The 131039-nt window shown below is 52.0% G+C and overlaps 7 protein-coding genes and 1 long non-coding RNA gene across 13 annotated transcripts in view; 4 read left to right on the top strand and 4 right to left on the bottom strand.

Moving 5' to 3' along the window:
* Window positions 1-9460: 9460 nt before the first annotated feature.
* RASSF5 (Ras association domain family member 5) lies at window positions 9461-25897 on the top strand. Of its 3 annotated transcripts, XR_007709129.1 has the most exons (6): window positions 9482-9914; window positions 19232-19342; window positions 20766-21063; window positions 21446-21561; window positions 22266-23035; window positions 24150-25456. XR_007709129.1 is itself a non-coding variant. In XM_035561627.2 (5 exons), exons 1-5 carry the CDS (start codon window positions 9795-9797, stop codon window positions 22416-22418), a joined length of 798 nt encoding a protein of 265 aa, XP_035417520.1. In that variant the 5' UTR covers window positions 9461-9794; the 3' UTR covers window positions 22419-25897. The 3 variants fall into 3 exon arrangements, 2 of the variants coding, with proteins under 2 accessions (XP_035417520.1, XP_035417521.1); XM_035561627.2 differs by having other exon boundaries at window positions 9461-9914; window positions 22266-25897; XM_035561628.2 differs by lacking the exon at window positions 19232-19342 and having other exon boundaries at window positions 9497-9914; window positions 22266-25456.
* Window positions 25898-26027: 130 nt separating this feature from the next.
* EIF2D (eukaryotic translation initiation factor 2D) lies at window positions 26028-38253 on the bottom strand. 3 transcript variants are annotated; one of them, XM_035561623.2, is made up of 15 exons: window positions 37794-38253; window positions 36846-37036; window positions 36062-36145; window positions 33832-33922; window positions 33048-33155; window positions 32115-32404; window positions 31785-31902; window positions 31320-31365; window positions 30494-30597; window positions 28827-28985; window positions 28071-28160; window positions 27871-27966; window positions 26686-26806; window positions 26366-26540; window positions 26028-26266 (listed from the first exon to the last, which is right to left on the bottom strand). In XM_035561623.2, exons 1-15 carry the CDS (start codon window positions 37847-37849, stop codon window positions 26196-26198), a joined length of 1800 nt encoding a protein of 599 aa, XP_035417516.1. In that variant the 5' UTR covers window positions 37850-38253; the 3' UTR covers window positions 26028-26195. The 3 variants fall into 3 exon arrangements, with proteins under 3 accessions (XP_035417516.1, XP_035417517.1, XP_050571352.1); XM_035561624.2 differs by lacking the exon at window positions 37794-38253 and adding an exon at window positions 37570-37709 and having other exon boundaries at window positions 26117-26266; XM_050715395.1 differs by lacking the exon at window positions 37794-38253 and adding an exon at window positions 35662-35787 and having other exon boundaries at window positions 26117-26266; window positions 36846-36884.
* Window positions 38254-38909: 656 nt separating this feature from the next.
* DYRK3 (dual specificity tyrosine phosphorylation regulated kinase 3) lies at window positions 38910-50536 on the top strand. Of its 2 annotated transcripts, none has more exons than XM_035561621.2 (3): window positions 38910-39024; window positions 39870-39985; window positions 43947-50536. In XM_035561621.2, exons 1-3 carry the CDS (start codon window positions 38985-38987, stop codon window positions 45516-45518), a joined length of 1728 nt encoding a protein of 575 aa, XP_035417514.1. In that variant the 5' UTR covers window positions 38910-38984; the 3' UTR covers window positions 45519-50536. The 2 variants fall into 2 exon arrangements, with proteins under 2 accessions (XP_035417514.1, XP_035417515.1); XM_035561622.2 differs by having other exon boundaries at window positions 38960-39024; window positions 39874-39985; window positions 43947-50530.
* A 9256-nt stretch (window positions 50537-59792) lies between these two features.
* Window positions 59793-61341, bottom strand: LOC118255335 (uncharacterized). The gene is made up of 2 exons (XR_004780932.2): window positions 61022-61341; window positions 59793-60712 (listed from the first exon to the last, which is right to left on the bottom strand). It is a non-coding gene; the product is annotated as an uncharacterized LOC118255335 (long non-coding RNA).
* Window positions 61342-61671: 330 nt separating this feature from the next.
* On the top strand, window positions 61672-88216 carry MAPKAPK2 (MAPK activated protein kinase 2). The gene is given in 11 exon segments (XM_035561388.1): window positions 61672-61716; window positions 61718-61942; window positions 82543-82682; window positions 84407-84471; window positions 84942-85021; window positions 85129-85255; window positions 85636-85711; window positions 85807-85931; window positions 86061-86146; window positions 86253-86333; window positions 86706-88216. Coding segments are annotated over 11 exon segments (1194 nt in total). The 3' UTR covers window positions 86850-88216.
* A 15380-nt stretch (window positions 88217-103596) lies between these two features.
* On the bottom strand, window positions 103597-106661 carry IL10 (interleukin 10). Its single transcript, XM_035561497.1, has 5 exons — window positions 106503-106661; window positions 105071-105133; window positions 104687-104839; window positions 103989-104054; window positions 103597-103689 (listed from the first exon to the last, which is right to left on the bottom strand). Exons 1-5 carry the CDS (start codon window positions 106659-106661, stop codon window positions 103597-103599), a joined length of 534 nt encoding a protein of 177 aa, XP_035417390.1.
* Window positions 106662-121681: 15020 nt separating this feature from the next.
* On the top strand, window positions 121682-123484 carry LOC118255273 (interleukin-20-like). Its single transcript, XM_035561345.1, has 5 exons — window positions 121682-121840; window positions 121949-122014; window positions 122687-122839; window positions 123236-123310; window positions 123407-123484. The coding sequence occupies exons 1-5, from the start codon at window positions 121682-121684 to the stop codon at window positions 123482-123484; spliced, it is 531 nt and encodes a 176-aa protein (XP_035417238.1).
* Window positions 123485-127868: 4384 nt separating this feature from the next.
* PIGR (polymeric immunoglobulin receptor) overlaps window positions 127869-131039 on the bottom strand; it is a 6502-nt gene continuing 3331 nt past the window's right edge. Inside the window, exons 6-11 of the mRNA XM_035561344.1 lie at window positions 130184-130256; window positions 129986-130045; window positions 129329-129447; window positions 129015-129140; window positions 128817-128875; window positions 127869-128000 (exon numbers count right to left, since the gene is read on the bottom strand). Coding sequence (XP_035417237.1) covers window positions 127869-128000; window positions 128817-128875; window positions 129015-129140; window positions 129329-129447; window positions 129986-130045; window positions 130184-130256 — 569 coding nt within the window. The remainder of the gene's footprint in view (window positions 128001-128816; window positions 128876-129014; window positions 129141-129328; window positions 129448-129985; window positions 130046-130183; window positions 130257-131039) is intronic.

The raw sequence follows: 131039 nt of genomic DNA, 5'->3' as shown, positions 1-131039 counted from the left end.
CTGCAGAATCAGGACCCATTTCCTCAAGAAGGCAGCTGGCAAAACGCACAGCATTTCTCTTTCTAGTTAGTAAACTGCAGTTCTGACATTGCAGGTTCTTGAGTAGATGTTTGCTTAAGATAAGGAGTTCTTTGCCAGGTGGGGACACTCTCAAGGAGCACAGCTTTGCTGGCATGGGGCTCTGCACCTGTAGCTCTCCAGGACCCGAGGGTTTTCCATGTTTTCCACGTCCTCCCACGCCCTGTCACGTCTCTGCTCTCACCACTGTAAATAATGATCGCTAACAGCTCACAGAACCACGGCGTGTTGCATTTCTCTGCATTTAGCTGGCCCGGACAGATTCCTGAGGCTGCTCGCCCTCGCAGGTGACTGGGGTGGGTGCTGGCTGGGTGCTGCAGGGTTGGGGGCGGGCACGGGGCGCATCCTGCCCGCACCTCCCGGAGCAGGGCAGTCACTTACGGGGGACACAGAGGTGTGGGCAGGGGCTGAGGCCTGCCCCGGGCCCTGCAGCAGCTGCCCTGGCTCCTGGGGCAGCTCAGGTCTCTGGGGTCATCTTCCTGGCTGCATTCGGTCCAGCCCCGATGCCTTGGGAATTATTTATGGAGAGAAACACCAGGAAAAGCTCCGGCTTTTGTTGTACAGGTTAGTCCAGGGGCTTTTCTCTCCCCCTGTTTTTTCCTGGTCCGGTGGGGTTAGCTGAGCTTGCTGCTCTGGATGTGGGACGAAGGGATGTGTGTAGCCATGGGGAGTCTCTCAAGGGGATGGGACAGCGAGGGGTGAGCAAGAAATTCCCCTGTGTTACCTCCTTGCCTGCTTGGTGGGATGTTTAGGGAAATTTGGGAACTTTCATCTGTGTTACTCCAGGGGTAAAACAGGAAGAATGTGTGGTGCAGGATGCTGGGAAAGCTGCCCTGTTTGTGAGAAGATCTCGGAGCAGAGATGAGGCAGTTATAAATGAGAGGCCGTAAGTGACGGATTTAAAACGTGCTGTTATGGGGTGCCTGTCCCACCCCATCACTCAACACCCAGCGCAGTTATAACCGATGGATGCTGTGAAAGAACAGCGGCATCGATCTAAAACCTGGCTACACATCTGCAGAGTTCAAGTCAAAATTATAAATACAGTTAACCTCGGTGTATTCCTTTAATCTAACACTTCATTAAACATTGGAGGCTTTAGACAACTGCAGGGGAAATGCAGCGAAGGGAAGGGAGGAGATCGGAGCGAGACCTCCTGTGTGCGGCTGGGTCCTGCGCTCCCTCTCGGCTCTAATCTCCTCCCTTGGGTTGTTTTATCTTATCAAGCAAAAAGCCCCAGAAATAGAAAGTTTTCCATGGCTAGCAGGACAAGCCCAGAGATGCACCAGCCCCAAGCTGTGCATTGCCTCTTTGTTAAAAAAAAAATAAATATATATATCCGTCAAGCAGCAGCGGGCTGTAAATGGGCGATGTCGATGTGTTATCTCCACGGGAGGAAGGCCTCTCGTGGAAGCAGGCGCAGCTCGTGCAGTGCCCAGCACCTCTCCTGTGCTGCCCGTGCTGGCCGGGGAGTGCTTGGTCGCCTCTTGCAAGGATGTCGGGAGGGAAAGCGGAGGCAGCCGCTTGCTTTGGGCTTGTAACGAAGCGAATCCGCAAAATTTTCGGCCGTTTTCCCAAGTCGAAGTTGTGGTCGGAGGCGCTGCAGCGGCCGAGGAGGGAGGCCTTGCTGCTGAAAGGTAGGGGACCGTGCGCTGGTGGGTCTGGATGTGTTTGTCTGTAGCTGCTGCATGATGGCTTTCTGCTGCTAATTAGGTGTGATGGGGTTCCTGCAGGGCTGCCCTGAACCTGCCACAAAGGAGCGTGGTGGGAAAGGTGCTGGCCCTGCTCCTGGAGCCCCCAGAGAGGCTTCCCTGGGAAATCTGGCCCAAGAGCATCGTCTGCCTGGCAGCTGGTTTTGTGCTCCAGGCCTTGCAGTGGTGCAGGGGACCCCTGGGCAAGTTACTGTGACCAGAAGGGTCGGGTCTGGACAGGCAAAACCCCACCCTCGGATTCTACCTGCTTTGAAAAATCAAAAACCTGATTTAGACCCAAACCTGCTCAGCCCTTGACTGCTGGGTGCAGGCATGGGGCAGAGGCAGGGCTGGGTGGCTGCAGCGGGGGGTGTCAGGAGGTGCTCAGGACCTCTCCTGCATGTGCTGGGTGGAGGCTGTGGAGGTGCCCTGATCCCATCCTGCCCACCAGGAGGGGACACGCAGCTCTCGTTAGGTCGCAGGGCCACATCCTGCAGCCTCGGCTGAGGTTACCCCGAGTGACGTCGGGTGGCTCCGGGTGAGCACAAAGGCAAACCTTGTGCGTGGCGTGCTCCAAATGTGCGTGCGTGAGCTGCCCGAGGGATTTCAGGGCTGGAGGATGAAGGAAAGAAATCTTCTCAGCACAGGAAGGCTCCAGGTGTGCTGCGGATGGCATTCATCCATCGTGCTGGCCAAGATCTCCCTGCCCACGTTTTTGTGGGTTTGCTGATGTTGGGAGGATTTCTGCTTTTTTTTATTTCCGTGAGTGGCCGGATCCTTAACAAACCAGGAACTGGAGCTTTGAGATAATTCTTGCAATTTCAAGATTGATTTGAACATCACACGGGTTGTTTCGTAGTGTGTCCTCTCTGATCGTGCTGTTTTGCCACCTAGCGCGTGCCGCAGCACGGCTGCTGGAAGTGCAGATTTCAGCCAAAAAACAGTTTAGAAGCATTAGGCTGAAGGATGCCCCGCAGCATCTGGGGCATGTGGGGGGCAGGGGCAGGCAGGGTGCCTGCAGAGCTATATTTAGGACTAAATGAATGGGGCTGTTTTGCACCATCCAGCTTTATCTCCCCTAGAAACTTTATCTGTGGATAAAGGGAAATTCTTTTCAGCCACTAGTTTGTTTTTTGTGTGTGTGTGTTTCTCTTTTTTTTCTATATTGGGATCAGATTTTGGGGTTTTTGTTTGTTTTTTTTTTTTTCCCTTTAAAAAGAAACTGCCTTTCCAAGTGTTGCTTTGTTCGACTGGAATAGAAATTATCTCAAAGCCTAAGTGGAGGCATCCTGCTTCAGTGGCTCCTGGCAAGCCTGTCACGTGGCTGCTTCCTAAAGCTGTGCTGGCTTTCTAAAATTAGTGCTCCCTGCCAGATACAGGGTGATTAGGTCTGCTAATAGGTGCTGGTGACTAAGGAGGTGTCGTGCTGTAATCCTGTAAAGAAATGCCTGCCCGCAATGGGCCCGATCCGGAGGTGTGCTCGGGAGCTGTGATTTCTGTGGTCAATATTACGTATTTCGGACCTTGCCACATGCAGGTGCTGTAGCCTTCCTGCCCCACGGGCTGTGGTCGGGGCAAGCTGTCTAAATCTGAAAATCCTGGATAAAATAGGCAGCAGGGAATGTTTTTTTTTTTTTTTTTTTTTTTTTTTTTTCCTGATCAGGGGTAAGGAGAGCAGCACAGCCCTTGGTGGCCTCATGCAGGGACCCAGAGCCCTGCTCTGCTGGCACCAGGTGCTCAGGTGGGGCTGCACCTGAAGCCCCCCCAGGTTGGCACCTCCAGCAGAGACTTGGTGAATGTCCCCTGGTTCAGTTGCTCAAAAGGTCATGCGTTAAATTACCGTGTAACTGCTCAGCTTATCTCGAATTAAAAAAAAAAAAAAAAAGGCAAGGCTCCCTGCTTTCCCCCAGGCTTACTTGAGATGACTGACTTGGAAGAGGAGAATGACAGACAGCTGGTGCCAGATGAATGAGAAACGATTCCCCTGCCTCCCCTGGAGGCGATACTCTGCCCCCAGGCACCAGCTCTGTTCTTGGGCATTCCCATGTGGGAGCGTTTGTGGGGCTGAGCAGGAATCCCCATTGCTGGAACAAAGGTGGGACATTGCTTTCCTTTCCTGCAAACCTGAGACATTCAAAAGCAATGAGTTGAAAGCCAAAGGGAGGGAAAAATAAGTAGAATACTGGAAAATGTGGGTTTTCCTGCAGAGGGGACTCCTGTTCTGGTGTCAATGTTATTGGTTTTTGGAGGGGCTCAGACATGCACGTGCGAGTCCTTTGCCAGGAGCTTCGAGGCATATCCCCCGCTCCAGGTCTGTTCTGGAAGGTGCGTGGTGATGTGAAATTCACAGCAGTAAAGGAATCTCATGCTTCAAGCTGTGCTGGCTCTTTTGGGAGAGCACCGGGGGCGTCTCCTGTCCCCGCGGGGCCCCAGCAGTGCCCTGCTCCCCACGAGACACAGCTCCTCCTGTCCCCGTGCCGCAGGAGCCCCAGCTTTCCTCCACCCCAGGGCCGCGAGCTGCCCCGAGCCCGTCTTGCTCGAGCGCCAGCCAATTTCCATGGAGATATCAAAGGACCCTACTGGCATTAGTGAAATATCTATAGATTTCCAAGCAACTCAGAGCAGTGCAAAAATAAATAAATAGCAAAAAAACGGCACAGAGCCGCCACGCGGTGCTGCAGAGGCAGCATGAGGGGCGGGGGGAGCCCGGGCTGCTTTGCAACGAGCTGCTGGCTGCCGTGGGGGCTCCGAGGCCTGTGGGGACGCCGTGCTGCTGGGCTCGTGTCGCGCACGTGCTGGGGGCAGCAGGGGCAGGAAGGATCCTGCTCGGCCACGGTGGTGTCGCTGCGTGGGTTTGCTGCACTGCAGCAGCAAGTGCAAGGCGTGCTTTCGGTGCACCCGAGAGCATCCAAAGTCCTGTCTCCTTCTGCTGCGTCAACTCTTTTGCCTTGTTTTGGGGGGATTTTTTATTTTATTTTTCAGGTCAGTGACCGCACTGGAATTTTGGATGGTGTAAAAAGTTGCTTTAATGGCATTCGTAGGGCAGTTAAACATTAAACGGGTTGGAAGGGCTGTTAAAGCAGAAGGAGGCTGGTGGCTGCTCTCAGGGGAGAACGGAGGAGTCTGGCTTTTGGGGGAAAACCCTTGGTGGGGGGGGGGGGGCTAACTGCTTCTGTGTCGGACAGGAGGTGCTGGCCGTGCCCAAGGCAGAGCAAGGTGCATGCCCCAGGAGGTGATCCCAGGGCTCTCCGTGGAATCCCTGCCTGGAGCTGGTTAATGTCCCGCAGCAGGACGGGGCAGCAGCCAAAGCAAACATGTTGTGCCAACGCCTGGCTGCCCCAGGGCAGCCTGCCGGGGGCTTGGAGGTCACGGCCACCACCTGCGTCCTGGTTTTGGGGCACTCTGATGGTAAATCCACGCCTCGGTCACTGCAACCCCCCTTTGAAACGTTCACAGCTGGTGACCTGACATAGTCTGACTTCTGTCTGATACCAGGGTGGTTTGCCCCTTGATGCTGGAGAATTGAGCATCCTTTTCCTCGTGAAAAGGAAATTAAGCATCCTTTCTCTCGTGGCCAAGCTTTGCTGCTGGTGCTGTGATGTTCCTCAGAAGCTCAGCAGGGGAGGGGCATGAGGCCGTGTGGGTCTGGTGGGGCTCGGGCACATCCTGTGTTTGGTATATTGGTGCTCCAGCAGGTGGGGGAAAGGCAGCAGGACACGAGGCGGGAGCATTGCCCGTGCCAGAGCGTCCTAACGCGAGGTTCCCTGGGGAGAGGGCACGGGAGCGGTCTTTACAGATGGGCTTTGCTGCTGCTTGCCCCCGTCTGCAGCTCGGAGACCCTGCCTTAGGGCTCCCTGGCTCCCCCCCAGTGCGGTGCGGGTGCTCACTGTGTTCTCCTCTCTCTGCAGACTGCAGGTACACGTGCCACCCGCAGTGCCGCAGCCTCATCCAGCTGGACTGCCGCCGGCCCGGCCCCGGCCAGTTCTCGCCCGAGAGCACCCTCGTGCCTCCCTGCAGCCAGGTACGCCGGGGTCCCCGTGGTGGTGGTCGCCTCGTGATGCTCAACCCCATCTCTCTAAGACCTGTTTCTTGATCCCGAAGGGTTTGACAGGGGGATGTTTTATCACAGGCAGGTCAAAACCTGCCCGAATTGAGTCTGATCTGCATGGGGAGGGACAGGATCGGACACGGGCAGCGCTCCTCGCTTTCGCTCACGTAATCCATTGCTGCTAAACCGGCAGCACAGCAGCACGCAGCCACTTCAACAGCTGGCTTTATCTGGTGTCAAAAAAAGCTGGAGGAAACACCATTAACAAGGTGGTTTGTTTGTTTTTGGTGCGGGATGCATGTAAATGCTGTGCTGCGCCTGTGCGTGGTGCTGCTGTGAGCTGCTGGGGCTGGAGGGGCTCTCCCTGAGTTATTTGAATAAGGGCGTGAAGCCGTAGCTGTTTGTTTACATCTCCCTCAAATGTCAGCGGGTTTCCCCCAGCGACATAAAAAAAAAAAAAAAAAAGCTTCATTTTTAGAAAAACTAGGAAGAGGTGTTTCTTCTTCAGGGTGATGAGGGCAGCCGGGGTTATTGATGGCTCTGATAATGAACACGGAGCCCACGCTTTGCAGCAGTTTGTCACTGATGTGACCCTGGTGTCATCCCCCCACGTGCCTGGGGAGCAAAAATCCCTCTGATTACAGCTGCAGGCTGTACGTACACCTGCCCTGGGGCCCCAGGTGGGCATTCCCTGTCCCGGGAAAGGCTGCACTGCCGGGGTGCCAGGGGTCTGGTATGAGGGTGAATCACAGCAATAAATCTGTTCTTGTTTGCGCTTTTAAGAAGTGTACTAGGGACCAGCAGTGCCTTACGCCTTTTGGGCTTGGACACCCTGATGGCTGGGATTTGGGAAGAAAGGTCAATACTCAGGTTTGCACGACCTAGGCCCGTAAGGGGGAGTACACAGCCACGTTCCTGTTGTGCTGCTGTTGGCCAAATAGTTCGTGCTGCTTGAAAAAGGAAAGGTGAAGGGGAAGTAGTGTCAGTATTTCAGAAAGAGACTAATAAGGTGCCGTAATACACCAAGGGAAAAAAAGGGGATTGGCTTCTGGAAACACAGGAAACCTCAATTAAGAGGTGGCATAGTTGGAAGTCAGTAAATAGCATTACAAATGTAAGCAAACCAGAAGCATCGGAGAAATAGCTGCTTTAATATCACGCAGTTAAGTACTGCTGCTGTGTAATACCAGGCATTAATAATTCAGGCTTTGATCCAGCAAAGTACTTAAGAGAGCGTTACGTTTGGGTCCCCGATTAGTCTCCCTGGGTGAAATCCAGACTCCTGAAGCTGGCGAAAGCTCTGCTGGGCTCAGCACCAGGACTGTGGCCCTTGGTCTGCTCAGAGTTTTGTACCTGGGCGCTGGTTTGTTCTGCAGGTCGGCTCGAGCGCAGACTGACGCTGGACAAAAGGGTCAAAATCAGATTTTATTTTACTTTTTTTAATTGTGGCGACTTCCCAGGCAGTGAGCTGCAGTGGCAAAGCTGAGGCTGCTCGGGGAAGCTTTGCATGGGGCAGCAGTGCCAGCTGTGACCGCTCCACCTGCACAGCCCCTGCAGCACGGCTGCTGCTGTAGCTCATTCTTCTGTTTTCACCCCAAAATGCCCAGGGCTGAGGTTTCAGTGGGGATCCAACCCCTGCACCCTTCATGGGCCCAGCGCTCACTTTCTGCTCGTGCTGTGCACGCTCGATGTAAGCCTCTTGCTCTGCTAAATATAGCCTGGTGAAGCTGCGGAGCTTGGTGCCACTGCAGAAGGATGCACGTTGCTAAGAGGACAGCTTATTTTTTTTGCGGTGTTACAAGTTGCTTTGTAAATATGCCATTTGGATTCTTGCCTTCTGCTTTGAGATGCAGATGTTGTGTCCTGCTGCACGGCTTGTGCTGACATCCCATTTCGTATTCTTGTTGCTGGCTTGGGGGTGCAGAGCTCTTAAAGCCTCGTAGCAATTCAAGTCCTTCAGCTAAGGGGTACGGATGGAAGGGTGTGAAACACCGTCTGCAGCCTGTCAGGAGGGGAAGAAGTTTCCATGAGTGAATGGATGTGGTTTGTGCAAGGATCTGGGAGCCCTTTCAGAGCAGCTGAAGGGTCCCTGTGAGCTGACGGGGTGAGTGGCAGCCCCTCTGCACAGACATGGTTTGCTGATGGTCCTACTGCAGCTACTCGAGCCGGGAACCTGAGCCAAGGCTCCTGCCTGCCAGCTCCCTGGGCTCGCTGGCGTGGTGTAAAAATAGCTCTTGGTGATGGGAATTGTGCCTTGAAAGGGACGTGAAGGACTCAACAGGAGAGCAGCCCTCTGGGCACAGCAGTGCCTTGCCTGGTGGGCTGCTCCAGGGCCTTCTGCAAGCGTGCGCTGGGGTCTCCTGGGGGCTGCATCCAAACCTCTGGGAGCTTTTCCTGCTGAACCTTTGTACATCCACCTGCCAGAACACCTGGCGATGAGTTCATGGATGGCATGGGAGAGCGCTCTTCCTTCTGGTTTGGAACTTACTATGTTATTAATGTAAACATCTCCCATGATTTTACAGCTCTCCATCATGTCTGTGCTCTCTCCGGTTCCTTCTTTCCTGACCTAGGTTGGCTCCAGGAATGGAAACCTTGTTGTACCTCTGGTCTGTGCTGCCCTTCTCCGCACCTCTTGTCATTTTTTATTCATTGGGGTGGGCTGGCTGGCCAGGTCTTGCATGAAGTATTTGAAGTGTGTGCCTGGGATGGATTTATTCAGTGGCACAGTACCTTCAGGCCTTGTTCCCTTTTCCTTTCTGAAATAACTATGCTGCTGCTTTGGCTGCTGCCGAGCACTGTTCACAGGGTTTCACCTGGGATTAACCTGACTGTGAGGTCTGCAGAGGGAACTGGATGTGTGTGAGCGTGCTGCGAGGGGGGAGCGCGGGGCTGTGCGCTGGGGTCGGCTGCAGCTTCCTTCGCTCCCGTGCTGGATTGGGCCCTGTTGGAAGGGACTCACACAAACCATAGGAACGGGGTTGCGGAGGAGAAGAAAAATGTGTTCCCTGCCTGTGAAGTTCCTAAATATTTATAGCTCAAGAAGAGCCACAAAGCAGGCTGGAGTCCCCTTGCTCCAGGCCAGGGGAGCAGAGTACGGAGGAGGCAGCCCCGAGCAGGGGCCAGGCTGAGTTTCCGACAGGGAGCAGGGATGCTGCTGGTGTTTGGGGAGCTCTTCCCAAGCCCCTCACTGTGTTTTCATCCCTCTGCAGTGAGGGCTTCCTGCAAATGGGGTTGAGGAGCTGGGTTGCATTTTCCTGGCTGGCAACTGGTCCTGCCCCAGCTGGGGGAGGCTCTGCTGGAATCGCTGCTCCCCAGAACCAGCAGGGAGGCACCCGCTGCCTCCTGCACTGCCCGGGGCTCCCGGCACCCCTGGGGAGGGTTTGGGGCTATGTCCTCGCCAGCCCCCCTTCCCCACCACTTTTTGGGGCCGCACAGCTCCTCGAGCATCCTTCGGGCTCGGTCCAGCCCGGGCTCGTTTCCCAGCAGATGCATTGCGGCTCCCGGGGATGCGCTAACAGAAGGAGCAAGAAGCCAGCCTGCAACGGCGATGTGGTTTTGGGCAGCAGCCACGCGGGAGGCTTTGGGGGGGACCTGGGGCCGAGCCCAGCACCTCGTCCCTGCGTGCAGGGTGAGAAATCTCGCAAGAGGAAGCGGCAGGGCCGCGCAGCAGGAAGGGGGAGGCGATGCTGCGGGGGTGCCCCAGAGGCCGGCCCGCGGGCGCTGAGCGAGCTCAGGGGCGAAGAGCGGGAGCGAGCCGGCAGCGCTGCCCTCCATGCTGCGCGGGGAGGCGGGTGGAGGAGGAGGAGAGGGAAGGGTTACCCGGCGCGGCTGCCTGGTAGCGAAATAGCTGCGGCGGCTCCGGAGGATGAGCAGAAGGAGCCGTTGCAGATGAGCGCCGGCGAGCCCAGGATGTGAGCGCGGCTCACTGCGGGGCCGCCGGTGGTCGCTTGGCCTCTCGCCTCTGCTCGCCTTCGATGACCATCGGCGGCAGCATGAGCAGCGGGTACTGCAGCTTGGATGAAGACCTCGAGGATTGCTTTTTCACAGCAAAAACCTCTTTCTTCCGGAGCACGCCGTGCAAGGTCCCTGCCAAGGTAACAGCTTGAAAGCAGCTGCGCGGGGCGGGAGGTGGATGTCGGTGGTCGTGCACGTCGGTCTGCAGGTGCTGCCAGAATTCGCTTGCTGTGGGGTCAGGAGCAGCGTGGTCTGGGGGGGCTCTACTTGCCTCCTGCGGGCTCGCTGCCTCGCTGGGGGGGTTTGCTCTGCTGCAGGATTTCGCAGCCATCTCTTGCATACCAGCTCACCCCCTTCCCAGAGGGTCCACGGAGGAGGAGCCGACACCAAATGGGATTTTAACTTTAGGGGGGCAGGCAGCAGCCCTGCAAGCTGGCAGCTGCTGTCCATGGGTCAGTGTCCTGGACAGAAACCCACGATTTGGCCCCACAAAATACCCGCCGTCTGCGCGTATTGTACCTGTCGGGTGGGCAGTGAGATGGGGAAGTTCCAGGACCAAATCTGTCTGCAAACTTGTTAACACGGGGGTGAATCTGGTCCTTTCCTGGGTGTGCGAGTGCGTGTCCCTGCCTTGGAGATGCAGAGGGTGCTTGGCTGGGCAGCATGTGGCCCCAGGACAAGATTTTTGTAATACCAGTAACGCAGAAAACGCACAAAGCTGCTTCGTGTTTCAGTGTTTGTTTAAAAAGAAACATCCCCGTCGTAAACTTTGCCCTGACCAGAACCGAGCATAAAAGGAGAAGGAGAGAGAAGCCGCTGCGGAAGTGGGGGTTTTGCTCAGGAAAAGCACCCTGAAGGGCTGCGAGATGAGATCTGGTGGGGAGCAGCACCGGGTGGGGGGGTGTCCAGAGGGCTCCGGGAGAGCTCAGGGACACACAGACCCCCCTAAATCATCAGTGCTGAAATGCTCCTGTCTGGGCTCTGCTATATTTGCCTGGCCGAGGCTGCAAAGTTCCAGCCCTCAGCAGGTGCTGTGGGTTTCGCCTTTCTGCGGCGCGGGGCCAGGGCTGCGACCTGGGCCGTTATCCCTGCAGGGCTGTCGGCCTGGGGCTGGGTTTCAATCAACTGGGAATTTTATTTTTCACTTTGAAGAAATCTTCCCTTGGGTTTAACGTGGGATATTCCGTCTCAGCCACCAGCTCCCTCTCGCTATGATTAACCGACACGTACTGCTGGGTTTTAAATGTCATTTGATGATTCATTTGTGTAGGAGATGTAAAAGATTGTGATGTTGTTATGAGATGGGCTGCACCCAGCGCTGGTTAACGCTGCTCTTATCGAGCCTGGGCACTGCAGCTCCTCCAGCACGACCCTGCCTGGGCTCAGGACATCTCCCTCGGAGGGGTGCTGGGGATCTGTGGTGCCTTTTTGCTGAGCCGCTTGGCTGGATGTGGCTGGTGTGGGCCACTGGAGAAGATGGAGCCTGCTGGGGCTTTGGTGTTACGGGGAGGAAATGGTTCCTGTGCATGAAAAACACACACAATTTGCTGCTCAAGCAAATGTTGCGCAATGGGGCTGGGTGAGGAGGAGGGTCCCAAGCATTTCCCCGGCTGGGGGTGGAAAGTGTCCTCGGGTCTTGGTAGAGGAAGGTTTTGGGGGTTTGTGGCTTGCTGGGGGTCGGAGGCGCAGGAGCGGGCTCCGAGAGGTCACGCTGGATGCAGGCCCAAGCACAGGTGGACATCTCCCAGGGGTCTTGTATCACTCTGTCCCCTCATTCTTAATTGGCATCTTGCTTTTCTTGAGCAATTTTACCGAATGTGGACCGTTTCCATGGCCGCAGTCAGTGCAGGAAGAGCAGCATCGCATTTCAGCCACCAGGACGGTACCTGCTTGTGGCCACCTGCAGCAGATGTCCTCTGGACCCAAACTTGATTGCCCTGCTGGGTGCCTTTGGGAATGGCGACGTCCGTCCTTAGATGCCTGGGAGTCGTTCCCAAGCCCAGGATGTGCAGTGTGCCCACAGAGCCCTGCACTGGGCAGGAATTAGCTAAACACGGGTAACTTAGGGGTGCAGGATGGGAAAGACTCAGAAGACTCTGGAGAGGAAATGTTATATGTGGGGCAGGAGGGGGCAGACAGGCCTCCTGCCATTAAACAGGGGAAAAAATGGAATTTGACCACTATGATTAGAGAAATTATTTTCTTGGTTCAAATAACTGGATTAGTCTGCAAAGCCTCTTTCTAGGAATTTTGTAATTCCTTTTAATTTTCAGAACCACCAGTGCAATCACTCTTCATTAGCAAACAACCATTTTGGATCTCCAAGTGTGACTTCATCCCTGGAGATCTATTGCTTGGCATTTTCCTGCCTCCTCGGCTGAGTGGTTTCAGTGGCTGCTGCCTGAAGCACAATTGCTCCACACTCTGCAAAAGCCCTGCTCAGATCCTGCATCAACAGCTTACAGAGGGAAAGGGGCAAGTTTGCCCAAGATGAGAAAACACAAGATGGCAAGGATGCCAAATCACTGCTGCTCTAGGACTACTCAAATTTTGGAGGAAAAAAATATAATCTGCAGTAAAGCCTTCTGAAGAGAGACTGATGCGGGGAGGAGAGGTGAAGCTCATCCACATAATGGAAGCAGCAGCTCTGGCTGCCTGTGCACTGCTGCCAGCAGCCCTCGTGCTGGTGGTGGAGCGGGGCCGTGGGATGAGCAGTGCTTCTTCCCATCCCTGGTGGCTCTGGGCAGCCCACCCCTCTTGTCCCTCCTGTGTGGGATGATTGCACCAGGCGGACATTAGCTGATGGTGGCAGGAGCATCCCGTTTAACTAAAAGTGTTCAGATCTGAGCGTGCTCTGGCTGTGGATTCCCTCCTGTCCGGGGAGGAAGGGCTGGTCTGGCCCCCGCAAGGCTGCGGTCGGTTCCCGGAGGTCTGCTGAGACCCAGCGGGTCCCTTGGATCTGCCCTGATGTGGGCTGGGGTCTCCTCAGGCTGGTCTCTGGGGATGCCAGGGGTGCCCCAGCACCGCTGAGCCAGGTTCCCCATCAGGCGCTCGCTGGCAAGCAGAGAGGTGGCAGAACAGCGGTTTCTTAACGAAATCTCAGTGACAATCAACACACCGAGCCCGTCGCTTGCTTCTAACCTCTGAAACAGAGCAGTGAGCCTTTTCCTCTTCTCTAGAGATGTGCTGCTCCTGCATCTTCTGCCTCTTCCTTTGAACCCCAAACAACGCTGCTGTTTCCTGTGAACTTGGCACAGGCAGTGAAACCTGCGGTCTCTGTCCGCTGCAGGGTGCGGGGGGAGGCACTGGGGGGTTGCAGTGACCAGGGTGTGGAGGGGCAGGAGTATTGCAGCTCCCTGCTGAGAGCTCGGGCTGTGTTTTGGGGAGCACAAATTGTTGCAGCACTGATTTAAATGGGGATGGAGCCGTGCCCGAGCACACAGAGGGAAGACTTGGCCTCTCCTGCCTCTAGTTAGGGTGGATGTTGCCAAGAACGCGGGCCAAATCCATCTCCACACTTCTGCTCTTCAATTCATTAACTGATTAGCTGGTGTGGAGAAATTAATGGGAAGCAAGAGGGCAGGGACAGTGCCCATGAGGCTGCTTTGTGGCAGCGAGGGGTGGCAGCAGGAGTGATGCTTTTCAGCTGGAAGTGGAGCATCTCTCTCCCGGCATCCTTGCATACCAGTAACTCAAGGTCACCAAAGCTTCATAGTCGCCTTTCTTGGCTTAGAATCCCTCTTCTGAGAGCACGTCACCACACTCACAATGGCCCGAGGGTTTTTACCTCCTGGCAGCAGTCTGTCACGAGCTCACAGCTCATTAGACAAGCGCAGGATTGTGGAGGGGAGCCTGGTGTGGCTGACTCGCTCTTCCCAGGGCGCCTGGCCTGGGCAGCCCATCTCCTGCTGGGCGTCAGCCCCAGCTGAGGCTCCAGCCCTGTCTTATATTAGCTATTATTTCTTACAATTGAGGAATAATGCTAGTTATAGAGGGGGAGTGTGTTTGCAGCAGGCTGTGATGGCAGGAGGAGGATGTGGGCTCATCTCTGCGCTGCTGCGGGTGCCCTGGGCTTGGTCCTGTGCATCCCCTGGGTGCCTGCATCTTGGTGCACCACAGCTGGGTGCGAGGCATTTTGTGGCACTTCATCCCCGGGTGGCCAGCGTGGCTCTGTCCTGGACCCTGCAGGCTCAGCAGCACCCACCGGGGTTGTTACGGAGCGGTTGTTTTGTTCTCAGCTTGTTTCATCCTGTCCCGGTACAACAGGAAATGTGGCAACGGTTGATGGTTACTAGCTTCTGTTTTTCTCCCTCCAGCCAGAATTGCATATTCTGCACCAGAAACTGCAAAACCAGAGGTCTGGGTAGATTCATGAACTAGCAGGTCTCAGTGCTCGGTGGAAGGAGCAGCACTCCTTCCAGGCCGTGTCTGTCCCACCGCACGGTCACCGTGTCCCCCAGGGGAGCCCAAGGGGCCCAGGGCAAAGCCTCGCTCCCACCTTGCTGGGCTGGAGCCCAGGCAGCTCACAGCCATGACCGCCCTCCCCGGGGACTGCTGCAGCCTTTGCCTCGGGTGTGCAGGAGCAGGGCGAGCTGGCAGGGCTGTTGTAGGGTCGCTCCTGTGCTGTCAGTGGGGTGAAGCACGAAGACTTCTTTTTTTCCAGCACCGTGCTGTTTTGTTGCAGCGTTCCTCCAGCTGACTTTCATAACGCGCTGCAGCCTTCCTTCTAAAATCACAGCAGTTGCAAAAGAATCGGCCTAGCTGCTTTTCAAGCCCGCTTAAATGCTAATACAGTGGATGTGGTAGCTTCTGGGTTGGTTTCTACAGCTGAGGTGTAAGGGGACGAGGGGCTCAGGAGTCCCGTGCCATTCCTCAGGGACATCTCTGAGCTGTGGCCCAGCAGGGCAGCGCTGCACGGGGCCGGTGGCTCTGCGCAACTGGAGCCGTGCTGCAGTGGGAATGGTTAAACCCCCGGCACTGGGAGCTTACCAAGAGCAAATTTAATTCTGTACCAGCTGTGCGATGACTTAAAACGTGAGTGACCCTAAGAGAATGCAACGTAGCCATTAGAACCTCTTTCTTTTTCAATTACAATTGTGCGTGGAAGGAGAAAGACCACCCCGTGGCACACTAATCCTGTAAAGCCTTGGAGTTGTGACAGCTGAGGACTGGAATCTGCTTTCCTGGAGGTGATCCTCCCTTTGGGGCCAGCCTGTCCAGGGCAGGTCGGGCTGGGCAGGGAGGCTGGGTAGGTCTGGTCTTGGCTGCAGCCCCCAGAGCAGAGGGTGCTGCTCTCAGCGCTCTCGCGTGTGGCTGGCCCCGAGGTCTGGGAACACTTTGACGTACGCCTGCATTGGTCAAAACCCGTAGATGTGGTGTGTGACTTACGGGCAGTGTTACTGTCTGAGTGTGCTTTCTTGGACTCTGGTTTTGTATGGGAGGGAAGCCGGAGGACGTGCTGCAGGTCTGGCTTTGGGGTTGTTGGTGAGACCTGCAGGGTGGATGTGACGTGATGCTCGAACGGAGCCACCATCACCGTGGTCCTGAGCCAGGCTTCCTGCTCCCTGTTCTGCGAGTGATGTGGTTTGTCTCAAACACAAGCAAATAGAAGAGAAATTAACTGGGGCTTGGGTGTTCTCATGCCTCTCTCTGAAGCGCTGCAGGAGGTTGGCTCCTCATCAGCTTCTCGATGGGTGCAGGGCACAAAGATGCCTTTCCCTGGAGCACAAAGCAGTTGGTGCCCACCTTGAGCTTGCTGTGAGCCCAAGGGAGCAGCCGTGGTCCTGGCTGTGCCCTCCATGGAACCGCTGGCATCCACGTGCGCCTTGCTTGAGAGCTCATAATTGCCGGCACGTCTTAATTTCCTCCACTGGAAACATCACGTCAGGGGAGGGACTGGCCCTAATGGAGAGGAGCAGATTGCAGTGACAGAGGCAGACTCCACTGATCCGTTTGCTTTTGCTGTGCATGTCTGGAGGGATGCTGGTCTGCACCGGGTTATGTTCGTGCCATGGGTGAAGTGCAGCACGCACGTGCTCTGCATGCAGCGTGGCCGCAGCTGTGCCGGAGCAGCTTCAAGGCTGCTTGCAGACGGAAGGATCCTGTCCTGGGCTCTCCTGGCACGGGGCTGGCTCGCTGCGTGCTCAGGGCTTCCGAGTGCACATCTCCTGTTAATTGGAAAGGAAGCTTTTTTGTTATTTTATTTTTTTCCATAATGCCACTTCGGATAGTCTCTACCCTTTACTCTTTTTTAATAGACTCCCACGTCAGCAAAACACCTGTGTGCAACTATTTATTTATAGTCAATAGATTACAGTGAAGCCTGAGTCTTTTGATAAATTGGAGAGTTGAAATTGCCTTTATGATGAATGGGTATCGATGTGCGATTCTTAACTACTGCAGCAAAGCTCTGCTTTTGTCTCTTCTAGGCAGTGAACAAGAAGGAGAGCGTACGACAACGTTAGTGTTCTTGCACTGGGTTACTGCCACAGACCTGTGAGATCTGTGTTTTGAGGTTTCTTGTTTGCCAACCTCAAGCAGAAATTGTGAAATCTGCCTTGGAGAATTGCTTGAATGACTTCGGGGCTCTCCAAGTCCCGAGGCTGGAGCCATCTTGCCAGACTGCAACCAGAAATTTCATTTGTCCTGGGCTCAATTCTCCTCCTGAAAGAAATACCACGGCTAGCCCGGGGCGATGCTGGCTTACGTGCAGTGTGCTTGTGTGGCAGGCTGCAGTCCTGTGGTCGCTGCCTCCCTCCGTGTCCGCGTCTGGGAGGAAAAGCCCCAAATCCCGGGAAGTGGGGCTGCCAGGGAGGAACAGGGCTCTGCTCCCAAATTGCTTTTTTCACCCCTCTTTTTTTTCCCCTTGGAGGTTACAGTCCTTGTTTTGAGCCTTTCCAGCCTCGCTAGCACGTCCCTTCACGCTTTCTGCTCTCCGTTAACGTTAACTTCTGAGGAAGCCCACACAAAATATGGGATTGCTGCTCGCGGTTCCAGGCTGCATGGGCTGAGATGTATTCATAGCCTGTCTCTGGGGAAGGCGGTGTTTTATGGAGAGGCAGCAGAGCTTTGCGGTGTGAAATACGGCCCCTGAGTGTGTTCCAGGACACATGCGGGCTTGTTTGCAGCCGGTGCGGACCTGGGATGCTAAGGGCTGTGCTTGCAGGGACCTCGAGCAGTGGGGACACCCAACCTGGTGCGGATCCTGAGGCAGGAGCTCTGTTACCGCTCTGCGGTGGGCTCAGTCCTGCCCTTGCAGCAGGTTATTTCTCCCAGGGAGACCCGCGGGCGCCTCTGGGCTTCCCTGTGCGGCTGGGGAACTCCTGGCTTCGTTTAGCTCCATGAGTTTCATTTTCTCTAATAGATTTTTCTTAGCCCACTTGTGGATCTGAGTTCACTCCAGGGTCACGCGAGTCCTGGCTTCCATCTTTGTGTCGCGGGAGCCCTGAGCTCTGCAGCAGGCTGCTCTGGGTTTATTTTGAAGGTGAACTTTTATCCAAAGGGTCTGCTTTGGGCTTGTAGTCACAGTACCTGGGGGTGTGGGATGCAGGTAGGTGACCGCAGAAACCCCGTGTGCCGGGGATGTTACCGCAGCTCCGTCACTTCAGCCTCGTGCCCTGGGTTTCTGTCCCCTTCTTGCCCCTGGTTTGTGGTGCAGGCACAGCACCAGCAGCTGGATATGGCCCTGGAGCCTCAGAAGACCCCGCAGCTTGGGGTGGGAGCAGGCAAAGGCCCTGCCTGGATGTGCGGCCGCCTCCTTGCCGGCCTCCTGGTGGGATTTCGGGACAGTCATCAGCTCTTGTGCTCCCTCAGCAGAGCCAGGCACACACAGGCACTGTCTCACCCAGCTCCATGTGTGGGATTCTGTCCTGACATTTCATTTTCAGGGGGCTCGTGGGCCTTTACAGCTGGTGCTGCGGTGCTTCGGCATATGGAAGGTGGGAGCAATGCTCGGGCTCTTGCTCGAGGCTGCTACAAACGCTGTCGCTGCGGGAAGCCACCTGCAGCCGTGCTCCCAGCACCTCAGGAGCCTCCCAGCTCTGCGGCAGAGCCTGGGGGGCCCTGGGCACCCACGGGGCTGTCAGAACCAGGCTCTCTCGTGGCAGCTTCTCCAAACCCATCCGCGATCCTTCTGCTTAAATGCTCCAAACGCTGGGCTGCATCTCGGGGACTGAGAGCTGCCTCTCCATGGCAGGGCTGTGTTATTCTGTTACTCTTGGTGACATTTCACGCACAACCTGCAGGCTATCCCCACCAACGCACCAAATCTGTCACTTTGCTTCCTAAAGGAAACTCCCCAAACCCTTGGTGAGCAGCAGCCGTCATCCTGCAGGCGAGCCCACACGCGGGCAGACGCTGAACAGCTTCTGACACGGGCTGGGCTGTGGTGATTGGGTTCGGGGTGGGCAATTTATTAGTCATGCTGCTGGCTTGCTGCTGATGTGAATTTTATTTATTTATTTATTTTTGCTTTGAGCTGTAATTTCCAAAGCTTTGGACAATAGCAGCACATCGCTTGGAGGAGTAATCCAGCAAAGATTTAACTTCACGTTCTGCCTGGGTGAGCCTGCTGAAAGCTTATTCCTGAAACACTGCAGGCTGCTACGGGGCTGCCCGGCTCGGGTCGGCAGCGCGGGGGAATGCTATAAATAGGATGTGATTTTCAGCTGCATCGCAAGAAGCAAAGAAATGCTCGGCAGGTGCGGGTGGCTTTTTTTGAAAGCTGCTTTTAGGAGCTGAATTCTTCACCCTGCTGCGCCCTGCTTTGTACTGGGATGTCGTTACTGCCCCGTGCCTCCATTTCCCCCTCTGTATAGCAGCAGCAGTAAGGCTTCCCCCCAGGAGATGGGGAACCATGGTTATTACTTCGAAAACATTTATTCATCTTTCTGCAGCTCAGTGTGGGGGAGCACAGAGCTGCCTGGGACAGTGTCTATCAGTCAGATCCAGCTTTTACCAGTCTGTAACTCCTGATCAGGGCTGGGCTCTTCAGAGAGCAGGGATGTGATGTTCTGTGCTGCTGCAGCTCTGCAGGAGCTGTGTGCTGGTCTGGGCTCACCAGGAGCTCTGTGCTTCTGCTACAATCACTGCCTGACCCTGATTCTAATCCCTTACAAGACCAGTCTTTCATGCTTTGGCACTATAAGAGAAATTAGTAGTGAGGCTCTCCACCAGCAAAGCCTCTGCAGGTCTATAGAAATGGCTACTGTTAGATAGACAGACACAGCTGGTGGGTGCTCCTGTAGAGGAGTGGTTTGGGGCAGGGATGCTTGCATCCCTGTATCACATTCACCCTCTTGGCCATAGGGACCATCTCCACCTGTGCCATCGCTGCTCGCATGAGCTCAGGAACTGTGTGGCATCTTTGTTCATGCATTTCCCAAGCAAGAGAGGAGCCGAACAGATGCGGCGTTATCCCATATACCAACCAGCTAAAGCCCGTCTCCTCTCCTTTCAGAATGTAACGAAAACAGTAGAAGAAAAACCTGAGCCTCCAACCGTCGAGGAGATCAAGAAGAAAATTGAAAAATACAATGCAAAAGTTACAAACTGCTTGTTGATGAAGCTGGTACGTATTGCTCTCTGTTTGGGCTGCATGCAGAAAGACCGGTGCTGATTTCTCAGGGCTCTGGCAGTCTCCGAGGCCAGAGGGCTCGTGGCTGTAGAGCTGTTCGTGTCTTCCTCACCTGACCTGTGTTTTCTCCTGCTTTGTGCTGCTTGGGTTGCTTTTTTTTTTTTTTTTGACTGTCCCGTCCTGTCTCAGCTGGGGAAATTCACCCAGTAATCTCTGGCCAACATGTGCTGCCGTTGACTTGCTGCGAATAGAGGAGGGCGGGGATGAGTCATGGTAAAACTCCGGCTGCAGGGCTGCAGTTCAGCAGCTGTCGCAAAGTGAATTTAGAAGCACGCAGCCTTCCTAGAAACAGATTTTCTAATTTGCCACCGCCATGCTTCTTTAAGCAGAGATCTAAGAACCAGAGTAGTTGCATTGTATTTTGAAGCTTTGATTGCGAGCTTGTTTATCACCACCTGTAAGTAAAGCCTGGATGAGATGTAGCGAGGAGGAAAGGAGGCGGTCTGGTTTACAGACTGGAGTACCACCAAGGCACAAGCTTCAGATGATCTTACAGTGTTGGGGGGGAAAGCTTCATAAAGCACAAAATAAATTCTAGAATTTCTAAGAACAGCAGCTACATAACTTCCTGATGCTTGCTAACATCTGAAAATAAAAGTTTATTTAAAATAGTAAATCTTAGAACAGTTTTCTTTGTGAAAGCTGCACAGTAAGCTCTGCTGGAATGTCTCGCCTGGTGATTTTGTACCCCTCGTAATTTACAGGAGTAATTTGGGACCCAAATGCTTACTCTTGAGGTACTTTTCTTGAAGCTTGGTACAAGTGCAGTTCTGGGACTCGATGCATGCCGGCAGCCCCTTTGGTGGGAGCACAGGCTCCCGGCTCCTGGCATGGATCACTCGGTTTTGTACTGCCCAGCACCGCAAAGTGACAGCAGATAGACAGGCAGGGAGGGAACTTGTGAGATCCCATCAAACGTGAGGAGGTAGAGCCCTTCCCAGAGGTTTCAAATCCTCCTTGAAGTGCAACTGCAAGTGACATATAAAGGTTTCCATTACTAACTTGTAGCACTGTTGATTTTAAATACGAGAAGATAGCTCAAACATGGGAGGAGATGAGTCACTGTGGAGTGGAAGGAACAGGAGGAAGTTGGTGGTGACTAACCCTAAATTACTAGTTACTTTTTACGATTGCTAAAAAACCCTCAAACCCATCGGAGTGCTGAGCAGCAGAAAGCCCAGCAGTCGCCCTGCGGGCTGAAGCTCAGCAGAGCAGAAAGCACCTCAGTGTGGTGGTGGGGAAGGAGGAGGTGAGCTTGGCCTGGCCTGCAAGGCACTGTGGTACCTCATGGCTGCCCGTCAGGTACCTCACGGCCGTCGGTCAGTCAGGTACCTCATGGCCGTGTCCTTTGCTTCAGAATGATGACGGGACGTACACCGGCTTCATCAAAGTGCACTTGAAGCTACGCCGCCCCGTGACGGTGCCGGCAGGGATCCGGCCGCAGTCCATTTACGATGCCCTCAAGGAGGTGAATCTGGCGGACATGACGGACAAGAGGACGTCCTTCTACCTGCCGCTGGATGCCATCAAGCAGCTCCACATCAGCAGCACCACCACGGTGAGCGAGGTGATCCAGGGGCTCCTGAAGAAATTCATGGTGGTGGATAATCCCCAGAAGTTTGCACTTTTCAAGGAGATGCGGAAGGATGGGCAAGGTGAGTTCGCACCCTCGGAACTGCCAGCTTTCCGAGGGCTGATCAGTTTTGCTTGCTATGTTGTGATACAGAAACCTGATCAAAGCATCCTTCCAGGGCTCAGTGGTGTGGCAGGCAGGCAGCATCTGCGTTTCAGATGAATAAATGGCCTGACCTCCTTGAGAGGTGATGCTGCTAAAGTTAACGGGGAATTACTAATTGTCAGAAATGGGCTGAAGTCGTGTAAGACCTAACAGATTGTCATAGATCTCTGATGGATGCTCAGCTGCTTCTGCTGTGGTCCTGAGCAGCATGAACCACTTCTCTAGTCCAAATTAACCTGCTGAGCTCTCCCCTGCCCTGGCACCCAAAGGCTCATGGTGGATGTCTGCTCCTGTTGCAGTTCTCTTCCAGAAGCTCCCTCTCACCGAGTACCCCTTGTACCTCCGGCTGCTGGCTGGCCCTGACACGGACGTGCTCAGCTTTGTGCTGAAGGAAAACGAAACAGGGGAAGTTGAGGTACGTCCGTGACTCTTTCCCTTGGTTTTTACGTGAGCGTTTAACAGTGGGCAGTGGGACAGACCCCAGACATTTACAGCAGTCAGTGCAGGCTGAAGCGGTGGCACATGGTTGCTTCTCTCCCTCTAATGCTGTTGGTTTTACCACCTAAAATGCTGAGTTTGATACCAGCTGCTCTCCAAAGTTAAGTTATCAGCTGAATGGACTTGCTTTAAAATATATATATATCTTTGGGTCATTTATTGTTCCTAAATTTTGATCTTAAAAAACAACCTAGAGCTGTGAAAATCCTGAGGCCACTTCTGATGGCCAAACCATGCTCTATTTACAGAACCACACAGTGCTGTCCCAGAGTTAACCCTCAATAATTAGATTAGCTAAATACTGTGATTAGTAATCCACTAATTTAAATAGAAGCCCGGGCCACTCGGGTAATACATTTGGCTTTAGGCTGCAGTAATGCTCCCTGCCATGATGAGCACAGACATCAGTGGCCGCAGCATCCTGTGGGACCCCCCCTGCCTGCAGGGCTGGTCTGCAGCTGGTGAAGGCGCTGCAGCAATGCTGGCTGCTGAGGAGCCACAAAGCAGTGTTTATTACGGGATCTCAGTTATCAGCTGAGAACTTTGTTGCAGGAAAAGCTACAAAAGTAAGAAGATAAATCACGTGTGCTCACTTTCTCTCTGGTTTTGCTTATTCTGCAGTGGGATGCGTTCTCTATCCCAGAGCTACAGAACTTCTTAATGATACTGGACAAAGAAGAAAAGGACAAAATCCAGCAAGTGCAAAGGAAGTATGAGAAGTTTAAACAAAGACTGCAACAGACCTTGAAAGAAGCCGGAGGCAAGCCTGGCTAACTTCTCAGGGGGCACTGGGAATCAGACTAAGCTAGATGTTATTTTTAAAATGAAAAGACACTTCTCAGGACACCTTCTAGTGGTCACTTTCCCCATTCATCCTTCCATTAAGGACTGGCACACAGCACTCATAAAATGAACATACTGTATTTTCTTCTTCTGAAACCTCTTATCACAGGACCAGAGCCAGTCAAAGAACGGGAAGCCTGTTTCAGAACTGTGGCCATCAACAAACCAAGCACAGCTGCTGCTTCGCTTTTCAGTTGTACCATCAGATGAAGAAGCTTCGTGGAAAATGCTGAATGTTAAACCCAACAGGAACATCTACTGGCTAATTGTTCTAAGCAGGGTAAAACTTGCTGTTCATGCTCCTCCCAGCAACTTGCTTGTTCTTGTTCTGAGGTGCTGCAGCTGCATTGTGTGTGCCCATGTGGCTGAGTTCTCATTTCTTAAGTAGAGCGCAGGAAGCAGCAGATAAAGTGGAGGAGGTTGTTGCACCAAATCACGTGGGTGTTGCAGCTCTAACCCCTTCCAGACAGACTTGTTCAGGGCTCAGCCAGCCAGTGAAATGTGAAGTTGTGACACCATGGCAGCTGCAACACCCCAACAGTCTTTCAGTAAGTATTACTGAAACTTAGTGATATTAATTTCAGGAAAAGTCATCCATTTCGATTCTAATTAACTTCATTTTGCAAACAGACTTGAATTAAAGAAAATATCCCTGATGCTTAGTTAAGTTAGCCTGTATTTTACTGGTTTCCTACTCTGTAGGAATCGGGACCTATGTTTTAAAAAAGTGTTTGAAAAGCGTGAAGATGGGGGCATGGGATGACAGTTCTGTATAGAACATTTAGCAATACATATCCAACAGACTAGTCCAGGGAAGCTCAGGAACTTTCACAAATCAAACCCCTTCTGAGCTATGAACAGGTCTGACACCAAGGGAGAGGAGCTCCAACCGAGGCCAGTGTGTGGAGGTGGTACCACAAGCACAGGCTGCCTGTGCAAGAAATCCTTAGCACCAGGAAGAGTAAGGGAACTATTAACCTCAGCTGCTTTCCTCCCACCACCCTCTTGTACCGTGCTTCCTCTTGCTAAACCCTCTTTGTGCTGCTCCCACCTCTCCAGTCTGTAACATGCCATGCTCTCCCTCCCTGGGCCACTGTGTGCTCATCTTCCCTCCCTCCCCGCTCACAATCGGTGCTCTTTCTGCATGTACAGGAAGGTTACCAGGTTTTGCTCTGTACTTGGAGCTAGGAGGAAGTCTCTCCCCCTTGCTCAGTGCTCCCAGTGTCTCCAATGCTTGTGCACTTCTTGGTCCTTCATAAAATCCTTTAGCTGGAGCTGGAGTGTCAGCTACTGCTGTAACTCTAACCAGAGATCCTGATCACTGAAGTACAAGGTACAGGGATGCCAATCCGAGAGATGATTTTCCCCATGTTTACTTTCAGTGCTTTGCACTGAGCACATTGCACACAGCCAGGTTCAGTCTTCCCTCTGTTTACACAGGACACAGCAACAAAGTGTAAAAAGAGAAGAGACCATTAAAAGGAGCTGGAGCATGTGAAATGTTTCATACTGACTTGATGAACCAAGTGTCCCTTTGAGCTCCCTGTTGCAATCCCACCTGCATGAAGTGGGAAGGGAGGGAACAGGTTATTAGGTAACAGTTGTGATGGAGAAAACTTGGAAGAGTCTAAAATTTACCTCAGTGCCTTTTTTTTCCTTAAGTGTGAAAACTTTACATTTGGGCTAAGGAAGATTTGGAAGGGGCTTTTGTCAAGACGCCTTGTCAGTGCTCCCCCCAGTTACCTGAAGTACTGTTGTGATGAGGCTGCTTTTGTCCATAGGGAGAAGAGGAACGGTTGTGTTTCTTTCTGCAAGGTGACTGTTTGGCTTTTTTTTTCCAGGTTTATACTTGAGTATGTTTGTTTATAAATGGTAAGAGAGCATAACTGCATCACGTAAAGCCTCTCAGTTTGTATAAATGCCACTTTGTGCAAGCTTAGTTCCAGCTTATATCTTAGTCAGTAGTGTAAAAGGGTTTGCAAACAGGGCTCCAGCCTCTGGCGTGCAGTGCAGGAAGGGCCTCCCAGCTGTACTGTATTCTCTACCCAGATGACCTTTAACAATATGGCAGCAGCCCAAATAGAGCAGCACTTTTCCAGCTCTAGGGCTGTCTGCCCATTTATAAGACTACTTACTACTTTGCTATGTACTTGTGAAGTATTTAAATAACATTTATCTAGTGCGTTGAGTCTTAAAAGCACTGTATAAATACTTCTGTTCAGTCAAGAGCAAGAACACTGCAGAAACTGCCGTTGGTTCTGAGAAGCAAGATCCAGATACTTGTTTTTAACTCCCTTATCTTTCTGGCTAAAAGTTGCAAAGGCCTTTTTCCTTTTTTTTTTTTTTCTTTCTTGTTGCTGTTGTTTTCTATTAGAGTTTTGGTGACTATCTCCCTTTCCATTCCTGGAACCCAGCATGTCTTTGAAATTTTGTAGAAGGCATGGCTTCTTATGCAATTACCGTGAATGCTGCTGAAAACCTCCTGCAAAGGGGAGGGCTGTTTCTTTTGTTTTTTAAAGATATGGGGCATTTGAAATGGTAGGTACTGAAACTCAAAGTCTCAACAGTCAGTTGAGCTGTGTCTAGGACAGGCATATCGGGCCCCTTCCTTAAAACGCAAAATACTGTTGGCAGTGCCTTTGGTTAGTATATTGTGTTGCCTAGTTCATGTGAATTTATTTTTCATGTCTATTGTAAAACATGTAAAATAATGTGTATAGAATGGAATAGTAAAGCTTCTATGGCAAAGTGAAATGCATTTTTTGCAATGCTGTAATTTATTTTTATTACTCCCTAGTAATTCTATGGCATTTTTAAAAAATGTCCCACTTCCAGCTTTTTTGAAGGTTCTGAAACTACTTATTCATATGCAGATGGTGTAAAAGACAATGACAATAAAACTGTCAATAATTAAAAAAAGTAATCTCTAACTTATTTTTCTGGCGCCTTCCTATGGTACTTCCTTTACTAAGTCTAAAGGGAAAATACAGGACTCCTTCCTAGAAGTGAATTTAAATGTCTTAATCCTACTGTAAAGTGTTTAAAGTCTAAGCTTCAGCTAAAGCAGTATGGAACATCTATTCCTGTGAAACCAAAGTGTTCTATTAATTGTCTTAGTATTTTAGTTGGCTTTGAGAGAACTATTACCTGTGATAAACTACTGTTAATGTCATACATAAAAATGTATTTACATGTGAAAATAATATAAACCATAAAAATCCAGCAAATAGAGTTCATTCTCCATGCTGAAATGCCTGGTGTTAATACCTGGAAGTGTTTTAAAGGATAAAATCTAAAAACAAATAGCTTTTACATCCAATATAGACAGCCTGTGGCACGCTGTCCTGGAACATTCCAAGGTGCTGTGTTGGAACATACTTTGCTAATATTTTGACTGAAGTTCTATTACTGTGCTTTTTGTTAAAAGATGCAAAGCAAGAATGTTGGACTAACCGGAAAAATGGTGCACCCCTACAAGCTTCTAGAAAATATATGGGAAAGGATAACTCGTGTATTTTTTTATTATTTTATTATTTTTATGAAAAATGAGCAGATATAATGAATATTATTATTTGGGAGAGTCCCAGACCTTGTAAAAATCCAGGACTCCTCTTTAAATGAACAGGGCCTGTACATACCCTTGATCTGTTGGCAGAAGTCTTCTATAAATAATGACAGCTGAATAATCCTTACAGTAGATTTTTTCTCCTACTTTTTCCGGCCAAGCTTTGGAGCCTTCTCAAGGCCTTGGATATATTTCCGAGGTAGCTGGTATTCTTCTGCAACATAACGAAGAGTTCACTTCAGGTAAATACTCAGAGCTCACGAATTAAAATCTGTATCTTGCTATAACCAGTCCAGTTCCAAGACAGACTTACCTAGCAGCATCTTGGCCAGATGATGGATTTGGTTGCCTTGGATCTGGACCTGAACTCTGTCTTTTGTTCCAGGCATGGGGGTGATAGTGGCACTGGCCTGTACTTTTTGTTGCAGAATGTTGGCTACTGACTGTGGGTCCAGACCATACAGCTCAAGGTTCTTGATAATTGTCACCTGCAGATTTGAGTAATTATTGCAAATATCAGTGCTGTGGGTATTAGGAAATCATGTCCCACTCATCCCAGAAAAATGAGCTGCCAAAGCTGCTCTCAGAATTCAGGCTTCTGCTGAAAACCCATCTCCTTATTTTTCTTTTTACCTTCTTGTTTGATGATCTCTGTGCTATGGTTATGTCAATGGGCTCAATCTTTCCTTTCCTCACAATAGGTTCTTTTCCAAAAAATGTCACCTGGTGTAAGGGCTGCAGGCGTTCAAGGCACCTGAACAAAGTTTAAACATCCAATTAGTCTATACAGTACACCAAGAATAACTGCTTTTTCCACTGCAGCCTCTCACAGGTTTTTGAGACTACATGAAAGCCAAAATTCTGTGTGAGAAGAATTTGTATCTTAAGAAGATACTGCATGATGATCTCATGCAAGACTTGCATCCTAGACATTATATAAAGAAAGGGACTAATTAAAAAGAAAGCTAGACTACTGATTCACAAAGATTCTAGCTTAGCTCATTACTGGTAAACTGTCATGAACTGTTGCAGAGTAAAGCCTTTAATTTTTATCTTTAAACTAGTGTTCAGCTGTATTGCTCACAGATCGGTGAAGCACCTTAAAATAAAGTTAAAATTCACCATAAGCTCTGCTAGTGTTTCATCAGCAAACATGGCTTCAGAAATAAAGGAAGCTGCTGGAGATGCTCAGAGGGATTGCGTGATAGTGATAAAGAAGATCAAGGCAAGTAAGACATTGGGGACATTCGGGCAAAGTTTTTCAGTGCATGGAAACAATGGTCTTTTGTCAGATAGCTGAGCCTCCTGGATCTAAACGGTGGGCTTACGTTATAAATGCAAAAGTTGTGCTGCTGCTTCCGGTCAAACTATGCTGAAAGGAAAACCATGATCCTTGACGACTTTCTGTGAATCTGTTACCTCGCCCAGTCTACAACTGCACAGCCAAGAAAGGCCTTGAACATAAAAGAGCAAGATGACTGCCGTTGCCTAAAAAGGGGATGTTCAGTTATCCGATGCAAGCGATGGCTTCCTAGACATGTATATACAGATTACATGCAGAACCAAGCAGTGTTTGTTTAGAAGACTTTCCCTGATAAATGGTTAGCATGTAAATAAAAACAAAAAAACAACATTAGTATATGCCAGGTGGTTGTCAAACGGTGGAGAATGAGACACTCTTCAAGTGAAGGTCTCTGGATGTTTTTCTGTACTACCAGGAGGCAGTTACAACTTTACGTAGCTCCAATAATGTCTGGCTATGAGTTGCACTCAATAAATCTGTGTAATACTGAAACAGTGCATTGGGAAATCAGTCACCTGCTCAGGAGGTCATCCCATTTAAGGTTTGAGATTTCATCTTGTTCTGATTTATCTAACAGGCAGTCACACAGGATGGCATTCACCTTTACAAAGCTACAAAAGAAAAAACAGGCATTAGGTGCAAACACGCTCTCTTTTTGTTCTACCTTCAGCGTCTCCTGTGGAAGCATGGTAGGACAACTTTCACGTATACTTACTTTTTGTTTGCTTCATCAACCAACTCGTTAGTCTTCACATAGTTAATGATAATGTTTCTCACCTCACTGCTTGAGAGGATGCTGCCTTTTCTAAATAGAAAGGAAACTATTACTTCAAGTAGTTATGTGTTGAGTAGAACTACTGCGTTGACAGAAAACAGCAATTACCCTGACTACATTTGGTAGCAAAAATCTCAATACTGAATTGCTTTCTGCTAGGCAGTGATTTTCTTGTTACACCTCAGCTCCTGTATGCCAGATAAAAGGCTCACAGCAGTAATTATGGAGGCTCTAAAACCCTTGGTGCTGGGAGCCTCGTTTAGGAAGATGACCCTAGTGGTGCCCCTAAAAATATCTAAAGTGCATCAAAACAGGCAAGATTAGGGTACAAGGAGGCAAATGATTTCTTTATATCATCTGGGTGTCCTCTTTTCAATAAACTATACTGTGGGTGGACAGAACACGCCTTATCCAATGGCAAATTAGGACAATCCAAGTAAGTAAAATGTAGCAATTTCCACACTTAAATTATCACCTCCTTAGCTGTAAGAGAAGTGATGCATTTGCTGAACGCACTTGTCACAATCTCTTTTCATTGCTTCACAAAAGGAAGAAAGATTATATTTTGATTCCCATCACCTTTCCTGACAGCATCACAGCCCACTCCCCATGATAGCTAACAAAATGTTGGCAGCACAGGTTTTTAGCCTCTGTCTTCACCTAACAATGATTCTGTTGTACTTTTTGAGTGCTTACTTGTGTCCAGATTCCTGAAAGAGTGGGACCATTTTTGTTGAGACCCCATAAAGTGGTATGATTTCAGGAGCATGGTACACTTGTTCTTTGTCTTCGCTCTTGCAGTCTTGGGCAGCAGAGGCTGAAGAAAATCCTTCAGGTACTGTAAATGCTTTAATGCTGGAAAGTTAAAAATAAAATAAAATAAAATAAAAAATTTGGTAGGAGTGCAAGGGACTTAAATTTTTAATTTCTGTTTCCCCAAGAAATTAAAATTTAGCACATGATTCTTTAGTGGTTATTGATGCAATATACTCTAGCAAATGATTCTTTAGAGGTTATTGATAAAAGACTCTGGAAGAGAGGAGTAAGAAACGTACAGGTTCAGGAGCTAGACTCTAAGTTCATTGTCCAGAACTTCAGATTCCGTGCTTGCAGGTAAGAGAACTTGACAAACTGAGTTTAACTATGCCTGTCTCCTAAGCCCAAGTATGAGAGAAAACTTAATGCAAAAAGGCACAGTAATTCTGCCTCCTTCCAAATGCAGAAGAGAATATATGTTTGTATCTACCAAAATATTCTCCACCCCATTAGTTGCCAAGGAGATGTTATATAACAGAAGACCTACGGCCCACTGGGAAATTCTGAGAGCATGCTAATGCACTGATACGCAAAAGGAATGAGTAGGATGCTCTTGATATGAGGTAACTATTAAGTCTTAGATAATGGGAACACTGACAGAGGAACTGGGTAATAAGCAACCAAAAGGATAAGAGTATTTGTGCAAATCAATGTGTAATGGAAAACGAAGCTTTTTTTTTTTTCTTTTAAGATTATAACTTTGCCTACCGATTTTGCAAAGTGGTTGATTTTATCCTGTATGACACTTTAAGGCTGTAATTTTAGGGCCATTTATTCAACAGTAGTTTAATCGTTTCATTGGAGTTATTTTTTAGATAGGTAAATTCACTTCGAAGCTGAACAAAAAGTTGTCCCAGCACACTGATGGGATAGAGGGGAGACCTGCTTAATTGGGAAAGGTATAAAACAATTATACCATTAAAGTTAATGCTAAATAAACTGCCTCATCGATATAAAACTTTGTTCCCTCCCCACAACAACAAAGAAACCCCCACAAACTATCAAGACTCACTGTCAAAGGAATGTGCTGTTTGGTGACTGCTAAGAGGCTTGGAACGATAACATCTTTAACAGCACCCAGACTAGAAGCCAGAAATTTGTCATTATAATGGTGCAACAAATTGCAATGAATTGAATCCTCTTTAACATTTTCAAACATGTTGCTCTGGAATATTTAAGTACCTAGTACAAGGGTGAAGAGCGATATACAACTCTTGGGTTATCTAGTAGTCCCTTCTGATTTAAAGTTCTCTGGATGAATGAACAACAAGTAAGAAAGGGAAGGCTGAAGTCATGATACTGTCATTAGACTCAAAGCCACTGAGTAAAAAGGGAAGAATGTAACTTTGCAGAACTTTACAAGCATAGAAAATGTAAGGACTGGTGTGTGGAAGCAGGATATAAAACCTCTCCATAGTATACTAAGATTAGGAAATGAAGGCTGTCACAGGAATGCAAGCAGGGTATAGGTAACAGCTGGCAAGAGCTGATTCCACTCCCTCCTTTCAAAGCCTACCGCCTCTTAAAGACTACAATGTTCTACATACTCTGGATGCTTCCAGTCCACCTCCACAATGCTTTCCACACCTTTGCTCAGCTCCTTCACTTGTAAGATCTTCTGGTGCTGCATACATTGTAGGAATTTAGAAAACTGAAGGAAGAAACAATCAGAAATGTGGAGTTAAGCATTTTAAATTCCTGTTTGTGTTTCTGACCCAGAATTACTTTCTAAATCAGAAAACCTTCTTGGAAGGTTAAAAAAAAAAACAAAAAACAAAAAACAAACCAACAACAAAGAAACACTGCATCCCTTTTCTTCTATAAACACAGCAATTGCTAAGGAGCAGTGAGTGCCTCTATCGTGTTCTAAAACAGAGTAAGCAACTGTTCCTTCTGTAGGTCTGCCACCTGTTTGCACTGTGACCTTCTTAGCCAAATAACAGTACATGTCACATGGATTACTGTGACATCTTTGGCAATACATTTGTTTTTGTCATCTAAACAAGAGGCATAGTATCATCTCCTTTCTCTTCATCTTTGTTCACTGATAACTTTCGAAAAGGAACAATCTCTTCTTGCAAGGAATTGCACTGTGAAACAAGAGTAGAACCCTTTAATAGCTATCATAGCATAAAGTACCAGAGAGCATTAGACACATTTAAAGCAGATCAATGCTCATGTTTTCTGGGCAATGACTTTCCTCGCTTGATCCTGCAGGAGCAGAGATGTGAGGAAAAAACTTGGCTTTTAAGAACAGTTACTAGGCTTTTTGTCTGTCTGTTTTATTAACGCTTCAACAATTTTAAACTCAATATTTTTCTTTCCTTCCACTTATTACTTCAATTAACAAGAAAAAATACAGAAAAATCTCACCTTCTTATAGCTTGATTTCTTTATATCCAATTGTTGTCCAGCGGGGCTATAAATTGATTTTTTTTTTTAAAGTTCTTTAGATATATGTCATGATTTCTTCATCAATCTTGCTATTTATGCTAAAAGTCTCTTAACAGCAAAAATATTAATCACACAGAAAGAATTACTTCAAACAAGCTAACAGATAGAACACAATGAGTTAAACTAGTACTGATGTTCCCGGAGGGAAGCAAACAGCCATTTAAGCGACTAAGAAATCTTAGAACAACTATCAGCCAACTCATGTTAGCTATCAAGTGCACGTCCTGGTCTAGACAATCATTACATCAAAGTATTTGATGTAAGAAGCAAGCATAACCTTGGATAACCTTAGGTAAGGACTGAATTTTACTTTTGAGTCAAAAATTGCATCCTAAATAACCCACACCTTCTTGCAAATCCAAACACACTCTTCTTACCACGTACCAGCATGGGAACATATGGCTGCGTAGAAACGTGCTGGTGAGCAGAGGGAGATCTGACTTCTTTACTTTGCATTTTAAAGCATGAAAAAAGCACTGGCTAAACAATGCATCCATTTGCTCTGCAAGGAAGAACAGAACAAGTGTGCAGTGAGCAGTCTCTCTTTCTGAACATAATATTCAGTTCTTTCAGACTCTTTTTCAGGTCACACAGAACCGTCTCTACCCCTGTTCTCACAGAGAGCTCTCTAGAATGCAGAGTAGCCTAGATCATGGGTACCAGCTTCAGCAAACAAAAGGTGCATAGTTTGGTTCCACTTGTACACAAAAGTACCTTGGGGTGTCCTGCTGTCCTCTGCTTCCTGCTGAACCTCTGTATTGTCATCTTCAGCTGTTTCTGCAGCTTTATTCTCATTGTGTTCCTCCTTTCCCATCAGTATGGCACAACTGTCTTGCTCCTTCAGGCTCAAATCACCGATGTCCCCATGCTGTAGTGGTTCAGTGGGGAAGCTGCCGACAGGCTCTTTTTCCTCCATCTCTTCCTCACCATTAGCACTCTCCTTTTCAGCAGGATCTGTTACCAAGGGAGCTAAGGTAGGAGGATAAGATTTGTCACCATATTCCCTATAAAAGGAAGAAAAAGCATAACATGGCTTTCTGTTTAATGCTTTGAAACCCAAAGGGCAATAATAATATTTTAAGAAGTTCCCCTGATTAAAAAACATGGTGAGTTGCATGGATCTCAAATTATAAGATTTATTTTTAATTCACCTTCCTCCAAAAGCTCTGTGTTCCCCCATGAATCTTTATTTAAAAGTAAGCAATTAGTTGAATCCAAATGCAGAGCAACTCATTTATTCGGTTGAGATTGGCATAGTTGACCTTTTTAATGCAAAAATGATTCAAAGTTTTATAGAACAGGAAGATATTCTAAAATTAGAGTAATGGGGATGATCTAGTTTGATTTCTAATAATAATTGCACTCACTTGAAGTAACAGAATCAAGTGAATAACTTGCAATATATACATTTCCAATCTGCACGTAGATAGACCTCATGACAGACAACTGCCTCTGTCAGAAAAGCGTGGTCATCCAAAACATGCAGCACAGCTAAAGCCTTAACAGGGGTCTTATCTAAACTGTACCCAAATAACTCAATACGTACGTTGACCTGACGGATTCAGAGTACTGGGACACAGATTTTGATTTTCAGTACGCATTTAAGAATTGTTAAACATTTTACAAAATTCCTGGCCATATACTCACCAGAGATGATCCATGTAAGTATGCAACACAGCGAAGCCTTTCCCTTTCATTCCAGCAGCCAGCATCTCCGCAGTGGACATAGTGGCAACTGTGACAGCTACTGGAGCTCTGGGAAAAGACAGGAACATTACAGCAGGGCAGCACAAATACACTGTGCTACCTGAACAACAAAGAACCGTGCCATTGTGATATACTGGGTTTCTTTTACAACGTCCTTGCGCTTTACAGCCTGTTTTTTTTTTTAAAGCATCTAGGCATTTTTGGGTTTTGTCCAATCTTTCTGGTACGTAAGGTCTTCCAAAGAATCCCAAGGATATGTGCAGTTGTGATACTGAAGTGAAAGTTGGGCAGTGACACATCCTTCCCTTTAGAAAGTTCAACAAGCACAAGTACTACTAACAGAGGCTAATGGGAAAAAGAAATGATAGAATTAGCACTGTTCCCTCTCTCTGAGTTTCCAGACAGACAAAAAGACAACTGTGTAGAATATAGTATTTTCTTAAAAATTACTGTTTCAAAACAGATCCACCAGTTAGGCCCCAAGAGGTCCAAACGAACCACTTTACATAGCTTTTCACCCAAGCTCAAACATATCCCAACCCAGAAACTTAACAGGGTATTTTCTTCTGCCCAATTTTACATGCCTTAGGTCCACCGCGCATCAAATGCATGAGAATAATTCTGCTTTTATTTCCTCAAAAGCCCCAGAGTCTCCATGTAAAAAAACAGCTTTCCTTTCAGTGTTAGTTTCTAAGACAAGGTATGAGTAAGGAGTCCTCTGTACCTGTTTCCCAAGAGGGTGACAGCACAGAGCATGCCCCGCTCTACTTGCGGAAAGCCAGAAGGTGGCACTATTACTCCTGGCAGCATCAGATCTGAAAAAAAGCATCCGTTTCTCAATGAAAGATTCAGCCACGACCTCCTCCACTCCCCCACTCCCCGCCCACCCCCTCCCCATTACTCAGCAAAAACACAAGCCTGTTAACAGCTGGGCCCATGCCAGATAAAACATGATTCTCTGTTTTTTCCTAGTAAGGTAGTATTTCCTGCTACTACCCTGTGGATTAAAGGATCCTATTTATGATGGCGTGCACATCCCAAAAAAGAAGAGGAGCTAAAAATGCTCAGCCCCTTGCCTGTCAGGCCCCAAAGGGGCACTGCTTTTAACAGAAAGGTATGAGCTCCCAGGCCAGACAGCATTGCTCTTTATTAATGATATGGAAAGAGACAGGAATAAAGACGTGTGTGGAACCACCTCTTTATTCTTCCCTGTCCCAAGGGCAGGTTATCCCACCAACTCCCTCTTAGAACAGAGAATTGCCTACAATTTCCCAATTTACCCGACCCTCCTGATCTGGTAATAGCTTAGCACTCAGCTGTGAACTCTCCTCAGCATGAGGAAGCAGCCTGAACCATCTCCTTGCTGATCTGGACAGAAACAAGTGGGCTTTGCTGTGTGCTTCTTTCCGCTTTCTGTGCCTGGGATGAACAGACTGGCACGTGAGTTCAAGTTTTCCATGCAACACGTATAGCAGCACCATGTTACCACCGAATTACGTTAAGATCATCTGCTCTCCTTCCTTGTAGCTAGAATAATCTAGACCTCGCAGTCTCATGGAGTGACCTGTGTTCCATGGTTTGGTTTGAAGCCATCTCACTTTTTTCTCAGCATCTTAGTTTTAATATGTATGCTGAAGAGGCCACCAATATTTTTCCTCCCATTCACTGTCACAACTACCTCCAGCAAATCTAGAATGAACTCTGCAATTGCAACCAAGGCTCCACATCTCTGAGGACAGAAATCATTATAAGAACCTTAACATGACAAGGTAAGTAGCATGTATGTACCATGTAAATAACCAGGGCAGGCAGTGAGATCTTTGAATTCAGGAGCAGGTATCATGAACAGCACTGCCTTGCTTCTTGACTGTTCCCTAAAGTCTGCTCTCTCCCTCTCTCCACATTTGCAGTGCTGGATAGTCTCATACCCCTCCTCCTATTTACGCGGCATGGCTCTGTCTCTGTCCTCTGCTTTCACTGGCCATTGTCTCAGTGGCCAGTTATCTTATCTTTGGATCGTACCCAGAGGTAGCCTGGTTGCCATGGGAAATGAATCATCTGCATCCCTCTTTCATCAATGTTCTTCCCCCATTAACTTTTTTTTTTCTCCAGAAACTAGGTCACAAGTCAGCAACAAGGCTTGCTTAGCTGTCTAACACAGCTACACATTCATGCACTTTATTTCCCCAAGAGCAAACTGAACAGAGGGATTTGAGTACTTTTACTCTAGATACTGCGTAATGGAAAAGACTTCTCTTTCTACACTGTACACTTCCACTTACAGATTAAGGCTGCAATGGCTGGAATTCAATCTTTTCCTGCTATTTTTCCTGCTATTTCATGTTCTAAAGGCCTGACTCTCATGATTCTGAACTGCATCCAAAGCAGGTTCCAGAAAATACGAGTCCTTTCTTGCCAGTCTTGATCCATAAGTTGCTGATAGAGCCAATAATCCAGGAATTCAAATCCAACCTCACCTTCACAATCCACAATTTACTTGATATTGGAACCTACAGGCCTAATCACTGTCAACTAACTTACCACACGAGCTCACCTCTGAATTGACAGGAAGCAGGATGGCAGCAGATGAAGTCAGCTGCCCAAGGAGTGTTATAAAAACCAGACCAGTTACACAGGCAGTTCAGTGTCCCAGTTCAAAGTCACTGATCAACTTTACACCCTGAGAAGGAATTTCCAAACCTGAGACTCCCATATGGAACAGATTACTGCATTTAAACAGCTTAACCTACTTTCTCATTCACAAACTTATCTACTGCTAATTTATTTTCCTTTTTGGGAGACCAAGATGAAGTACTTTCTGAGTAAATATTCTTTATACTTTTTCGTTTTTCATAGTTCCAGGTACATTTTTGTCACTGGGAAAGATAACACCAAAAAGCCCCAAAGGCAATTCCTTTTTGCAATACGATGTGACAAAGTTCTAGTCCTCTTACCTGCTCCTCCTGCTAGCTTCTGTAGCACGGGAGGCCATGTCGAAAAAGCAGGGAGAAGATCTGGGTAGACCCACAAAGCATACACTGTCCCAAAACAGAATGTAAAGATGCATCAGTAAAAAACTTCTCTAGTTGTTGCTTCTTGCCATCTTTAAGATTAAGCTGTACTGTACTAACCACAATTAACCACTCGCCTGTTATTCAGATAATCAAGACATCTAAAGTCAGAACGATCCTAATATAATTAATAGATGCGATGGAAAAAAAGGAACTGCTACTTAATTTAAGCTTATGTGAATTATTTTAAGGATATAGATGGATGTTTGAATTATTTTCCTTAAATCAAGGAGGCCACTTTGAGCTAAACTGCTACGCGGACAGGGAAGAATTACTGTGTATGGGAAAAATAAAACCAGAGAATATCAGAGCAGTTTGTTGCCTAATTCCATGGCTGTCTGAAAGTGGACATCATCTTGCTTGTTGGAATAACACCTTGCAGTGGACAAAAGAGGAAAAAGTGCTACAATGCTATCCTATGACTTAAAACATTTGTTTTCTACTTTCTATCCTCTCAGCACCTCAATTTTCCTTTTGCAGAAAGAATCCAGAAATGCTGCTGGATTTCACACAGAATGTGGTAGAATAAGCACATTAAAGATTAGGAAGCATGCAGATACTATAGTGATGGGAGACAGGTAAGTACTTAGACACAAGCAAATCTTTTGGGGAAAAGTTGGTGTCCAGTAAGTGAAGAGGGAGGATTATTCCAGACCACTACCCATACCTGTTGGATACAGAGCTTTCTCAACTTCAAAAAGTATTGGGTTCCTGTTGTTCATATAAACCGTGACAGCCTCCCCTTTGTGAGTGTATATTTTGATGACATTAAGCTCCTCCTTGTTTGGAATAAACTCAGTTAATTGTTCGGCACTAAGATTTGGAAAAGCTGCTGCAACATCAGCTCGTAGCTTTCTCCTATAATGATAAAATCACAAATGTGTTACAAACCTGTCTAGACCCTCTCTTAAAATAACTCCAACATAAACAGTTGCTACTTTGGTGGCTATTCACAGGATTCCCACATTTTCCCTGAAGACAATCTGGGGCATTTGTGTCTGGGTTTACACATGAAATAGCTGCATGCTGGGAGAACACAGGGCAAAAAGGCCAAATACGTTTTCCCTGTTCCTACTCTTCCTTAACATCTACTTACAGCTGCTGTGGCGCTGTGTGATTTTGGGATGGCTCCGAATGCCCAAGCACCCATCTGCGTTATGGGGCCTGCCACCACCACCCTCCAGCACAGTACTGCAGGGGCTGTAGACGAGTCCCTCTCCCCACACGCTCTTTGGGCAGTTCCAAGAGATATTTAAGAGGCACAAAATGGGGTTTGCGGGGTGTTGCACAGAAGCGTGGGGTGAATCTCAGATACCAACAAGTCAGCCCAGCACCGCGACACAAATCAAAATAAAGACAGATCAGCTAGGCGAGCCCAGTTACGGCTGTACCTTCATGCGGAAAGCAGTCTGCGTTCTGGGGGGGAGCTCACGGCGCCCACAGCCCCGAGGCGACAGCAGCCGTGCCTCAGGCCCCGGCTCCTTCCCCGCTGCGCCCGGGGACGCCCCGCTCGCCTCAGCGCTGCCCGCGCCGCCGCCCCGGGGCCAAGCCCGGTTCCGCCGAGGCGGGTGGAGCCGTTCCCCTCAGCGGAGCGCGGCCGCGGCCCGGCACTCACCGGTCGGAGCCCTTGATGGCGGTGTTGGAGCGCACCCGGAACGCCCGGCAGAACATGGCGGGCGCCCGGCTCCCCTCAGGCCGCGGCAGCCGCCATGGCACCGTCCCGCGGCACAAAGGCGTCCGGGTGGAAACCGCCTCCCGGCCCGGCACGGCAAGGCACGGCTCCGGGGGAGTTTAGAGCAAAAATGCAGCCACCAAGTGTCCCCAAAGCTGGAACCGGTCCGTGCCCGGGCTCCAGCCGCTCGGGGCTGCTCTGTTTTAATCCCTGCACACCGCGCAGGAGGTGGCGGTGAAGGCTCCGCCAGGCTGTTGATGGCGGGGAAGGTTAAAGGCGTGGGGGTGTTGCGGGAGGTTTTGCATTAACAGTAAGTTTTCTTCGTTCCAAATGCTTTGTTTCGTGGAGGATGCTCCCTGGAGCTGAGGGGAAGTGCTGCTTTGGTCCCCACGGGCAGGGACGAGGAGTGATGAGGCACCAGCATGCTGAGAGGGGAGGAGGTATTAAAACCCAAAGGCTGCATAAAGCTAAGTGGTTTTGGGTACAAGCCTAAAAAAAAAAAAAAGCAACTTTGTGAGGGGCACTTTTTAGTGTCTGTTGTGGTGCAGGGGGCTCAGGACGGTGACCGACACCTCCACTGTGCTAGGGGAGAGCCTTTATCTCTGTGTCACAGACAGAAATCCAGCCTGCTTGCACCGCCGGTTATCTCGGGCGTCGCTTGATTACCGCAACCCCTGAGCCCACAGAAAGAAAAAAAGACAAAAACGAGGCCGGGGCGGCTGCGGGGCGTTATTTCTGCAGCCGGAGCTGCGCCGAGCCCCTCGGGGGCGGCAGAACGGGGACTCCTCGGTTGGAAGGCAGCTCCACGACTCCCTCAGGAGACAGTGCGCCGAGGCCGGGCCCTGCCCGTGAGGAAAACAGCCGCTAACGGCTGCCTGAAGGCGTGCGGAAATCTCCCTGCCGGCGGGGGGCTCCTCATCCCCGTCCCCGCCGTGAGGGGGCAGCGCCGCGCCCTGCCCGCCCCGGCCCGCCCCGGCCGCAGTGCGCAGGCGCGGCCGGGGGCTCGGTTCCCCTGGCAACGGGCGGCCCCGCCGCGGCCCGCCCGCCCCGGCCGCAGCCCGCCCGCCCCGGCAGCGCTGGGCCTGACGGCGGCGGCGGCGGGACGAGGGATGGGGGCCGCCCCCCGCCGCCACCATGCTGCTGGGCAGGAAGCCGGAGGCGCCCCTCGGGGCAGGTGAGGCGGCGGCGGGGTCCCCCCCGGGGTGTGTGTGGGGGGATTCGGCGGAACAATGCGGCCTCCGGGCTCCCCTTCTACCGAGCCCCGGTGCGCTGCCCCGCTGCCCTCACGGGGCCGGGGGAGGGAGCCGGCCCCGCTCGAGGGGCTGCTGGTGGGGCGGGGGGGCCTGGAGGCGGCGGGCGGCCTCCCCCCGGGGCCGCCTCAGCCCCCCGGGGCCGTGACCGGGAGCCCGGGCCAGGCGGCTGAATCGCGACAGGAGCGCTGACGGGATGCGGTATCGCGATAGCAGCGTGGTGCTGCTCGTGGGTCTGATGTCGGTTGCGTTAAGGGATTCGGCTTTAGGCTCTTCAATTGCGTTTGTGGGATGCTGGGCAAACCAACGCGACCCCCCCCTCACCCCCACCCCCTTTTTTTTTTGGCTTCTTGCAGCAAATCTGCTAATTCCCTCGTATCATTTTTAAGGGATAACCTACTTCAAAGGCTAAGCGTGCGCTCATTTTCTATTGTCGCTGTCAATGAGGCTACTTTGGGATTATCCTGCTTACGGAAAAAAAAGGGAGTATATTGGCTAAGGTTTCTTGAGGATGTGTTTGCAGTGCAAAAATCGACTAAAAAAGAGAAGCTCTAAATTAAAAGCGTCATAAATTAAGGTTTCCAAAGAGCTGTGTATTCTGAGGCTATATTAAAATAGAGCCCAAACATCATAGTTAAATTCTGAAGATTATTTACCAACTGAAAGAGAACTGAAGGTCTTATTAAAACATGAGGTACGCTTTTATCATTTGTCTCTGTATCAGTGTGAATCGTTGTGACTAACTGGTTTGTGTATGGCACATTTCCAGCCAGGTTTGGAGACGGATTATATGATTCCTATATGAGGATAGATCAGATCAGGTACCAAGAGTCTACAAATGAAGAACAAAGCTCCTCAGGACTTCCTTCCCTTGGAAGATCAAATGTGAGTATTTTAAAGCCTCCTGTGTGGAGGCTTGGTGTGGCATTGTAGCCGACTATAGAGAGTAAATGAGAAAAGTGGGATGTGGCAGCCTTTTAGTAGCTTATTTAGCAGTATGGCTTTTACTAAATATAAAAATGGTAGAGTATTTTGTTGAATGCAGAACTTGCTAGGCAGCATCAGTAATCCTGTATTATTATCATCAGCTCTTATTTTAATTACGAAATTTATTTTACAAAGGGTTGAAGTGTTCTGCTGTGCCACCTGGTATGCTGATAAGTATGTAAATCTACACCTTTTGCTTCAACTCTTGCACATTTCCATTTCAGTTTCACTTATGAAAATTTCAGGACTTCAGTGTGGGTTTGTGTGTCTTCCAAACTCCTTACAAAAGTATTTTTCTTCTCTGAAAACTTTGGCATTATCTTCCACTTTATTAGCTAGCAAAATAGGTCTTTGTGGACTGAAGGTGTAAACGCGTTTCTCTATAGGAGCTGTGTTTCCTAAACAGGTATGGAGTTATTGGATCTTTTCTTAAGCTGTTTCAACTGAGCAGTAGTAGTCGTGTTCAGCTGTACAGAGATCCGACCTTTATACGTGTCACAAACGTGTTTTGGCTGTTGTTGAATTCTGGCAGAAGTGAAGGAGCTTGTGCTTAGAAAAAAAAACACAACCCTCTAGAAAGTGAAAACAGACATTTCACCAAATAAGATGCATTTGAAAATCATCACTTTGTGTAAACTTATTGTAACAGACATTAGTAATTAATTTGGTCTGTGCCATTCACTGAGCAAATTCCGTAGTGCCGGTCTGTGTTTCCTCTTTTAGCAATACTGAGGGAGAGCAGAAGAAACGTACGGGTTTCAGGAGTAGTGGATTGTTTTGTGGGGGGCATGTGGGAAATCCTAAACTGTAGTGCTTAAGTCATAATTTAACTAGAATTGTTCATAACTGAACAGAAGCCAGTGTACTGGAACTGTCAGGTTAAATGCAAATATAATTGCACGACTGTTTTTTTTCCATGGTGTATCTTATCCTTCATCTATATTTTGTTCATCAAGCCTGTTAACTTTTTAAGACAAGACTAAGGATTGTAAAATGCCTAGTTTTGCTGTGATAACACGTCAAAAAATACAACCTTAGTGGCGTCTTGCAAGCAGGAACTGAGATGAAGCCTGCAGGGATTGTGATGCTCAGTTTTGATGGAAAAGTGTATGGATTTAAGTGATACGCAGTTTCTTTCTTTCCAAGATTTCTGTATTACGATTTAACGTAATGGGAGAGTTACAAACTTCTCAGATATGCAGCTGTCCATTCCTTTCATCTTAGTGATATAAGAGAACATAAATATTTCTGCTTTGAGAATAGATGGGTTCAATTCAGTTTGTGAAGATAACTGATGAGCTTTTGAAAACCCCATTGTGTAGGAACTGGGTTAACCGTTTTCGTATAAAACTTCATTTTAAGTGAGAAGGATGCGAAAATCTTTACTGTGGTGCCAGTTGTGTTGTCAGTCCAATTTCTTGGCTTCTAATAGCATATTTTATCAACAACAAAAACTGGGCGGCCTGTGATTTGTAGAAGAAAGCTGCTGAAAGAACGCTGATGTTACCCAGAAGTCATCTGACTTGGTGTAGCTCTTCTGGGTTCGAGATTGCTCTCTATTTGTGGCTCACCGTCACGTGGCAAATGATTTTGGTCGCCTCCTGAGAATGAAATTTCAGTCCTTACTGCTTATGGGTGTTGAGTCGGGTTTCAGATCCAAAGCCCCCTTCTTTAAGAAATAGTTTTAGGAGAAATGTAATTGTGAATTCCTTGTTTGCTTAGGAACTTAAAATACAAAATGTTTGCCCCAAACAACAGCGCTAGGAGAGTTGCTGTTGCTCCTGAATAGAAAGTATTTGGCTGTTACACTGTTTACTAGGCTTTGTCACGTTGCTGAAATTGATGACATTCAGACAGTTAACACCATTCTTTTTGACAACCAAATGGTGAAAGGAGTTGATGTCACAGGTTCCGTTTGTGTGGTACAGTAATGTCTTTTGAAGTCCTGGTGCTTAATTCCTTCAGGTGACTGCAGGAAGCTGCTCCGCAGGGGCCTTGCTGATCTAAACTGCTACGGGAAGGCTCTGCGCCAGGATGGCTCTCTGCAGAGGTGTTCTGGCACCTGTTCTGAAGCCACGCTGGGCAGCAGCTGCTTCTGTTGTGCACACAATTGAAACCCAAGTAGTAAGAATATGAAGCTTTGATTTCAAAGGTGAAAGTAAGACTCCTACTGTAGAAGGACAGGCTTTCTTCCCCCCTGGGTCCCCAGAAACTTCAGGAACCAAACAAGCATGAACCTTGTTCCACGCTTGTGTTCGCTGTTTGTTTGTAAACTTACTGTTTGTGTGTTGAATAGCTGGCTCCGAAAATATGCCATTCTTATCTGGGAGGTTCAGCCAGACTCCGAGAAAAAGGCGTTTATCCGAAGTTACCAGGGTTGGGCTTTGTTTTTCCACTTCAGGGTTTCTGGAAAGGCGTGTCTCTTACCGTACGCTGTGGTTTGGGGTTGATAGGACTCTGAGTGGTGGAACTTAGTAGGATAGATCTGATGGCATAGCCACCACTGAGCTAGAACTGACTTCTGTAGGAAATGCCCATTTTTTGGGCTCATGAGCAAAAGCCAACTCTTCAAGGCAGCACTAACAAATAGACTCTTAAGAGACATGTAGCTGGTTTTGGCAGGAGCATTCGCTTCCCTTATTTACGGACTGTGCTGAGATGTTAGATTTTATGTAACTAAAAAGGAATTTGGTTTTATGGCTGTGGATCTGCAGGTTTATTTATATTTTTGTTTGATTCCTGTGTAGCTATTTCAGTTTTCAGGGATTCGGTTTGGCATGTGTCTCAAACCTTTATTTTTAGATTAAAGGACAGAATGGAAAACAGATGTTGTTACACTAGTCACAGCTTCTTCCTTGTTGCATAGGATGAAACAACACCTCTTTGCTGCCTGTCAGCAAGGAGCATCAGTGGGTAGAAAAGGGGAATAACTGCTGTGCAAATAAGGGACTGAACTCCAGGGAGCTCAGCGTTTACTAGTTTGTAAAAATGACAAGCTTGAAACATTTCACGATGCTTTTCTCACATTTATGTGCTATTTCCAATGCATTCATTTCAGATGTAAATATTTTAACGTGACAGTGTGTGGCAGTGGTTACACACTACTGACAAAGATGTTGGAGTAAAAGATATTCGTGATTATTGAGGGCTTCCAAGTCTGTTTTGTAGTAATTATTCAGCTATCGTGATTCCAAAGGGAGTGTGGATGTGGTGTGTTTTTCCTCTTTAAAAAAGAGGGAAGAAAAAAAAGCCACTACCAAATGTTTAAAAATACATAAATTTCATTTCTATCTAATTTATGTGTTTTATCTTGTCCTGCTGTCATCCTTTTGCTCCGTGTTCAGCTTGGTTACTCCAGCCTTATGTCACTTGCTGTCATGTCTTTGTCTTCCGCTGGCACGCTTGTCTTTGCAATATTCCTAACACCTCTGTGCACATTCTTGTCGTGTTGCGTGTCTCAGACAGGTGCAAATTGCATCTGTTGTCGGTTGTGTTTGCTGCACCCACGTTTAAAGCTAAACATAGCCGTTCCCCCAGCTGTTTGCTGACTACGTGCATACTAGTAGGGGTAGGTACTGTGTCCTTGTTGGAGTGTTTGACGCTCTGGGGTTCGCCCTGTATGGACTTAAAAATACACCGTGTTTGTGCACGTGCTTGTTTCAGCAAGTTGCATTTTGGGCTCCCTTCTATAACTATGCCTGTAGCTTGAGTTAGCTTAGGTAATCCATTGAGCTCTTTATATTTATATCTAATGGAAATGCAAAACATGCTGATGTTTCTGTTTTTATTTATGATGTTGATTTCTTTCTTAGCCCATGCTTTAAAACATAAAGCTTATTTTTTGTTTTTCCACCTGTAGGTTTGTAGCAACAAACTTGCAATGAAGGATCACCCTCTGACTGGAAGTCAGGTCAAAGTGGAGCAATTATTCGAGGACTCTGGTAACAGAAGGAGTAGTGCTCTTCAGTCTGCAGGAATTACTGGTTCAGAAAGATCTCTTCCTTCCCTGGCAAAAGATAAGAGTATAGAGAGCTTAAGCACTTCTAAAGGTGGTGTTAGTTCCTCAAAAGCACACAAAGCCATTTCCCAAGCTCCAGAGCAAGCTGTCAAACAGTACAAACATCAATTATCTGCTTATGAGCAACAAGAGATATTCAATTTTTCCGAAATTTACTTTGTGGGTCCAGCTGCGAAAAAGAGGCAAGGAGTAATTGGTGGTCCCAACAATGGAGGCTACGACGATGACCAAGGCAGCTACATTCACGTGCCCCACGACCATCTTGCTTACAGGTATGAAGTGCTCAAAATCATTGGCAAGGGCAGTTTTGGACAAGTTGCTAAAGTCTACGATCACAAACTCCACCAACACTTAGCCTTAAAGATGGTTCGCAATGAGAAGAGATTCCATCGCCAAGCAGCGGAAGAAATCCGGATTCTGGAGCACCTGAAGAAGCAGGATAAAACTGGCAGCATGAATGTTATTCACATGCTGGAGAGCTTCACCTTTCGGAACCACATCTGTATGACTTTTGAACTCTTGAGTATGAACCTGTATGAGCTGATTAAAAGAAATAAGTTTCAGGGCTTCAGCATCCAGCTGGTACGCAAGTTTGCTCACTCGATACTGCAGTGCTTGGATGCTCTTTATAGGAACAAAATCATACACTGTGACTTGAAGCCAGAAAATATCCTCCTAAAACAGCAAGGGAGGAGCGGAATCAAGGTCATAGATTTTGGGTCCAGCTGTTTTGAGCACCAAAGAGTCTACACGTACATTCAGTCTCGATTTTATCGAGCACCAGAGGTAATCCTAGGAAGCCGCTATGGGATGCCCATAGATATGTGGAGTTTTGGCTGTATTCTGGTGGAGTTATTGACTGGATACCCTCTTTTTCCTGGAGAGGACGAGGGAGACCAACTGGCTTGTATGATGGAACTTCTGGGAATGCCACCTCAGAAGCTTTTGGATCAGTCCAAGCGAGCCAAGAACTTCATCAACTCCAAGGGTCACCCTCGCTACTGCACTGTAACTACACATGCAGACGGAAGAGTGACCCTTAACGGGAGTCGATCGCGCAGGGGTAAAATACGAGGTGCTCCAGGGAACAAGGACTGGGTGACAGCACTGAAAGGCTGCGACGATCCCTTGTTCATAGAGTTCTTGAAAGAATGTCTCAGCTGGGACCCTTCGGCACGCATGACTCCAAGTCAGGCTCTAAGGCACCCGTGGATTTGTAAACGAACGCCCAAACCGCCCAGCACTGACAAAACCTCCAGTAAACGGATATCGAGCTACACAAGTTCTTTCACGGGAATTGGTTCCAAGTTGCCTCCTGTAGTTGGGGTAGCGAACAAGCTGAGGGCGAATTTAACGTCCGACTCCAGTGGCAGTATACCTCTATGTACTGTGCTGCCAAAGCTGGTCAGCTAATAGCGGGCTCTGTATCTCGGGAATACATACCTTGTATTTTAATCGTTTGTTAATAACGCGTAAGGAAGTTAAATGCAGAGGTTTTTAACGGATTTACTTTTTATTAGAGGATGAATCCTGAATATAAAAAGTTTAGTCAAAATGTAAACTTTTAAAGGGCTAACTTTTATCAAATTGTTTCTCTCACAACATGGTGCATATAACGCTCTGGATAGGTCAGCTCCTCTGCTGAGTAAAATGAGTTTGACGGATGTGCTATTTAATAATGCTGTTTTAGAAATCAAACTTTCTTATCAAGGCGGTTTAGAAGATTATTTTGCTTAAGACAGCAAGGGAAAATAATTTAAAATGCATATTTTCAGTTAATCCCCAAATTAACTATTTTTATTTGGGGGAATGTTTTTACATCTGTTGTCAAAAGCACAAGTGCATTAATGTAATGCGTTAAGAACTTGCTTGCAAATGGCTAACTTATGTTTGAAGAATTTGATTTCTCTGTGCTGCTTTTCCCCTATCTATTCTGACTGAGATTTTTAAAAATACCATGGATATAGACATCAAAAGAGTTTGGTGTTGAAATTTTGTAGTCTGATTTTTAATTTTTTTTTTTCAGAAGAGCTTGGAAATGGCACAGAGCACGGGATATGTCTAAATAAAACTAATTCCTGTGCACTTGCTATCTCCCTTAAAAACATATGGAAAGCTGATAAGGAAATTCAAGTTCAAACTGGTCCATCACAAGTGTGGACCAGTTTGTTCAGGCCTAACGAATCAATTATATGTTTTTTGGAGCTCAGATTTAAAAAATCAGTTCTGCCAGGTGTGTGTGTGTGTGGATTTTGTGTGCGTGTGTTGTTTTTTTTTTTCTGTGTTGTTTCCAAAACAAAGAATGTTGAACTTAAGGAACCATCGAATCTGGGGTCTGTTTTACACAGTTGAGATTCTGATCATTTAAAAAATGTCTTTGTTGTGTAGAGTGAATTCCATTGCATTAGGTGGAGCTCTTTTAATAAAAAAGCAAAGATGCCGCCCTGGTCAGATAAGGAAAAGATTTGAAGGCCCAGGACTATAACCAGAAAACGTGTGGGACAGGCCTAAGTGGAAGAGTGCTCTGAGATCTCAGCATAACCTATAAAATATCAGGAACAACTGATAAGGTGCAAAAGTTGGTGGATCCAAATCAAAGTACATCATGGGATGAATTGTTTTATTTCTAATCGTATTCCTTCAGGTCTTTGAGAGATGTTTCTGCATGCTCGAGATGTATGAGCTTATATTTCCTTTATCTTCCAAGAACACGAAATGGTGGTGTGACCTGTAATGACAACAGCACAACTTGTTCTGGTTGTTAGTACTTGGAGCCATATGGCCTGAGTCCATTTACAAAAGCATCTGATCTCTTGCCAGGTGCCTGAACACAATTTTAAATACAATTTAGAGCTCTTATGAAGAGAGGTTTTTAAATTTAATGAGTTTCTCCGTAGCAGGTTTCTGATGTTAAAACAAGGAGACTCTCATTATATAAACAAAGGAATTATCGGGGTGATTTTTAAGATAAGGTGACCACATGTTCAATACGAGACCCTTCTTCTGAGAAGATGGGGCTGCATTTTCTGCTCTGCTCTGTTTTAATTACAGCACTGGGAAAATGCTGGATGGAGGCTTTTGTGAAAAAGCCAAAAGACAGACCCAGAGCTCCAAACTGTCCCGGACTGCTGCTTAAACTGAGTTTCTCACGCATTTAGTTTTCCCGAGTTCTTTTGTTTTGTGAGTATGAATGCAATAAGCTTAGTAATAATATGAAAATAACATAGTCTAGCCTTTATCTGTGCAGCTACAAGTAATACCAGTGTGTATGCTATGCTCATGGCTCACTTCATAATAATGCAGGACTGGTATTTTTCATTTGGCTCAGCTGAGTGAAGTTTTATTTGAATGGAGAATCAGGAAAACAGGGAGGGAAGTGGCAGACTAGATCACCAATTTTAGCAGAATCTCTAAAAATGGGGCAGGTTTTTTCAAAGCCAGAAATATTATTCTTCCTTCTCTGCCCTTTCTTATAGGCATTTTTTAACTTTTTTTTTTTTTCTAATGTACCTGGGGAGTGAGGAGCAATAACTTCGTAAGAAAGAAGGGTAGAAAGAGAGCACTTTATATAGAAAAACTATGAGGTGATGGTAGTGTTTGGAACCTGGAGGAAGGCGGGAGAGCGTTCGTGTGCTAGGAGCTGTGCAAAGAGAAGGCAAAATAGCCCTTCTCCAGAAATAGCAGGTAGTGTCTTGGTTCTAGGGCATTTTCATCTCTAAAATGCCAGATGTAGAATGATTAGATCTGGTTACCATGAGGTAACTTCCAATGTCACAGCCCCTAGTATACGTACAGTGCTCTCACTTAAGGCTTGTGCTGTGAAACTACAAATATAATAATTATTTGGCAGGAATATGGCTTGTTTTACCTAAACAATGTGTTCACCTTGACCTGATCAAACAAGGTGCTCTTTGAGTTGTGTATGTTTAAGAATCAGTCTTACTTACCTGGGACTGTTCCTATAGTTTAAAATCAGGTACTTAGCTAACTGTCTTGCTAGTCTGAGGCTCTTGCCTGCACAGCCCTAGTAGATGAGAAGCAACAAGAAGCAACTTCAGAAGATTTTTGCTGTATTGAGAAGTGGTTTCTTCATCACCCAGGGAATACAGCTAAGGATATTTTTGAGCTTGTTTCCATTTACTAAGCCCCCATTTTCTTTATAAAATACTTGATTTCGAAGAAGCGTGACACACTATTCCCAAAGTGGGAGGGCCCTTCAAGTTAGCTAACAGATTTTGTGTCTGGGAGAGAGCTGAGTTGTCATCCTCCTAAACACATCACCTGGTGAGTTAGCACAGGAGGTGCACGCAGCCACGGGGCCGGAACAGAGGCTGTGCTGCTCAACAGCGGCAGCTGTAAATTGCAGATGCACTCGCAGTGGCTGTCTTCACTGAGATACAGTCAAGTCTCAAATTCACACTGATTTCACAAATTCTCACGAATTTTTGGAAAGCTGAACACTAATGAGGTCTGAAATCGCAAGAAGTTCATCACTTTAATCGTTTGCGATACTTGTTAGGATGTTGAATTAATATAATACGAAACTTGTCTAAACAGAATAACAGAACAGCGTTGATTTCTGAGGTACCTCTTTGTTTTGCAAGGTTGTTAATCTGCCAGCACTAGTGAGGTTCCACTGGAACCTCAATCATGCTCTTCTAGAAAGTTAGCACAAAACAAATGCAATTTACTTGAGTTTATAACAGACATCACATTTCTAAGAATTTTAATGAAGTCACACAAACTTGTTTTGAAATGCTCCTTATAATGTTTCCTCTGTTTGACTGCACATATCGTTAGTCTCTGTGTTGTAAATAACATGCTCTGTTTATTGTTTGCATTTTAGCTGTTTGTTTTAGCAATATTTTATATAAACAAGTGACAAGGCATGAGCATCGCATCCGACAGATACACGTTGCTTTTACACTGGGGTCCAAATATCTTACGACTGTCCTAGTTGCAAGGAGAAACTTTGTTTTCGTGTGAACTCAGCGGGACAGTAACGTATTCACTGTGGAACATGGTACTACAAACACACCAAACCGGGCTGCATTCAGTTCTGCACAGGTCTGATCATACTGATGGGAGCTTGTTTCACACCAGGGATCTGAGTACGGAGGTTGTCTGCGTACAACAGGTACTCTTTGCCAGAGGTTTTTATCCATCCTACCCAGTTTGAATGGGGTTTCTAGTTCAGAACAAGCTAATCCAAACGTTTTAAGGCAGATTTTATGGGTATGTTACGCAGTCTGAGCTTGTTTACAGTAGTTGTGACCTGTGAGGACTTCCATGCAGTTGGAAGCTTTTAAAGGTAGGAATTTATTAATAGAGGTTCTTTGCAATGGTCATCCTCTTCGAAACTACCTCTGAAATAAACCTAGGGTCCTTTTTAAAGGGGTATTCACTGCAGGCTACAGCCCTCTCTTTCTTTTTTTAATACTGATAGCTGTTTTGGCTGCCAAACATATACATGATGATCTCAGCAATGTCTTACTAATCCTCGCCACACAAGGAAAAGGCTGATTCTGCACCCAGAGATCTGTGCTGAAATGATTGATACAAATCCCCTGCCTGCCAAAGTTTAATACTGTTGTGGAAGGGAACAGCCAAAATAACATGGGAAGGTCTGCAGTACTTCTGTGCAGTACCCAGCTGAGATTCAAAACAAACCACATTGAAAAAACTTTTCCTTAATAGAAAAACTTGCAACTTTTTCATGCCTTGAGCACTCGGAGTTGTGGGTACCCAGCAGTTTTGAAAACTGGACGTCGTGGTTTTATATGGAGAGTATAACAAAGATACCACTTCTTCTTTTTTTTTTTTTTTTTATTAATTTGATACGGGTTTGGGGAAATGTATACACTTCATCCTTCACATAAAAGAGCCCTTGAGTGTTCTAAAACTCCACTAATAGCTTTTTAACTCCCACTGTCACTTGTAAAACCCTTGGGGTGTCAGAGCAGTCTTGCATAGGTGAACATCGTCGCTGCCTTCAGAGGGTGCAGTGACTTAATCCAAACACAGTTCTTGCAGACTGGCTAACGAGGTCGGTAAGTCTGTGTCACTAAGAGAATAACCCGTGTTCCCTATACATAGTACTGTGCCTTATTATTTTACCAGCCTACATCTGTCTTGGTGCAATCAAATGACTATTCAGGGTTTCTTAAACATTGCAGATGTTCACACTCAATGTCAATACATCTAAAGAATTTACAGGTTAGCCTTTTTATTATAAATATTGTGAAGAGATGTAATAAGGTGGAAATGTAGAAAACACTTAAGGTGCATGTGAATATAACTCTCTCTGTGAAGGAACACTTTTGAAATAAGTCAGTCTCAAACTGTGTATCTAAATGTAATGGACAGATATTTCCTAAAGTTGTACTTTGGTTCATTTTTAAAAGAAAATAAATACATAATTTTCTTCAGCAACAGACTGTGCAAATTCCTGAAAGACATACTTGGTTTAATATATATGTAATATATGTATATATATTATTATTTCCAGGTGGTGTGACTTACTTTGTATTGCCAGATACTAACTTCTGTGGCATCTAGAGATCAGTAGAAAATTTTCAGACCGCGCGAGCAGATGATTTCAGCGTGCCAGTGCTAAATGTGATGAACGCTCTGATCTGACAGACGTTCTTCCCATTAACAAGGCCATAATTAGAACTTACCAAAGTTTTGCCATAGCATTCTCTGGTTGTCACTTTCTTATTTAGTCCACTGCAGAGCTTTTTAAAGCTCAGAATCCTGCTTATCCCTAGGCTGCAAGGAGAAATCCAGTAATAGCCACTTAAGGAAGATTTGCTTTTATTAGAAACCTATAAATGGGTAACTTACAGTACACAAGTGGATATTGGAATAGTTTGAAGATGAAATCATCCCGCAATAAAAAGGTCTCTAGCTACGACCTATACAATTAAATGATGCAAGTTACATGCAGAAAGTTTGCAGACAACAGAGTGAATTTTTTCCTTATTTGTTTTAATGTGGGTGAACGTCAGATGTTTGATTAAAAAATAAAATAAAATTACAGCCCGAAAACAGTAACAGAATATGTACATACAGGCATTTCAGTGATCTTTGATTTTCTTTTATTTATGTTTGTAGTATGCATTTACATATGCGTAGCCTGTAGGCACAGTTGCTTCTCAGTCTGCTGCGATTACTGATTTTCATGGCTCAGCCTCTCTGTTAGGATTTTGTGGCATTTTCTCAGGCACAGCACCCCGTATAAAAAAGCAGGCTTATCTTGCCACGCCGCAGGGCAGAACGATAAGGTGCTGTGCTTCACAGCTTCTGCCGTTTGGAGTTACACAGTGTGCTGTGCACTACCTGGGAACTGGGGAATTGAGTACTAAGGCTGTGTTCAGGTAATTCATTCTGCCTGTCTACGTTATGCTGAGGAACGCTGGTATAAAATCAGCACCCTTGTACAATTCAATCATTAATTAATTGGTTTCTTAAAGGAAAAATTAACCAGGAGATTCTCGAATCGTTTTGACAGGCAGAAGAGGAGATTTACTCGCATTTCACCCTATTCCCTTTGGGTCACTGGCCCTAACTCTCCTTCCCCTTACAAAGTGAGGGGGCAACGTAGTCCTGCACGGCCGAGGCATTCGGCACAACTTCCTTTAGAAGCAGCTGCAGCAGCCTAGCAAGTGAGTTGTTTATTTTTAAAACTCATGTTTTAAAAATACAAGCTGAGGGGTTTTGTTTGTTTGTTTTTTTAAGCCACCCAACAAATTTATGCTTGTAAGCCAGAACTGTTCGGTGGCAGTAAGCGGCTACCCTGGAGCTGCAGATCTGGGAGCTCCGCTTGACACCTTTCAAAGGGACCTGCAGCTTCTGCAAAGTGCCAAGAAGTTCCTAGGGAGAAAAAAAAAAAAAAAGCCATTCTAAATGGCCTCAAAATTACAAAGAGTCTGGATATGGCTTCTGGTGACAGTAATAGCAAGAATTGCGGATGATACCTGGACTCACGGTGTACGGGATGCTGCCTCGCCTCCTTCCAGAGGAGCGCTCTGCTCGTACCATGGGTGCAGAGGGGGTACGAGGTGTCAGGGGCTGTTACACCCCATCTGCCAACAGCTCTAATTCTCACTAAGCTGGAACCAAGGGGAAGGCTACTTGTGAGCCATCCCTGGATGAGGCAAGGCTGCTGCGTCTTCAGTTACCAAGAGCCTGCAATGCTCAAGCTCCTCGGGCTGTCCTGGGCTGCATCTCCTGCCGCACTGGCGGTGATGAGCTGCCTGGCAGCCCCTTGGTAGCCCCACACTGAGCTCTCAGCTGGTGCAGGTGGTACCAGTGAAAGCAGCAGCACCACCAGCCTGCAGCTGGAGCCTCCCAGAGCTCTGGGATGGTTCTCAACTCTCACATACAGACGGTGCTTGCAGGAGGGGTTCGCCTGTGACTCAGGATGGTGTGGACTGCAGAGGTGAATCTTGCCCATAATTAGGTTTTCTTTAAGCATCAGCTAATAAGCTAGTGCTAGTCTTCGTATGATTCATCTAATCCTTTTTAGAAACGAAGCCCTTTGCAGCACAGGAGATGAATGAATGGTAGGCAGCGCCGGGTTTGTTTTCTTTCCCCTTGTCAGATCAGCCTGAAGCGCTTTACAAACACTTCAGGACAGCCACATGCGCAGACGCTCAGAGCTGCCTTTCCCTCCGAAGATTGTTTTCTTGTCCTCACATGCATGTGCCTTCTTTGAACAAAGCGTGCTTGACGTATATGAGCTGTTTTCCTGCAGTGCCACCCCCGTCTCCCCCCGGTGTTTGTGCAGACCCAAAGGACGAGCGGGGCTGGACTCGGCAGGCGGCTGCAGCCAGCAGGCACCCGCGGAGGCTGAACTTATAAGGAGCTGAAGGAGGGCTCGGGATCTGGCGCTCAGCCTCGGTGTGGGATTGCAGGGAGATGGGGTCATCGGCACGAGCCCACGGCCGAATTTCCTCTGGCAACGTGGGTTTAAGTGAGCTGCCCCTTACGTGTGCTTCAGTTTGCTTGCTTTGTCTGGAGGGCTGAAATGCTTGCCTGAATTAAGCCCGGCCATTCTTAACTGCTGAGAATAGCTTTCTAAAGATGACCGAGAGTCAGCCCCAGCCTTCTGCCGAAGTGTGGAGCCTTGTAAGGGTTTGTGCTCCTCTCGCGAGCCTGGAAACTGGCATCAGGCTCTGCAGGTGGAGGAGAGGAGCCTTGGGGAGAATTGGTTTTCTGGGCAAGGGGGTTATAGGTAGGAAGACAGAGACCATGGCTGTTATAATTGTGTAATTAAGCATAGCAGAAAAGGGACTGAAAGAAAAATGAAATAACGCTCTGAGGTGATGCAGAGCAGAGCGTGCCACCCGGCTGGCAGCCGACGAGGTGGGGAAAGCAGCTCTGGCAGGGCAGGACTCAGAAAAAAAACAGAATTTCTGCCCTGCCGTGCTCAGCAGGGCAGCTCCCGCTGGTCACCCTGGCACAGGTGAAGGATGAGAAAGAAGGGAATAAATACTTCACTCAGTGCTTCTGTGGATCTGACAGGTGATGCCAGAGGTCACCCATGTCCAACACGGCCCCGGCCGTGCACGGTGACAATTTCTGCTGTTCGGCCGCGGCCACGATGCCGGGTGAGAGCAGCGCCGAGCTCGGTAGCGATACGAGCTGCCAGCATCCCCAGCAGGTGTTGGTGATGGATGGCAGAAATGAAATGATATTGGAAGTCTGGGCAGCCAGCTGTACAGTCATCACCTAGGAAAGGTCATGCGAGTAATTTACACCAGAGGTTCCTGCTCTCAAATCTAAGCACTAAATAAATGTGTTAGCGACCAGGGATGGATTTAAAAAAAAATGTTGTTTTTTTTTTTGGTATGAGCATGGATCTCTGAGACATAAGCTGTATATCCCCTGTATATCCCCCTCACAATTCCCTTCATTGCTGCTGCCCCGTGCAGAGCTCAGTGCTTAGCCAGCCGTTGGCACCGTTTGGTCTCGGTGCTGCCAGCTCCTCCCTGCTACAGGGCAGAACTGGGCTGGGGGCAGCCGCTGGGTCCAGACACCAAGGGAACCCTCCCAGAGCTGTACGTGCCCCAAGAAGCATGCTGCCAGCCTTTTCCTCCAAGCCCACAGGATTTAGGTGCTTAATTTCTCCTTTAGGGGCAGATAAGCATGGAAACAAGTGGGGCTGTTCAGTTTCTGCCCCTTTGCAGAGTGACTTCCCCACAGCGCTGCACGGCCCCGGGAGCGAGTGGCGGCTATTTCAGGCCCCATCTGACACTCACACCCCTGCCATCTTCAGAAGTGCCCCTTAACTCGTCCCCACGGGACACGGGGGGGACTGGGCTGGGTGCACTGGGAGGACTGGGCTGTGCTGGCTGCTCCCTGCCCTCCTGGGACAGGCTGCCGAGGGCGGGCGTGTGTTTGGGGTGAGCGGGGGGAAGCCCCCGGTTATTTTGGGAGGTGCAGGAGGGGGCCAAAGGGCCCGGCTTTCATTTTCCAGCCAGCTGGTGCTGATTCAGGCTGGTTCTGCAGTGACAATTGGTGGGGCTGAGCCACTGAGGGCCTGGTGACAGATTCCTGCTGCCGCTCTGTGTGCAGTTTTGCCTCCCTTGTCTTATTTCTCGCTGCGTGAGACCCTGGCAGCGCTTTGGAGAGAAGCAACAAGGTGGCAAGTGGGTAAAAAAGAGGCAAGACCTCCCCATCAGCTCTTCTCCTTTTCTTTCCCAGGCTGGTGGGATCACATGCTTTGCCGTAACTATTTCCAGACCTCTCTTTAGCACTTGCAGGACTAAGCATGACCCTTCGACACATCCCCGTGTGATGGAAAATGCACCGGAACGACACAAACTTTATAAATAGTCTTCGATGATTCATTTTTTTTTCCTATTAGACAACAGCCCGAGCACCGTGCATCCTTCCCACAGTCAGTCAGCCCTTGCAGCCTCTACCAAAAGCTTTCTCAGGCCCTGGTCTCGCTCTGGGAACAGGCAGTGTTGCAGGGAGCTGGCATGAGCTCCCCAGGCGCCACGAGTGGAGCTCTGGATGGGCCCAACTGCAGGCGGGCTCCCCCCTTAATGTCCCCACGTCCTGGATCTCGATAGCAGAGCTCTTCCCCCGTGGCAGTGCTGAGGGATCGAGCGCTAGGAAATATAGGCGCCATCTGAACCGCAGGACACAGCCCGCTTCGAGCCTGCACCTGCCTCCTGCCAGCTCCGTGCTGGATCCAGCATCTCTCGGCGTACGCCAGCATCCAAAAGCTCAGCATGCAGGAGGGTGCTGCTCATGTTGCTGCCCCGATCCCAAAAGCTGCTGGGGCTGAGCAGTCCCAGGCCCACGTGAGAGCATCCCTGCTGCCACCAGCAGCACGGCGGGACCGCACGGGGCGAGCAAGATCTCCATAGTGCAAACAAATCTAAACCACCCAAATAAATAAACAGTCCTGGCCCCCAGAAATAAATAAATAAAATGGGATAGATAGACCTCACCTAGCTGCTGTTGCTATTTTTTCAGTTGCTACATAAACAGTTTTATTTCTGGCTCACGCCGCGTGCCAGGTCACAGCCCACTGCAATGCAATCCCTGTTATTGCTTTAAGCACGCCGGGGCGGATACGGCAGTTTCGGAGCAAAGGCCTTCCAGCACGGCCCCGCAGCAGCTGCTCGGCCTGACCCCGGCACTTTTAGCCCGTTGCTCAGTGCCCTGAGTGTTTTTCCACCGAGCACAGCAACACCGATAAAGCCCCGTCAGCACCCCGCTGCCGCCGGCACCCGCGGCCGAGCCCATGGGTGCCAACCCTCAGCCTAACGAGCTCCCCGGCTGATTGCACCTTGTGCTGTGGCATCAGTCCTGGCCTCTCTCAGCCTCCTCTTTTTGGGTTTAGATCATGATTTTTTTTTTGTCATCTCAGGGCTGCGCTTCCCTTTCCCCGCTCCCCTTTTCCCTGCAGGCAATGCTCGTTGCTTGCACCTGGGTGCACGGGGTTCGGTGAGGCCTCGCTGCTGATTGCTGAGTTAATGACATTAATTGCCCCGGTCCTGCCTCCTAGCAGGGCTGTGCTGCTGTGGAGGGGCGAGGGCTGAGCCCTGCTCCAGGTAAGGGGCTCCCTGCAGGGGAGTGGGCGAGCACAAAGCTCCTGAATGTGGGGCATGCGATCGCCTGGCTTTGTGCGGAAACCTCTGGGTGTTTGCTGCTGCCACATCCACGGGGCATATCTAGGTTACAGCCTTCAATGTGTGGCTAAAGCTTGTTATAGCTGAGGGCTGGACTCCCCCCCACAAAGCAGCAAGCAGCAGCCAGCGCCTTCTGCAGAGCCTGAGCTGGCGTCAGGCTCCGTTTGCTGCCCAAGCCACCAGCAGAGGCTGCGTTAGAAAGCACCAAGAGCCCCAAGGACCTCATGCTCGTGCTGCAGTGACCGGGGGGCTGGAAGGCAGCTGTGGGAGCAGAAAAAGCTATAGCAGCATGGCCATCCTGCTGGCAGAGGCTGGGATTCTTTGCAGAGTCCCTTTTGGCACGCGGTGCCCGGCCTGGCACAGAAACCCTGGCGAAAATCTTCCCCCTGGGCTCCGGCGGGTCCTCCAGGGCAGCCCCGCGGCGGCATGCGGGCTGCGTGTGTCCCTCTGGATTAGGGCCAGCCCCAGGAGCTGCTTATGCTAACGGAGCTAATCTCCGTAATCTTGTCGCACAAATGCCTCCCGTCTGCTGGCAGACCGCGGGGATTTGGGTGAGGCGTGGATGCCAGCAGATGGAAGTGCAGTAGGAGGTGGCGTGTCCAGGATGCCCCATTTAAAGCAAGGCCCATTTAAAGCGCCAGCCCAGAGCCTCTAACCCTTCCTCTGTCCTCACACCCCTCCATGTCCCCATCCTTTCCCAGTTTACGCCACGTTTCATCTCTCCTGCAGGTGAATCTCCCAGCCGCGCAGTGCTGCCGTGTGCTGTGCTGGTTTGGCTGGGACAAGGCTGGGGACTGCTGATCCCTCTCCAGTTCCAGCTGATGTCCTTGTGCCAGGCGTCTGGCAATCTCCTCAGATCAGAAATGTCACCAGCTGGGCCCCCACGAGGGGTCCCTGTGCTGCACAGGAGCACGTGGGCACTTCTGACCTGAAATCTCTTACCCGCTCCAACGCCACCTCTTGCTGACCAGGGGCTGAGGCTGTCCCGGTTCATCCGAGTTGTTTCTCACTCGGAGAGAAGCCTCTGGGCACCCTATATCTGCTCCAGAGCTGCCCATTAAAATACACGCAGGTGATAAGATCAGAGACTCTTGGTCGGGTTGCTGATCTGAAGTCCTGGCCCCTCTCCGTGCTGGCGCATCTGTGCTCAGAAAAAAAATAAATAAATCTGTGTTCAGAAATATGGAGGTGAGGGCTAGACATAAAATGAGGATTGCTCCTTGCACCGAGGCTGCAGGACTGTTCTGCTGCTCAGGTGAGCCTTAGACAAGAACTAATACTTGCTTGCAAGCTCCGTGTTCCCTGGTGTGGGATCTGTGGTTTTGCTCGTCAGTTGGGCTCCATCCCTTTCAAAGCACATTATTTTTGAAGGTACGTGTTCCTGCGTTCTGAGTAGCGGTTTGTGTGACTGAGCTAAGGAAGTACATTTGGCATCATCCTGTGGGCAATGAATCAGGATACAGTTTCCAGCTGGAGGTGGAAAGTCGCTCTGTGTTGAGAAAAGCAGAGTTAAAAGGTCAGTGCGGGGCCTTTGTGCATTTTTGATGCCTGGAGGGGCCGGGGCTGCCGCGTCCCCCCCCAGCACCGTGCACACGGGCGGCAGCAGCCAGATGCCTGGGCAGGAGCCCGATCCTGGTCCCTGTCAGTCGGAGGGATGCAATCCTGAGCAGTGTTCCCTGACTTGTCTCGCAGTTACGGGCTCCGTGTGTCACCGACATCCAGCGGGAAGGGTTCGTGGAGCCGTCCCGCTGGGGTATGTGAGCAACGCCGGGGCCTGCTGGGTGCTAATCTGCCGGGGGAAGCCAAGCCCCGGAGCTGCTGGCCTCATCCCACAGCGTGCCAGGGGGCATTTCTCCCAGCCCGCAGCAGGAGGGTGCTGCCAGGGGGGAATATCCCTGGCAGGGGACCGATGCTGGCAGCCAGAAACCTCCCTCGCTGCTCCAGAGTGAGGAGAGAGGCTCTGTCTAGGTGCTGCTCTGACTTGTCTCGACAAAAGCAGATGAAGATGAAGTGGAGAAAACTTGTGGCTACTTTTTGGATCATAAATCCAGGTTATAATAGCTCCCTTCATCTACAGGATCCCACAGCGCTTTATAAATAGAGACGCGAGCCGTGCCCGAGGATCACTTCCAAGCCCTGAGCTGCTTCCCGGGGGAGCAGAGCAGCTGCTGGGGGCAGAGCCGAGGCTTTTGGCGTGGTGCAAAAGAGCCCAGGGAGCAGGGCAGGATGGTTGCGGCTGCAGCTCCTGCACCCAGCTGCTCAGCACCCAGAGCATCCCCTCACCAGCACAGGGTCCACTCCGAGCCCCCGCTGCACGCAAAACCATCCAGTGCTGCCTCCTGTGCCACTCCTCCTGCTGCTTTAACAAGGACATTAATTGCTGTAATGGGGATTAACAATATCTTTTCAATTCAATTACCCCTATCCTGGAAGCATACAGGATTATTTAAATGTATTACCATTTTTGAAGCTTTTCAGCAGCCTCATGCTCATACAAATCTACCCTTGGAGAAGGACAGGACGCATACAGCGTTAATGATCATTACCCTAATCTTCAAGGTCTATTTTTCCTGCTAACTCTGATATAATCAAATAATAATCTAGTTTATTACTAGCCAGGGAAAGCACATTAGCAGATCAGCTACTGGTGTCGCATGAATAGAGGCCGAGCCTGCTGCTGGCCGTTGCTTTTTCCCAAATGGAGATGGAAATGGAAAAATCGCTTCCCCTTCACATCCAACCAATTTTCTTGTGGCTGGGGAGTGGAGGTCACCGCTCCCCGGGTTTGTCAGACAGACACCAGGCAGGGGCTGAGCAGATCGGACTGTGGTGGCACTGCTCCTGCAAAGCTGTCTCTCTGGGCGGATAGGCTCCGTAATATGCCAGTTATCTGCCGGTTTTAAGCTTACGGTGACGTTCTGATAACCAAGTCCTTTGCTGATTGCCTCCTAGGAGGCTGTTCCATTGTTTCATCCGTCTGTTTGTTTGGTTTTAACCACAGAAATCTTGCAGCTGGAGACAGAAGAGACCAGGCAGTGCCCCAGTCCACACCTGGTGCCAGCGCGGGGTTATCCGCAGCAGCCCTGGGCACCTCAAGCGATGGACAGAGGATTGGGGAAAAAAATATAAATATCTATGTATATTTCGTATCAAAGGCTGATGTGTGCATATTTCGTATCCCGGGCGGCTCCGGGCCCGCAGGGGCCAAGCGCCCCCCCCACGCGTGGGGCTGCGCCGCCCGCCCGCGGCTCTGCGGGCTCCGGGGGCCACCTCGTGGCGACACGGCCAACAGCCGCGGGGCCCTGCCCCCCTTACTCCCTTCTTTTCTTAATTTTTGGGTTTTTAATTGTTATGGTTTAGATTTTTGTATTCTTATTTTCAATTTTCATTTTTTTATTATTTCTTTTTGCGATTTTATTATCGTATTTTTTTTTGTTGTTTCATTTATTTATTATTTTTATTTTTATTTTTATTTTGTATTTATTCTTTACTTTTATTTATTTGACGTTTCTAAACATCGCTAACACTTTTCCAATTTTTATTTTCAGGGATGGCTTCTGCGATGCACCAGGTGGATGCTGCGGGCGCAGGGAGCTGGGTGCCCTCGCTGTCCCGCGGGACGTGACGTGAGGCCCGGGCAGCCACCGCTCCCCAGCCTGTGAAGCGGGGGGAAATCACAGAAATACCCCCTCCTGCCCCAGCTCCGGGGCTGCTGTCCCGAAGTGCTGAGCCTGGGCTGAGACAGAGCTGGGAAGACCCCCCCCAAAGCCGGCAGCTTGAGGCACTGTGGGCTTGGGGCTGCTGCTATGAGGAATGCTTAAATAACTCCCCCAGCCCTCAATAACCGGGGTGGAGGACACGGGATCACATTCTGGGAGATGCTGCAAATCCCTGCACCAACCCGTGCTCCCAGGAGGAATTTCTCTTGCTGCGTACACTGCAGTGTGCTGGGAAAGGGGCGAGACCTCCCCGAGCTCGATGCCTCTTGCAGGGCAGCTCCGAGCGCAGCCAGGGCCCCAGGTCCTCAGCCAGAGCCCGGAAGGCTTCCCTCGGGAGGCAGCTGCTTGCTGAGGACTTGGTGTGGGCCTTGTGTGCCACGGGGCTGGCGTTCCTGCGGCATGCTGAAGCTCACCGACCCTTCCGTCGTTTCTCTTTTGCTGTCACCTTCCTCCAGCTGCGAGTGGAAGAGGGAAGTCCTGCGTTCGTGGCTTCTTCTGGCCTTGTGACACCAGCGAAACTGCTGACACCAGCACAGGCGGATGGGGACGGCCGTTTCTGGCTGGGACCCTCCAGCAGAACCTTCTGGGGGCTCCCAGGGCTCTGCCTGCTCCACGCTGGTGACCGTGGCAGGGCTGGGACCAGCTCGGGGCTCAGGGCCGGGCACCGCAGCCGCTGGGGCCGTGCCTCCTGGGCCTGGTTCCTCCTCCAGGGCGCATCCCCTGCTTCTGGGGGCAGCTGGGGGACAGAGGGATGGGTGTCAAAAAACAAGAGTTCTGGACTAACAGACCCAGGGTTACCGGTGACACGCAGGCCGTGCGTTTTATACCAGAAGTGAAAAATTCTGATTTCCTGTTTTGCCCCAGCTGCAGAGATGCTCATGGGACAGCTCCAGGGCCTAGAGCATGCATCCCAGCACGGATCCCCCCCCTCCCAGCCCAGTTCTGAGGCTTGCTCGTGTCTTTGCTGGGTTCTGGGCCGAGCACGGAGCTTGGGCTCAATCCGTTACCCCCAGGACGGGCTTTACCCTTTGGGGTCGGGCCTTACCCTTTGGGGTCGGGCTTCCCCCCCCTCCGCTGCCGCTCCTCGTGCTGCCGCTTTGTTCCCCCCTCCCGTTTCTCGGCGCCCCCAGACAAAGCGCTGCGGGCGGCGTCGCTCCCGGGGGAGCTCGGGTCACTCGCGGGGGGGCTCTGGGGGCTCCCGGTGCCCGCGGGGCTCGGTGCGGCGGCGTCGGGGCCCCCCTCCCGGTGCCCGCCGCCCCTCCGGGGGGGGATCCTGGCGCCAACCCCCCCCCAACCCCGCCTGGGGGGCGCCCCGGAGGGGGGCGGCGGGGCCGGGCGGCGCTCGGTGCCCCCGCCCCGCCGGGTGCTGCCCGTCCCCGCCCCGTCCCTCCCCCGACGGCCGGGGCCGGCCGCGGCGAGGCGCTGACATCAGAGCCGAGCCGAGCCGAGCCGGGAGGAGGTGGAGGAGGAGGAGGCGGAGGAGGAGGAGGAGGCGGAGGAGGAGCCGCGGCCGCACCGGAGCGCTCCCTCTTCCCGTCGCCGCGCTCGGGGCCGGGGCGCACCGGCGGGGGGCGGTGGCGGCGGCGCTTCTCCCCCCCTGCCCCCCGCTGCGAGGCCCGGAGCCCCCCCGCAGCCCGGCGGCAGCCTCCCCCGTTTCCCCCCCCCCTCTCCCCTCGACCCCCCCCCCTCCCAGCCATGCTCTCCGGGGCCCCGCCGCCCGCCGGCTTCCCCAGCCCGCAGCCCCCCCCCCCCGCAGCCCCCCCCGCCGCCGCCGCCGCCCGCCGCCCCCCCCCACGGGCCGCCCCCGCCGCCGCTGCCGCCGTTCCCCGGGAAGGGAGGCCTGCAGATCCGGAAGAATGCCATCACGGACGACTACAAGGTCACCACGCAAGTGCTGGGGCTCGGCATCAACGGGAAAGTTTTGGAGATCTTCAGCAAGAAGAGCGGGGAGAAGTTCGCCCTCAAGGTGCGCGCGGGGCCCCCCCCTTCCCTCCTGTCCCTTCCCTCCCCTCCCCTTCCCTCCCCTCTCCTCGGATCGGGCCCCCCACCCCATCCCCGGTGCCCCCCGGTCCCCCCCGTCGGGGCGCACAAAGGCTCGGGGCCGCCCGGCTCGGCTCGGCCCGGCCCGGCCCGGCTCGGTTCAATCCTCGCTCCGCCCGCCCCGCTGCGGGCTGCTCGCCACGAAGCGCCCCGGCGCGCAGCTTCAGGGCTTTCCCACAGCGAAATAACATCCGCCCCGGCTGCCCGGGCAGCCCCGAGGCCGAGGGAGAAGACCCCTGCCCGGCAGGCAGCCCCCCGGGGGGGTTCTCGCCCTGGTGCCCCCCAGTGACACCTCCCAGCGCGGGGCTCCCAGCACGGAGCTGGCCCAGCGGCGCTGGGTGGGGGTCCGGGGGTCTGCCGGCCTCTTGGTCCCGTTCCCCTTGGGACCTTGGGACTGGGAATGGAGCCCCGTGAAACAGCGCAGAATAAGGAGCAGCCGTCGTTCCCCGCTTTGGAAGGGGAATGGTTCGGTGTTATCCTGCTCCTCCGTCGTCCCCAACCCACTCCCGCTCCAAGGGTGCTCAGCCGAGCAGCACAACCCGAGGGGCGCCCCGGCACGCGCTCGGTGTTCCGTGCTTTTCGGGTGAGCGTTTGGAGCGAAGGCGAGGAGCGCGGCTCCCTGCCGGAGAGGGACGTGGGGAAGTTTCGAGGAGGCTGACGGAGCGCCGGGGGACACGGGCACGAACAGCCGGCGCCACGGGAGCGCCGTGTTCCCTAGCAGAGATGCGGCTGGCGCCCACGCATTAGCTGTTAAAACCTCGCCGTTACCCTGAGAATCGTGAAGGCTGAAAATATCACCGCGTGGATGTGTAACCCTCACCTCCTTTGTTTTTAGAGTTGCCCGTCTGTCGGCATCTGAGGTTCCTAACGGGAAGGAATGGGCAGGTGGGCTCTGGAGGTACAAATGGCGCTGCCGGGGTGCGCGGGGTCGCTGTGGGACGGCGCTCAACGCGTGCGGCTCAGCGGGGCCTTGTGCGGTCAGACGACAAAAGTTTGATGTTTCTTCCCAAAAGGCAGGCGATTTTCGTTAGCCGCACCCCGTTACGCTGCAGGATGAGATGTATTGTCAGCTCGTCGGGATGGAAATTAGCGAAATCCTCTTCTGTTTTGACAGACACGCTCCTCACCACTTCTACAGTTGACTCAACTATTTAAAGCGTGGATTCCAGCACTTCCCTTTCGCAACACTGAAAGGGGAAGGATGGCAGCGGCGGTGTGAGGACGGGGGACACCGAGCTCCAGCGGTTCCTTCCCGGCCAAACCTGGGCTGGGATGGTCGGGGCCGGAGGTTTGCACCGTTGCCCTGCCGCTACCAGCGGACGGGGTTGGGATTTAGTGCTAGGTGTTGTGTTGTGTCCTTGGCCATATTGAAAAGCGTCTTGTGGTGTAGGATTTAATGGTATGGGGCAGAATGGTTGTGCAGCTCTTGGAGGATGAGGTGCGCCCGATGGTGAATCTCTGTTTTGGAAAGTTGCTGGTCTTCTCCCCTCTGTCCCCTGCCCCAGCCTCTTCGCACTTCCCCGGCGGCGAGAGGAAAGTTTAGCTGAGCTGTTGGATGCGTCTCTGGTTTTCCAAAGAGCAGCACAGCTGCTACTGTAAGTGATTCCTTCCAGCCCCTATAAACCGCTCTGCCGGGAGCCTGGGATCTGGGGCAAGCTGCGTGTGCCCTTCTTGCCGTGGGGAGCACGAGCTACAAGCCGTGGTCGTCCCTCTCCGGAGACAGGACCGGACTGCGGGGCCCAGGGCTGGTGGGGGGACAGCCTGGGATGCAGCGTGTGCTGACAGCATCCCTCCCTGCTACACGGCCGGGATGACATCTCTGTTAGAGACCTGCAGAGAGGTGTTTGGATCGGAATTACTCATGGGCTGCACCAGTGTGGAATGATGACCTAAAGCGGGATACACAGAAGTGATTGCATTGGGTTGTCATGTTGCAGATGATGCTTAAAAGAATTCTCATGGCCCTTATCCAGGAGCCAAAGCTGAAATCTCTTCCTGCTGCCTGCTTTGGTTGTGCAGCAAACCTTTCCATTCAGAGTAGTTTCTCTTTATGTTTTCTGTTCCAAGATCTTGTACATTAATGCGGTCCTCCACTGGAAGGAAACAATTGGGTGTCTCCTTAATATTAATAGTGACTTCTGGATACATTGTGCTTCCTCTTGGAGCAGGAGTGACTATTATGTTGCTAAACCTCCCTCCCAAACAGAGAGACGCATTTAAGTTAGCATTTTGCTGAGGGTCACTTTGCTTAAGAGCACTTTTCAGTGCTCCGGGAGAGTTTGAGCTCAGAGGCAGCGTCCCGGCGGGGGTGAAAATGTTACGGCCAATTTTCTCCTCTTTCTGGTGCAATAGCCCATGTCAGAGACACACCATTAAATAAAACAGTGTTGTGTGCATGTTAATGGATGGTAGTTCTATGTGCTGCACTGTACCTAGGTAAATCCAGGAGATACTCCTTTTCTTATAGATCAATATTGTTTCAATGCTTTCCCACACCCGTTTTTTATTTATTTATTTATTTATTTTTTCCTGCTATCAAGAAACACTTCAAGCGTGGAGTCCATGGATTGTCCGCTCAGGAGCAGATGGTTCTAAACACAGATTTTTCTGACTCGGGTGCTTCTTGCCTGCGTTCAGCCCTGAGCTGCCCCACCACCGGCGGTGGGGACCCTGTGGTTTATTTGCTCCTGGGTGTGGAGCAGGGTGGGAACGCGAAGGCTGTGGAGAGGTGATGAGTGGAGCTGAAACGCGAGCTCTGGGTGGTTTCTTACCCCTTTCTTCCTTGGCATGATTTATTACTAGGCTTGTCACCTCTGCAAAACTTATTGTATGTAGGTCACCGCTGACTGGACTTGGCGTTGCTCGTTGTGGTCAGGCTGTGGGCATTATGTGGCGCTGGCTGCGACGGTGGGGCTGGGAGCGAGGGCTGTGTTGTGTGCTGCAAATTCCCCTTTCAGCTAATCTTTAGGTGAGATATTGGGCTGAAGGCGAGCTGTACAAATTCAGTGTTTCATAAGCAAATGGCAGGTAATGCAGACTGGAGAACGAGGCCCAGGGGCGGCAGGTGATGAGTTTTTCTGTGCCCTGTGTGTCTCTCGATGGAGCAGTTTTCCCTTAAAATAAACAAACGTCTCTCCTCACCCAAATTTCAGAGCAGGGAATCTTCATCTCTCCCTTCAGTTCCTGCAGAGCTGTCCCCTCTCTCTTGCAGCCTGGATTTTGGAGCATCCTTGGTGCTCCGGGGCATGTTTGCGAAACACTCAGTCTCACTCGGTCTCCGTCTCATCAGATAACATGAGCGATGATTCCTGTGATGGAGGAGGAGGAAGGAGAGCCCAGTACTTTTGTGGTTTATTGTTCTTTTCGGCCGCCTGCCGTGGAAGTAGGGCAGGCAGTATCGGAGCTGCTATCAGCGCCGTGGATGAGTGTTTGTGTCGCTGGTGGCCTTGTGCTCTCTCTGCCACCATGGGTCGGGTTTTCTACAAGGGTGTTTAAAGAAGCAAAGCACCCCGTTTCACTTCAGCTTCATTTAAGATCAAATGCTTTGTCCCTCAGACAAGCCAGCTGGAAAAATAACCCCTAAGTGATGGAGTGAATGAATATCCTGGGCTTACGCTCATGGGAAACAGACCTCGCTGTGTGTCTGCTTCTGTGTCAGCGGTGGGATTTTTTTGAGCTCTGCTATGTATTTTATGTAACCAAAAATGTCTTCACTGTGGATTTTTGTACAACTCATAGTTTAAAAGCTGTGGAAAGTATAGTGACATCACTGGGGCTTTTCCAAGGCAGTGGTTTATTATCTCATTGACCAAAAGAGTTTACTGACTTGGGTTTTGAGTTTGTTTAAACAATTTATGATCAGCCATAATCCCTTCCAAATACATTACATGTTCCGAGCAGTCAAATCTACAATGGAGATAAACTGATAACGGCCTGGGAGCCGGGGGCTGGTTTGTGCTCTGGCACATGCTCAGGAAATGGTAGGGCTCTTCCTCTTAGTAATTGAATGCCTTCAGCCACAGGTCTTGCAGAGGAGGATCCGTGTTTCCTGTGCTCGCAGATGCTGGGATGCAGGGGTTTGCGGGTTTACAGGGAGCCTGTGTCTGCCCTCTCGTCCATGAGCTTCACGGTGTGCGTGTGATTAATAGCCAGATGCCACCAGGTAGAACGATGAATTCCTTGTTCGTGCTGAGCTCCTGCCTGGCCTTCAGCGAGCTTTGGCCACCATGGGTGCTGTAAAGCACCGCGGTGCTGGGGGCTCCCTGGGCACGTGCTGCCTGTCGTGGAGTGCTGCGTGCGTTTGGAGCAAGGTGTGAATAATAACTCGAAGCCGCTTGAGAAGTCAGGCCTCCTCGTGTGTTGGCTAGATGGGCGACACAGATGAACTCCAAGAAGATTTGTGCCGAGGAAGCCTGGAGGTGACTTTTCTCCGAAACAGCTGGGCTTGTGCTCGGGCTGTGATGTGTGGGGGCATGGGCTGTGCTGGGCCGTGCGGGCGTTACGGAGCAGGTGGACAGGGCCAGCTGGAGCCATGGCCACTGGCAAGCAGCCCTTTGGCCACCCCAGTGACACGAGGCCAGCCCCGGGCTGTGGTCAAGATGGGCTGAGCCCTCACGAGTCCTTCACAGCGGTACGAGGGCAGTAGCCGATGCTGTGTTTTAAACCCCATCCCTTCTCTGGGGCTCGCGCTCTCCCATCTTTGTACCTGCACCATGCGAGCCGCGGGGGCTTGCCCTCTGCCGAAGGACCGTGAGGAAGGACCCCGCGGCGTGCCGAAGCCCCGTCCCCCTGCCGGCTCCGGTGACCCCCCCGGAGGCCCCGCGCTGCCTCCCGGTGCGGTGCGGCAGGCAGGCCCCTCTCGCAGCACAGCGGCCCTGCGCGCCTGGCCTCAAGTTGCAGCAGCATTCAGGCAGCATGACCTCACCTCCTGGTTTCCAAGAATAACGCGCTGCCTCCCCTCTGCCGCGCCGGGGCTGGCTGGGGCGGCTGCCGCAGGCTGCGGGGCTGCCCCTGGGGCCCCTCTGGCTTGGGGCTCCCCTCCCCGACAGGCCCTGAGCATCGCCTGCCCCGTGCTGGGGCTGGTTGGGCTGCTCAGCCCCTCTCCGTGTTGTGGGAAGGGGTTTGGGGGTGGATGTGGGGCAGGAGTTGGGGAGAGGGTCTTCAGGAGCCGGCTGAGCTTGCAGGCTGCTGGTTTTGGGTGCAGACCCTTGAGGGCCGGGGCGATCCCTCCACTGGCCCCACTTGCAGGTGAACGCAGCGTTACCAGATTTCTCCCTAATAAACCAGCTTTGAGCCCAGGCAGCTGCGTTGAGGCTGACGTTTCATAGAACAGCTTGGGTTGGACGGGACCTTAAAGACCTTGCTCCAACCCTGCTGCCATGGGCAGGGATTTCAGCACGGTCCGGGACTGCTGTGCATCGTGGTGATCTGTGGGGCAGTAAGTGATGCTCTGTTTTAGAGAGCACCCTGCCTGCAGGTTCAAGGATGGGGCAGGGGGGGATGCTGTGAGCGGGGGGCGATGCCCTGGTGGTTCCTGGGCAAGAGCCTGCGCCTGTGTGTGCTCACGCAGGAGCGAGTCTGAATGCAGAGACCTCAAACAGCTTTTAAGCCGCTGTTCCTTTATGCCTAGCGGCCGATTCATTTCAAAGATTTCAGCCTTTTAAGATCTTACCAGTTTGGGGCAGGATTGTGGCGACCACAGGTTTAATGCTTGCATTAACTCGCTGATTGCTTCACGGCCTCAGGAAGGGACCGAAGGCCGCGAGTCTGAGTGCTGCTGACCCCCCTGCCCTGAGACGACCTGGCACACGCGTTTTGCTGGAGACGCTGTGAGCTGTGAAAACGTGAAGGGTGGTGGGATTGTCCCCGTCACCAGGCTGCTGGGGACAGGACAGGGTGCTGGAGCAGCCCCTCTGAGCATGTGGAGCCTCACCACGGCAAAGTCTTGAGCCTGACGCCGCCGGGGAGGGCAACAGCATCTTCCCACGGATTAGTGCCCTCCGTCGGCGCGGGGCTTTGTTGGGACAGAATAACTGCTCCCCGCGGAGAGGGCAGGTGAGCAAGTTGGCTCAAGGGGTCCGTGACTGTCACGGCGTTTGCCGTCATATGTAATGAGATTATTTAAGCCGTTGGCGTCAGGGCTGCATGTGATTGTGTGCCTGGCCGTCCAGCGAGCTGTAGCCTAAACTAGAGATAAAGTTCAAAACACAAGCTCAGATCTGAATGTTCCAGGGGCTTCCAGCCAGGTGGGGACTTTGCAGTTCTGCTCCCATAAGTTCTCCTGGTTTGGGATATAGATTTGGGATTAGCGGAGGGATGGACTCGTTAGCTTCATCCTAATTACCTTTGCTGCCTCTCTTTGCGTGCCCCCGGCTGCAGCAGGGTGCTCCACTTGGGTCGAGCCTGTTCAGCTCTGCTGGCCTGGCACAGGAGCGTGCATTGGGCTCAGGTTGTCATTGTCCGAGCATTGTCTGCTGGAGGCAAAAGTTGTACAACAGCGGGCCAGGGCTCTGTGCTGAGGGGCTGAGGCCCTCCTGTGCTTTTTGGGCAGCCTCATCTTGGGTTTTCCATGGGGCAGACGCGGGCAGGCACCTCCTCTGCTCCGAGTGTTCGCAAAACTGAGCAGCGCTTCTGTCTGCGGTCCTCGCCAGTCGTCTGGCCCTGAGCTGCGGCGCAGAGCTAGCGTAGCCTCACGAAAGGCTCCTCGGACTTCCTGCCAAATGTGTGTTTTCAGGGAAATCTGGCTGGAACAAAAGCTGGGGCTGCTGTGGAAATTTGGCAGCGCGTTGTGGCGGCCGCAGTAGCCGCGCTCGTTGCTTCTCGAGCCGGTAGGTGCGGGCGGGAGCCGGGTCAAGCAGCGCTGCTCGGAAATGGGCACGGCGTCCCGGGTGTCTCAGCTTATCTGGGCTGCAGGAAGGTATGTGCAATCACATGCAAGCAAACCAGAAAGAATGCATGTTATCGTCAGCCACTTCAAGAAAAAATAAAAGGGGAGGGAGGCTGGTCTGGTAACAGCAATGTGTTTTTATTTTCAGTAGTTGTGACAGCCTCATTGCATCTACCATCTTGGCATTTAAGAATGCTTCAGGACAGTTTCAACGTATCCTATATCCCCGTGCCTTAGCAAAAAGGCAGGGACCGTGCTCACTCTCAGCTGGTGCTGCTGTGGGTGCGAGTGCCCCGTCCCTGCGACTCCCGGAGCTGCTGCTTCCCAACACGGCCGGGCTGCAGGATTCAGCTTAGCCTACGACAGCCTCCTCCTGCCCGCCTGCTCCCCTCCAGGCTCTGCTGTGTCTCCCTCTTTTCCTCTCCAGCCGTTTCGCAACGCCGCTGCCCATTACATTGGGCAGATTGCTAAGAAAACACGGGCTGCTGTTGCATAAGTCGCTCTGCCGCAGTGGCTGGCTGCCTCTCCCTGGGAAGGGTGGGCTTGCCAGGAAGTTTAAACCAGGGTTATCTCCTGGAAGTCATCAGGGCTGCGGACCCGGTGTTTTTGGGTGGGAGTCCCGTGCCGCAGGCTGTGTGTGGGTTTCCACCCCGGTGCATGGGGTGCATGGTGCCTTGCCAGTGGGAAGGCTGCTTTGGGGAGCCTGTGAGCATTGCAGCCTCCAGCCTGGCATCTGCCTGAATTCCCTGGGAGGACGCCTTCACCCTGGCTAACCCGGGGGCTTGCAAGAGGCTTGCTTTTGTCTTCAGCGGGTGTCCCTGCAAGGAGCAGCCCCTTCCCAGTGCCAGGGACGTGAGCGAGAGCAACCGCTCTGGGACCGACGGGAAATTCGCTTTGAGTCTGGGTCTTGGACAGGACTTCATAGCCCAGGACCGCTCCCTGCTTTCCTGTCTGACCACGTAAACACACAGCCCTCTCCCGACAGGCGGGTGACGGCTGAGCTCCGGGGCCGTCCCGCTCTGGGGGCGCTGCCACACCTCACCGCTTGGCTTTGGTGACTCAGTGGCTTGTTCTGTGTCAGAGCAGGACATCTAACATCTCCCTCCTTGTCTCTCCTCCCACCCTCTTTATTTCATGCTGGGGAAGAAGCTTCCAGCACCTCGCCGTGAGGAAGAGCTGCTGGTTAGGAGCAGTTCCCTGCCCACGACGTGAGATGGAAGCCGGTGGGGAAGCGGTGCAGCTGTGTGGGGCTCGGAGGTGCCCTGGGTGCTCCTGTGGCCCCAGCTCCCGGCAGGGCGCAGCGAGGGAGGTGACCAGCCTGGCCCGAGGTGCCTGTCGTTAGGGATGCAAATCCTGGGCTGGTGAAGCCTGGGTGAGTAACATGCCGGGGGTTTCATGCTGATTACAGTGTGGTCTCTGCACGTGGCTGAGCAGCAGCTCCCTCCCTGGGGGCTGGAGCTGCCGTGGAGCAGCGTCCCGTGCCCCTTGTGGGGCTGTGACACCCCTGTCCCCTGCCAAAACCCCATCCCCTGCCAGACCCCTGTCCCCTCTCCTCTGCACGCCTGAACAAAGCCTGTCACCTCTCCAGTCTTGCTGCTGGTTCTCTTTGAATCCATTCATGGCACCTTCCATTAAGGTCAAAATTGTAACCCAACGGACTTCTCAGGGAGTTAGCACTGCCAAAAATCCCTGGTATGCGCAGCTTTGCTGTTATCACACCGTGTGTGCACGCATACCCTCAGGGGTTGGTGGCTGGGGACCCGTCCCTCCCCGCTCTGAGCCCCCTGCTCTGGTGTCCCTGGAGCCCCCCCGGCAGCGTCAGAGGGATGCTCTTATCTCCATCAACGGTATCAGATGAGGATTCAATGATGGGAGCCCGTTCATTCAGCTTTGCACAGCTCTGGCAATACAGACGGGCTCTGTTCTGTAGGCCAGGCAGCTGTGGCTTTTACCAAAGCATCCCTTTTCTATTTCTTTCTATCCAAAGACCGTACTGAAGCAGCCAGGCGAGCGATCCTGGGAAGGAGGATCAGGGGGACGTGGTAGCATTGGGTGCTTTCCTCCTGCACAGGACAGGGAGATCCCAAGGTATTTCAGTCAGCTTGGAGGGGACACAGTTTCCCGAAACTAAACTGCTTGGTGTCATTGTGCCTGACAGGCTGCAGGGTTTGCCTTTGGAGAAGTATTGGGGCTGCCGGAGCCCTTGGGCCAGAGGGTGGCCGCACCGCACAAAGGCAGGACTGTCTGCTGCTTGGCTGTGCCCGGCGTCCCCCCGGCCCCGAGCCCTTTTCGTCAATAAGTGGGATTGAAAGAGCTTGAATTCCTACAGAGCTGGACCCGGGAGCCCCTGGCCAGCCCCAGAGCTGCTTCCCTTCGCCCCGTGTCTGCGAGGGTGCTGGGTGTAAGGGCTGGCACGGGGCTGGCTGAGGAGAGGAGTCCCGAGCAGCAGTCCAGCTGCTGGGCAGGCAGCAAGAAATGCGGTGGTAGGTTTTTTGATGGCTTGTTTGTTTAAATGCCCCTGCTTTTATGCTTTTATGCTTTTATTCCCTTCCCATGCTACTCTAACAGGCGAAACATGTTCAGGGTACGGAGCATTTGTGGAAGGATCAGTGGGTCTTCCCAGAGCCTGTTTTCACTGTGTGTTTATAAGGTGCAAGAGGACAAAACCTCCGCTATCGACTCCTTGCTCTGCGGTGTTTCCAGTGCCGGACCTCTTAGCGGGAACAGCCTGTGGAGACCGAGCCCAGCGGGTCCCTCTCGGTCACAGTGAGAGGGGAGGTTTTTCCTCTGACGGTGTTTGTGGAGGCATGTGCAGCCAGGCACTGGGTGATGAATTATGCATGCTTGCTGGATGAGGTATTTCGAGGTTACTGCGCTGACCAGGACGCTGGTCTGGGCCCCGTCCTGGCCCTGCTGGGCCTTCCTCCCTCAGCCCTTCCCTTCCTCCTGCCCGCTCCCCGTGCCCAGCGTGGGGCCGCTGCTGGCGCTGCCGCGAGAGGCCGGGGAGAGCTAATAATAGCAGCTGTGTCCTGAGTGCTTTAATGAGGTGCCAGCAGGATGCAAAAAGGGCTTTTTAAAATAGAAGCCTAACTGTGTTTTCCTCTCAGCTGGAATTGTCTCGGACGCCTGGCGCAGGGGGGCCGAGCTGCAGCATGCTGGGGGGAGCACGAAGCTGAGGGTGCTGAGCGCCAGGGTGCTGGGGCGGCCTCACAGGGGCCCACTGGTGCGTGGCAGGAGGCTCACGTCCTCCTCCGCTGCTGGAAGGGCCCCAAAGCCCTTTTCGGTTCCTGTTGCTCTGTGAGGCCACGTGGAAGGGTGGCAGAGGCCCACAGGGAGGGCTGGGCCGCTGCTCGCCTGGCCGCCCGCTCACCCTCCTGCAGTGCTTTGAGGTCTGGGGTCAGCCCCAAAATGCTTCTCGTCCCTGTGCTTAAGGGGAAGGTGCCCACGGGGAGCTTGGGATCTGGAGCTAAAAGCTTCTGGCTTTTAGCCCGGGTCGGTTCATCCCAAGTGGGGGTATTCATACGAGGTCCTCTGCAGGCCTCGCTGGGTGCCGGGGGTGTGAGACACCCCTGCAGCAGCAGGAGGAGGAGGAGGAGGAGGCGCAGGGCAGCCTCTCACAGCGAGAGCCCCAGGTCGGGGTCAGCATGCTGTTGGGCGAGATGGAGGAAGGAGGGGCGATACAGCTCTGTGAGCCTCCCCTTTCCCCTGCCCCTTCGTTAGCACCCTTGTTATGTGCCTGCTGTGGGTCAGCTACACCAGCTCCGCTCCTGCCCCATGCTTTCCCCAAAAGGGGACTTGTGCATCCTAAGGGACCCGGGGCAGGGGCTGCCTCGGGGCTGGCAGCTCTGGAGAAGCCGGAGGAGCTTTTAGGGTCATTCCTCCGTGTGTGGGGTGGAGGGACAAAGGCCGGAGGAGGGCGGTCACGGCAGCCGGGGGTGGGAGTGTGTTTGGGGAGGCAGCCGCGGGGCCCCTGCTTGCGCAGACAAAGGCGTGTTATGAAATCCCGGTGTTGCTCTTGTTCCGACCTTCCCCCTGCACGGCACAAAACCTCCTTTCAATAGGAGCAGCGGCCGCTTAATGCAGGAGCTGGTTACGCTTTGCAGGGCTGCATCCAGGCCACGTGGGGACTGGGGGCAAAACGCCTCCCAGCCGGCACAGGGCAGCCCCACGTCCGCAGCGGTGCTGGTCAGATGCAAACATTGGTTTTGGGTATGGGGAAGTCTGTGCTGGGGGGGTTCGTCACCTCCGGGGTGATCTGGGGTGCTGCGATTGGGGTTCACGTCCCTGGGCTCGACTTCGGAAGGTGTTTGTGAGCCCCGGTGTTGACAGAGCCTGCCGAGGGGATGAAACGCTTCTAAACAAATCGCTGAGGAAAGGACAGAGTGATGTAAAACGTGCCATGTGTGCGTCACCGGGCTTCAAGGGCACGTAAATAAAACCTTGGTGATGTCCTGGGTGGCGAGAGGAGCTTTGGGAGTGCTGCACTGCATCCCGTGGGCTTTCCCTCATCCATCCTCAGCCTGGCTGGGAGAAAGGGGCTCCCCAAAAACGGATTTGGTGGGCTCATCTGGGCCTTGCTGTGCAGACAGGCAGAACATAGCTTTGGGGCTGTTGGAGCCAGGGACCCAAAAGGATGCTCCGAGTGCCTGGTGGCTACTCAGACGGACAGACGGCCCCATGGGGCTGAGCATGTCTGTGTGTCTGCCAGGAGGGAACCCTACGGACGCGGAGCCCAGAGCTGGCGCCCTGTGCTGCCACGGAGGCACGAGGGTGCTGCAGTGGGGTTGCAGCAGCGGGCTTCCAAGCTGGGCACGCGCCTTCGGGAGGGAAGTGCAAAGTACGTAGGTCAGAGCTGAGTTAATGGTTTACATTAGTGCTCACTTCTGTATCAAACACACCCATAAATATCAGCCTCTTCCTATCGTAAAGCACATACATTGCACTTTTCCATTCACCGGCACAGCGGCTCCGATAGGAAGTCTAATTAGATGCAGGACTTCGAGGGGGGGGATCTGAAGGGAGAGCTGGGGTGGCCTCAAAGGCTTTGCAAGGAGGTGGCAAAAAAGCGTTTGTGCATGAAGCCCTGGCCTCAGCAGGGTGTAGCTCATGTGAAGATGTTCGCCCCTCCCTTGACTTCTCATTTTCCTTTCACTTTCTGTGGTGCAGATAAAAGGGCCCGAGATGCTGGCGGCGGTGCTGGTGATCTCTGCCTTGCTCCCAAGCCAGCTGGTCCCCTCCCTGCTCAGACCTCATCTGGTGTCACTGTCACTGCCGGGGGGAGGTGACGTCTCAGCACATGTAGGAAGTGGCAGGCTGGGTTTGGGGCGTTTTGGCCGTGACACCCCCCATTCACCCCCTGCTCAAGCACCAGTCCGAGCTGCATTGCTGGAACACGTCCTGGCTTGGGAGCGCTGGGCCCAGCAGTGCCGACGTGCTCTGCCCACCTGGGGGGTGATTTATCACCTCTGTCCTCCTTGTCCCTGGGGAGCGATTTATCCTTGTCCCACGGGAGCGTGACTGCACTGCCCATTGTGGCACCTACATCTGGTGTGGGGGCCCTTTCGGTGCTGAGCCCCAGGTGCAGGGCAGGACCTGGGCCTTTCCCAGTCAGTCCCTGGTCACACTTGGGGAAGCTCCTGGTGCAGGCACCTGTCCTCATGCCCCGTTGGCACCAGCCTGGTTAATGGATGTCCTGACACACCCCAGGACACCCTCCTGCGTGACAGGACACCAAGGGTCTCGGTAATGAGTGCTGAGGGCCTGAGCTGGGATCTGACCATGCAACGCAGACCCCGCTGGAGAGGGGAGCAGTGGGGCAGTCACCCCAATTCACCCCAACTCCGTGTTTTTTTGATGTGCGGTGGTGAGAAGAGGACGATCCCAAAACACAACCCAGGAACCGAATGATCCCCTAATACTGTTTTTTCTCAGATACACGAAGCAGAAACTGTTTATTTATCTTCATTAAGCGCTCGCAGCAGTCTGCCATTGGTGTGCTGTCACTACGAGGTGGTGAGTCAGCGGGGACGCTTCGTGCTGCCGCCCAGTTGCCGTTTACCTGCTCTGACTCTTCCACGAGCTCCGCAGCCCCCTCCTTACGCCCTTGTCCCCGATGTCCCCGCTGTGCTGGTGGCACTTCCCTCGGCGTTGGGGCAGTGTCCTCGGGCACCTGTCGCAAGACATGGTGCAGTATTTTGGTGCAGGGCAGTGGGCTGTGGCAGAGGGGGGTGTCCCGGCTGCACGGGGAGGGGGGCGCGGGCCCTCAGCAGGTGGCTCCTGTTTAAGCCCCAGCCTCTCTCTTCTGCTCCTCGCCTTTGTGCGCCCGGCGAGGCTTTTGTTGCTGCCTGAAAAGCCTGAATAGCTGCCACATCTGTCATGGGCGAGGAAATGCTCAGCAGATGCCCTGGGCTGAGGGGGGTGGGTGGCGGGTGGGGGTCCCCGGCACCCCCCCGCAGTGGGAGCTTGCAGGGGATGGTGCAATGCTCACGGGTGCGCGAGGCCCCTTCGTGCTGGGTCTCTGCCGGCCCTGGTGTTGCAGGTCTCCTTGTGAAAGCGCCGTGCAATGGTTGTGTCGCTTCCCTCGCCAGCCCTCCGTCCTCTGCCCGCTTGTGAAATCGCCCGCTGGCGTCGCGGGGTGGGGGCTGCGTGCGTCTGAAAAATGTGGAGCCACACAGCTCACGGGCTTGGGGGCTTTGCCTATTTTGAGTTTCTGTCTGCAAGAGGTGTTTTGGGGGAAAGTAATCTGAATAATTCTCTCCCTGGGATGCTTTTTCCAAGCTTTCCATCTTCCCGGAGACAAATGGGTATCGAGGATGACCTCTGGTTCGAGGCAGTGGGGGGATGAAGCCGCTAATGCACCGCGTGCGGTAGCTGGTGGCTGTTACTGTCTTTCCTTGCGGTCTTTGTGCCCTGAGTGAAGCTGAGCAGGGAGGCAGCCCCGTGGCGTGGCAGACTGCAACGTGCTGTGGGAAGGACATTGCCTCCCCGGGACCGTGCGGCTGCTCCTCCGGACACATCACCGTGGCACAAACCAACGGGAGGACGAGGTCTGGGGGCTGAAGGCTCTCGTCTGCTGCTCCGTGCACGGGCAGCCCACAGGGAGGTCTGCTCACCCCTGGGTGCTGCCAGTGGGGAGGATGTAAATGTAACGCAAAGGTCCGTGTGTGAGCCCCGATGATGTGGGGGAGGTTTCCTGAGCCGCACGTTTTGTCATTGGTGTGCTGTAACTGAACGATGAGTGTTCCTGCATTGGGTAACTTCATTCCTCTTACGGGCTCTGGGACTTGCAGTTTGATTTCTCTTCCGGAGTTCAAGACCAGGCAGCGCGAGGGGAAGCCGGGCTCCCTCCTGCTCGCTCCGTCCCAGCGGCGTTGGGGCTGGGGAGCTCCCTGGGGGGCTTGGCTGCGTGGGGTGATCCCCCCAGGGGCTCCCAAATGCTCTGGTACTAACGGCAGAGAAAAGAAACGGGGGATGCGGTCAGTTGGTCATCCCGGTCCCGGCACAGCACGTTCAAAGGGTCCGGCACCAGCTCTGCGAACGTGTCACGCAACTGGTGCCAGTTGGCAACCGGTTCACTTGAAAAGATTGGAAGAGGCAAATCCTTTGAAGAGAAACCATTTTGCTTTATTAGGGAAAAACATTCCTCGCCTCGCTGCTGCCTGGCCAGGACAGCCCCTGCTCTGCTTTCCTCCTGGTAACGTGGGCGGGTGACAACTTGCAGGTCTGTGCTGTGAGTTCATTCCTCGTGCGTCAGGAGCAGGTTACTGTAACCCCCCGGTGTGGGCTGCTCCGTGGGGTGTCCTGCTGCTGGAGGGTCCTCAAAGGCACGGCTCCTGCACAAATAATGTGTGTGCTGCTGTACTGGGAGCAGGTGGAGCACTGGTGATCAGGGAATATAGGTAAATAGGATACCCCAGCTGCAGGAGCAGCCGATGTGCCCGCGTGAGCATGGAGCAGGAGCCTCGGTGGCCGCCGCAGCAGGTGAGCAGCCGACGCTGGTGTCCGAAAATGTTCAGCTCCCTAAAATGCTGCATAGCAAAGGGCATGCTCCCCTGGTGGCCTGGTCCCACGACGTCGGGCTCTGGGGAAGGGGCAGCTCGGCTCCTTGCCCCATCCCACCCTGCGGCAGGCGCTCAGCATCTCCCCGGCTGGGTGCTGGGGACGCTCCCCGTGCGAATCCTGCCGTGAGTCACGGCGAAGCGTCGTGCGAGGGGGCGGCGAGGCTGAATCAGGACGCGCACAGGCGAGGGACCGTGAGCGTGTGTGTGCGGCTCCAGCTCCCGTGTTTGCTCTGCTCTCTTCCTTCCTTCCTTCCTGGCTCCCACCCACCTTCCCCACAGCTCGCCTGTGATTGCAAAGGGAAGCCCCTTACCCCGGCTCAGCCTGGGCAGAGCTTTTGCCGGCAGCAAACAGAGGCTGGGGGCTGAGGGGCTGGGCACGGAGGGGCTTTGTGACCGTGGAAGAGGAGTCCCCTGCCCTGCCTTGGAGACCCGTACCAGCCCCGGGGGCCGTGAAGCTGTAGGGTGATGCAAGAGAGCGCGGCTCCCGCACGCTGCTGCCTGCCCTGGTGTTCCCCGCCTGCTCAGCCAAAGCCTTTGAGGTGTTGGCCTGCAGCCCTGGGCAGTCCAGAGGGTGCCCGGGTTGGCGGCCCCGGCCTTTACTTGCTAACTGGAAGTCGTTGCTCAAAGGTCAGGGTGTCTGCGGAGCGCCGGGGCCGCTCCTCTGCAAACCTGCTAGCACCCAGCGGGCTCGCGGGGGCTGCAGAGCAGAAAAATTGGCTCAGCCGGCTGCTCTGAGCTGCAGCGGGTTCGGAGAGGTTTGGGCGTGAGGAGCTTGAGGATGAGGTAGCATTTTGCTAGGGAACAGTTCAGAAGCGCAAACACCAAAATCTTCCTTACGCAGCCGCGTTTGACGCACGTCTAACCCTGTGTAAACGCATGCCACTGCCCAGCTTTTGCTCCAGGGCTTTTTTGTAAAGCACGGTGGTTACGGAGAGAGCAGGGCGCTGCCTCGTTGCTCCCCACGAGGCCGGCAGCGGAGGTGCTGAGCCCCGCGGCGCTGCCCTTGCCCTCCGTCCGCGGACGCTTTCATAACCCGGATCCGGTTACGGCGCGCGGTGCCCGCGGTGCTGCTGCAGCCGCGCTGCTCCTGGCCCCGCGAAGGCAGAGGTGCTGCGGGTCAGCCCCGTCCCTCCCCACGGCTTCTCTCGGTGCTCGGCAGACTCCCAGTATCGGGACAGTCACCCTCTGCCTGGTGCTGGAGCATCCCCCTGCTTAGTGTTGGTGTTCGGTCTTTTTTTCCCCGTCTTTGAGCAATGTTCCCAGCTGTCCGTGGGTTTCTCCGTGAAAACACGAATTCCCGTTGGTTTCCCACCTGAAGGCGTCGAGCTGGGTCCGCAGGAGCCGCCCCCTGGAAGGAGGCAGCAGGGGTGGGGACAGCTGAGCTGCACCCGGCTGTGTCCGGCGGGCTGCCCCTGCCCTGCCATCGCCCTCCCACCTGGGCACGGGTAACCCGGCCGTGCCGCCGACCGCTCGGCTTGCCAAATGCACTCCTGGAGCTGCTCTGAAGCCCCAGGTGGCCCCCACCATGGGCTGGGGTGGGCGAGAAGGAGGGGGCCGTTAACCCTTTCTGGGCCTTAGGGAAACACAAGGTGCTTTTCTGATCCCAGCCTCTTCCTCGCAAGCCAAGGAATATAAATATTGCTGCGGCCATGGGCCACCCTGGATGCCAGAGCTAAATTGGGGACATGGGCAGTGTTACCAAACACACCCAAATACGTTGGACAAGTGACCGGAGCAAGCTGCAGACTGTAGAAAAATAGCTTTGCTTTGCAGCACTAAAATGGTGTTAATTCAATCTGGGGGCAGTGGATAAAGCCCTGAGCAGCAACTGGGGGACATCAGGGCTCACTTCTCCCTGGATGACGAGGATAAACCACTTTTTGTCTCTCTCCCCACCTTCCATGAATGCGCGGTGATGTATTTTAACCAGAAATTGAAAAAGGTGGTGTTGGGGCCGGGTGGCTGGATGTTTGCTGTTGGTTCAGAAGGGGTTTTGAAAGGGTTCGGCCGTGCCCGATGGGCGCCGTGGGGAGGCGCAGAGCAGGCGGGGACGCGGCGCTCGGAATAGCCGTGACCGTGCTGCTGAGGCTCGCAGGGCTCTGTGCTGATCCCGTTACGTGCCCGATGCCACCGAGCTGCCGGGGAGGAGGGCGCTGCTTCCACAACGGGGCTGAGTGCAGGGAGCAGGGGATGCCCTGGTGCTGCCTGGGGAGCAGCGCTGCTGCTGCCTTCGGAGCCGCGCGGGGAGCTGGGGTGCGGCGGGGAGAGAAGCGGCAGCCGAGCTGCGGGTGGAAGAGCAGAGGAGAAATGTCACAGCTGTCCTCGGCCCGAGCGGCTGCCCCTTTTGCTCTGGTTCTCTCCATCCCACCCAGCGCAGCGGCTGGAAGGAGCGGCGAGGAGGAGAAGCAGGAGCAGAACAACCCCGTGTGAGTGCCACGGGCGGTGCGAGCCCCGACGGCAGCACGGGGTCTGTGTGCGTGGGCAACGCGAGCACCCCCCTCCCGTGGGCTCCTTCCCTTGCCCACTGGGGCTGCCAGCAGCCCAGCACCCTCCCGCCGGCCCGTGGGATGCTTTTACCGTGGCGTGGGCGTTGCCACGTCCCTTCTGCATCCTCCTGACCCGCTGCGGCACTGATGCAGCCTCGCAGGGTCTGGCCTCTAGCTGGCACCGGGAACATTTCCCAAACAGCCCAGCTCGTTCCCTTCACGAGGCTTAATCTCCTCCATCCCACAGCTAACAGGAAATCGGAGGGAGGCCGGGCTGTTTGCTGAGCCGAGGTGCGGGGGGTGTTCTGAAGGCTGTCAGGCAGCTGTTTACTTTACTTGCCTGTGGGTGCCCGAGTACAAAAGCAAATGTCACGGCTGTGCTGGCACAGGTAATGGAGGCGGCTGCCTCCCAGCTCCTTGGAAATACAATTAAGCTCCTTTAAAAGCGCTCGGAGTGACCTCTGAAAATTGGATGTATGTTTCTGTACCTCTCCTGTTTGTTCTGCTTAGAGTTATGCTAACTGTCTGTTTCCTGCTGCTCAATTTTCCCTGTGTGTAATTACAATTTCTTTTCTTTTTTCCCTTTTTTTTCTTTTTCTTTTAAACTCCCTGACTCCCCACCCAGGCTTTTTGGGGCAGCGCCGTGAATAACAAAGCTTTTCTCCAGGCCCTGTCCCTGCCCTGCTGCCTGGCTTCTTCTCGGGGCTGGCGGGGCTTGGAGGGGCTGCCAGCCTTCTGCCCTGCGCCCCACCTTCACCAGAGGCTGTTACGCCCACACCGAGCTATCACACGGAGGTGCGGAGGTGCCCTGGGCTGTACCGGGTGGGATTTTGTGGGTTGGGGTCCCCTGGTGCTGGGGGCGGGTGGCTTGGTGAGATGGGAGAGGCCGTGCCCTCCCCTCATCGCCTCTCCTGTCTGTCCCCGGAGCTGCGGGGAGCTTTCCGAGGCAGCCGTGGCCAGGAGTGCCTCGAGTGCCTCCTGCCCTCTCTCACGACTCGGTTCTTGCTTTGCTTTTTATAGCCCCGGTGCTTCCTGTTTGCTTAGCGGCCCTGAAGCCGGCACAGGGGCTGCGAGCGCTGATGGTGTCCTTGGGGCTGGGGCTGGCGCTCTCCTCTCCGCCTTCTGCGGCCGTCATCGCCCTTCCCTCTGCTCCCCTGGGCACCGCCGAGTCCCAGCGTTTGGGGCAGGAACCCTGCTCACTACAGCCCGGTGGCAGGGCCGGGGATGCGGGGAGGGACGTGACCGAAAACACAGGCACATGGGTGAGGGCTCACGGGTGGGTGTCGGGGTTGTCCCCATCCCTGTGGCAAAGGGCGAGTGCAGTTGCAGGCAGGATTGCAAATTGCTGTTCCTCTGCCAGGGCTTACATTGATACAGGTGGGCACAGCTGCCGAGCATTTCATTTATAAGAGGGCAGCTCACGTCTTTTGGGGCCAAAGCAGGTGTTAACCCTTGTCGCAGAGCACGCTGCACCTGGAGTGGTATTCTAGGTATGATTTTGGGTCCTGTCACCCCGGTGGCAGCCGCCTGGGCTGTCTTGTTGCAGCACCAGGTCCTGAGCGGACGATTAGGCTGTCGTGTGCTGCAAAATGACCAAACCTGATGTTTCCTGCCTGTGCGCAGCCCTGGGGCTGTTTCTCTCCCCTCCTTAGCATGCGTCCCCCCTGGGGATGGGGTGTTCCCATCTGCCCTGCCGGTCACCTCTCCTGTACACACTGCGGCCAGTCGGAGGGATGTGGGGGCAGCCTTTCCAGCAGCCAGGATGCTCCAAAGGGAGCTGTGGAGATGCGGCATTATTTTTTTTAAGGCCAGCCTGTTCTGGTGCTGGAGCCGGCGTTGCAGACCCGGTCCCAGCTGGGGGCAGCGGGTGTTGTGCTCCACCGAGCCCAGCCCTGAGAGCTGCTGGAGGCAGGAAGGAAGATGAAATGCACTCAGGATAGACACTGTTGTTGCTCTATATTTAGGAGTATAATAATTAAGGCTGGTTGTTTATCCTGACAAACATGGTAATTAATAGTCTGTGGCAGACTAGCTAATCCTTCCTGCACCTGGGAACTGTGAGTTGTCTCTGGGAAGGGCAAGGGCCTCATTAAAGGGCTGCTGCTGCTTGGGAGAAAAGCCTGCTACTTAGGGAACATCTGGCTGTTCGCTTTGTCCCGTCCTCGGGCGTGCGTGCTGTGCTGCTGGTGGCCTCCGAAGCTGCTCCTGCATCGTGCCCGTGCATGGGGGGGCCCCAAGCAGGACGACGTGCCTGTCCCACGGAGCAGGAGGCCGATGTTTTAAACCAGCGGTGGTGGCTGGATGCAGATGGTGGCCCTGGGGGCAGGAGAGGATGGGCAGTGTGTGGCTGCAGGGCAGTGCCAGCGCGTGGCTGCGGGGCAGAGCGCGGCTGCCTGGGGGCTGCGAAGGGCAGGGCGAGGCCATTTGGTGGCACGTGGGGATGCAGTGCTGCTGGTACGGCGTAAAGAAGCTCATAAATGCAGTGAGGAGTCGCGCTGGTTGGTGTCACGCTGGCAGGGCACTGGCTGCAGACCTCCCGGGTGGGAGACAGGCGACAGGCAGCTGGGATAAGCTTCCGAAGCGAGGCAGCGAGGGCAAGCAGCTTATGCTGTTGTAAGGATGTGGGAGGAGAAGGGTACAGAGGAGTCCTTGGGGAGCAAGACCGATTAAACTCCTAATGCACAAGCCTGGCGTCTGCTGGAGCGCTTTGGTACTGCTGCTGGGATGGAGGAGCAAGTGAAAGCGCTCCCCGGGACATCTGCGTTCCCTGCAACTGCTGCTTTTGCTCCGTCTCCCGTCCAGGGTCACCGGAGGGGGGCCGGGCGTTCAGGTGAGGGTTAACAGGACGGAGCGAGCCCCGTCACCCTCCCGGGCGCCTCTCGGGGCAGGGTGGCTTCGCGCTGCTCCCGCTAGATGGGGATGGAGGCATTGCACTGAGCGCCTGAGCGCCTCGCCGCAGCCTGCGGGCAGCATCTGCGCTCGGGCTGCACCCCTGCGTGTCCCCCCCCCGGGGCGCTGTGCCAGCGGGGCACTGGCCCCGGCTCTCCAGCAGGTGCCAGGCTGGGCGCTGACGGGGGTTTCGCTTCTCCCGCAGATGCTGCAGGATTGCCCCAAGGCCCGCAGGGAAGTGGAGCTGCACTGGAGGGCGTCGCAGTGCGCGCACATCGTCCGCATCATGGACGTCTACGAGAACCTCTACCAGGGGAGGAAGTGTCTGCTCATCGTCATGGAGTGGTGAGTCCTGGCTGCCAGTGCGCTCCCCTGCCACAGTGGTTGGGTGATGGGGAAGGGGGGACCCGGCCCCATGGCGTGGGCACTGGGGACACCGTGGGGACGCCGGCCCCAGGAGAGGCGTAGCATTGAAGATGTTTGCAGGACGGACTTCCAAGGTGCTGAGCGCCCTGGGCGGGAGCGGCGCTGGCTCTGAGTCATTCTGAAAACTTGCTCGGCACTCGGGAGGCTTCAGGCCTGGGTTCTGGTAGCAGATGGGTCATAACCAAACTGGCTTTGGCCATGGAAAGCCGGGGTAGTCGCTGGGTTCCTGGCACCCAGCGGTGCGGTGCGGTCTGCGGGGCAGCGAGCAGCCGAGCAGAAGCGCCCGGCGCAGCAGCTGCTGAGCGAGGCTGGCTCGGGTAGATGTCTGATATAACATGGGGAGGAGGAGGAATGAAGGGGAAAGTATTGAAACCACATCCCAACCGCAGCTGTGATTTAATGTAGCTTCCTTGCCAAAACCTCTCCCCTGGCAAGCCGGCAGGTTGCCTGGGGGGGGCCGAGGGGGCGAGCGGCGCGGGGAGCGGGCAGGGCGGGCAGCACGGCAGGGGTGGGGAGAGGCGTCTGCGAACCGCGCCGGGCAGCTGCGGCCGGGAAGAGCTCGTGCGACGGGCGCATCTACCTGCGTGGGAAGGGAGCAGCTGAACGGTAGGAAACGAGTCCCCAGAGCGCTGACAGCTCCGTGCGGCTCGGCTGCGATGGCTCCCTGATGTCCGAGGGGCGTTGTGGGCGTAGTGCCCCGCACGGGGCAGCGCGTGGGCCGTAATGTGACCGTGCTGGGCCCAGGTGGCTCGGCGCTGTCCGTGTCGCAGATGTCCAGCTATGTCCAGGGCGCTCCCTTGAGATGCTCTCTGCGCTGGGAAAGCCGGGAGCCGTTTCTGCTCGAGTTAGATAAGACTGAGACAGGAAACGCTGTTATCCCTGTTCTCACGGAGAAGCGATCCCTGTTCTTATCCCTGATCTCTGTTGGAGTCGAGCCTTTCCTTAGGGTACCTGGGGAGCCTTTGATGGGGGCGGGAGCCACGCTGAGGTTTCCACAGTCCTTCTCCAGCGCCTTACCTGCGAGCTGTTGTGCTGCAAGGGGTCCGGTCCCTGCCTCTCCCACCTACAAGCCGATGTGGACTGTCCCACACGGGTCACACTGGTGGAGCCCTGTGCTGTTCCCTGGCTGTTGGGGCATTTAGGAGGTCCCTGAGCAGCCCAGTGTCTGCTGGGCACGTGGCCCATCGCCGGCACCTCACCTGCGCAGCCGTCTGAGCTCAGCACTTCTCCCGGCGCGGGGTTTGGGTTTGCGTACTGCTGAGCTCGGTCGCCTTGTGAGCTAAAGTAGGCCAAGCAGGCTGGGAGTGCTCTCACCACGGCAGAGCATTTCCCCGTCTTTACTGTAAATGCATTTTTGTGGCTTGGCACGGCGACCACGTCCGTTTGCACCCCGTGTCTCTGCAGCATGTGTGAATCCTCTGCCCTTCTCATTTCTGGAAGAGGGAGGCTCTGAAGCGCTCAGTGCCCAGAAGTGCCGAACGAAGGGCAGGGATGGAGAAGAGATAAATTTACTGCTGAGCTTGTGCGGCGCTTGGCTGAGCGTCAAAGGCTTTGGTGCTGCTCGAGCTGGGGCATCTTGCAGGGCTGCTGGCAAAGGCGCCGGGGAGTCCGCGCCCACCTAACGCCACCCGCTTCTCTTGCAGCCTGGATGGCGGGGAGCTCTTCAGCCGGATCCAGGACCGGGGAGACCAGGCCTTCACAGAACGGGGTACGGAGCCCGCGGTGCCCTGCACTTTGGTCTCTGGGCCATTTCTTGCTGTTTGTAGGAGTGTCTCTGGTGCGGCCCATTTCCTCGGTGGCCCTTTGAATTAGCAGCAGTTGCGTTTGGGGAACGAGCAATTCAGATGTGAGCGCCCAGCCCTTGATCATGGCCCTGATTTTTCCTGCTCAGTAAAGAGCAGAGCTTGGGAATGTTTTCTCAGCTTCCCCTGTGCACCACCCATTGCACGCTAGCACAGAACACTCCCCCACGCTCCAAAAATCTGAATTCTGGGGGTATGGCTTTCAGAGCAAAAACACAGTCTGTGGGGTCGCTGCTTGGGAAGGGAGGTTTTGGGGAGAGGAAACCCTTTAGACTGCAGCTGTGCTCTTTGGCTCCTGGTCTGTAGAGTAGCCCAGGGAGCAGTGCTTGTTGTAACTCACTTGTAAACGCTTTCAATGGCTTCCTTGCTGCTTCAGAGGCTTCAGAGATAATGAAGAGCATTGGGGAAGCCATCCAGTACCTGCACTCGATCAACATCGCGCACCGGGACGTGAAGGTACCACGCTGCGCGCTCACCCGCGGTGCTGAGCCCTGCCTGGCCGCAGTGCTGCCGGGGCTGCTGCCAGCCCTGCCGCTCACCTCCTGTCCCTTGTCTTTCCACAGCCGGAAAACCTCTTGTACACCTCCAAAAGGCCCAATGCTGTGTTAAAGCTCACTGACTTTGGCTTTGCTAAAGAAACCACCACGCACAACTCCTTGGCCACGCCGTGCTACACGCCGTACTACGTGGGTAAGCTCCGAGCGCTCCCAGGTCTGCAGGGCTGGGGGGGTCACAGCAAGGGGGGAGGCTTGGAGGGGGCCACGCTTGCACCCCTGAGGTGCAGCCCTTTGGCTTTGCGCCCACCGTGACCTGATCACAGAGGGGCGTTTGGGACGGCTCCTTGCCGGGTGCTTTGTGCTGCTCTTGGTGCCGGCACGCGCTGCATTCGCTGCTTTGGGGGGGTGAAGCTTTGCCCGTGTGTGTGGGCTGAGCCCCTGCATGTGCACAGCACCAGGCTCAGCACTGCGTGGGCAAAGCGGCTGTGCCTGTGCTGCAGCGTCCCCCATGCCCCAAGGGCTCCATCTGCCCCCCAGCACCCCCACACCGTGTGTCTGCCTCTCTTTCACCAGCCCCCGAGGTGCTGGGCCCAGAGAAATATGACAAATCCTGTGACATGTGGTCCCTCGGCGTCATCATGTACATCCTGTAAGTCACCCGGTCCCTCTCCATCCCAGCGGGTACCGGGGGCTCCCCCAGAGCCCGGGTACCACGCGCTGATTCTGCCCCCCTGCTCCATGCAGGCTGTGTGGGTACCCCCCCTTCTACTCCAACCACGGCCTCGCCATCTCCCCCGGCATGAAGAAGCGGATCCGCATGGGCCAGTACGAGTTTCCCAACCCCGAGTGGTCGGAAGTGTCGGAGGAAGGTAAAGGAGGTTGTGGGGGGGTTGAACGGGGCTGGGGTCTGCTGGGGGGGGGGGGCACATGTGGGCGTTTTGGGGTTGGGGGAGGTGCCTGGGCCCTGCTCACACACCTCCCCATGCACCCTCTTGCAGTGAAGCAGCTGATCCGCAACCTGCTGAAGACGGACCCGACCCAGCGCATGACGATAACGGAGTTCATGAACCACCCCTGGATCATGGTGAGCGCAGGGCTGTCAGGACAGTGGGATGGGGACGGGGATGGGGTTGGGGACAGGGTGGGGGCACCCCTGGCTCCTGACTGATGCTGCCCCGCTCCCCCCGCAGCAATCCATGCAGGTGCCGCAGACGCCGCTGCACACCAGCCGCGTGCTGAAGGAGGAGAAGGATCTGTGGGAGGACGTGAAGGTGAGGCCCTGGCCCGCTGGTTTGGGCCCTGTCACACTCTGTGCTCCACGTGCCGTCCGGTTCTGCCTCCCCCTCACGCTGGGAGGGTCTCAAGTTGGGCTGATTTGTGCTGGAATTGCAATTTGGTGTAAAATTGGAAAGCAAATGGCTCCCAGGGAGCACACTGAGCTCCCTGTGCTGTCCTGTGGATGGGTGGGGGCTGGAAAAATTGCCTGGGGGTCTGTCAGTCCCATCCCACAACTTGCTCGTGAGCAGCAGGACCATGGGAGGAGGGCGGGGGGGTTCCCTGTCCTGGGGGGTCCGTGACCCGGGGGGGTCCCTGCTGCCCCGTGGCGGTGCTGACGGGTGCTGCGCTGTGCCCCCTCCCCGCAGGAGGAGATGACGAGCGCGCTGGCCACCATGCGAGTGGACTACGAACAAATCAAGATCAAGAAAATCGAGGATTCCTCCAACCCTTTGCTCATGAAGAGGCGAAAGAAAGCCAACCCTGCGGAGCCCACAGCGCTCCCCCACTGAGGGCACGAGCACCGGCAGCCCTCGAGAAAGCAATAACTATATATATATATTTTTTAAGAAAAAGACACAAAGAGACTGACTGTTCTATCAAGCGCATGGAGTTCAGACATTTATACCAGACTAGTTATTTTTAGCTACTCACCTGTGTTTCTCGCCTTTCTGGAGCAGGCGACGCGATATCCCCGTCAGATCCACGCGCGTCAGCCGGGGGGTTCTGTCCTGTAGGTGGATGACACCGATAATTGGATTTTATTTTCTTCTTTCGTGAAACATTTCGGCTTTTTGTTTTTTGTTTTGTTTTCCTTCCTTCCAAAGACATGGAAATTCCTGTGGTGACCTTTGTAGGGTATATAACGTATACGTATTTTTTAAAAACTACTGTAGAGCTGAAACCCAGGCAGCGCGGCCCTGGGAGCGCTGGCTAGAGGCAGGCTTCGGGCAGGGGGACAGGAATGGGGATGGGGACGGGGACGGGGAGCTCCCTCCCCATGGGGGGACAGGGATGGGGAGCTCCCTCCCTGCAGGGGGACAGGGACGGGTGCAGGAGGGCGCATGCTGTTTGCCGGCCTGGAAATCTGCTGCTTTTAAAGCATGCTTTGGGGGGGAAAAAAAACAAACAACAAACACCACCAAAAAAAAACAAACCCAAACCAGCAAGCCCTCCCTGAACTGGAAGCCTCGACGCTGCCCGGGGCGCGCAGGGCTCCCCGCGAGGGCCGCATGTCTGTGCTGCTGTCTGTCTGTGCGTGGCTGTGCGTCGTGTCCGTCGGTACGGAGGTGCTGCCTCCCCCCTCCGTGACGCCCGCCGGGGTCTGTGTGTGCCTGCGATCCAGTTCTGACCTCAGGGGTTGGCGGGGGGAGAGGTGGGAGGCCGGTGCCCCCCCTGCGCCCCCCGCTCTGTGCAGGGCAAGGGTGCTCCCCCCTGCCTCCAGCCACCCCTTCTGCCCCCCCAGAGCAAGATGCTGTGCTGGGGGTCCCGGGGGTGATGGAGGAGATGGGGGTGCAGTGGTGCGGGGCTGGGGTCACTCTGTCCCTCCCCAACCCCCCCAGTGTGGTTCCTGCAGGGGGTCTGGGAGCGATCCCCTGCTCCCGGAGCAGAACGGCTGCGCTGGAGTCTTTAGTCCATGAATAATTATTATTATTATTTGTCACAATGTTTCACTGCGTTTAATGTGTTTGAATGGGGAAAAAAAAGATTTTTTAAGGCAATGTTTAGTTTTTAGGTGATCTTTTAGACACTGTATGGAATTTTAATTTGTTTTAAGAAGCAGTTTTTATCTTTTTTTTTTTTTCCTCCGTCTGTTGGCTTATACTAATCTTCCTGGTCTGCTCTTCAGTCCTTTGGATTAAAGACACTTAACGCGTCACCCAGTCTCTCCTCCTTGCTTGTGTGGCCGTGTAGGAAGCACCCCAGGTGGTCGTTCTCGTGATGTGTCCTAAAATGGCTTTTTTTTCCTCCAAAGAGGCTTTTTTTTTCCACCAAAGAGGCTGAGTTCCCTCAGTGCGTTCTCCGGGGACGTGGCATTTCTGCCCTTTGCTTGGGGTTCGGCTGCCTGATGAGGTCTGGTGGCTGGGTCTGTGCAGGTGGGGTTTCCTCTGGGGTGCTGGGGCCGTGGGGTGCTGGGGCCATGGGGCTGTGGGTGCTGCGCCCGGGTGCCGGCAGGGGGAACTGCGCATCCGGCTTCGCAGCCATGCTGTGGGTGCTGGGGCACGTGTGGTGCCGGGGACCCGGCTGCCACCGTCCCCGCTGTCACCCCTGCCTGCGCTGGCCGCTGTCCTGGTGCGTGCAGTGCGATGCGCTGGGATTTACAGCCGCTGGGAGCTGGTGCTGCTCGTCCCCGTGTGGGGCTGCAGTGTTTGCAGAGGGGGAGGAAGTAACAAAATCCCCAGTGCCATCCTCCTCCTCCTCTTCCTCCTCTTGGGCTCCCTCCTGGGGTGAAGAAGCCACCGAAGGGCTGCTAAGGGGGGGGTGCAGAGTGTGTGGGGGCAGCAGCCAGGGCTGCAGGTGGGCTCGTGCGAGTGGACGAGTCCCGTCGGGTGGTTTGACTCCAAACCCTCGCTTTTCATTGTGGACCTGAGTTTTTTCCCCGGGTGGTGGGGGCCGGGCACGAGGAGCCCCCCACTGGGCTCTGAGCCCCAGGCTGGGGGTCCCCAGGGCGTCCCCCTGTGCACCCCCGGGGCGAGTCAGCAGCCGCTGAGCGGCGCGAGGGGCAGGTGACGTGTGCGAGTGGGTACATGGGAGCGCTGCCCACGAGCTCTGCCAAACCACAGAGCAGGAAGGCTCTGAGCGAGCTATACAAAAGGCTTTATCTGATTATTTGTTTCATAATTTCACGCTTGGAGCTGGTTTACTTTTCTTTCCGCTCCAGCCGATGGAGCTGTGCTTTTCCGACAGCACTGATTGAATGAGCCTCGTGCTGCTGCGGCTGCCGGCGCTGCTGCAGCCTCCTCGCTAAGCCGGCTTTGGGCTTTTATTTCGGGGGCACCCCTCTCCTAGATGAGATCTGCCCCAGTACGCCCTGGGATGGGGCTGTAAGTGCTGGGCTTGGGGGTCCTGGGGGGGCTCTCTCAGCCTTTCCTTCCCAGCTGGAGAAGTTCCCAGGTGCTGTGAGGATTCCTGGGGCTGTCGCAGCGTGGGTTGGGATGTGCACCCCGTAGCGCAGGTTGGGGTGACCAGGCTGTGGTGTGGGTGCTGGAGGTGTTGGAGCAGCCGTGGTGACCTGGAGGGGCTGCCCCGGGGCTCCCCGGCTCGCTGGGGCTCCTTGGCTCACACATCTTCAGCCCCAGCACTCTCCTGACGCTGCCTCTTGCTGCTTGTAACGGGACTGATGGATGCGATCGGCTTTGCTCTCCCCACCTGCAGGAGAGCTTGGAGGTGTTTTCAGTCTATGTCTGGGTGAAATTCCATCCCAGTTGGGTCCAAAGTTCACTCCCATGCCACCAGGTTTGGAGTGCCACACGAGACCCCTGGGGACCCTGGGACTGTGACCAGCTGCTTGCACAGGACCCGCGCTGCTATCATCAGAGAAGGGCCAGTCCTGGGCCTTCCCCAGCACCTCCCCTTTCCAGCAGCTCCAGTTCACTACCAGTTCATCAGAGCTATCGCTTCAAGCGCTTCTTGGCCTGGGAGGCTGCTGCGTTGGGCCAGGTAAGACCAGCTCGCCCTGCCTGGCTGCCCGCAGCGTGCTGTGGACTGAAGCAGGGTCCCCATTTGTGTGGGTCCTGCCACTTTTTTCCGTCCTGCCCTTGAGCATCTCTCCAATGAAGCCCACGAGGACAAGGTGCTGTGCTGCAGCTCTGCTCCATACCAGGCTCCTGGCCCTGGCTGCCCCGAGTTTCCCCTGTGGCCAGTTCCTGGTGAAGCGGAAGTGTTGTTTGCCAGGGGCTCTGTCTCTTGTTAAGCCAGCTTACTTTATATACATAAATATTTAATATTATATATTTTTTTTCCTGTTATGTATATGGTTTGAGCAAGACCCATGCTGCCAGGAGGGACAGGAGGAAGAGCCTCGGCAGTGACCACAGGGAGAGCATCCCCACGTTGTGGGTGGTGGCTCCATGCAGCACCTGTGACAGCTCCCAGCAGCACCGACAGCATGGAAAAAATGTCAGGAAACACTGAGGCTGGGAGATGCACTGACTGAAAAGCTTGTGTCGTTTGTCATTTGCATGTTGTGTGTGGTGCCAAGTGCTTGGTGCAAGACCCCAAAGCCAAAAGTCAAGTCCTTGTCTTCGCTGCAAGGCTGTGTCTCGATCACTGTATTTGGATGGGGGATGCAGGTTGGCATGTTGCTGTTTTTGATGAACTGTTTGAACACACAAGCATGGAGTGGTGGCACCAAGCGCGCAGCAGTTGTGCGGGGAAGGCTTTGGGATCGCTCATCCTGCTCCTGGCCAGTGCATGGGCTGCTCCGAGAAGTGCTGCTGTGGGATGCTGTTGTGCAACGGGGCAGGAAGGAAAGAAGTCAAATCCCACAAAGGTGCTGCAAGAGAAAGAGCGAAGGAGCTCTGGCGACCTCCTCCAGTCACTCTTGCAAAAGCCAAGTAGGGAGGAGTCATTTTCTTCAGCTGCCGAGTTCCAAAACAGTGAGCTAATACATAAAGCCCTAACAGTAAGTCATGTCCGTTTGCACAATGCAGATCGCTCTACAGAAGCGGAAATGTGGACTACACAAATATGCACAGCATTGAGAGGTGTGAAGCGCAGGCTAATTTTTCCAAGGGCTCAGCCCACAGCTGCCGTTAGCTCTGAAGGGCTTGCGCAGGTTCAATGTTTTGGAAAGAAGTTTTTATAAACAAACATAATTCTAGCAATAAAAACCCAAACGTTGTCTTTGCGGGGCGGGGGGTCTGAGGTTTGCATTTCCTTTATTACTGAAAGCCAGTTCTGGAAATCACAGTGCTTACTGACACAAACCTCAACTCCAGCATGAAGGCTTGCGGCTCGAAACGTCGTTTGGGGAGGGAGATGCGGAGAGCGGAGCAGAGCAGCGTGCCCCGGGGAGAGGCAGCAGCTGGCTCTGCAAAACCCATCCCAGCCCAGCATGGGCACTACAGGTCTCGTGGTGGTGGTCACTGCAGCTCCCCGGGGTCTCCCGTGTCCCCCCCATTCCTCTAGCCTGGGGCTGGAGCCCCCTGGTCCTGGCTTTGGGCTCTACACAGCTTCACCCACCCGGCAGCCGCTTCTCCTCCCCTTCCCTGCATGAATCCCTTCAGAGGGGCCCTGCGCTCCCTGCAGCATGCTGCCAGACTCTTTTTTCTGTCACTGCTTTCATACAGTCTGTCTAGGTGGATGAAAACAGAGGTCTATTTTCTGTAAAGATGTTGATACTAAAAGGAATAGCTGGGTCAGTGTGGGCGTTGGGTGAGAACAGACTTACTCATACAGGGCGATATTTTGTTGCTTCGGGTTTGAAAGCAAAATTTTTAGACAGATTTGGTCAAAAAGTGCTGTAAATAAATAGGCTGTAGAGGAGAGAAGAGGGCAGCCATGAGCTGGGGAAATGTATGACAGTGTTTCCTTTCCCATGCAAGGTGAGGATGAAAAAAGCAGTGTGAAGGAATACAGCTTTTGGGGAGAGACGAGACCAGTTCTATACGTCATGCTCAGTAAAAATGCTCAAAGGGGATCTAAGATAAAATCGTTGAGCAAAGGCTCTGTTGTGGGGCAGGGAGAAGTGGTGGCCACCACTCCTCGCAAACCCTTCCAGCTGCGGTGGGAGCAGAGCACAGAAACCCGGTGACATGGGTGCCGTGGGGGTGTCCTGGGCCAGGCTGGGGCAAGGGTGGCGGGTTGGGATTCCGGAGAACCCAGTGCCCCCAGTGGATGGGTGCCCCCATGGCTCCATGTACCCACAATCTGGGTATCTTGGGCTTTCCAGCACCCAAAGGTGCAGGGTTAATCCTCGTACGGGATATATCTGAGCCTTCTGGTACGGGTAGATCCCGTCTTACCTTGCAAGTCAGCTAAGTATTGCCCTGTTGCTGTTACAGGGCGATATTTCCGTTCCCCTTGGCCCTGCAGAGCAGGTGACATTCTGCAGCCCCCACACCGCGAGCCCTGGACCCAGCTCGGAGGCTCCCCTGCACCCCAGGGTGCGAGCAGCCACTGCTGCGGGGTGCAAAGGGGGCACCTGTGCAGAGGAAAGGTTGGCGAGCTTCTCTGCTTTCCCCTGGGCACTGTCGTACCAGACCTTCCTCCCAAGGGGAGCCTGTGGTTTATCTTGGCAGCAGAGAGCTCCCCTGGGGCAGGAGGATCCTGCAGCATCCTTGCACCGCTGGTGGGGACCCAGGCCACCAGCGGGGGGACAGATTGGAGCTTTCAAGAACGTGTTTTTCTCTTCCCATTTTTCAGCGTGGAAATGCTCTGAAGCCATGAGTGATTTGGGAACAGGAGGAAGTTGTCTGGAGCCAAATTTGTGAAGGTCTTCATTTGCTCCTCAGTAGCTTCAGCAGGTAAATACCAATACCGCAATCTCCGTACACCTGTAGTCATGTCAAACAGTGCAGCCTGACCTTTGCTTGGCCTTAAAAGAAGACATAGATGGCTAATTTCAACTAGAAGCTAAAGATGAGCCACCAAGATAAAGGGCAACGAAATTAGCAAGAGATACTCTTGCATGCTTACTCTTTATGAAAATACCTCAAACATAACTGGAAACCAGGAGTGGTAGCACAGACGATGGCAGATAAGCGCTCTATCCCACCCCCACCCCTGGAGCAGATTGTCAGCACCTCAGGCTGATAACCACGGGCAGCTCTGAGGTGCTGGTGCCTCGGACATGTGTGCTTGTCCTGGCCCAATGGGGACATCCAGCCAGGCCTCCTGCCACCAAAGCGTGCCTTGGTGTCCCTTCCTTCAGCAGGTCCTTGGCCATTGCTCTTGCTCCTTCCCAGAGTCAGGACCAGAGCTGGACGTCCTCCCAGGGCCCGCTCCTCTAGTCCTCCTCCTGCTCTCCCCCTGGGCCTGTCTGCAGCTTTGGAGGAGTGGTACAGGCTGCAAAGGGCGTCCCTGGGCTCTGAGGGCTGCGTTTTTTAGCTCCAGACACAGAGCATGCATGGGCCTGAGTGCAGTGACAAAACCAGGAGGCAGCTTCATCCCCGAGGCTTCCCACACGTGGGGCTTGCCTCTGAACAGGTCTTCTGGGAGGGCTCAGAGCCATTCTCCTGTGTGTCTGGCTTATGGCCTAACTCCTCCGTGGCTCCTTCCTTCACGTTACACACTGTCCTGCCGTGGGGCCTCTGCCTTGGCTTCTGTGAGGCTGGTGCTGGGCTGGCTTCGTCCTGGGCCCAGCCTCCCTCCTGCAGAGTGGCGCCAGCTCTGCATGGCAAACATCCCTTCAAAACCGCAGGTGGAAGAGCTCAGATGTCCACTGGCACCCCTCGCTGCCACAGGCACTGAGGGGATGGGGTTTGTGCCAAGGGTCGGTTCTGCCCCTGGAGCTGAAGCTGCGGAATTTCACGTTGTGTTATTTAACCTTTGAGCATTCTTGTCCATCACGTATGTATGTGCTATGACGTAGCTGCCCAGCACTTCAAGTAAAATCAAGGGACTGTACGTGTGACCTGCTGACTCTGAAGGAATATGTGAAAGATTCACTGCATCATTTTAAATTTTCAGTAGTTGGTAGGAAAATAAACGCTCTCTCCTCACCCCACCTTCTTATTTTTAGCAGCAAACTTCCTGCTGAGGAAAAAAATATATTTCACACTATTGAGGGGATTGGTTTTGATCAAAAACCTGGCTCTGCTCCAGGTAGATCATCAGTGTTTGCCACTACCTGAGAGATGAATCACAAAGATCTCGTTTCCTTGTCTGCTGATGCCAGAAGTAGTTGCTGCTCTTGCAGGGACAGAAGCGGGGCCCGGAGAGCTTGCAGTACCTAACCTCCCCCTCCGCAGCCACGTGCCACCAGCTGCCCACTGCCCGCTCGGTGTTGGCCAATGCTGGCCATCCCCACGAGGACACGCTGTCCCCAGGGCCGCCGGGGCTGTGCGGGACAGGAAGGCACGTTGTGCAAGGGATGCAGACAGAGATCAGAACAGAGCAGGACTAAGCAGTTGTGCTTAATAGACTATTTTGTTCGTGCCCCTACTTTTCTTATGACAAGGATTATGAGTTAGAGTAGGTATTTTTCCATGTATGTACTATCAGTACTAGTAAACCTGTTCTCAGTGTAGTAGAAGCTAACCATAGCCTTCTGTTGGCCACGTAGGCTTTGCAGTTTGTTATATTTCCAGTCTGTTGGTACCCCAGGTGTGCTAGGCCTTCAAGCAAGGCTTAGATTTTGCCTTGGTGATGTTTCAGAGCTGTTCTGTTTGCTTCCTACCTGCTGGTGGCCTGTGCTGGGGGATGTATGGACCTCTCTGTCCCAGCACCCCACAGCCCCTGCAGCACTGAGCCTGAAGGTAACCCCAGGAGGTAAGGGAGGGCTTCAGCCTGCCCTCTGGGAGCATTAGGTCCTGTCTGAAGCTGCACTGCACAAGTCCTGGACCAGCTCCCTTTGCGGTGCCTGCTCCAAAGCCTGGCTGCGATGTCTCTTCTGTGGTTTAACTGTAGGCTGCCCTTGCCCCGGCTGCCTTTCAGACCTCACAGGTCAGACCTTGTTATCAGGAGCTGATGGTAAGCTGCACAGTTTAGAAATGCAAAGCTTTTTGTGAAATATCAGATGATGGTAGTATTTTTCTAAGAATTGGGATTGGGGTCATCAGAGGGCTGTCAGGATTTCCTGCTGCGGTGCTTGGAACGACCAGCATTGGCACAGCTAGTCACTTAGTGCTCACGAGTGCCAAATTAGTAAAGGGCCAAGCATTAGTCTTGCTTGACCCTGTGGTTAGACAGAGTCTGCTGAGTGCTTGCTGAAGCTGACTGTAAAATCAGAGACTTTGGGCAAGGATATTTGCAGCACAGGTTAAGGCAATGATGACTGATTGATAATTTAAACTCAGCTGTAAAAGTATCATGCCCAGGAGCATTAAAACAAGCTTTTCACTATGGTAAGGTACCAGCAGTGGGAAGCTGTCAGCAGGTTGTAGAGAGGGTGTGTGGGATGTGCTGATCGCAGGAGTTGGGGTCAGCATTGTAAAAGATTCAGGAAATGACTTTTCAACTCAGGGAAAAAGAAACTTGGCATTGTTTTCAAGAAATGAACCTTGTAGTCCAGCCTCGAAATACCAAATTGCTTGGAGTGGAGAAGATTTTGTTGCTTCGGGGTGTGATGAAATGGTGGAGAGAAGCTGTCAAGAGGCAAAGGGTAGCACAGCACGGAAAGCAGAGATGTGAAATGAGAACAGGCTGGTGCAGACCACCAAATTACCATTCCTAGCAAACCAGGGTTTTGTACCGACTTTGTGGGCTGGGATCTCCATCTCCTCCTCAGTCAGAAAGCCCAGGGAAGCGCTCAGACTTGGGCATCCAAAGAGCTGACATGGCTGGGAAATAATTTGATGATTTTCCTTCCTTCCTCCATATCATTGTCTAACCAGGTGAGTCCCTGCTTCTGAACTGTGCTCTGACCCTTTCACAAACTAATGGATTAACAGGTGGAATAGGACGAAAAAATGTCACAGGGTTTGTGCATCTCTCTGTCCTACGTCAGCCTGCTGCTTCACCCTGACGGTGTCCTGTAAACCACCCGGGGCTCGGTTTCGACACCAAGCACTGAATCCTCCCCAAACCCTCATAATGTATCAGGATAAAGTGATTTAGAGCTGAGAGGAAAGCAAGTGGCTGCTGTTCCTGTTAGGTGGCTGCTTTGCCAGCCTGCCGCTGGTCTCTGTATTGCTGAGGGTAACCAGCCCTTAGTCATTGTGAAACCACCTGCGTGCGGAGGAGACGCGCGCGGAGCGTGCTGGGCGCTGCTGCGGGGCGGGCGCCGGGGGCTCGGCGGGCGTGCAGAGCCCGGCACGCCGCATGGGAAAGGAGCTTCGCTGAAAGTGGGCGCCTTGCTGAGAACTGGCCCCTTCACTCCCGAAGCTCCCTGCGCAAGCCCCATGCACCAGCCGCAGGTGCGGTGGGGGGAATCGCTTTGCTTTGCACATCCCATGGCTCCTTTTATCCGGCTGTTTTGCTTGTGATTTGCCATCTGCTCTGCACGGTTTCTGGGGCAGCAGCAGAAGCTGTGCAGGGGCTTCCCCAGCCTGGTGCGTTGTGGCTGATGCCCATATCCACCGACTGTGTGTGCCCCTTGGGCATGAGAGCCTGAGACGGGAGCACAGGAGGCAGCGGTGGGGCTGCTCCTTTCTGCTTCCCCATGTTTATAGTAGCACTACACATGGAAAAGGACATGGGTGGCTCTTCAAGCTTTATTACACTGGAGTGTTGCTGGTAAACAGTAATTACAGAGAAACAAAATGGAAATGGCCAGGTGCGGTGCTTTACCAATGACTGACATGCTTGTTTTTTGATAGGGGTGTTTCATGGGGTGTTAACACGTTTCTTTTTTTTTTTTTTCTTTTTGCCCTGCTGTAGAGGAATAGAGGAGTTTGTGGTAGGAACCCACAACGCTCAGAAAAGTGCTAGGACAGTCTGCTGCACGGTGTTAGAGGAGAAACCCTGCTGTTGGTGCAGCTGGCGAAATCTTTCCTCCCAAAATATTTGCCCTCAAATCTCAAAGTCTACAGAAAATGGATGGCTTGGGCTTTTGCAGGGGACGAGGTGACGCTTGAGCTGTTTGAATTCCTAAGTGAGGAGTGAGGCTTATGCCTACAGAGCCTGGAGCTGTGCGGGGTGCCCGGCGTGCAGGGCCCTGTCCCCAGGCAGGCATCTGCCCACACACGCCGGAGCAAGCATCGCCGGTCCTTGGGAGCAGGAGCATCCGCTCGTATGCCACCCCTGCAAGAGCCCTGCTCGTCACCCCACTGAGACCGAGAGTGAAAAGGCAGCTTGTAATCCCGAGAACGGGCAGGGCTGCTGTGGGGACAGCCCCGTGCTGCCTCCTGGCCCCGTGCGTCAGACCCCATGCCGCAGGGTGCAGCACCACCGCCCGTACAAGCCTCTTGCTATGAGACAGCCGGAGCCACTGCTCCTCCATCTTACGGGTAACGCCGGAGCACAAATGAATAGGCGTTGAGCTTAGATTTCACTCGTCGAAATACTGAAAGTGGAACCCCACAGAGCGGGGTGGGATTGGCGCCTGCGCGTAGGTTTTGCCCCGTCTCAAAAAGGATGCTCAGGTCTCGTGCACGTGCACCGGTGACTCCGCAGGATGCTGGCACCCTGGACGAGGACGAGCCCTTCCCAGAAACTAGGCCCTGAGCACTAACAGCGTGGTGCTGTTCTGCTGCTGGCTTTAGTAACCCGCACTGCGGGTGAGCCAGGCTCTTGCCACCACAGCACAAATAGGAAAGTGCCAGCCCGTGAGCCCCGTGCCCGCTTCCTCCTGCGCCGCTCCGGTGCTGTGTGTGCTGCACTGGGGCGCGCTGCTCAGCGCTCTCACTGCTCCTGACCTCTTTCATGACAAAAGCCCCATTTTCAGGGTCACGTGGTGCTGAAATCTAGGGCGCAGAGAGGCATTAGTGGCCCAACCTGTTAAAAAAAAGTTAAATAACAAGCGTTAACTGTAACCACAGCAGAAATCAGGAAAGTTCTGAAAGCTTCTGCAATTTAAAAATTGTAAAAAGCAGTGCTTGTTTCTTTTGGTTTTGTCCATTTAGGGCTTCAGCGCCATCATACCACCAAGAGGAAAGTTTCTGAAGAGAAAAAAGAAAAAACAGAAGGAACTACTCCTTCAGGAGGCAGATGCTCTGATGAGTTGCCACTTGGCACGTTCCTTATTTCAAGTGAAATTTATAGCCATGAATAGCTAATGCTCGGGCACTTTTGAAGTCCTTAGGAGCTTTATCCATGTGTGCGTGTGCTCGTGCATGATTTGCAGTGACGTGACTGAAGTGCTATTGAAACCACTGACTTGTCTGTGCACACCCCGCATGTGTGCTCTGTCTGTTTTCTGTCTGGGCTCTGCGTTCTCCCCAGATCTGGACATCTCTCTGATGAAAGCCGTGGAAGGACAGAGTGACTGCCTCCACCGCGGCACCTTGCAGAGAGAGGAGAGCTGCCGGTGCTGGGCTGGCGAGCCAGCTCCCGTGCCCGCTGGCAATGACTCATCTGTTGCAGCTCAGCTGGTTTCACCATGAAAATCCCTGCCTGCGTGATGGCACGGTTGTGCAAGCCTGGACTTCTGCGGCCCCACTGCGCTGTTCCTGTCCCAGTCCTGTGCCACAGTGCGTGCCTTGGGCTCGTGGGGCTGCAGGGAGCAGGCGGCTCGGAGCAGGGGCTGGGCTTCTGCTGAGCAACTGCCGGCTGAACTTTTTAAAGAGGAAAATAAAATACTGGGAGCTTGTTTTTGGCTTTACCCCTTGAGGGAAACCTCACTGGTGCCTCTGGAGGATGGGTCATGGTGGGAGCCAGGCGTGGGTTTTTGTGCTGCGTTACGGCAGGCTGGATCAGCCGCAGTGCTCCTGCTGGGTTCATGTTCTGGCCAGATCCTGACCCCTGGCTTGCTTCATGTTTCGGGAGCTGAAGGTCTGGTAAACCTCCCCTGGCTGTAGACCAAATCTCCAGTTCTTTTCCTCCAGAGTTTTTTCATATGTATATATATATGTATATATATATATATATTTAACCCTAGAAGTGGTTTAACTGTGTGCAACCCACACCAGACTGAAATCTCTGCGGCCCCCTGTTGCCAGCCAGGAGGTGTGGTGCTGGGCCTGGTGAACAGCTTGGGCTCCTTTAGGTGAGCAGTCGGCACGTGGCTGACTCAGGCTCCCAGGTAGCAGGGCTACGTGTCAGGAGGCTGCTCAGGCAGCAGGGTAAGCTATCAGAAAGGAGATACCCAGCAAGGAAATCATTTGCTTCTGTGGGATTAAAAAAAACAAACAGAAAACCACCATCTCTGAGATCTGTGAGAGTCCTGCGCTGTTACTGTAACACCCAGACTGACACTGAGATTGGCAGGAACTACCTCAGCACTACGTGGTGTGGGATAACGTGCCGCTGCCGCTGGCCTCTGGCGCAGCAGCTTTCGGGGTGCACGAGCAGCATTTTTGCTGAGCCCAGCACAGCCCTACGGGGCCACTCCCTGCCCCCGTCCCAGGGCTGGGTTTTAAATACCAGAGATTAAGAAGCAACAGGTGGAACAGGGATGCAGGGAGGGACACGCTCGTGAGGGTTAATTCAGCTGAACAGGGCTGTGGGCAGGGAGATCCACGCTCTGAGCTGTCAGCAGAGCCTGGATTTGGCCTGCTGGGGGACATCGCTTTCATAGTCTGAGTTTGCTTTTTTTTTGTGCAAAATGGAAAATGGTGTGCAGGGAGCGCTGTCCTGTTTGGGTTTGCAGAGAGGCCGCAGCACCAGGGCCTCATCCTGGGCTCACCTGTCCCCAGCGCAGTGCCCTGGGGCTCGCTGCTCCGCTCGTCTCACGCCAGCTCCAACTGTGCATGGAGCTCACCCTGTGATGCCACCCCTCTGCTGTGGTAAAAGACATTTTTTTTTTCCCCCCTAAACACTGATGGTTTTGGTGTGTGTTGGTTGACACTGGGGCCCACGGTGTCTCTGCAGGGTGGCCGCAGCACCTGATGCACACAGCAAACGCCAGGCCAGGACGCAGCCCGGGTGGTGCTGGTCTGAGTTGTGAGCCACAGGGGATGACTTGGAGCGGTGCCTCATGTATCTCACTGCAGGCTGCCCTTTGAAAACCTGGGGGTTTCTTTTTTTTTTTTTTTTCCCCTCCAGTTTTTGTTTATTTATTTTTAAGTTCATGTGTCCCAGGAGGGAGGGACAATTGTGGCCCGAGCTGACCCTGCAGAGGGCTGCCCGAGGACACGGCCAGAAATGAGTCACGGTGATCGCTCCTTCACTGGCCGTTATTGCTCCATGACAGTTGCTGGCTTTGGTTGCCCAGGCAACTTCTGCTGGGTTTTCCAGAACACCCTTCCTAAAACTTCTTGGAGATGAGGCATACATTTAGTCATAGGTGTGTTTGCGTGCTTTTGCCTACCGGGTCCATGCCATGATGCAAACCTCCCCGCGTTTTGGTGACAAATGGCACAGACTCATTCACACGCAGCGTGTATGGAGATCTGGTGCTCGGTGCCCTGCCACTTGTTTCTCTCTCCCTTGCGTCAACCCATGCCCGGGGCTGGGAGCCCTATGGCACCTTTTTGCCCCCCGCTTCCTCACCCACTTTGGGAGGAGCAGGACTGCACCTCCGCACTGGTGGCCCTGAGCAGCGTCCCTTGCAGAGTGCTCACCTCTCTGTCTCAGCCACCTTCCGTACCAAGCGGCTCCAGTAGCGCCAGGTAACTGGAAACCTTTGTTCTCCATACAGCAAGAGGCATCCCATCTGCTTCCTTCCTGTGGTTACTCTAACCAGAGTGACTGCGCTTTACTGAAAAACTCACCGCCGCCGAGCTGACGCTGCCTTTTCCCTGGGGCAGGGTGCTGAGCACCCATCTCACTCACGAGGGCCCTCGGGCTCCTGCCCCGAGCTGGTGCCTTGGGTGCTGGAATAAAAGTTGTGTCAAAGGGGTGAAAATGTATGCGGGACGGGGCAGGGAGCACATGCACCTGGCTTGCCTTGGATGAAGCTTTGAGGCACTGGGCAGCTGTTGCCAAGAATGCAAGGAATCTCCTGGGCAAACACAGCAGTCACACTGACCGACACTGGAGTGAAGTGTAGGCAGAAACTGGCTTCAAAATTGTCCTGTTAAATATTCTTGTTTCTAATGCAGTGAGGAAAGAAACCCCAGCTGCCAGCAAGCACTCAGTGTTCTGGCTGGCAAGCAAAGATGTACAAGCAGTGAAAACAGAAGAGGCTCGAAACTGAAACCGAAAGGCGCCGGGTGGGTGCCCGCCAGCAGCAGCCCCTGGTGTCGGCGAGAGCTGGGCTCTGGAAATGGCTGTGCCCGGGTTTGGTGGTGACGGAGCTGTGGCTTCGTGTGCACACACCTTCCCCTCCTTGGTCAGGTCCTCTGCCGGTGTACGCACGTGGATGTGCATGGAGATGCGGTCCAAAAGCGGAGGAAAAGCAAGCAGGTCTGTCGGTAACTAATGTTAGTCAAGAATGGAGCTGGCGTCTCCTGTCTGATCCAGGATCAAGGCCTCATCCTGATGGAGAACAAATGCCAAGTTAAAAGCAGCTCCATAGGCAGCAGTGCTGTGTGCTGTCAGTCAGGGGAGGGAGGGGCAGGGACGTTAGTCCTGGAGATTAGCAATGACATTTGGCACATAAACTGTTATTTAACTGTAAAAGCTGCTCTGAAAAGGGCAATTGCTGAAATGCTTGTGAGAGTTAGAGGCTGAAGGGACCCACGCTGGGGCCAGCGTTTCTCCAGTGTAACTCAGAGGCTAGGAAATCGCTGGCAGGTAGTTTGTTCTAGGGAGTATTTCTGCCTCCTCGGAGATTTGCATTTAAATGTGAGGCCCACGGGTCGCCTTGCTTCCCTGCCCATCGATGCATGCATCGCCTGCTTGGTGGTCCTGCCTGCCCCGGGGCCGTGCCCCGCTGGGCACGGCATCTGGACACTGCTGCTGGTCTACAGCGTGTTAGCAGCTTGGAAGAACAGAAGAGAGGCTTTGTTCATCATGAGGTCTTTATTAGCAAAAATAAAAGGTTTCTTTTCATACAGATCCACGTGGAGCAGTTGATGCAGTAACAGCAGTTTTACACCGAGGCTCTGCTGGTGTGCGCTGCAGTGCCGGGGCTGTGCTCAGCTCCCTGCCACCCTGAAGGCAAAAGCCCGGTGGAGAAGCAGCAAGGAGCTGGCCTGAGCACCCGTAGGAAGGTGGTGTGGATTTTTGCGGCATCTGCCTCCAGCACTGCCCTCGAGCCAATGGCACTGTGTCGAGCAGCACCCCTGCTGCGGGGCAGGTCCTGCTGCGGTGCTGGGCATGCTGCCCACAGGAATGCCCTTCTGTCCCCACGTGTCAAAAAAGAGTAAATTGCATATAAATAGACTAGTCAGTGGTAACTTACAAATGACAGGAAAGCAAACAGCAAACTGACAGTGGTTCATCATACTGGTGCCCTGATACTTCTAAATATTAGAAGCAAATGCCTCGGGGTTATCGGATTTCCCTCTGGCTCTGTGTCCTGCAGTGCACGTGGGGCGTGCAGGAGACTGGGGGCGAGGCGGGTGAGGACCCCTAAAACAAGAGGCTCTCGGGGGGCAGTGGAGCCCCACTGCAGCCTCTTTCCCAGCCCCCGTCTGCTGCAGCTCCTTGTGCAGCCAGTTAGAAGCAAACCTGAATATTGCCAGCGCTGCGTGCAGCTTTATGAATTTGAATGCAAATTACCCAAGCCACCTTAAAATGGTGGTTAATTAAATACCCTCTAGCTTCTAAAAAGAAAAAACAAACAGTAGGTAAAACCCAATCAAAGACTGGAAAATACTAAGGTTAATTCTTAAAAGTGCAGAGTGTCTGACCCAGCGACTCTGGAAGCCAGTTGACAGCAACATTTAAGTCAAGTTCTATTAGAACCAAAAGCTTAATTCCTATCACTACTTTTCTTTAACCTGGACTAATCTATAGGCTGAAGTCAAGAGGTGGGTTTTAACCGAGCTATTGCTGAGGCATGATCACATAGCATTTGCTGGAGTGCAGGACTTTCCTTGTAAAGGAGGAAAAAAAAACCCTGCCCTTGGTTACTTTTATGATTATTTTTCTCAGTGCAAGGCCATGCTATAATTTGGAATATTTCAGTGCCTAATTCCAACTGGAGAACCAGAGCTAGTGACATGGTTATGCACGGAAACATTTGATTGCATAAATAAATAGCTGGCAAGAATAGGAGCAGAGTGCTCACGGGGTGTTTGCAATTAAACTTTGCTCAACTCAGAGCTGGAAGAGCTCTTGACCAAACGACCATGCTCAGAGCAATTGCACTCAGGATAAACTCAGCTCATTTACCTGCTCAGCAGAAGAATGCTGCTTTGGGTGTTTTGAAGCTATGAATAAAATAGCACTATCATAAACAGTATAAAATATTGAACAATAAATAGTAGTTTACAAGGTCATCATACTTTTCTCAAAATAAAAATGTGTAAACATAAACACTGAGGTATTAGAGATAATAAATATTAAATTCAATTGTTAAAAAAATAACTTTTAAATACAATACTAAACTTTAAGTTGCTATTGACCTGTAACTCTTGCCCTGAGCCCTAGCATAACTTAGTCTTTCAGCCCAATGTGATTTCTGAAGAAGTAGCAGGACTTTGTGTGACAGCTGCCCCGCGGGCGCTTTCACTTCCTCCTCTTCATCAGCAAGTATTCTTCAATGTAGTTGATGAAAATGTCAAACTCCCCCATCGCCTTGTAGATTCCGTTCTCGTTCATCTGCAGGTGAAAGTCAGTTGGTGATTTTTAATTCACTGATACTGCGCTGCTGCGCTGCAGTTCGAGTGCGTATGCGATGCAGAATCCCTAGAAATGTTCTCTTTCCACCGAAAGCTCCAGTTTCTCTCTCCCCACCCACTCACGGAAACAGCAGCTGCTCCTCTGAGCCTCGCTCACTGGATTTCTCCGTATTAAGCATTCACATAATCAAAGGCTTCTGCCTGTTCAGCTCCTGACACCTGCCCTGATGTGTGAGGACAGCATTAAAACCCACTGACCCACCCGAGCAAGGCACCCACCTTTTCAAACGTCTCCTTAATCTGCTTTATGGTTTTGCTCTTCTTCTCGCACGTGAGGAACCTCTGCTGCAAAGGGAAAGAGACCACGGCTTTAACTCAGCAGTTTTCCTTCCTGCTGCGGGTCCCTCGTCACTGCCGCCGCGGGTCTCCACCTTCCCCGTGCATGCCTGAGCTTTTCCTCTGGGCACCCGCAGCGGGCACCGGGGCTGCCTCACGCCGTGCGCTGAGATCAGAGCCCGCCGGGACCCCGGTGTCAGCCCCGTGCTCTCCCTCCCTCCGGCTCCCGGGCTCGGCGAGGGCAGGGTTGGTCCCGTCTGACTCAGCCTGCGTCTGGGGATGGGGTCATGGCCGAGGGAGCGAGAGGCATCGTCACCGAGACGGCAGCCAGGTAAGGGGCAGCCCCCCAGCCCCCCACCCGCTGTTTCTTCACCCAGGTTTTGTCAGGCTGCAAATAAACGGTGCTTCTGAGCATCTTTGCTGTTGTATTGGTTGTCTAATGGAGAGCATCCTCGTGGGGTCTGTGCTGTGCAGCACCAGACCCTGTCCCCTTCCCAGGCATCCCCACCTGGCTCCTGCCCCTATTTTCCTGCCCTTGGGGACATCCAGCTCCTGCTCCCCGCCTTGCTGCTGGTCTGGGACCAGCGCTGCTCCCGTGAGTGCCCGATTGCGCCCCGTGCCGCGGTGCTAAGCCCACTCACACAGCGCCTCATCATCGCCCTCAGGCTCAGCAGCAGGTTGCCCAGGTCGCCCACGCTCTGCTTCTGGTGCTCGCTGTTCTTGATGGCGCCAGGCAGGACCTCCTCCATGTAGAACCGCATCATCTCTGACACCGACTGGCAGCCGAAGCTCCCCTGGGGCGAGAGGAAGTGGCTGTGTTGGTGGCAGCACGCACTGGTACCCTTACGGTGGCCAGAGCCCTCACAACACGGGGATGGCCGCATGCCAGCCCTGCCACAGCCAGCTGCAGAGCCATCCCTGGGGGACACCAGGGAATGCCCCCAGCTAGGATCGGCTTCCTTTCTTACAAAAAACGGGCTGAAGGGTGGAGGGTAGTGGGTTTAGGTGAGAATTATGATTCTTACCTTAAATTCATCCAGCAGTTCGGAGCTGAGCAGCTGGATGCTAAGTTCATCATCTTTGGATTGCTGTAGGAGAATACAAAGGAAAGATGAGCTTTACCTAGGCAGGCAGTACCACTTCCCACTGTGCCACACCAAAGGATTGTTTTGCTTGTTTGCATTTATGGTCTCAGTGGAGCAAGCACAGAGCACCCTTTGGTTTCTAGCTCAGTAATGCAAAGTACAGGAATCCCTGTTTTTTTTTTTTTGGTGGGGCCGTGGCAGCAAGCTCACGAAATCTCAAACGTCATTTTGATTTTTTCGTTAGCGTGAGCCTTCTGCCTGCGCTTGGAGCCCTGCACGCCCGCTTCAGCTGCAGGCGGTGTTTACATAAGAGCGCTGCCTGCAAACCACACCACCCCGCTTCCCAGATAGGTGTCAAAGCTACGGCAGCCGCTTCAAGAGAGGTCTCCACGCAGCCTGGCTGCTCGTGTGCTCCCGGAGGCAGGATGGTTCCAGCCTGCTGCTGAAGTCCTGAGGGTCCCCACCCAGCGGGGCACCGGGCACCTCAAGGGGGCTTCGCCTCGTGGTGCTGCTGCTGTGCCTTCAGTTCCGGGGGGCTGGGGCGGTGCAGGCAGTGGGCTGACAGTGCCTGAAACATTGCCCTGTGGCACTCGGAAGCTTTTCTGAGAGGTGAATATTCACTCCTAACATTAACTGAAAGGTTTACAGCCAGCTTGAAGTCTTAAATCCCACTGGCAGTGTTCATTTGATACAAACCATGGCATTAGTCTGGGTTTGAATCTGGAGGGTTATCTTGTTTTATTGCTAAATCGTACTGACACTAACTAAAATAGTAACCTGGGTGTGAGCAACCACCCCTGTCAGCACTGTGCAGAGGCAGATGGATGCTCTGAGTGCCTCGTGCTGCTGGCTCTGCACCCCTCCTCCCTGCAGCCCCCGTCCCTGCGGTGCAGTGACCTTTCACAGGCACCCGACCAGGCGCTCCTTGCTGTAGGGTGCTCCAGTCCTTTGGTCATGCTTCTGTGGCTCTTTCAAAGTCGGTAGCAAAAGATTTCCCTTTTCATCTAGTATTGGTTTCAGAAGGGCTGGACCTCATGGCCCTGAGGAAGAGTCTAGTCCCTTCCTACTAATTCAGTGAATAATTTGCTCTGCAGCATTCAGGGGGAAGTCTGCCCAGCGAGGTCTGCAGGGTTCATTATGAAATTGCTCGAGTTCATTATAACTAAAACTAGGAAGAAAAACCTTGCATATTGTCTCTCAGCAAGCAACGAAACAACTTTTCTTGCTCACACGCAGCAGCCCATAACACCAGGCACAACCAAATAATTTCTGCCCGGGGGAAGCTGCAGTCCCCTCATCCAAATCACTGAACTCTGAGAAGAAAAAAAGAGAAGGACAGAGACAAGGAGAGACAAACCGGTGTCATACTTACAAAGTAGTCTTTAATCTCCTCAAACTTCATCCTCAGCTCCTTGAGCTTTGCAGGCAGGAGGTCAGACAAGTGGAGGCAGCCGGGCTCGGCGGGTGAGCACCTGGCAGGCTGGGTGCTGGCAGCCAGGAGCAGCAGCAGCGCCACGCAGCAGGTTCGCATGCTGTGAAGATGAGTTCCTTTCCTCTTAGTCCAGCTCTCGGTTGAATTTCACTGGAGGGTAAAATGCAGATCTGCAGTCTTCACCTTGATTGAGCCCCTCATTTATACTCTCAAAACATCTCTCAGTTTCCTCTCCCCGCTTCCTGACGAGCAATATTAGGGTTATAAGTCATTCATTAAAAGCAAATGTCACTTGTGTTTCCCGTCAACTTGGTTTCCTGTTCTCTTGACCCCCCTCCCCTCCTCACACCCCATCAAATCTTTTGTGCTTAGACACTGCATTTTTTTTCATTGCTTGCTTCTTGTAAATTTAAATGTGGCTAAAGAGGAAAGCTTTAGATACAATGAGAAGAAGAAAAGGTGCTGTGTGAGGTTACTTCTGCATTCTCACAGCCACTTTTTTATTTTTAGAAGAATGCTCTATTGTTAGGGGGAAAAAGTGTTTCTATTTTTACATCTCCATGTCTAGCCCCCACTTAGGATCACCAGCAGCATGGATAATGCAGTACCATTGCTTTTAATGAACTTGTTCAAATACATTGTCTCCTCATTTATCACCCTGATGCAAATACATGGCACCCTTAAATCTTTTTTTATTTATTATTCAGTTAATGCTTATGTCTGCTAACATCAACATGAATTTGTACAGGCTCCAGCAGGCTCAGGAGCGTGCTCCAAACTCCAGCTGGTATTTCACCTGGGCACTAACACGATCACTCCTGTGCGTTGGGGATGTGGTGGGGGAGCCCAGCCCGGCTCAGGCTGCGCCGCTGCTCGTGTCCTTTGCAGGGGAGAGGAGCTGGAGCTCAGAGCTTGGTGCTAGGACTCTCTCCTGCCCGCTTCCCCACCAGCAATGAGAGAAACAATCTCTTTTTAAGGTGTTTCTTAGCAGTGGCCTGTGCTTGTGATTTTAATTGGGCTTGTGTCATGGGAGCCGCTGTTTGCACACTGGCAGGTGGTGCCCAAGTGTCCAAGCAGGTCATGAGCACTTTTGTTTCTGGTTCTTGAATCCTATTGCATTTCCTAGAAATAGGCAGTAACTTCGTCCAAGCCACCCAGTGCTGGCTCCATGAACTGGATGTGCTCTGCTAACCGAGACTCATTGTCCCAGCTGATAAAACTACCATTTCGGTGCTGAAGATAACTCCTCTGACGTCTGTCTTTTCCGTTTTCCTCTCTTTCACACTCTCTTTCCACAGATTTCTATACACACAGGCCCCTGCTTCCTCACGATAGAGATTTCTATAACAAATCTGTTGCTCAAGAAAGAGAAAGTGAAGATAAATTTGGACTTAGAGCGGCCATAGGGGGCCTTTGAAAGCTTTTCTGTTAGTTTGGAGTAGTGCGTCCCTCCCAGCCAACCTCCAGGTTGCTGCTTTGGACACATCACTTCAACTCTCACCTCCCTCACTGCACTGAACCTCTTTTCATGTGAGTTTACAAACATCTGCGAATGAGCTTGTTGCAAAAAAATGCTGGAAAAATGCAAAGTATTGTTTGTTGACATATACTTTGATTTTTTTAGATGTTTTTAATTATTTTAGGAGAAAAAGAGAGGAATGTTCTGTGTCAGAGTATGCATGAGTAAGGGCAAAGTGATGAATTACTAATAATTGAAGGCCTTGAGGTAACTTCTCTTACTACAGTACCAGCGTGGGATTTTGTGTTCTGATTTGTTTTCTCTTTGATGTTAATATTGCTGCTTTTCCAAGGGACAAGAGGGAGGATTCTCCCGGTGAATTCTGGTAGTGAATCACTTCAGGGACACCAGGAGTTTTATGTGAATCACAGCATGTGTCATGAAGTCAGTCCCCGCTTTTCTTCCCCTGCTCGAATGCATCAGTGCGGTTTCTTCCCTCGACCAGCAACAGAAGCTGTGAGAAAGGAGAAGAAAGAGCAGCAAAAATGAGTAGTTTTGAACATAACCCGTTTCTACCGGTGCTTTCAACCCTGGCTCCCACACTGCGAGATTTTAGTTTGGATTAAATCCAATCTGCCTCAGGTCAATGAGCTGCACGACCAAGACCTGGATGGCTGCACAAATTTCATGGGGCCATCGAAATTTCTGTGCTGGGGTGCAGGGAAGGGGCAGGCTGCGATTCCCCAAGCACCTCGAGGTGGGCCCCATCTGTGCAGGGCACAGCTGGTGCAAAAGCAATGAATTAAACCTGTGCGGATTGGTGCAATTTGGGGAACGAAGCAGCCTCAGGACCCACTTTGCAAACCTAGCCCCTGCTCTGGGGGGTTGCTTTCAGCTCTCAGGTCTTAGTGCTTGGTTGAGGTGCTGGCACTGCTGGCGAGCATCAACTCACAGAGGGCGGTTGGGCAGCTCCATTTTGCAGCACAGAGACCCAGGGAGCTCCAGCGCCGGTGCTGGCCAAGGGGCTCCTGGGCTGGGGTCATCTCCACGGCAGCTGCCTGCCTTCCTTCCTGCCCAGGAGCTGAGTTCTTGTTTCCAAACCTCTCTTATTTTGAGCAACCGGTGGCTCTCCATGAAGTCATTTCAGCTCGACACCCCGACAATTCAGAGCGGTTCTCACTCTTGTGTAATTCCCTCCTCCCTGTTTTGGAACCTGTGTTGTTTTTTTTGGTACACAGACGGCGTAAGCCAGATGTGTCCATTCCACAAAGGAAACCGTCCTGCGCACGCACGGCACTCGGCTGTGTTTACCTGCGTTTCCTTCGCCGTGTCAGAGATCTTGACGGTGCAGTTTCGCTCTGACTCACCCTTGCTTACTGCTGTGGAAATGCATTGACTCTGCAGTACTACGAAGTGCTTGCATGAATGAATAAAGCACCTTTTCCTAAAGAGTGTCCGGGGACGTGGGTGTATTTCTAAACCTTTAGGAAACAGCTTTCATGGTTGCCAAGAAGATCGTTTCAGGAAGGAGCACACATTACTCAAAAGCCACTTGTACACTTCTACCCCACCTCCCACAAGCTTCTAGGAGCTGCATCTTCAAAAGAAGTACTCAGCAGGAGGGCAGGATTGCTCCCTGCAGTTGAACTGAGGTATTCAGTGTGCAAGGAGAGGCTTCTGGACATGGCCCTGGGCAGCCTGCGCTGCCCGTCCCCGTGCCAGCGGGGCTGGGGGCATTTCGTGCTCTCCAGCATCCCCCTGGAGCTGGTGGCATTTTGTGCATCTCACCGAGGTGCTGCCCATCCGTGAGGGTTTTCTCATGCTGGCAAGCTTCCACGGGGGCAAGCTTTTCCTTTTTTTTTCCCCCTCTTGGTCTCAGTCACCTCCTTTGGACAAGGGAACATTGTGTGTTTTATGTACTGTTGTAGATACAGCTTGAAGAATCCCCTAGATTTCCAGGCTGCCATAATGGTGTGTTTCTTTGTTTTTTTTTTTTTTTTCCAAAATTCCCCATTTCTCATCCCTTCAGATACAGGAGAACTGCTGTCTGTGACGTACTGGGGAAATGGGAGGCTTTGTGGCCCTTCATTCACCGTACACGAATAGCAGCTTTGAAGCGATTTCATTTGCTCTCAGAAGCAGCACCCTCTCCGATGACTAACAGTTCCTGATGGGTGAAACATAAAGCGGACTGTTTTTTTTTTTTTTTTTTAACTTTTTTTTGCTGTCAAGGCATGACGTTGGACTTTTCACTTCTGGAAACCTGCTTTCTAGCACTCTTGTCGGAATTTGCAATGTGACTCATATCAACCTCATATCAACAGGTAAATCCCAAATTACTCTTTGGAAATTTAACCAATGTCATTAATTGTTTTGTCATGTAACATCTAAGTGTCCAGGAACAGGTTACTAATCATGAACGGAAGACATTGTTATGAACTCTAATGTGACTTCTAATATGACACATAGAAAGATCCTTACATAACATTTTCTTGGTAGGTCCATAACTTCCATCTGACGTAAGCCAAGCTGGAATCTTGACCTAAAAACCTTAGGTAACAGAGACTTCCTCTGGTCCATAGATTCATTTTTTTCAGTGATTAACTTAATGAAGAAATATTTGCATTTTTAAAATTGCATGAATAAAACTTCCAATATTTGGAGCTTGCCATGTCTTTTTCAATTAGATCAGGGAATCATCTCTCTCAAGTGGTAGATTTTAAGAGTTTTCTAAGTAGACTCTAAATAAAATCACTGAATTGATATAATAAAAAATAGATACTATTATATATTATATATAATAATACAATGTATTATACATTATGCTATTATTATAATATATAAGGATAGGGAACAGCATCCCTGTGTCATGGCCTGCCATCAGATTTCAGGGTGCCCCCAGGCAGCTCAGAAGATGGAGCTGTGCTGTTCTCCCCCGATGGCGTGCCTGTAGACATTTGATGCCATTCTGCCAGGAGTGCAAAAGGCGTGGATGAGGTCCCTGTTCCTGCAACACCCCGTTGGGTGTCCGGATGAGTCCATTGGGGTGGCATCAGGACATCTGCCAGACAAAGGCTGCTGCTCTCCTCCATGTGAGGCTATTTCCTGCTCTGCAGGGGAGCAATACCAACAGAGCTGTCCTTAACTTTCTTCTCTTTTCTTCTGAAGTGAATTGTTGGCAGGGGTTTTCAGATGCTAGCGTTGCCGCCCGATTTCTGTCCTTACAGAAATGAAGGAGTGAGGAGCATGTGCTCTGCAGGAGCAGGGGCAGCCAACGGGACTTCCTTGGAAGAAAGCAGTATGTTTGCAGGTAAGTTAAGAAGGTGAAAGTTTGTAAAATACACTAAATATGGTCCAGCTTGACTTGCCCAAATGTCTCTTGCAGTGCCTTTTATCTTGAGCATCCTATCAAGCCAATTTTGAACAACTCTTTCTTCTACAGTTCATTTCACAACTGCTGTCTGATGAGTTTCTTTTTTCTACTCTTGGTATTACTGAGGTGTGTGGATCTTCTGGAGAAGATTGTCTCTGTCATGATTTAGCATCATCACTATGACCAATAATACAGAGAATAAACATTCACAGTTATGAATGGTTATAAGAAAGAAACTGGTTATTGCATTTTTTGAGATCAGATAAGGCAGAACAGCTGCTCAGCAGCCAGCACAACGTGACTGCCAAGGTGGATTACGGGGACAGCTCTGCTCAGTCTCTGCAGGAGCATCAGCCCCCAGCCTGAAGCCAAGCAGGGCCCTGGTGGCTCAGACCTTGAGCAGACCAAAAAGCCTGCCTCCAAAGAAATGTTTTGCCAAGTAAGGGCAACAGAAGGGTTTAGAAGCCCCGTAGCACTGGCACTGTGAGTTGCTGGCGATTGCACCCATTCCTGGCTGGGAAAGCCCTTGGTGCACCGCTGCCTGCCCACCCACAGCTCAGCTTTTCTTTCTCTGTGAGGGGACAGCGTGATGTCCCCATCCTCGGGGCACTGGGGACGGGTGAGCCATCGGCTCCCACCCCTCGGCTCCCACCGCTCACCCATCCCCTGCCTCCGGTGGTCCTGGGCATGACGATGCCAAAACAAGTTCACAGCCCCGAGGCATCCCAGCTGCCGGGCTGAGAAGCAGTCAGTTTTTTTTTTATTATTATTATTATAATTTGCATGCCGCAGAGCGGTTGAGAAATCCCGGGCTTTCTTTTCCATCCCGTAAGACGCAGACCAGCACGTGCCAGGCGGTGAGGCAGCGTGGGCGCACGCGGTGGAGTCACCCGGCTGCCAGAGCCCCCGGGTTTCCCCCCACGCCTCCGCTGCTGCCACCAGCCTGAAACACTGGTGGGACATTGCGGTGGCCCCTGGGGACTCCCCGGCAAGCAGTGCTGCGAAGGCTCGGCACGGGTTTTGGGTGACGCGGTGTCACTCGCCTGGACAAGAAACGTGGTGCCAATGCCGGGAGGAATTATGTCTGACATTTCTGAGCCCCCTCCGAAAAGCCAAGGCAAGAGAAACGAGTTTCATAATGCACATTCCCAGACCGATCACCCCCAAGGCTGCTGCTCCCTCAGAGAAAAATGCAGTAAACCAGAATCGCTCGAGTTCCCCCCTGCCTTGCGTTTGGTTGTTTTCAGTTGATTCATAATTAGCAGATGCTTTTCAATTCACATTTTCCAAAAGATGAAGGACGCCTCAGTCAGAAACTGGCATATCAGTGCAGGGCTGTGCTTTCGGTCTGTGCTACTGGCAGGAGGAGGAAAAGAAATCTGAGTTTGATCTCATGTGTAAGCAGAGATTTTTGGTAAAAAATGATCCATCTGGCATGCCCTTCCGAGCTGCAAGAGGGGTTTTCATTTTTTGTTTACAACTGGTGGCGAAATCTGGATGTATAAACTACCTCCGGTGGTTAAATTTATTACCAATTTAACATCCTAAAATTTATTTATTACTGTTAAAATATAAATTTTAGTTAATCTGTGGTTAATTCAAATTTTAATTGTTAAATATAAGATACCTCCTGGAAGGTATTTTAATTGCAAAGATGCAAAGGCGAAGTGAGCATGGGTGTGGAGAACAGCAGCGTCCGGTGATGGGAAGGGTGTCCTTGCACTCATGTTGCTGTTGGGAGCACAGAAGGGTGGGTTGTGGGCAGTGGGCTGAGGGAGCTGCCCCTGCCTGTGCTGCTTTTGTCCACACACCGTGCCTGGGAGTTGTCTTCTCATTGCAGCCAGTGGAAGATCCTCTTCAGCATCAGGACCAGGCGCTGAGGTCCCTTCTCTGTGGCTGCTTTCCTTGTTGCTCAGGATAGCCGTAAGTAGGAAGTGGCAGATGAACCCGAATGTGGAAACCCCCCTCTCTGAAACTGGTGTTAAAAAAAAAAAAAAGAAGAGGAAGGAAAAAAAAGGGGAGAAAAAAGATCTGAAGCAAACGCCCTCTGCTAGCTTTCTCTCCTGTTTCAGGAAAGAGGAGCCGTGCCATTTAGCCATTTATCACCCTTTCCTCCTGGCTGGCAGCAGGTTTGCTGGAAATGGGATATCCAGCGGGACGTCCCCGGCTCTGTGCCTGCGGCTCGGGGCAGGGCAGGACGGGAGCTGCAGCCCCGAGCATCCCGGCTCAGAGCCTGCCACTGCTTGGGCTGGTGGCTTTGTGCACGGCAGCAGCGTGCTGTGAGGAACGAGGGACAGAGCCCGTTACTTTCCAGGAATTTATGCCTAGAAGCTGGGCTGCCCTGGCATGGAGGGTGGGACAAACCCTGCGCTCTCTTGGGATGCGCAGGTCTGAGCCTTGCACAGAGGAATCATTCCTGATAACATTTCCAGGGGATGCAGTGCTGATTTGTTGGGTTTTTGCTGGTTTCCATCAACAAATAACATAGGAGATGGGAGAGCCGAGGGGCTGCGAGGTGCTGGCAGAAGCCCTTTTGTTTTCTTTCCCCCCTGTGCTCTCTTCTCGAGCTGGGGCAGCCCTCGCCCTGTGTCCACGGGCTGCCCCGCTCTGCTTCGCAGGCACAAAACCTCATGGTTGTGAAATTGAGACTGGTTCCAGTCCCGAGTTAGTGCGTGCTCAAGGCAATATTAACCCAGCGAAAACCGAAACTTGTCTTTAAGAGATGGGCTATGTACAGACTCCACAGCTAATTTACTGAAACGTGTTTCAGTTTTGGTGAAAGGTGAATCGATGAGAGCTCTGCCTGGCTATTGGAGTGATTCATTTGCTCCCCAGATAATTCAAAAATGGAGTTAGTAGCAGTGAGCAGTCAGTTTCTCCTCTATTAGGCATCATTTAGTGCCTGCACCATCAGCACCTTTTGCCCTCCCGGACAAACCCCAGTTCCGTGGGACAGGCAGTTCCAGCGCTCGCCCAAATTCGAGGCCGAGGAGCTTTCTAAAAATGCTGAATCTGGCGGCTGGTCCCCTTCTGTCCTGGGCATTACAGATCATTTTAAAAGCTGTGCCATTCAAAGCTATTGTCTGTCTGAAGCTTGCAAGGAGGGAAGGAGTGGTTTGATATTTCATAGAGAAACGGCCCCACAGGGTACAATTCCCTCACTGGCTGCACCTAGTGTATTTTGAAGTATTTGGTGTGCTATTGCTTATCTAGAAGCAGGGGTAATGAGCCCCAGTAACTCTGTGCATGTTCTGTTTATTTATTTATTTATTTATTATTTTTTTATTTTGTGTCATTTTCTTTTTTCTTTTTAAATCTCTATTTGCTCCAGACAGAGCCTGATAAGCGATGCCACATTCTGGGTCTGGTCACTTGAATTTTCAAAGTGAAGAACTTTTCTCCAGTGTTGGCTATTTTTATTCTTGTCTCCTCTTCATATCTCCACCTCCTGTCACCAACTGCCCCCTTTCCAAGGTGCTCACTTGCTCCTTTGGCAGCATCCCCACAGGAGCCCTCCAGGACTGCAGGAACAAGTGAAACACTGCAATAAATGGTAATGCAAATGACGACTGCGGCTCTAATTACAAGAGAGAAAAAGGATTAAAATTAGAACTGAGCATTGTAAACAAATCTAAATCCTGCAGGGAAGAAGTGTGGGGGGCTTCTCGTGGGTTTTGAAAGTGGAAGTCAATTTGCTTCAGTCGTTTCTCGTGTTCACTGAGCCCAGCTCTCTCCCTCGAGAAAGACCTTTCAAGAAAGTTTCGTTTCTCTGTGGAGTGTTGGTCCTGCAGCACCATGCAGCCCTGCAGGCCACCGCCAAGCTGCCGACGTGGGTTGAGGTCACAGCTCTTCTTCATCGTTTTTTTCCCCCTGTACACTGGTGTCACCGCTTGTTTACAGGAGCCCTATTATTAATGTGTCGGATGCCCACATCAAAAGGCTTCTGAAACCTCCTGGAAACTGAAAAAGCCTCATTGATAGAACCTGTGTTCAGTCTCGTTGGTAGATTTGAGTCTTTGAAATACGTGTGTATGAGGGCTAGTGCCTAGCCCAGCACCGGTGCTGGGCTTTACATCATTCGTTAGTGGAAGCTTTCGTTTATCTTCAATAGCAAGGAAGCTCTTCTCAGGCACTTTTACCTCAATTTTTGCTGAAATGGCCAATTTCCTTAGCACAGCGGGGAACAGGAAAAAAGCAAATCATCAAAGTTCACTCTCTGGCTGCGAAATCTTGCAGAAACGATCACAAGTGACTGGGTACCCGAGCAGGGTGACTGCGAAACCTTATGGAAAATTCCTCGACTGCTGCAGGTTCGGGATGAAAACTTTCCCAGAGCAATTCGTTCCTCCATCCAATCCCCCGAGGTAGCAATCACCAAAGCTGTTGCTCTGGGCATGGCGGGGGACGCTGCCTTGCAAGCACGGGGCAGTGGGCAGCTGGAACAAGCTAGCAGGAGATGCTCTTTAGCTGTGCTATGACACTGTAAAGACCTGAAATATGCATTTCCCTTTGAGGAAGATGCCATTTATGATAACCAAAATATGAGTTCACATTTTTATCAAAACTGGGTAAGCAAGTATTTAACCTTCAACACCCCCCACCCCCCTACACCAGTGACTAAATGAATGGTTTTCTGCAGAAGAGCTATGTCAGTGTACAAGATCCTCCACCACGCTTTTCTCCTTCCACAAAGATGAATCTTAGAGGGAAAAAGAAAAAAAAAAACAAAACACTCTTTTTTTTTGCCTTTTTTTATATCCTCTTTGGGTAAAATCCTGGCCTGGTGGCAGCCCTGACACCGGTGAGTCATACGCATGACATCGCATCTGCTCTGTGAAGGCGGTGGCTGAGGCAGTGGCATTTTCTATGACGTGCAGCCCAGCATAGCCACGAGCTGAGGATGTCCAGCGAGGCCAGCGTGAGCCCAGGGCCACGCAGCAGTGGGAAGCTGCTCCCCGGGGACAACTGCGGCTCTGTCCCCTTTCCGATGCTGTGGGTAAATGGCAGAAGCAGCTCCAGAGGGACAGGAGTTGACATCTCCACCCAGGGGATGCTTTAAAGCACGGTGCTCAGATGTCATCTCAGGGTGGTGTCACACCTCGGGGTGCTCTCCTGGAGCCCCCCGAGGCAACAACAGCCCCAGGCTGCCCCTTTAGGGTTTGTGATCAGCCCGGCTGGGGCTGCGTGCCTGCAGCCCAGGCTCTTCCAGGCACCCGTGGAAAAGCAGCTCTGGAGAAGTTAAACCTGGGGAAAGAAGTGTGCCTGCCAAAGTGGAGCATCTGCAGTGTTAAGCAGGGCGTTTCCATGCAGGGTGTTAGGATAACAGCTATGGATGGAGGAAAATTAAGGTTTTAGGGCACATTTCTCAGGTCTTGAGACCCTTTCCTGAGCCCTGATGGGAGCGGGCCTGGGCAGGACCCCTCTGCCAGTTCCCCACTGGAAATCCTGGCATCATCTGGGGTCTGGCTCCATGGGCTTGGTGCTTCGCTTGTCCCCGGCCGAGCAGGAGCTGCGCCGGGTGAGGCTGAGCCGTGCCCAGCCTGCCGCTCCCCGACAGGCGGGACTCAGAGCTCGATTTTCAGAATTATTAAAGTGGTTATGGTTAGAAACGTGACTGAGAAGAGGGCACATAATGTACCACACCTAGCAGCCGATTATTCCTCACAGAGCTCTTTCTGAGTCATTTGATGAGTTTACCGAGAAAAACAATTTTCTACTTTTGTCAGCAGCATTGCAGAGCTGTGGCTGAGCAGGCGGCGAGGCTGCTCTGATAACAGGTCCCTGGTTTCTGTCGATAATGAACTGCACTAATTAAGAGACAGAAGAGCAGCCAGGTTTTCGGAGGCCGGGACGGGGCAGGGCAACACATTTCCACCATGAGCTGCAGCGTGCACTGGTGCAGAAGCTAATGGAAAGAGTGACGCCGAGGCAGGGACTGTCCTCAGGGCACCGGGGCAAACCCCTGCCTTTTGGGAGGACCGGTCCAGATCAGCACTTGTTCAAATGACGTTTGAGAAGGGCTCCAGATTTGAGGGTCAGGTGGTTGCTTGACACTGAAACCGCTGTTTTTTCGGGGGCTGAGAACCACCCAGAGCTGCAGCATGGCTGCAATTAATCGTCCCATCAGCACCTGGCGCTGATCAGGGCAGGGCAGCCTGACAGCGCCCTGCAGTACCTGAGGAATTACTCTTGTGCATAAAAACCAAGTCAAAATGTTTTCCTCTGCCTGTGGAAATCCTTTGGCAAGGGTCTTGGTTAGCTACAGTATCACCAAGAGAGATGGTAAATCTTACCAGCTGCTTTTCTCAAACATTTTTGTCCTGGGTGGCTGAGTTGGTTTTTGTGGATCTTCTCCCAAAACATGTCATGAAGATCTCCTCGAGCTCAGATATTGTCACTGGTCTTTGCAGTTAAGTCTGGATTATTTTTTTTTTATTAAAATTACTACGGGCATTTCTGTCATTCATGTTGTCTATTTCTGGGGATCTGTGTACAAACCATTATCAGCTTCAGATCTGAAATGCTGGAGCACCTAAAACTGCTGTGAAATATGAGTAATACAGTACAGAATGGCAAACCAAGAATGGTCTGCAAAGCATTATCAGATCTCCTTACAGAATGAAACTACATTGAGATGCACTGTTGAAACTGGTACCTTATCACTGAAATCCTTTACTGGAAATCTAGTGTTGATGTGTGTGGCCAGTTCTTGACAGCACGGCTCCTATTCAGATCACAATGTCTTGGTGGTGGATGTTTTTTTCTAAGTTAGTTTGTTGTTTGTTTGTTTATTGTTGGTGTTTTTTATTTATTTTTTATTTATTTTTTTTTTTTTAGGATGAAACGAAAGCTTTTGGATATCTGACTAGCTGGTGGATCAGTGCTGTATCCCAACGAGCAAGACTCAGAAGCTGGCAGCATGTGGCGTGTACAGGGATGGCTCTCCAGGGAGATGCTGCAGCCCCTGGGAGCCTACGAGCAGACCACAGGCTGCTCAGAGGGCTGCTTTCCACTTTTTTAATAACTTTGAGGCAAGCTAGTGATGTTCAGGGCTTGTCTTCTTACCTTTTAATCCCCTATCATGGTGTCAGCCAGCTAACAGCCCTCTGTGTTGTGTGTTACTATGTCACGGCTACTTTCCTTGTGCCCCATCCCACCGTGCCTGCCATGAAAGCCCTGGGGAGGAGCCCCCCACTTGCTGCAGGCAGCCTGGGAGGATGGGAGACAGGACCACGTCCCAGCGTGCAGCTGTACATGAAAGCCTTAATTATGCCAAGAACGCCTCAGGGAGTCAATTCCCAGCTGATCTCACCTGCGTTGTCACGCTACCGGGGTTCAGAAATCCCTATTCTTTTCCTCTTCCTTCCCAGAGTGTATGAGACACAGCTTGCTGTTTTATTGAGGATGTTCTCCTGTTGCTGCAGCTGGCATGCAGATGAGAGTCTGTTACGTATCTGCGTGGGGAAAGCTGAGCCGAGGAGATTTGCTCCGACCAGGAGCTGGTCCAATGCCTGCCGAAATCCTGCCGTGCCCTCAGCAGGCACACCGTGCCCCGTCTTCTCCAAAAGGCACATGCTGGGGACCCTCAGAGGTGCAGCACTGACAGTCAAACACCATCACTGTGCACGTACTTGAAAAAACACAAGGAAAAGCTATGGATCCTGTCCCACACTCTCCAACATCATTGTTCTCTCTCTCACTCGAGGCAAGGCTCATGTTCTTGCCGCTGCTTTGCGAGTGGAAGCACGGCAAGGCCAAGGGACCCCCAGGTCCATGCTGAATATGTAGGGAAGCAAAGCCCTGAGGCCCCCTGTCCAACATCTCCCTCCTGTTCCCCTCTTACCCCCATCATCTTCCCCCCATGGGCTGCTGGGCTGATTTTAACCCCTGACAGTTTCTTGCCTGCTGGTGTTTGGTGACCTGCCTTTAGGGCATCAGTTACCAAAAAGGAAGATGTTCAGTTACCAAAATGAAAAGAGAAATCCCTTCTTCTCATCTGCAATTTACATAATGAAGTAAGAACTCGCTGCCTCTTCCCTCATTTCCTCACCTGGGCTGGGTGTGCACCCGGCTGCCTGGGAAAGCTGCAGGGCCCCTGGGTGCCTCTTCCTCTGCTGCGAGCGCACCTCTTGCTGCAATTCCGTGCAGCAGCTGGGAATTTGGGGAGGAAGGCATAGATTAAAGCCACGTGCTGCCGAGCACTCCAACACCTCGGCAAGAGCAAATGCAACCTGCTGCAGATTTGGACCTGCCTTTTGGCTGTTTTCTTTGATAGTGCTAAGGCACGGGGCTGAGGGAGGCATGTTGGGTGCATTCGTGGTAATTTCAGCTGTATGCAATACTGTGACTAGCCCGGGCATAAAATCTATTTGCCTAGTGTTACTGTGATGATAGATATACTCTCAAGATTGAGCTCAGTTATCAATAAATTACTCACTCTGCAAAACTTGAAATAACAGCCCCCGTGCACAGGCTTTCACACACAAGACCTGCATTGCAACAGCCGTGTTCAGGCTCCTGCTCTGCCCCAGAGCATCGTGGCTGGTTTGTGGGGCTGCAAGGACACCTCTGCCCCCTCTGGTCCCTCTGAGCATCCCTACTGGGTACAGGGAGCCTGAGAAGGTTTTTTCACTGCTCATTTTTGTTTGCAGGCTGTACTTGGCTATGTCCAAAAGGGTTACACAAACAGCTAACCTAACCTTGGAGCCAAAAGCCTGGTGAACCCACTTGGATTTTGCCCCCTTTGCCCCAGCTGGCAAACCCTGCTCCCAGGGGACTGTCTGCATCCAAAAGGCCAGTGTGAGAAGTTGCCAGCTCTGCTCAAGGACCTTGGCTGCACCATCAGGTTTTTCTCAGGCGATGCTCGCAGCGGCGTGAGCATGGACCTTGCAGTCAAAGTCTTTGCCTGTGGGTAGAACTGCCCTGCTGCCACTGGGCTGGTACATTTTAAAGGTTTGAGTGAAATTCATCCCCTTCAAGCTTTGGTTTGTGCGTAGTGCTCACCCAAGTTACCAGTGCTCCTGAAAACCTAAGGACTTTTTGCAGCCCCGAGGTGGGAGCTGCTGTCCCAAAGCCCTGCCCTCTCGGACCCCAATGTCTCCGGACACGAGGCACACGCAGACGGAGGCGAGCATCCACCCATCCCCGCAGCGAGCCTGAGAGCAGGGTCTCCCAAAAACAGAGGATGAAGGTCTCACACACCAGGACAGCGGTGAAGAATGGCCTCAGCGGCTTCCTGACTCCCCCTGCATTGGCCAGGGGGCATCGCCAGGACCGTGCCGGGGGACCTGCAGCCCCGAGTGCTGCGTGGCAGAGATGCCGCCCCCACCCCTCGGTCACAGCTTCCCAACCCCAGGTGGCAGCAATGCCAGGATTTCCCGCCTCCAGATGCAAGGGAAACACCTCTGGGTGAAAGAGTTGGAATTACAAAGGGAAATATATGCTGGGAAAAGCAAGAAAAGTCCCAAAAGTTAATCCGAGAGCTATTTCCTCCCAGTACCTGGATAAAAACGCGTTCTTTGGAGCTCTCCAGGTCAGACGTCGACAAGACGGGTGAACCCGTGGCAAAGAAGGTAAGGTACTGGTTTTGTCCTTCTGCTGCATGTCCCTTTTAACTCCTGGTACTCCTATACCGAGCTGCTGTGAGGTTTTTATTTATGAATAGCCTTTATTTTCAGTGCTTACAAAACCTACATTTGGAGTATCAGTGCTGTTTCAGAGAGAAAGCATTTTCCTTTGGGAACAGCCTTTGGGATCTGCTGCTTTCAGTCACACGTACCTTCAGTCCAGCTGCCCAGTAGACTTTTAAATACCTAATTTATCTGCTGAAAATTTTGGAGAAGAGCTTTTTCTATTTACGTGCAACCTTTTACTGGCATTTTTTTTCCTTCTTTTGGGATCTTTTAGTAAATACTTGTTCTTATATATTTTTTTTCTTTGGCACCTGGGGAAGAAAGAAGAAATAGTTAAGAGATACCAATCAGTGTGTTGCTTTTAGACATACATACCTCTATGTGTACAACCAGTGCTATATAGAATGTGTATATTTTCAGAAATATGATTGTGCTATTTAGCTTATGGCATATACATACAAACATACTTGTCAGACGTATTTACTTCTGTGATCTCAGCTAGTATTTTACATATAAACTGTGATGAGGTGAGCAATGAACATTAAACAATTTGTTGGAAATCTTAATAAGAACTATTGAATTATTTTTCTTCTGTGTTTTTTAGAGGAGAGACATTGAGGAAACACAGGCTTGAGCAGGTCTCCCTGGCAGCAGCATGAAGGGCTCCCACTTACTCCTCTGCCTCTGCTCCGTGACTTGCTGGTTGAGTCTGATGCCGGCAGCTGAGAACAAAATCTTCCACTTCGGACCCTGCAGGATTTCAATGAGTGTCACCGAGATCAGGTCTGGCTTCACTGCAATTAAAGCAAACATCGTAAGTATTGCCACGGGCTCCTGGGGAGCTGGGGATCCGTGTGGCCAGCAGTTCCCAAAGCCCTGTGGAGCTGGTGCATCCATCACCACGTCTTCTCTTCCCATGCAGCAAGCCCGAGACCCCATCAGGACCCTGAGCATCCTGTCGCACCCGCAGTCCCTGCACAAGGTCAAGGTAGGCGCCCTTACCGTGCCTCCACTTCTCTGACTAATTTTGACCAGCTCGCTTGCTAACACCAGTTATAAAGAATGCCATTTCAGAAGGGTTTGGTGAGCTGTAGTAGTGCAATTTCTAAATTCCTGCGAAGCACAGGCACTGACAGAAAGAACACGTCAGGGAGGATAAAGTGATGCGGATCACGTATGTGAAAAGAGGTGGGTGTCCTGCTGCAGTTCCTGCGCGGTGTGGGCTCGCTGAGCTGGCTGCCTTTCTCTAGAAATGTGGGCAGCCGCTTGCTGGTGCTCGCCCTGCTCCCATTCCTTTCTGCCAGGCGGTCGTGGTGGCCCCTGGTTTCCTGAGAAATATAAACAAGGTCTTTGCAACTCTCACACTCCAAGGTACTAGACACGGGCCACTGCTTCAGGCCTATAATACCCAGCTACAAAATCAGCTGATTATTTTGGTGCTAAGGATGGATCTGGAAAATCAGCCTAAAATACCCATCTATACATATTATCAGTACATGCCAAGCAGGGCTGGAAAAGCTTTCATGACACAAAGCGTCACGCTGTCAGCTTCTGTGTTTAACGTCAGAGACGGCTTGGTCTAGCTGTGGAGAGAAGGACGGGTGACTACGGGTTTGTAGAACTCTGGAAGACCTCTTAAAAGTAGAATTTATTACTTAAGTCTTCAGATCGATGCTGCGTCATCCATAACCTCTTCAACTTCTACATGGACAAAGTCTTCAAGCACTGCCAGACTGAGGACTCATACGTCAACCGGAAAATCAGCAGCATAGCCAACTCCTTCCTCAGCATCAAGAAGAAACTCGAGCAGTGTGTAAGTCTTGCTTGTTGCTAACATTCAGTTTCAGCTGTTAGTATTTGGTGCGTAAATAAACCTAAGTGCTTCATAAGTTACAAAATATTTATTTATAAAAAAAGATTTTAACAAGAATATGAAGAAGTATGAAATGAATAGTTCGTTTCCACTAAGAAATTTTTGTATTTGCTCATTCATCAGCCAGCTCCCATGGTGGCTCTCAAAAACTGTCTCTCTGTCCACCCAAGTGTCCTAAGCTGAAGTCTGATTTAAGGACCCGCAGCCTTTTGCACAATTGAACAAGATCTCAGTGTATATTATACAATAGTTTAACTAGATAGTATAACTAGAAAGGAATTTCATATCTTTAAAAATGACCCCCCCTGCCTAATGAATTCAATTGCATTTTTCTAGCATAATCAGAATAAGTGCTTGTGTGGGCAGGAATCCACTGAGAAATTTAAGCAAATACTCGCGAACTACGAAGGGGTAAGTTGATTCTGTCCAGTAATTAATGCAGCCATTCAGAGTCTCCTTAGGCTCGGTGGTACTCACTATCAACCTATTCCCTTATATCCCTTTCAGATGAATATCACATCTGCAGCAATTAAATCCCTGGGCGAGCTGGACATCCTTCTGGACTGGATGGAGAAATCTCGTTAGAGTGGGAGGCAAGAACCACCCGCTAACAAGGCTGCTGGCAGGTTGCACCCCTCGCCCATACGCAGGACAATAACGCCCTGTCCCAGAGCAATCCCACCGACTGCAGCTGAAGTTGGATCAAACTCCTGGTGTTTTGCTACCCAGGTGAACAGGCAGATGCATCAGCAGGGTCTTGCATTTAGATGGAAATATGGAGTTTGTTCGAATCAGCTTCACACTCACATATCTGACTTCTATCAAAGGACACTTTACAAGGGAAAATTCTGTATTTCTCTTGCTTGCAGACATAAGCTATGATAATTTAATAAAAGTATTGTTTAAATTATAAACTCTTTGTATATTCATGAGCGCCAAGTGTCTGGTAGGAACTACTCTGATACAGCTGATGCTACAGACAGTGCTCGCAAGTCTGGTTTCAGTCTTTTGAGGCTGCTTCTGCTGCCGTGCTCTGGCTGAAAGTAGGTGCATTGTGTGAGAAAATAGGTCCTCACAGGTGCTGCAGGCCTAAAAACTCTGTGTTTCCTTTTCAGATGGTATTTTCTGCCTTATCAGTAGAAAAAAGTTTACTATGCAAAAAAAGTTTACTATGTGGTTGCTGAATAGAAGAAACTTCTTATGTGCACTATTGTAATTTACTGACACTCAGTAGCACATTTTGTGGAAGTCTGATGCACTTACTGTAAACAAACCCAATTTGAAACTGTGCTGAGTCTGTGTATGTCAAAATTTTGAGGAATTATGTTTCTAGTCGGTGAAACTGTCTGAATTCACCGTGGTGTCCTTTTGTAGCAGATGCAGTCCCTACTGGCAATGGCATGCATTCAGATGTGCACAAGAGCCTGTGAGCACGTCTCTACATGCTAGTGATTTAAAAAAAAATGAAACAGGTAATGTTGGGTTATTTTTATTTTGTACGAATTGTTAGCAAGCATGAGGCTTAGGAACTCTTATTTTGTATATTTTCAAATGAGAGCAGATGTGTTTGTGTATTTCCCTGTGTTCAGGAGCGATCAGGCTGGGGGTGTCTGGCCAGGGCAGAGGCCCATGTGTGAGCGGGTAGAGGCAGGGAGGGCGCTGCCATCCGGGTGCCTCCGGGAGGCTCCTTCACAGCCTGTTGCTCTTTCAGAATGAGCTCCTTGTGCCCTCAAGGAGGAGCCAGCTCCTGCTGCGGCTTCACCCATTGCAGGCAGCACCTGGCCGAGGCTTTCTGGATCACGCCAGCATCCCTGCACGAGGCCAGTGTCTGCCACATCCAGTGTTGGAAAAATGAAGCAATGTGAAGGAGGAGAAGGAGGAGGAGAGCCCTCGTCTGTTCCCCAAAAGACCCAGTCTTGAGACTTGACTGAGACCTGAGACCCAAACGCTCGTCAGCATTTGCCTGCAGTGCATGTGCACGTGCTTCTTGCTGAGCGGGATTTGGTGATTCACTTGCAAAGAAAGAGTTCCTTGATTGCTCACTAACCTTGCTCAGATATTTGCTTATGCTGTTCCGGGCCTTCCTTCCCTTAATTTCCTTTCCCGTTACTAGGTTTTTGCAGTGTGACATCCATTTGCCTTGGTGTCAGGGTGTGAATGGGTGAACACATGGCTCTCCCTGCTCTGTCAGTGCTCACGGAAGCTAATCTTTCAACATCAGCACCTCGAAATCAACCATTTAAGGATGACAGATATTTTCCATGTTCCACAACCTTCTATTAACGAGAAAATATGAATGAAGTGGTGACACAGCTCCTCACCGACCGAAGGAAATCAGCAGTGTCACTAACTGGTGAAGGAGCTGAGGCTGCTTGGTGATGTCCATGAGGACCTCTCCATTGATCAGGGTGGGATTTGGACCACAGCTCAGGGCAGGAGCTGGGTTCTGTTGCACATCTTCAGCTTGTGCTGTCACAATTACCATTATTTATCCGATTTCATTGACTTTGTAGCCTATACAGAGGGTCTTATGCCTCAAACCACACGTCTTACCACCGAACGGTAAGTTCACACTTCTCACCCCTTGCAAAGGCGTGCAGCAGGTGAGGGACAGGCCCCTCGTGCACTGAGGTGCAGGAGCAGGGGGCCAGCATCTGGAAGCAGAGCACACAGTCACGGTCAGAGCCGGCGGGGAGGATGCTGCACCCACACTCTCTTTGCCTCCTTCACTACTCTCTGGGAGCTCAGCATCCCGCTCCTGTGCAGGGGCAGCGCCATGCAGGAGGAGCAGTGCCGAGGAAAGGACGCCTGCAGGCAGGTAGAGGAGGAAGCTGCTTTGCAAAGGGAGAGAAAGTGGGGTTTTCTCCTCTTGGAAGTTTCGAAACCTTAGGATTCTCCTGCAGCTTTATTACTGCTCAGCCCCTGGGGACACTTTCCGAGCGCACGCCTTTCCTATTACACCAGAATCATCCACTCACTTCCAGCAACTGCGGGCAGGAGCAGACCTGTCCTGACCCCTCTGCTTCTTGCAGCACCCGAACCCCTTCCTACCATGCTACAGAGGGGATGCAGCCCAGGGTCCGGGGCAGATGAGCTAGAGCCTGATATCTGAGCTCCTGTGATAGCGATTGCAGTGCTGGAGGGAGAACAGCCCTACGCACCAAACTGCGGGGCTGGGAGGGGAAATACAGAAACAAATACCAGCCGACCTGCTGCCCTCCTGCTTGTCCTGAGCCAAAATTGTCTCAGCTCGTATTCCAGGGAGGTCCATGAGGCAGGAATAATTTGGCTATTGGGCTTTCATTCTTGATGAAAACTCAGTGTCTGTAGGGTAATGTGAACAACCCCTGTCTGACCTTGATGATCTATTGTCCTGTTTTCACTTCAAAGTGTAGCTAATATTTTACTAAAGCAGAAATGGGTTCATGGTGTTACTGCAACACTGTTGGCTTGGACTCTAGCCAGGGTAAGGATCCTTATTCTTTATATTTTATGGCTTGCTGTCAGAGATGCACGCAGCCCAGACAGACTCAGGGAATTTAATTTGTCTGTGCTGTTTCTGCCCTTGCTCCTCTGTCCCCGTCTGCCTTTCATCAGCTGAGCAGGCACCACTCTGGCTCCTTCCTTGTGACGTGCAGAAACTCTCATGTTCAAGGAAAATTGTTTCTCTGCTTTGTCACAACTTCTTTGTCTTTGTTGCTTCCCAAATTGCTTTATCTGTGGGGTATTCAGCTTTCTGTACCAGCATCTGACTGACAGACAGCAATGCCTCAGCTACTGTTTTGAAAGCCATGCACTAATAAATCATTTTTCTCTGTTTGGTCACCCACTCTTGAGAATAAGACCAGGAGACAACACTTTTTTTAATTACAGCCATCATTGCTTCTGCCTGGACAAACGTGAAACCAGCCGGAGGCAGCAACCACCAATGCCTGTTGCCTAATCCGTTATACAGGCTGCTCAACAGGCCGTCGTAATAATTAATGCCATTCTGTGGTAAATTGCTGCTGTCGATGAAAATGCATACGAGGAACATTACTCAGAACATTTCCTACTCCTCTCCATTGCCCCTCACCTCTGTGGGGCTCAGACCCTCCTGTGCCATTTGCAACAGCAGGTGTCAAAAATGCTGGAGAAAGCCAGAGCATAAGGAGGTGAAAGTCAGCCAAAGGAAAGGCACAGGCAGAGAGGGGAAATACTTCTTTGCAGATGCTCTTTGCAGGCAGAGGGCATGGGGCTCTGGGGCTGCTGGGTGGCGGCTCTCAACAGCACTTTTCATTTACAGGCTAAAGCAGACTGCTCGCACTTGAAAAAATACAAACCAAACCAAACCAAAAACACACCAGTATATTTGTCATGACAAACTTTGGACCCTATTGCTTTTGCTGTGGACTGATGGATGCCCAACACCAGTCCCAAGGGTGAGGAGAAAGCCCCTGTCCACGTGTGCCCTTGTTGTGACTCTTCAGAGGTGCCTTCCCCGTGCCCTGCCACAGAATGAGAGCCCGCCCGGTCTGCTGAAAGCCGGCTATATTCTTTATTGGTCGTGAACAAAACTGCTCCAGGCACCCCTGGTCTGTCAGTGCTGCCTCTGAGGGAGAAAGCTGAGAGGAATCAAAAGCGTGAGTCATCACTCTAAAGGGTTTTCCAGCTGCCGTTAGGAAAAAAATGAGATTTAAAAAAAAAGAAAAAAAAAGCATCTTCTGGTCTTTGGGAGCCCACAGTATTGCAAGGGGCCCTGGCCGGCCTAGGGTTGCAGGGGCTCAGCCCCTTGGACTCCTGCCGCTGTGCCTCCACACTCAGGCCTCTACAATTCTGATGAAATCACCACTCAAAGCTGAATTTAAACACAAAAAGATCAAGCTATAGCAAATTGTGACAGCAGTAAGCAGCGCAGCTGGCTGAGCTTGCGCTCTGAGCCTCATGGCAGAGCCACCCCCTCGCTGCCGCATCCCCATGTCCCCTGCCCTCAGACCTGGCCATCCCAGGCCGGGGAGGCTGTGGCCGGAGCCGCGCTGTCCCCGGGGGGACAGCCCTGGGCGATGGCGTTGGAGGTGAGGAGGAAGGCAGAGTAGGCGAGGTCGGCGTCCTCCTTGGAGCCCTGTGGAAGGACAGAGGACATGGTGAGGGACACGGTGAGGGACACGGTGAGGGTAATGGCGGCGGGTGGCAGGGGAGGAGGCAGCACGCGGCGGGTACACGCAGAAAGCGTTTCCCATCTGGGATGATGCACACAGGCTGGACAAAAAATGCCCGGCCTTGTTGATTCTCAAGGCAGGAAATGGCTGCAAAAGCGATTTAATTAAAAACATGGGGATCCTGGCTCTGACGAGGGCCTCTTTATTGCTCAGCTCTGGCTCTTGGCACTTACACCTATACATAGCCTGCGGTTAGGGACTTCTAAAAAGAAGTGCTTTGATCCGGCACCGTGTGTTAGTGCGGAGAGGTGCAACACCACCATGGTCTCTCCTGTGGGGAGGGCAGCTGGGGGCAGGCAGGGGAGTACTGGGGCCACTGGAGCGAGCCCCAGCCCTTGCAAGGGCAGAGACCTCCCCCCTGGCCTGTGCTGCCCGTGTGGGACCCCTGCTTTGGGGAGAGGCTGGGGAGTGCTCTGGCCTCTGGCCATGTGCTTGTCCCACTGCTTTATAGCTACAGTAAGGACCATACCCCAACCTTCCTGGCGCTCCCTGCGGCTGACTTGATGTAGTTTCAAGCAAAGTGGCTGCAGTCTCTGCTAACACATGGGGTCAGGAGAGGTTTAAGTTCCCCCATAGAGGCAGGTGGCCTGATCCAGGCATGATGGGGCACCTTATTTATAAATAAGGCCCAGGGGTGAGGGCAGCTCCTTTGGTGATGCTGCTGGGCCTGGAGCTGTGCTGGTACCTGCCAGGTCAGTGGGTGCACTTCTACCTCTTACCCTTTTCGCCTTCTTTGTCTCAGCTGCGCTTTCAACACTGGCTGTGGTGGTGATGAATTCTGCACATACAGAAAGGGAGACATTAGGGTGTGATGTTTCGGTGGCTCCCGCGCTCTCAGGCTCTTGCAGGGTCCTCCTGCGAGCCCTTCCTCGCCCCGAGGCTGGGGGCAGCGAGCAGCCCATGTGCCAGCACCGTACCGTCCCCTCCCAGCTGAGTCTCCTGGCTCTCTTTCATGCAGGTGTTATCGTTTGCTCCGTACTCCTTCACGCTCTCAAAGTCTGACATGCTGATGTTGGTTCTGTAGCTCCCCACGGACACCAGGTCTGTTCGGAGGGAAGCGATGAGTCCCCAACATGCCCTCATGCATCCAGCCACTGCATGCATCCAGCCACTGCACACAGCAGCGCCAGGGAGCAGCCGCAGCCCGTGGGGACTGCTGCAAGCAGCTGCTACTGCCTTTGTCTGAATGCTGGGGCCACGTCCCAAGAGACTGGAAAGGGCAGGGACTCACCTGATCTCTTGATCTGCCGGTATTTAAACACAGCAAAAGCTGCACCGAGGACGACGACTGCTGCACCAGAGGAGGCCAGGGCTACAGTAAGGGCATTGGAGCCAGAACTTGGTTCAGAGCTGCAGTGGAGGGAAAGGTAGATCACTAAGCTGTGAAAAGCATTTTTAATGGAATAATTCATGACTAAATAACATGTATACATTTCTAACTCTCTAAAACCTATATAGGATGGTAAATCTGAGTGAGCATGAGGTGGTTCAGTTAATGAACTGCAACTAAGCACATCATAAGAGGATAAATACAAATGTTGGATGGAGGTAGTGCCAAAATGGCTACATTAGCAGCTTGGTTGTAAATGTGTGAAGGAAACCTCTCTAATCTTGACAGAAGTATTTTTAATTAGTTTTTCTCTACCTGGGATTTCCAATCATTCCCTTCTGGAACAATGTTTTTACCTGGGCTACAGATTAATTTCAAGTCTTGCCTTTTGCTACGACTTTTTTGCTTCTTTTCTTCTGAAATTTTGAGCTTAGTTCTTTGTGAAAAATAATTTATCTGTTGCTAAACTGCACACATAGTATGCAAACAGCATATCAACAATAAACTAACATAAACTTTGCAAAACTAATTAATGAGGGAGGCTTGGGAAGGACTGACCTTTCGGAGGCAGCTGCGCTTTGCACCCCAGCATTGCTGAAGGCTCTCCCCTGGGGAACAACGCCATGGTCGGCATTGCTGGGAGCTTCGGCATTGCTGGGAGCTTCGGCATTGCTGGGAGCTTCGGCATTGCTGGGAGCTGCAGCATTGCTGGGAGCTGCAGCATTGCTGGGAGCCACGGCATTGCTGGGAGCCACGGCATTGCTGGGAGCCACGGCATTGCTGGAAGTGTCCAAATTCAGGAGCTCTGGGTTGAGTTCAGCAGCTTTCTCTGCATCCCCTAGGGAAGAAAGGCGATGAGTTGCAAGCGGCAGCATGGAGAGGGAGGGCAGCAAAAAGCAGTGAGCATATTGGTGCATGTGGAAATGCAGTGGGTTGGGGCTGTACCTATGAGATTCTTATTTTAGAATGAAATTTAGAGATCTGAAATCTCATTCCAAACAATTTATTGGAAAAATCTCAAGCAGGATCTCCATGCCTGTACTCTTCCAAAAATCTGGCATTTCTAAGTCTTGCTTCTAATATTTCTGGAACAAATGTTGAATATTTGGTCTACTTTTATTTCTAGCTCTTTGCCCACCAAAGGCATTGAAATAAGGTTGTTTCTCTGTTTTCACTCTAACTACCATCCACTTGTGACAGCTGCCTGTGGGATCTCTAGCACTACGCTATACTTCTCCTCTGTTTCCAACAATAGCCTTTCCCAAGAAAAATGTATTCACTCCAAAATACTGCACCGAAGCTGAGTCCCTTGCTTGTCCAAGGGGAATTGGCCTTCTTAGTATTTTGCCTAGTATTTTCCTTGTGAAGATGAATGAGCTCCCTGGAGTGACATGCAGCTCTTCATGTGACAGGTGTCTGATGATGCATAATCTGAGTGATGCTACAAATTGTAATAGCAGTAATTAGTAAGGATGGGGTTGAAAATGGCGTGGAAGGAAACATGAGACTGGAGGGCTTTTTTTAACTGGGAACAAGGTGGGGACAGAAACCAGTGAGCAGATGCAAACACCTATGGCATGCTATACGAAATCAGGGTGATCTTGGTGGCAAT

Source organism: Cygnus atratus, chromosome 24, assembly GCF_013377495.2.
Source record: "Cygnus atratus isolate AKBS03 ecotype Queensland, Australia chromosome 24, CAtr_DNAZoo_HiC_assembly, whole genome shotgun sequence".
Classification (NCBI taxonomy): domain Eukaryota; kingdom Metazoa; phylum Chordata; class Aves; order Anseriformes; family Anatidae; genus Cygnus; species Cygnus atratus.
This window is presented reverse-complemented; position numbering and strand designations above follow the sequence as displayed.

What these genes read in the sequence shown, in the direction of transcription:
- RASSF5 (XM_035561627.2), top strand. Translation starts at nt 9,795, where the DNA reads ATGACCATCGGCGGCAGCATGAGCAGCGGGTACTGCAGCTTGGATGAA. An exon ending in CGTGCAAGGTCCCTGCCAAG is followed by an intron (nt 9,915 to 19,231) that starts GTAACAGCTTGA and finishes CTCTCCTTTCAG; the next exon opens with AATGTAACGAAAACAGTAGA. An exon ending in GATGCGGAAGGATGGGCAAG is followed by an intron (nt 21,064 to 21,445) that starts GTGAGTTCGCAC and finishes CTCCTGTTGCAG; the next exon opens with TTCTCTTCCAGAAGCTCCCT.
- EIF2D (XM_035561623.2), bottom strand. Translation starts at nt 37,849, where the DNA reads ATGTTCTGCCGGGCGTTCCGGGTGCGCTCCAACACCGCCATCAAGGGC. An exon ending in AGCCATATGTTCCCATGCTG is followed by an intron (nt 31,366 to 31,784) that starts GTACGTGGTAAG and finishes ATCAATTTATAG; the next exon opens with CCCCGCTGGACAACAATTGG. An exon ending in GTTGATGAAGCAAACAAAAA is followed by an intron (nt 27,967 to 28,070) that starts GTAAGTATACGT and finishes TTTCTTTTGTAG; the next exon opens with CTTTGTAAAGGTGAATGCCA.
- DYRK3 (XM_035561622.2), top strand. Translation starts at nt 38,960, where the DNA reads ATGGGGGCCGCCCCCCGCCGCCACCATGCTGCTGGGCAGGAAGCCGGA. An exon ending in GGAGGCGCCCCTCGGGGCAG is followed by an intron (nt 39,025 to 39,873) that starts GTGAGGCGGCGG and finishes ATTTCCAGCCAG; the next exon opens with GTTTGGAGACGGATTATATG. An exon ending in CTTCCCTTGGAAGATCAAAT is followed by an intron (nt 39,986 to 43,946) that starts GTGAGTATTTTA and finishes TTCCACCTGTAG; the next exon opens with GTTTGTAGCAACAAACTTGC.
- IL10 (XM_035561497.1), bottom strand. Translation starts at nt 106,661, where the DNA reads ATGCGAACCTGCTGCGTGGCGCTGCTGCTGCTCCTGGCTGCCAGCACC. An exon ending in GGGCGATGATGAGGCGCTGT is followed by an intron (nt 104,055 to 104,686) that starts GTGAGTGGGCTT and finishes TTCCCTTTGCAG; the next exon opens with CAGAGGTTCCTCACGTGCGA. An exon ending in TTAAGGAGACGTTTGAAAAG is followed by an intron (nt 103,690 to 103,988) that starts GTGGGTGCCTTG and finishes TTTCACCTGCAG; the next exon opens with ATGAACGAGAACGGAATCTA.
- LOC118255273 (XM_035561345.1), top strand. Translation starts at nt 121,682, where the DNA reads ATGAAGGGCTCCCACTTACTCCTCTGCCTCTGCTCCGTGACTTGCTGG. An exon ending in AGAAGAAACTCGAGCAGTGT is followed by an intron (nt 122,840 to 123,235) that starts GTAAGTCTTGCT and finishes GCATTTTTCTAG; the next exon opens with CATAATCAGAATAAGTGCTT. An exon ending in TACTCGCGAACTACGAAGGG is followed by an intron (nt 123,311 to 123,406) that starts GTAAGTTGATTC and finishes TATCCCTTTCAG; the next exon opens with ATGAATATCACATCTGCAGC.